The 131,275-nt window shown below is 39.4% G+C and overlaps 1 protein-coding gene and 1 long non-coding RNA gene across 4 annotated transcripts; one reads left to right on the forward strand and one right to left on the reverse strand.

Annotated features, from left to right (window-relative positions):
- Positions 1 to 25,451: 25,451 nt before the first annotated feature.
- Positions 25,452 to 111,532, reverse strand: Brat (brain tumor). 3 transcript variants are annotated; one of them, XM_071786715.1, is made up of 3 exons: positions 111,318 to 111,532; positions 83,049 to 83,137; positions 25,452 to 33,420 (listed from the first exon to the last, which is right to left on the reverse strand). In XM_071786715.1, exon 3 carries the CDS (start codon positions 33,399 to 33,401, stop codon positions 30,840 to 30,842), a length of 2,562 nt encoding a protein of 853 aa, XP_071642816.1. In that variant the 5' UTR covers positions 33,402 to 33,420; positions 83,049 to 83,137; positions 111,318 to 111,532; the 3' UTR covers positions 25,452 to 30,839. The 3 variants fall into 3 exon arrangements, with proteins under 3 accessions (XP_071642816.1, XP_071642795.1, XP_071642805.1); XM_071786694.1 differs by lacking the exon at positions 111,318 to 111,532 and adding an exon at positions 83,817 to 84,130; XM_071786704.1 differs by lacking the exons at positions 83,049 to 83,137; positions 111,318 to 111,532 and adding an exon at positions 70,577 to 72,006.
- On the forward strand, positions 99,199 to 102,970 carry LOC139821102 (uncharacterized). The gene is made up of 3 exons (XR_011734184.1): positions 99,199 to 99,503; positions 102,029 to 102,472; positions 102,923 to 102,970. It is a non-coding gene; the product is annotated as an uncharacterized lncRNA (long non-coding RNA).
- Positions 111,533 to 131,275: the final 19,743 nt, after the last annotated feature.

Genomic DNA, 131,275 nt, shown 5'->3' on the forward strand with positions numbered 1-131,275 from the left:
TTGTAAAATTAACGCATTTGCGAGTGTCGTGAAAAGAGATGCCCACAAAACAAGAGAATGCACGTTCTTATGCAATTTACTTTCATATTGGTATTGTTTGTTACACGAATTGGAATTTAATGCATATATGTGATGTCTACGGTAAGCGCGAAATAAATAACCCGTTACAAATGGTAACTTCTACGAAAAAGAAAATAAGAAATTTGGAAAGCTGTCACAGGTATACAACGTTTCTTTATTCCTTATGCATTAGCGTAGTTGAACCATTTTCAAGAAAACTTTCAATGGAAAGACAACCATGTTAAAACCATGTAAAACGTAAAAAGAGCAGACAACGAATTTACCGAAAAATACGCGCTCCAGAATATCTGTCGATAAAAAAAGTTGAACATTCTCCGTTCGTTAATGCGCGTACGCAGCGATGAAGTAGTTCTAAGATAGTAATCCGGTTAATCCGTCGGCGTAGAAATCTTTTACGAGACTCCGCTTGTACGTAAGATAAGAATAACGCTTTGGAAGCACCGACGGATGGCTGCGAAGAAGCAGCAGCGCTCGATTGGAAAAGTTCTATACTTTCAGTCGTAATGTAGAGAAATAGTTATGTACTTACCTCCCGACTATATATCTTGCCCCTTCGTTTCGTGATCCAGTATGTTTCCCTCGGACGATGCTCACACAGCATGGACGGTCTTCGATATAAACGGGAATGGGGGGGAATTATTTATTTTTCTTTCACGTTATTATTATATGTATATATTTCCTAGTTTATTATTTTTCTTTTATCTTTATACTAAAGAAGGGTATAGTCGTACAATTATTTCATTTTAAGAGCGCAGAAAATCTATAATAAAAACCTAAAAAAAGTTAAAATATCTATATACAAAGGAAATAATACTTCTGCGGATTAAATTTTCTTTAGAATTTTTGTTTCATTAAATACAAGGTAAATTAAAAATGTTAACAGATAATAGAGGTAATCGATCAAAAAGTATAATACGCTTAATATATTGTACTGGGATAAAACAATCGTGTACTATATATAACAAAAGTATTGATATAAATACATTAATTATAAATAAGCATATTAAATAAATATATTAATTATAAATGATTAAAATTAGCGCCCAATACATTAGTTCATCAAATGTTTGATAGATTCAAATGTGCCGCATTTATACAATGTATTTTATTGTATTGTCAGGTATTTATAACATTGTAATGTTAACATATATTATTTAATTAATACGATGCAATATCCATTATATATGGATTATTTAAAACTTTCTATTTAAAACTTTCTCAAAATTATTAAAATAATAATAAGAATTTCCAGAATGTAATATAATAATTATTTTGCAAAATATTCTCGATTTAAATGTCTTCACGTCGCATTAAGCAGTGTTTTTTCTACTTGCCGGACAGTTACAATTGATAGTAGTACGAGTAAACGTCAGTTTCGACGTCAATGTCGGTTTGATTATTTGTACATTAACATGTTAAATTCACGTGTTAAAAGCAGATTTAACACTAATTATTTCTCTATACTAACTTCTTTCTGAAATATAAAATTTTCACGTAAGACAATGATGAGGATAAATAAAGCGCGAAATTTCTTGAAGCAAACAAAATACTTTATTGTTAGATATTATAGTACAGTACGTGTAGCCCGTGACACATTAAAACAGACCATTTAGTTATATCCTAAATAAATAGCCCTCTTATTCCATAACCAATCTTGATATGACCCTTTAATATCTGCCTCTGGTTTTTCCCTCTCTTTCTCCCTCCCTCTCTCTCTCTCTCTCTCTCTCTCTTATTCTTTTCTCACGCTACCTTTGGTTTTAAGAGAAATCATCTTTCTTTCTCTCCCCTCTTTCTCTCTTTCTCTCCCTCCCTCTATACTTCTCTCATTCACGGTCCAACATCTGCTTTTACAACGAATTAATCATTAATAGCGAATCAGTTTCGCACGTAACAAGATAGGGGGTTGCGTTTGCCATGACTGGGACGAGTCTTTATTAGAAAAAATATTTCTCGCTCGGTGTCTTTCTTTCGTATGCATACACACACATACACACACATACGTACTCGCACTCTCACATGCATGATTTTTATTATTTTTCAGTATCGCTACTCGGCTTTCCGTGCCGTACGCTTACAAATTGTGTTCCACATTTCCAACACGCGGAATGCACATGAAAGAGAGAGAGAGGGGGGAGGGGGGAGAGAAAGAGAGAGATGGGCGGGAGAAAATGAGAGAGAGCAACGAAGAGCCGTACAAATTTATCGTTGATCCACTTTACCGTTTGCCATACTCAAAATTCTTTCGTATTCCTTTCTCGTTCTCGTGACAGTTCTCTCTCAAGTTTTTCATCCTCAATACGAGTCGAAGCACGCATGAGAGCTGCTCTCGTAACTCGACTATTATCAACGAGCTTTTGGCCCTCATGCTTGCGTAACTGAAGGATGAGAGAATCGCGAAGCTTCTTAACATTCTTGACAATTTCGATTCCGAGTAATTCGCAAAAATCGACAACTTTTGATCGCAGCGAGCTGCGATTTTGACGCGACTCAACTGATTTTCGAGCTTGCGCCTTTTCCTTTCAAGTACCTCCCGATAAAACAGAATTATTGCTTTTCTTAAAAGAAAAAAGACACGTTCGATGAAACAAAATTAGAGATTCGACATTCTGCGGGAGGTCGTATTTCAGTTTCATCGATTGTAATCGACTCGTTCGCGATTCTCTTCGAGGGGTCCGACTCTCCCGACTGAAAAAAGTCGCACAACCTACATATATAGACACGTATATATATGTACGTATGTGTGTGTGTGTGTGTGTGTGTATGTGACTTGCGTATCGTTATTACCTCATTGTTTTGTATTCTGGTTGTTACCGTCTCTCCTTTTTTTCTTTTCATTTTATGCGGGGGTACGGGTACGTACGTATAATCGCTACAAATATAAGTCACAGGCCAACATTTCGTAGTACAACACAGCACAATCATTGTCGCATCTCATTACGTTTTTTTTTCTCCTTTTTTTCCGTTTTCTCCCCTTTTTCTCTCACACGACCGATAGGTTTTCACATCGTTAATATTACAGAGAGTATCAAGTTTAAATCATATAATCGTAGTAATATATATATAATATATATAATATATATAATATTAAAATTGACGAGATATATTCTCTATTGACTAGGCACACTTAGTTCATAACAAGAAAAAAATTATCTCTCCCTCTTGCTCGCACTCACTCGTATCCGATTCGCCTTCACTCCGTTGTCCCCCTTACCGCATCTTTATCGCTTCAACTCGGGTAACTTTGCAATATTTCTTGTTTTATCTTCTCACTGCTACACCTCTCTCGTATCTTTCGTCACAGGTAATAACAGATACGGGGCTCGAAAATCATAAAAAAAAGGAAGAAAGAAAAAAAGCAATCAAACAAGAGATACGATCTTAAACTTTTATTTTTCCTTAGAAATCTTATCGGTTTCAATTAAACTTCTCTTAATAGCAACAACTCCCTTTTAATATAAAAACGCGATTTTCGAGCCCCGATGATGGGCACTGTTAAAGTACCTTCCGCAAACATGTGTGGCCTCCTTTCAATACTTAACAAACCGTGTCATTATAAAACTTGCTTCGATCTGGTTGCGCTCTCTCTCTCTCTCTCTCTCTCTCTCTCTCTCTCTCTCTCTGTCTCTTTCTCTCTTTCGTCCTCTCTCTTTCTCTCTTACGTTTTCTCGACCGGACGCTGCCGCTTACACTCATACACGCATATACACACATACATATATATCAGTAGTAAATATTATCGTCCCTTATCATATTATGGAAAAATAGAAACTTCTGACAATAAAAACCAAACAAACGTGAATCGGCGACCGAGGGGGGGAGGGGGCTTTGCGAACGAGGGGTTGCGGACGTTGCGCCGATCCGTTTTGCGTCACCGTCACGAAATACCCTTCTCAACCTTCTCGACGTGCCGTATCCGCGATATCGAAAATCTGTTTCCTCTTCTCGTTCAAAACCGTACACGCGAGCACGTACCGTAATGCGAATCCGTTCTACCAACAACGTCACCGTCGCATGCACGAGCAAACGTACACTTGAGAGTTTTGTTTTTTTGCTTCTTGTTTTTTTTCTTTTCTGTTCTTTTTTTAGAGAGAGAAATTTCTCATGTCCTGATAGATACGAGATTCAGAGTAATCTTTGGCGAAGATTCGCAGCGTTTTTTAATCTCCGATAGCTGCTTCTCTCTAGTATTGAAAGTTCTCAGTCGGCGTAAAATTGAATCTCAACAAAGGTCTCTTTCACGCATCAAAATTGCCCGACATACTTATCGAAAGCGACCACGCAGGGAGTTTTATCTCTTTGAGAGAAAAATATATATTTATAGGCTCTCACTTTCTTTCTCTCTACCTCTCTCTTTCTCTCTCAGGTGTACGCCTAACATCGTCAGTAACAAAAATACATTTGAGGGCGGTCGATCTCGCGATTGAGGAAGAATTGAGCCAATTCCAAGCGCGCACGTACACGTATACATATATATTATAGCCCCCGAATATATTACTCTCTCCTCGTTACACCGCAAAAACCGCACACGTACAAACGACCAAGTTAATAAAATAATTATTTCAACTGGAAAACCCTTTATACAGATTTACAGCCGTTTTTTCATCGATTTATTATGCAGAACGAGACGTAACGCCGCTTCGCGATTTTAAAGCCGGTGTAATCACCGAATCGTCACGAATATACCGTTTCCCCATTTATGACGTTATCAAACAGGAAGCTCGCCGAAGGAGCACCGACGTTATCGTCACGAGCTTCATCGGAGTGATTGTAATGGGATAAACGCATTGTCGTCTCGTATTTCCAGTAAAAAAAAGAGACAATAGTCTTCTCGTGTACTTTACGTAAAAGCACTATCCGCGAAATGCATACTGCAAGATGCATCTTTGCATAAAGTCGTAATTTTTGTTAAAATGTCTCCGCAAATTTTTGCAAATCTTTACCAATTACGAATTGAGTTCCTTCAATTTGTTAAAGAATGTTTTACCCAAAAAATGCTGTTGCAAAATAAAAAGTTATAAAAGGCCGGGTACATTTTTCAGTTTTCGTGCTTACTTGCGAACTTTGTGACTTTAGCGCGTCGCAATTAGTTGCATCGGATTCAGTATGTCGATTATATATAATTATCGTTAGGGAAAATTACATTTATCAGCTCACCCATTATCGAGCCCACTCCGATAAACGCTGTACCCTCGATTCCCCCATCCTCGTTCCCTCACGCACGAACATTCAAGGATATCGACCACGCGCGCACACCCCGCGCCCCCCGCGGCGCTTGTTTAACCGTTTACAGTCATCGTCAATTATTATTATTTATCTTATCTTCATCATTTTTCCTCCCCCTCCGCTCTCTCGCTCTCATTCTCTCGGTTCCTCACACGTTCCTCACAACATCGTCCGCGCACACGCAAATTTGATTTCTCGAAGTAGCCGCGATCAGCTTACGTTCTACTTCACCTCTTTTGATAATACATGTATATACATATTACAAACGTGTACGTATAGATATTCGTGTTCGTGATTAATATACGTGTATATACGTACGCAATTAATTATGCAAATACTATTCGTACGAACTCGCGGATCCTCGCGAGACTCGTACGCGTATGTGTGTACGTGTGTTTGTGAGTATGGGTTAGTTGTATTGTTACGAGTTAGTTGTATTGCCGATCGCCGATGGCGGATGAAACTATAGTGTGTCTTTTCGACTCTCGTTGTTTCTACACCCGGAAGGAGCGGTGAGAAAATAAGGAGTCCCCTTGTGTGTATATGTAACGCGTATGTTGTTTCTAACGAACGAAATGTCGCGCTTACTTGTGTATCGTGTACTTTTATGCGTGTTTACATGTGTGTGTGTGTGTGTTTTCATATACGTCGCGTGTTGGTGTGCATTTCCTTTGGCCGATCATTAATGCTAAGACTTAACAACGCCGGATAAACGCGATATAAAAGAATTGTCCGCGCCGTTCGAGACTGAACTTCGAGTTTATTATTTTGCACATTGATTAATAATCAAGTTTTTTTTTCTTTTTGTGTCTGGTGCGCCCCGCTCACGAAGAAAGAGTGCCGCGCCCCGGGCCCGACGTCGCTCTCGCCCCCTCCCCCCTCCACCGTTTTGTTTTCCCGCGCGATCTCGAGCCACTGCGCTCCCCCCTTTCTTCCCTTCTCTCACTCCACCCTCCCCCTCCCCCCTCCTCGCGAATCACTGTACGTGTGTCTCGTGCGAAATTAGTCGTAACAAGTGCCATGGCTCTGTGGAGAACGCGGCGGTGTGCACCATCTCGCTCTATTATACACAAAAATACGAACTTCTGTGTAGATTCGCAGAGAGAGACTTGTTTATTTTTGATTTAATGAGAGCAAACATCATCTTGATCGCGATGAAAGCCACGGGGATCGTTTAATCCACCGTATAAATCCAGCCTAAATACCGCTCGGCGGAAACCGTGGTCGTATTACAATATTGTTAGTAAGAATTTATTAATTATCATAACATTTTATTGTATGTAGCAGCTTGGTAGTAAGTAAGTATTAGTTCACCGTCGTCCGATCGGACTGACCTTGTTTGACGCGGAAGGTCCGTAGGAAAACCTGATAGAGTTTAATGATCCGCTTGACATTCGTACGAAGAATGCGACAATGCAATATTTCGCATCGAACAAGGATTCTTTTGCAGTATAAAAATAAATTCTAATAGATTGCTTTAGTCTTAGTGAAATTTCTTCGCCGTACCGCACGAAAAATTCCGAATAGCGCTTTTGGAGATCGCGATAAAATATTTCTGTAGAGCCGATACCGAGTCAGATCGAACAGACGTACCTCTCTCCTCTCTCCCATTCTTTTTTTATTTTTTTCTCTCTTTTCAACCGAAAGGCTGTTATTGAGGACCAGGCGCGGTATACGAGCGTGAAATCGGCCTAATAAATTCGATCTGATACGGATTTTTGTGCATACGTATTCTAAAGTTTTTAAGTGCATCCACATTTTTTTGCGCGCAGAGCTGAGCGAAACGCAAAGGAATACATTACAACACGTATAGCTTGAAAAGGGAGTTTCAAACGCAATGCGAATTTTTCCCTTTCGCTTATTCAAGCTAATGAACGAACGGTACAAAGCTTGAAAGAAGAGGTCGTCTTTGTGAGTTTACGATGAAGCTTCTGTCTTTCTTGGAGATTTCCGAGCGAATCTCGATTAACAAGCGCAATTAGCTTCATTTCACTCGAACGACAATTTTCTTTCTTTTTATTTCTCTCTTTTTATTTCTCAATTGTACGGACGATAAATTTCGCAAAATGGGTAGCCGATTAGCCTTGTATTTTTGACGTCGAAGCAAGCCCAGCTCTGCCTGCGAATGGAATATTATCGCGATCGCGTCGCGAGAACGATATTAAATTCTTCTTGAAACGCGACCCGAAGTGGTATGTGCGCGAAAAATTGAAATCCGCATAATTTCGATAAGTTCAATTTCTTAGATATCGTGGCTAAGGGAAGAAGATGCCTCGCCCTCGTCGTTTCCATTGCGACGAACGAGCGTATAGGGGTTGCTTTCCGCCTTTTCCGAGAAAAACGCCGGGAATGCCGGGATTCGAACTTACCGAAATTACATTGATTCGAAATCCCGCGGGTGTTTTATCGCGTGTATATAGTCTTGTAGACCACAGCGGTAAGAATAAAGGGCCGATCATAGGGAATAAAAAAGATAGACCGAATCGTCTACGCGAAAACGAGCGGCGCAGTTTATCGTAGGTATACGTAGTCATCACGAAGTGCAATATGCGAGCCTCGCTGCTTTCATCCCGCTCTCCCTTTTAACCCCCAGCAACGCGCGCGTCTCTATCTTCCTCTTCCGTTTTCCATATCTTTTTTTCCTCTTTTTCCTTTTTTTTTATAATTTTGTCGCGTTTTATCTCCTCCTCGTTCTACCACAAGCACGAAACATCGCTTGGTCGATTAGCTTACGAGTCAACGTACAAATATAATTAGAAAAATATAATTGGTAGAAGAATATAGAGATAGAGTTAGAATCAATCATTATTATGTCTTTTTTTTTCTTTTTTTCCCCACCTTTTTTTTATCGATTGCGCCTCGATAATATCCCTACTCTCCGTCCCGCGCCCTTTCTCGTCCATTTCTCGTATAACGTTCACTTTCCGGGAGTTTTACTTTCTGCGAGTAAACTTTCGAACGTACGTCCCTACGAGAGGAAAACTCACTTCTCCTCGCGAAGGCAAAACTCTCTCGGCTGCGCACACGCGGCCCTTACGCCGAAGCGTCAAACTCACGCGACGAAAAACACTGCACTCAAGTGGTATTGTATTTGAAAAAATGTACAGATTCTCCACACCGTTTTCTGTCGTCCAATCATCTCCATCTCGTTCGCGCGTAGCATTCCTCACGTATCCGTTCGCCTCGTGCGCACATATCCTCATGAAACACAATTTCCTCGTGTCTCCTCTCTTTTTTTCTCTCTTTTTCTTAAGAAACGAGAATCCTGTACGCTTGTCACGTCTCTTTCAGAAGTCACGCGAGTACATATGAAGAATCATTCAGTCTTAAAGGATGGATAAGAAGACGTGCAAGGTGGTAGTGCGATTCCCAAGAGATGCGACCTTCCCCACGGCGATTCTCTCAAATTTTCCCTTTTTTTCATTTCTCTCTCTCTCTCTCTCTCTCTCTCTTTCTCTCTCTCTCTCGCCCGAAGCGACATTTCTTTGTACCAGTACTAACTTTCGCAGATATATCACCTCGTATGAATATCCGATGGATATTTTTGGATACAAAATTATACAAGAAAAGTAACTCTCGCGCGACCAAGTTCTCGCGAGGTGAATCTATTTTCTTCGAGGAAGCGTAAGATTTTTCTCTCTCTCTCTCTCTTTCTCTTTCCGATCACAATCGTTTTGTCAGTAACTCCCCCCGTCGATTATTCTCATCTGGTGATAATGGCGAAGAGCGCAGAGACGCAAAAGAGGAATACTAATGCCGCGGGGAGAGTATGAACGGTGCGTGTGACAATGTGCATGCGAAATGTTCTTTACACAATTTCCCTGCGAAGGTAGTAAGTTACGCTAACGGCGATTTCTTTATACAACGGTTATAAATGTGTGATCGTGTTGAATGTTGTGCGCGTATAGCATAATCGATACGTGTACGTGTTTCTTTCACTGTTATGTTCTGCTTACGTTAATCCTTTCTCTCTCTCTTCCCCCCCCCCCGCCCACCCTTCTTCACCCGCCCTCTGTTCTCGTGTGCGTAAAATATGTGTGCGTTGTCGCGAGTCCTCGGTCTAAATGTCGGAGAGAAATGTCCGATTACTCCCTCCCTCTCTCCCTCTTTCTTCCCTTTCTTCTCGAATCTTCCGGTTCTGTCGAGTCAGCGGATTTCAGTCTTGCCTTTAACCACCCCTCGCTCTTCACAACGCCTCTCCGCAGAAAGATTCCTATCTGTGTTTGCTTAACACTAGAACGTCCGGCCGTTCTCTCTCTCTCTCTCTCTCCTCGATCGAACGCCGCGGCTCTTCCAGAAACTCGCCGTACGCAATCAAATCGGAAACCGAGTCGCGAGTGCTGAATAATGTATAGGAAAGAGCAACAACTTCGCGGCTTGACACGCGCCACATTCGTGGATGCTATGTACACCGCTGCACACGTGACGTGTTCCCTCAAAATCCGCCGTATGCAAAAAAAGAAGAAGAGGAAAAAGAAGTTTTCTCTCAAGATCGAGGATGAAAGCGACGCTTTTGCACATGGAGTTTCCGACAGAGGATGCTCAATTTGCCTCCGAATACATCTACAAAGAAATACACACTTAACGCTGAGAGACACGTATTACTTTTACAATAATCTCTCCCCGAGATATGCCGAGTTAAATGAAATCGTCGGTGAACAGACTGTCCACCTCCGGGTGTTCTAGTGTTAACAATCTTCGATCTCCCGAACCGCGGCTCGAAAACCATCGCGAGAATCACGAGAGAATCCGCAAAACGAAGATGTGCTCGCTGTTGTGCGACACGATGACGCGCGATGTATGTCAGTAGAAAAATAAATTTTCTCAAACGTTTAATAATGATGATACTACGAGGTGTTTCTTAACACGTGCCATTACTGCAGGGTCAATTTCATTATTTCCTTTTATCGCTCATAACAATTCTCCTCATAACATTTTATGTTCCCGGTATTGCGTACGAACCGTTGCGAAACGATCTTCGGTCACGTCCGTATTACATTTAATAAAATATTTATATATCACCAGATGTCAGATATAATCCATGTTTTTTGTCGAATATAAAAAAAGTAGGATAAAAACGCGGTTCATATGGACATATTCCGCTCTCGTGTTTGGGTTCCAAAATCATCCCTGAAATATTAGACGCGCGTTAAGAAGCAACCCGCGTACCGGTAAGACCAACGTTCAACGAGACAAAAATACGAGACCCCTTTTCTCTCCGTTGGCCCTTCGGCGACCACCTTTGACGAGGGACTCACGACCGAACGAGAGGGGTGTATACGCGGGGAACGATACGTATCCACGCTTTGAATCCAGAGGGCCATTCTCTCTTTCTCTTTCTCTCATATCCGCGCGCGAAGGGTTATAATAATAGGTGCGTCGAAATAATCGCTACGCTACGACTCACTATTGCTAATCTACACGCGTGACTGCGGTCGACCCTGAGGTGGACCCCGCCTATAATACCTATCGACAAGAAGAGAAAAACCGAGTGGCTACCTTAAAGTCCTTACTTAATAAAGAGATCTCTACAACGGGTACTCCCTGGCGCGGAGTACTCGACTACGTGTGGCTTACTACGAGCGCGATTTACTAACACGACTGGCCTAAATCCTATACGAAGGTGTACGCGCGATCGTATAACGTCGCCGAAGGAAAATAGTTATCGATTCGATCGCGTTGTTACAAGATAACAGCCCCGCGTTCTCGGCACGCCTTTTAGCGCTAAATACACTCGGCCGTTCGATTCTCCCTGCGTAGAAGACTTAAATTTGCCGACGGCTCCAAGCTTGCGAAATTATTAATTTTGTTAATTATCACTTATTCATTTATTCGCTCGTTAACTTCCGTTAAATATTTTACTAAGCTTAAGAAAATAAAGTTTTATTACAGGAATTTCATTATTAAAGCTTATTTGCGAATACTTAATTTTCGATAGCTTATTCGGAAAGAGTATTTTTTCCGAGTTATTCTTTTTCCATGTCATTAGATGGTGTTGCATTTAGGAATTCTCATCGCACAGTTATACCGTTTGATTCTTTTGTCTTGCTAATTTTGAACGTGAATCCTTATACGTTAGTAAACAAATGAAACTTAGATTAGAAGCCGCATTCAGCGCTAAAACACGGCGAAGAAAACACAGAGCGCTGTATTTTCTCGAGAGACATTTAGATCCCGATTGCAAATTGCATTAGACTTCTTGGCGAATCGCGAAGTCTTGCACGAGTTAATTCTACACCCCCCAAACTAGGGCGAAATAATATTAGATCGTATAAGCCAGCGGAGATAACTTCGCACTTTCGGTAAATACAAGGATTGTAATATTATTTAACATCAAAGCAATTGGTTCCAATTTGGACACTGGCGTGATATTATTTGTCGATTACTTCTTTTGATATCGATTGATCGCATTGGTATCTTGTTTTCTTTTTCCCTATATGTTATAAGACAAAGTTACCTCTACTAGTGCTATATGCCGTACGATATAAATGTTTATTGTGCGTGGCAAGATTAAAAAACGAGAAACGACGAATATATATGTATTGATCGAACAATGTCCGAGATAACTATCGGTAAAACGGTGATCACGCAACATTTAACTCGATTAGTCAGCACTCGCGTCATCGCGCGTTAATCCCTTAACTCTCCCGTATTCTCCCGGTAAAAAAATAATTTGTGTTGCAGAAAAATATTCTAGTCAGGGGAATGGTCAACGAATTTTTACAAGGGCACACGCTTTACGCGCCGCACGTTAATAATTATCGCTTAATAGAGGACAATAAACATTTCAGCAACAAATAGTACACTTTTTCCGTGTTGCCTGCGACAGCCTACGGCTGTCAACACGTTGCTTCATATCGCGGTTTCAATAACACACTCTTCTATTGAACAGCACGGCTATCAGCGTATCGATAAGATTATATCGAAACATGTTGCCTTCTCGATTCACAGTCGATTACTGTACAAAGCAACTTGTAACAGCACACCGGCGATAACTTGCAACAAATGGATATCGCCGCTTGTCTAATGTTCAAACATTACGACGGATTAAAAAACAGTCTCTGAAAAGTTTCGATGTCGATAAAAAATACGAGATACTACATAGGTAAATCGTCTAACCAGCGTAAACGCGAGGAAGAAATATTTTGCTCAGAAGAATCTCTTCCGTGCTTTCCGTTACCGAGTTCTGTGCTTGGACCGTTTGAATAAAATTCTCAACTCATCGCGAAATCGTATCGGGATTTATGCCTTTTTTCAAAAGAGATCTACCTCGAGTTATACACGAGAGATTTAATTCCGCCATTCCTCTCTCGCGTATACATAGCGATCGAGGGCACGAATTATTGCACGCGAGCGTTACGATTACTCTTCTTCCGCAATGACCGTAAGCTTTTCGTACTTCGGAAATGAAGCAAAACACGTTTAATGTATTTTTGAACGATTTAGCAGGCACATTGCACGTACACGCACAATTTGGTAATTGCGTGAGGCAAATACGTGTAAAATTGCGGATATTACTTCGTCAGGTCATCGTGAATGGGCCACCATTCACGATGCACGTTAAATTAGAGGGTTAGTTAGTTAGAGAGAGACTGCACGTTACATATAGTCACATGTTACACATTAATTGCAATATTACGGATTCGGGGATTTGCGGAAATTGAAGACAACATATGCACGCTATCGAACGCCTAATATAAACACGCAGAATATGCTTTGAGCCGATTGCCGGTATCGATCTATTGACATTACCGCGATAAAGCGGTGCCGTATATCTAGGCATAATGAGCAGCGAAATTCTGGTAAAATAAGATAAGACCGTAAAATTTCGTTACGAAAGATACCTCAACAGCCAACGTTTAGAAAAGCAGTAGAGATTGTAATAAACTCGTTTAGTAAAGAGACCTCTGCTTATCTATGAACTTTAGTAAGAGACCATTGCCGCAGAAAAGGATTAATACATATCGTTGGACTAACAATGTACGAGCAAAACGCGTTAGCAACGTTTAAGCTCACGCAAGTATATCTCTCATGTACGTGCAATGTAATACCGCTTTTAAAGATATTTGAAACGAGATCAAAGATTTCCTTCGGAAATAGAATCACACAAAACCTTCGCATGAGACTGTTTCAATTGCGATAATATCACATTACGCGAATTATACAGTCAAATTAAGGAAAATTATAATTGATATTGGCTCCTTTTGTAGAAATTATATATATAATTACATAATCCACGACTGCTTGTTTCAAATATGCAATATTAATCTTTGATTTGTAAGTTATTAAAGATAATGTAGTTTGTCCGTCTCGCAACAATAACAGCGGATTATTGTTACGATGAAAAATAGCAATATGCAGTGCTTTTATGCAATATTCAGCAAAACACCACGGATTATTCTTTGATTATTCACCGCCCGTATGATCGTTACGGTTAATCGTCTACGTTCAAAGCTCTCAATTCGAGTGTAACGCAAAATGCAAAATTAATATACATATTTGCCACGAATCGAGTAAAACGATACCATAGGATTTTGCGGAAAACGCGGAGTCTTCTCTTCTCGACGTTCATGCGAAATCCGATCGACAGAATGTCGTTCGATTGCGTAACACAGGCCAATTAAAGCCACGCTACAGTCTCGAAGGTTAATTCGATAAGTTTGGGGCGTATAGAAACGGGGGGGGGGAGGGTAGGGGTTAACTCTAACGCGGTTAAAAGGGAGTGGGGGGGGGGGTTGGGATTTTGATATTGTTACGGTATTGGTGTTCAGTTACAGTTTATCGTTACTTTTCCGTATGTTCTCGCTCGCGGGAGGTTAGTTAGCAAAGCGAACTATACATTATAACACCCTGGCAAGCGCTTAACGCCGTGATACTTAAATAGGTAGCGGCATTACTTTGCGTAGATAGAATGGGGAATTAGCACAACGTACGGTCATTAGTACAAACGACGGTCCTGTGGTGTACGATTTGTAACGTCGTACATACACACGGCCCATATTTACACGGGACCCCTTCGTCGATAAGAATACCTAAGGTCCGATTAGTTACTTTCTACATGATGTTAATCAAGCGACCGAGCGCTCGATCGCGCGGACGATCGAGGTACGAGCGCTCGATCGGGAATCAAAGAACATCGAGATCGATGGTACTAACAGTGATGGCATACATATACATTATAGTGATATTATGCGTCGTAATAGTAACTGTCGTAATAATAATGTCATAGCGATTTAATAGCAATCGTGCCAATGATCGTAATTGTACAAATAGTACAGTCGTACTATTATCAATAACCGTTCGCAGTAGACTAGCTTCATTTTCTTCCTCTTTCTTTTCTTCTTAGGCTGTTAACAACACCGCTTCATTTATGGCTACTCATCGTCGCTCTCTTCTGGATTCTAAAAATCACTTATGTCGTTTCTGTTAACGCGGCGTTCTGTATTTTTTGGAATATCCTAAAACGGATTCTTTCTGTTTAGAAATAAAAGTGAGTTTGAAATGATTTCCACGTGCATTCGCTGGATCGCGAATATTGTAAGTGCAATACTTTTCGAGAAAAATTGGTGTCAGAAGGGACCACTAAAAGTAAACTATTAAAAAAGTACCGCACTCAAATGTTTATAAAATTATCCAGAACGCGTCCAGAAACCGTGCGACTTTTCACACTTCGCCCCCATACGTATCTGCGAATACGATAATACGAATGTTTCATACGGTGAAAATTCTCCCCGCAACATGAGCAAAACGCAGTTAATCAATAATTAAAAATTACGTACAAACATGTTATATAACATATCCGATAAATCGTTAATATCATATAGTTCGATAATTAGCCATAGTGCGTTTTCTAAAATAGCTATACGTATATGTACGTTAAATATGCGCGTATATTGTTAACTATTAATCGATACATTGGCTCTCTAATGCGTATGTATATACCTATAAATATGATAAACCCTACCATGACAAAATAATACTCTAAAAATTTTTCTCTCTCCCCCCACTCTTTCCCATTCCTTCCTCTTTCTCTCGCTGCGCGTATTTCTTTTAAAGTCTATCGGTCATCTCTTTTAACGATTCAACGACTCGGTCCCTGGCGAACTACATCCTTAGGGATTCAATTTGTTTGAGCGAGCGAGACATCCTCTCTATCAATCTGCTTAAGATCCGTCCCCACGCGGCCAAATTCAACGAACATCGAATAAATATCCAACACCGGAGATTAATAAAACCATGCTATCGCATCACGTGGAGATGGAGCTTAAATTCATCGATATATCGATATCGTAGGCCGGATACAGATCATGCCTGGTCGAGCAATGAGAACACTGAACGATAAAATCAAGTAGTTCGTTTGTAACTTCTCTTTGAATCACGAAACACATAGTTCTATAGGATGAAGTGACTGATCGTGACAAAAATTTGCGCACGTTTCGCATTCGTTAGCGGTTAGCGGAAAGAAATTTGACCAAAATAATTAACAATCGCTCCAGATTATGATTTAATTTGTAAAATGTTAAACTCGCGAAGAATAATAAACAGTATAGAGAATAGGCTTCTTTTGTTTTTAACTTTGTTTGCGACAAAATGGAAGATTTACTCGTTAGAGAAATACGTTCCGCGAATTTTTTTTCTCCGATTCGAACGAAACGAGTTTTCTTTGAGCACTTGGTGTAGAAATCTCGCGAGTTCATCGCGCAAAAGATTATTTATAAGTGCGGAACGTGAAGGAGAATATCACGAGCAAGCGAAGTCTCGATCTAAATTTATCAATAATTCGATGTGAGATTATTTTTTTTTGTTTTACACACATTCGTATGAAACATTAATCTATTATTTTTATCGAATGTACACTAATGTCCACTTCGAATGTCCACTTCGGGAGAATAATATCTCAGTACACGAAAATCGATACTGTTATCTTACTATTGTAGTTAGAAACAAGATTGTCTGTAAATTAATCATCGTTTAATCTATCAGAACGCTTCCCCAATCGAAAACAGAATCACATGTGCTCGAGGCTTTCCTCTAGGTAACAATAAAAAACATCCATCCTTGCGTCAACGATCGATACTGCGTCCTCTGCATTCTATAAAAAATTCCTTTCCGCGTTGTTCTATAATTCTTCAAACAATTGTACAGTCTGGTCTCTACGTTGTCACGTTAAAAATATAACTAATTTCTAATTCTAACGAATCTACATTTGATTATCGAAATGGAATTAGTCGATAAAAGTGTCATGCGCCAACAACGTAATTGTAATGATTGTAAACTCCGTTCGTTTAACTTTAAAACACCTATAACAATCAGACTTGTTGAATGAATTCCCTCGCGCGTCACAGTCCGGTTTCGATTCAACCGTCCGGTTGAAAAATTTAGTCGACGGTTTTCAAATTGAGTATTCGCTGCTTTTCGTGATCGCGGCTACGAAGATCTTTCAGCCTTTCAAGATTTTCGAAGAATTTGTGTCTGAAAATAGGTTTTGAAGCTCGGGATTGAATTCTATAAAGGTTCTCATAGAAAAGTATTGGCGAGGAGATTATTTCGGAAAGTAAAGTTATAAAGAACTTTTCGAAATCGATATGTAAAACTTATTTCCCCTTTTTGCCTTTAATTTATTAAATAATAACAATTTTTAATGTAGGAGAATAACTTTACAGATGTATTAATGAAAGATATGCTTTTAGTCAATGTGGTAAAAAAGTGCCCTGAAAAAGGATTAATTGTAAGTCGTATAAAAGTTCGCGTGTGTTGTCTGTGAAAAACTGATCGCCTTACTCTTCCACGTTTTTTCCCATTTATCTCGTTTGACTCCCTTACGCTTCTTTTCTTTCCTTTTTTTTATTTAGTCTGTCGATCAGCTCGGAGGGAACGTTTATTCTTTCGTATTGGGAATTATAACAATACGAATAATACGTATCTTATTAGACTGTCACCTTTCTCTTGGCAGTCGCTATATTCTATATAGCGGATCTACATTATCGGTTTGCCTTGCAAAAATAAAATTTCCAAAGAACAACTCTGATATTCTCGATCAACGATCGTCGGCATTTGTCAACTGAGCGCTATCAATCGTTCACTGATCAAGCCAGCGAGAATACGACACTTCGCGCTCTTTTTCATTCCTTCCTCATCTCTATTTTTTTCTCTTTTATCTCATGCAAAAGTGTATGTCGTAACGATACACCTTCAAAACAACCTTCGGGGTGCCGTTGCCATAATTTCCGAGAAAGAATCGGACGTCCCGTCCGAAACCTGTTCGAGTTTTTCTCTATTTCCCTCTCTCTTTCTGTTTTTTTTTTATTTCGTGTGAATCGCGGATTCCAAGCTGCGAATGGTGCCTTTCGCGTGGTCAGTGTGGTTCCGCTCTTCTTTTGTTCATACGTTTTGTTTGTTCCTCTCGCATCAGCGTGCATCGAAATTGAACGGTGTGTCAAGAAGAAGCGGAAGCGGTGGACGAATCGGTCGATAACCATTAAAAAGTACATACGTTAGGATGGTAGAAAAAAGATTTTCGCGGGATAAAAAGTTCCTTTGATGGTTCGCAAAGGTTACGTTTCACCCGTGGCTTTGATGTTCCCTAGAGTAATTGACATGTGAAGATACTTATAGTTTATATCTCTTTTCCGCTGAACGGCTCAACTCCCTCCCCCCCTTTTTGTTTCTCACTCAATTCCGTTTTCTCGCGACTCGATGCGCTCGCCCAGCGATAGAAATCGACATTGTGAAAAGCGTTGATACAGAATCATCAAATAGGCCTGTTCGTTTTAGCTGAACTTCTTGCACACAGTTCATCTTTTCTCCTTTTCTCTCCAACGTGAAAAGAAAAAGAAGAAAGATGAACCGAGGCAAGAAGTTCGGCTATAAAATGATCAGGCTTAATACGTCTTGAATATTTTGCAAGAAAGGATGAAACCTTATACTGGTCCACAAAATCCTCGATTTCTTTATATCCTTAACGCGACGAAAAATCATACAAAGTATTTGAGAAATTGCGTATATTTCTCCATCGATATTAAAAGGATTATTTTTTAATAAAATATAAAAAGAGAAATTTTTATCGTGGGAGGCAACAAGCTTCCGGAGATATATAAAATTTCCACCGCTAAACGCCGTCTCTTCCAATTCGCGTTATCGATTAGCTCGTGTGGAGAGGAGAGTGGATAGAGCGAAGAGACAAAAATTAATATACTTGATATTACACTCCTGCTCATCGATATTTAAAATATTATCATATTCAAGCTGCCGACGACAGATATAACAAACAATAGTATATATATATATATATATTTTACAAAAGTAGTTTTCTTTTTTCTTTTTTAACGGATGTGACTCGAATCCTCCGCATATCATTTCCACCAACTCTCCCCTGACCTATCCCACAAGTAAACGTTTTGAAAAAGAAGACAACAACGATCGCGGTGTCTATGTGTACGTGTTAAAGAAAGACTTCAAATATTCCTCCCCCTTTCTGTTACATTGTTTCTTAATTATTGTACTACCAGAATATCCAAGAGAAGTGCTTGCTCCAGAGTGGAAGCTGATCCACAATCAGAAATTTACTGGCTTTTTAAATACCATTGTAGTTAGTATCTACCTAAAGAAAAACTCTTAGTTCAATATCCGTAAAAATTTGTGATAGATAAGATATTCGGCCTAGAAAGTATTGCGATGCTCATCTGGCTCTGAAAGTACAAGAATTGAGACACGCGGAGTGTCAAGCGTCATTGCGGATTTTTCCGCAAATTTCCAGTCGTTATTGTAACACTTTATCGCGCGTGAAATCTGTGCGAGTTCGTTTTATTCGTTCGTTCGTTTGTTCGTTCTAGATCCGCGTTTCTCGTTCGCCGGAAGAGCGTTACGAGCTATCGATTACCGTAATCCGGGATCGTTGCGAGAGAAAAGTCCAAGTGCCGCGTACGTATACGTACATAGCTACGAGAGAGAAGAGTCGCGAAATTACGCGGAAGTGTTACTCGATAATTCGCGAACATACAATTACGTCGATAACGAGCTAATGTGCTATCGTCTAAACGAAAAGAGGAGTCCATCCAAGCCCGCTCCACCGAATCTCAGTTTATTTCTCCTCCTCCCACCATTCCCCCGTGCCTCATTGTCACCCTTTATCTTCCGTATCTCTCTACGTTTTCCCATCGCCTCCCGTCGTTATCAACGGCGCGTTATTAACGCGAGTGTCACCGTGACGTCGCACGGCTAAATATATAGTCGTTAATTAATAACCTACAAGTAGAGTACTGTTCCCAGATTTATTTATTCATCGCGCCTCCCTCTCACACTCATGCACACACAATTTTTTGTGTTCTTTGTTAATTTCAAAATTTAAAAAAATACATATATACTCTCAACCAGACACGCGCATCGCAACGGGCGCGGTCTAACTATTTACTTTTCTTAGTCTCTCTTTCTTTTTTTTTCTTTTTGTTCAACTTGTCAAATAACGCTTCTCCCGCTCCGTGCTTCCCTTTCTCTCTCTCTTTCTCTCTTTTTCTTTGCTCGTGTTAACTTCCTTAATAAAATCCTACCAATCTAAGTAATAATAATAGTTAATTTAAATATATATGCATATATATACGTCATATATATTTATAATGTAATGTATTATGCGTATATTATGTGTCTGTACTATGCTCGATTAGCGAATATAGAGATATGAATAGGATTTATATGGAATATAATGATGCGTAATGTTAGGTTGGGCAATCATTTATCAATAATAATGACAATAATAATCATAATCATAATAATAAAAATAATATTAGACTAATAATAATAATGGTAATGGTAATAATAAATAATAATAATCGATTAATAATAAATAGCGATTGCAATAGTAAAATCGCATCGCGGAGATTAATAATTGGCGACTAGAGTTGTGCCGCGATGCTTGTGCAAAGACAATGATAAAAGAGTCGGCGATCATAAATAATATTCGATAAATTCGATAAACCGCAATAACGAATAGACGCCAAGATATACATATATATATAATTCCACAAAGCAAATGTAAAATGGCATAGTGTCGTAATGATTCGATAATAAATGACGAACGCGCGCATTTGGCAACAGATTCGATGGCGGGGATAATAATTGTCGTATGCCAATAGTAATCAATGATAATAATAATGTGACTGACATCACGACGACGAGTACGAGTAGAAAATGTAGGAAAGCCTTATTAAATCCCCCTTTTAATAATAAATATAATAATAGCAATAATAATAGAATGATAATAGTAATAATAATAATGTAATAATTATAATAGTAATAGCGATAATAATAGTAATTATCCCTGTGCTCCGCGCACGTGTCCTTCCTCGAGTGTACGTGTGTGTCATGCGCGTGTCTCCGTGTCTCGTACGTATATATTTATATATACGTGCGTGTACGTGTTACCTTACCGGCTAATAGTGTTAATTATTATATACGCTGAGTGTTTAACTTGCTTTACACGCGATGCAAAGTAGCAAAGGTTATCGAGAGGCCATGACTAGACATTCAATCGTATAAGTTTCTTGTCATACGACTTACAATAGTAATAACAAGATGGCGGGCGGCACCGGAAAAATGGCCGACGAATAAAACACACTCGACTTAATTAATATATCCCATACACGTAATATACATATAAGTTCTGCTCACCCGTCTCCCCTGTCTCTTCACCCTCACACCCTCTTTGTTCCTCCTCCCCTCTCCTCTCTCTCGTCCACTTCATTTAACGCGCTATCTTACTTTCAGTATTTAACTCCTTCGTCGCTTCAAGGAGATGCTCGGCGCTCCTTTTCTCCCACCTTCTCTCGCTCGACGGTAAAAATTAAGAGAGTAAACGATTCACGATTACATGACAGACATTCTGGAATACTGGAGGCTTCTTATCTATACACCACATAGCAAAAACCTTACTATCTCGCCCACATGCATGTACACCCTTCTCTTTCTCTCTCTTATTTTCGTTCGCTAGAGTTAAACCTTAAAAACACGCGAGAGCTAAGTCTAGAAAAACGTATCTTAAATTACAACACATACCGTACCACGTGCTGTGCCCAATCAACGGCTGTCAGCTGATCGATTACAGTTCGATCATTTTCACTCCTCCCGCCTCTCTCACCTCCTTTTCTTCCTTCCTTTTCCCGCAAAAAAGTGGCGGTTCGTTGAGAAAAGGAAACCGGTACGGTTGGGCCGCGCGCCCCTTCTGATAAGCTCCTCGTAATGGAATGTATTAGTTAATCGTACAAGTGGGTCCACGCGAAATCTGCGTCGCACTTACAATTATACGATACTTTCCGATTACATCTCTTCACCGGAAGGCATTAAAGTACGTCGAAATTCACGAGTGTTTTCTTTTCTCCCTGATCGAAATGAGGGCTGAAAATTGATTCTGCGTTCCGCGATTGTGTACCATTTTATTACGGAACTCGCAACTCTGGAAATACCACGAAGTACGACGAATTGGGACACGTGCTTATGAAAGATTCAATTTAAGATTGTGCTATTATTTGACATAAATTAATTTGTTTTCGGTAATCTAATAAGAATTGAATTAGAAATGACATCTCGGTTCTAAATCGCATGTTACAAAACGGATAAAATGATATCGAATGAGCAGTATGTACATAAGAGTAAAGATAAAGATTCCATATAGAAAGAACAAAGGGCTTGATAACGCAGATTTAAAAATCTTATACATAGAACTCAGAGTAAAAAAAAGAGAAGACTTGAGTGGCGTATCGGAAGATCGGAATAGCGATTCTTCAAGGAGAAAAAAGACGTGAAGAGATATTCTCTTAATGGAAACGCGGAGGGCCGGTCGCGTCGTTTCACCTTCACGCTTCAACATACGGACAATCCATTAAAAACTTTTCTCAAGGTAAGTAAGCAGCAAGGGCGGTTCAACGATTAACGATAACTAGCCATTCAACATCGAGTAACGTCTTAAGATCTACTTAAATTCCAGAGGAGAACGACGCGACCGGCCTGATAATTTGTTCGTCGATCAGGCTATAATAATAAAGAACCTTTCGCCATCTTTGTACTTCGAACGTACGCATCAACTTCCTTTTTTCCTCTCCCCGTACCCCTTTTCTTCATACCTATAACTCGCATTATGGAGCAATTCGCGTCATTTTCCGCGCTTGCGTACTTCGCTACTCTCTCATTTCCAGATCACCGTTTTGATCACGATTGCAAAACCAAGACTTGAATTGATTTCATAAGAACGGTCAACGGCAGGCGAGTCCCCTGTAATGATTTTCTTTTTATCGGGAAATGTTTTGAAATGGATTTTTCAACGACACCTTCCCGTGATCTTTTTCTTCGAACCGTACTTTTCCAGAGTTGCATAGTCGAGAACAATGAGATCATGTCGAGAGACTCGAGCACCGAACACGTGACCGAGTTTCTCGAGCTGAATTTATCTCGATAACGTTAATGATCTCGTGAATTTCTCCCCTTCGAATTTCTCGATCTTCGAAGAAATTCGAAACTTAATGGTTAATAGCGCACGCTCGTTTTCGATTCGTGGACCTCCTTGTAATCCGTATCGTCGTCGATTGGCGCACGTCACGCGCGGATACGTATACACCACGTTTAATCATGCTAGTGATATATGCGTACGATAATAATTAATTCGCGTATATCGCTTACGGACTAGGAAATTCGCGATCGCGTATGTCGCCCAAGGGCCCACGGTCGCACCACGATCGACTCCGGTCAGCGCGATCCGGCGGCCTCGCTAAATTACAATAACCTAGCTGTGTAGAGGACGAAAGTACGATCGACCGGAGCCAGCCGATTCGGTGCTACCGAGCCCGACGTTGCGACGCGCCGATTCTCCACGGCGTTTCGTTTACAGCATCGTAATATCCATCGTGTGGTGTCAGAGAGACTGCAGCTCGGCAGCAAGTACAATATATAACTAGGCATGCAACAATACTTGGAGTGGTATTTTTTTTCTCGAGTTAAAAATAGCGATCAGCCATTCAATCTCTCTTTCTCCCCTCCTCTCATACTCTTTCTCCCCAAAGTGTCTCTCTCTCTCTCTCTCTCTCTCTCTCTCTCTCACACTCTCTCATCATCTCACTTTCACAGTTGCTCTTTTTTTGTTTACTCGTTAAGTAACATTACTTGGGCCCGGGAAGAATGTAACTTTTCTTCTTCTTTTTTTTCTCTCTCGCTCTCTCCCTTTCTCGCGAAAGTTACACAGAGTCGCCGCGCGCCGCTGTCTTTGCTTTTGTGTCTCAAGTGTGTGGCGTCGTGTGGATAGTTAAAAAAAGGTTCCCCCTCCTTTCAAAATGCACGGATATCGTTTTTGTCGTTAAGCTTTCGATCTCGTCTCCTCTCCTCTTCTTCCACATGGGGAAAGTTTCCTCTGACCCTCGACCGGAGATCGAATTACTCGCAACACAGATGATTTCACGTTGCCGCAAAAATTGCGGCAAGCCAAGGTGATTTATGGCAGGCCCATCCCTCCTCGTGTTCTCGATTCAAAGGAAACAGGTGTTCTGCATGCGTTTCGTCGGCGGCGCTCGGCGTGGTCGGCACACAATTAACGCGCGTTGCGAACGTACAAAAATATATATGTGACATCTATAATCCGCTATAGGTTTCTAAAAACTCGTCTCTCTTTTTTTTCTCATTATTATTAATTCACCGGCGATCACGACGTCACGCCGAGTGCTGCCGAAGGGCCTTACGCTCGCCCGCGGGAATTTCCCCGTTCGCGAGACCTCGTTTCGTCGTTCTCAATTTCGTTTCTTTATCTTGCTGATCGTCCGTCACAAGGAGATCGTCGCGCGGAAAGGGAACTGTCGGGAAAAGCCTGGATACTCGATACCGGGGATTAGGTCAACTGATCGAGTTTTTCGTCTCACGTTACATTTTCGCACTTAAGATATCAAGAGGAATATGTGTGCTATAGGAACAAGTTAAGTAAAATTTAACAACTCGAGAGAATACAATTGGCTTGGTCATTCCTCGACTTGAATATATCGATCGATAAGGTGTTGGCTAAATGTTCTTTTCAAGATTCCTATTCATTCATCACTTGTCAACATCACTTCTGCTTATCATCTTTGGCATTTGTCACAATATAGAATAATTTTATCTTTCTCAAACGATTTTCGAATTAAACAAAAAATATTGAAAATGAAAAGAAAAAAACATAAGCACCTACTTTTTTACAGGCCAAATTGAAAAAATAACAGATACTGAAAATCACTGTAAAATAATATAAATTAATTAGTAATCAGTTAATAATTCTTAACAATTAATACAAATCAAGAAATAGTACATAAAATAATTCAAATAGTCGATTTAAAAAATATATAAAATTTCGATGTTTTTGACAGCGTTTCCTGTTTTCATGTAATAATTTTAAGTTGCTTGAGAAAGCGCAGCGGTTACGCTACGTAACGAGGACACCGTGTGTTGGTGGACAACAAACAACTAGCTACGCTAAGAGATCTATAGAGACTATACTGCATCATCTATAATCAAACAGGAACATAGTGCTACGTAACGCACACGTTATAGTGGAATGTACTGATCACCTTCGGCGAGGAAGCTTCATTGGGGGCAGGTTCTCTCGTCGATTATACTTGCGTTAAAGCGCGCATATGATACGCCTATAAGGATCGTAAATGAAAATCCGATTACTCGGCAAAAAAATATCGACGAACCGGTTCGAAAAATGTTGATTCGAGATAATGTTAATATTTGATAAGAAAAAACCAAGAAAAATCATTGGAACAATGAATAATCAAATTTATATTATTTCGATTGCCATACCAGTGTTTTAAAAATATTATTATTTCTTTATCATTTATATAATAAATAATAAAAATTGAATCTCAATTCGCACCGTCGTATTGTGATACGAGGATGCGAAAAATGTTTAATCTGTGTGTAACAAGAAAAAATAGTAAAGTTCCGAAATTTTGTATATCAGTAATTACATTTCCATTTGACAGTGGACTTTTCTTAAAAGTTGCATTTAGATTCGATGCTTCAAAATGGACTTTCCTCAAAAGGGAGATATTGATTTTCCGAACCGGGCCATCGTTGTCGGGGAACAGCAGGCAAGAGATGTAGAAAATAAAAATAAGACCAGCGGCTCATTCGTAATGTGAACTGAAAATATTATTAAAAAGCATTTTACAACAAAAAATAACTAAAAAACAAACAAAAATACGATTTACAATTAAATTAAGAACAATCGAGTTGTATCATCTAAAAATAATAATACAATAATATTATAATAATATTAATAATAATAACATAACAAACCAGTACAAAAAAAGAGGAAAAAAGAGTGGCTGACAGCGAGAAGAAAAGTGACAGTGTCGAAACGGTATTTCGTTCTCATCTCTCGCGCGCATCGCGGAGCGTCTCATTCTCGGTGATAACGCGAGCAATGCGAGCGCGCACGCATATATAAAACACACGCAGGCACAGTAGTAACATATACACATACACACACGCATGTACATACATCTCGCGGGCTTTTACTTTGGGAGTAATGCGTAGGAATGGAATTTAATCTCTTGTCTTGTGTGCGCGCGCCTCACGGCCGATTATTATTGACAATGAGAGCGGCGAAGTGGTAGTGATGGCTAGCTGGCAAGGCGGCGCATCGTCTCTCCTCGGTTCTCGCGTCAAACGCGTTAATACGATACAATAACGATATAATAACTGATTAATAAGAATATTGTAATAATAATAATAGTAACTAAATATCAATAATAACTAATTAATAATAGCAATAATAATGATAATAATGACAGTAATGTTAATTAGGGATCAACACATGCTTATGTGATATAAATACTAATGGACAGATACCTTGTGATGCCGTCTCGACGGTGCAACTTTCTTCGTGCACCCCCTTTCTCTCCCCAAATTAATACCCCCCCCCGCACCCTTCCTAGAGAAGATTTCGAATTTTTACAAATAATCCATTCACGTCGTTCTCTTAGCATTCCGTCTTTGTCAAGTTATTTAAAAGATTAAAGGCGCGGAAGCGCGATCGACTAAAGTTGAAATAGCTTGACGAATCAAGAAGTTGAAAAAAAAAAAAAGCTTGACGGTTTGCCCGAGTCAATGCGGGAATGGCGCTTAATCGAAAGATTAAAACAAAAACATCGAAACAAAACCGCGATATGAAGAAAAATAAGAATGATCCAAATAATTCTCGGTGAGCTGTGTTTATTTTTATTCCGGGTACCCTGTTATAATTAATTTCCATCCTCCTTGTCCGTCCTTAGAGTTTGTCTTCGTAACGAGGACATTCCAATCGGAAAATGTCCAGAATTTGTGGTAAAAAATAATATCGAATCCTCTATTCGAGACGGCAAACGACATGTGCGCATAACTGGTCCGTGATATGATTCTGAGAGCGTTTGCGCGACTCGAAGGAAGATCGGAAATGTTTACGGAATGTCTATGGAATTACCTCGGACGAACAAGGACGTAATTCAACGACGATCACCTGCAGTTCAGTAGTCTTTAATTGCAACTCTTTAACCGCGCAAAAATTAAAGGATTCACGATTCAACATTTATTTTAGTGCCCGTATCTGTCAAATCATAACACACTTGTCGCATGATACAGAGCGTTTGTCGTGCATCATAATTCGCGTGTCTCTACCTAAATACTCACTAATTTACAAACGTCGGTTATAAGATTCGCAACATTCACATAAACGTCATGGAAACTTTTTGATTACACCTCCCTTTCTCTTTTCGCATTTTATATTTCTTAACAACGAACTGCAGGAGGTACAAAATGTTTAGATCGCAATTCGTGTTTCTCGAACACTTAATTCGCAGTAGATTGACCGAAGGATCAAAAATATTTAAGTCAAATCAAAGTCCTTAATCAGATGTCATGAATCTTCAATCCGACTTTGTAAATGTCAGCACGTTGCTGAACTAAACGTGCAATTAGATTCGACTACCAAATCAAGCAATCATCGCGAATTATCCCAGGATCTTCGATTACGATCGATGACGAAACTGTTCGAAGATGCGGAAATATTGAATTTTAGTTATCACTTGTCCAATAGAATTGCGGAAAGTCAACTGTTGATCGATCATTATACTACCTTAATTTACTATTTTATTTAAAAATATGTCATTGAGTTGAAATAATATTCAATACTCGATCGAATCGTGGAGAATCAATCTTTAAAAGAATTTTACTAATTATTCCATGTGTAAAACTCGTAATATTCTCCAAGTAGCGTGATAATTTTTTTTCCCGAGCGATTGAGCGCGAGAAAACTAAATCAGCCCAAGGCGTTTCTAGAATCGAATTGATGTTCGCGCGAGCGAAGCAATCGACGACCGAAGATCCTGACATAATCCACGAATCTTCGTGACCGTAGTAATCAGGGTCGTTAGGGTATGCCAGCTAGCCTTTTTCTCTTCACAATACGGGGGGCGTTGGATGACGTCTCGCATCGACAATCGAAAGTCGCAACACGTTAATAATATATAATAGAATAATAATAGAATAATATTAATAAAAAATATAATAATAGCAAACATGCACGGAGTCGCGCGGCGGAGACTTGTGACGACTTCCGCGATTGACGATCCATCCAACAAAATATATTATTAATACTATAAGTTTTTTGTTTCGAGTGAAAAAGACGCCAGCGCAAACCTAAAACGGCAGCGTGGCAGTCGGGTGGAAATCGGAGGGTGATGGTAGTGGTGATGATTCTCATCGCTGGTGGTTGGGATAGACGGTGGTTTCGTCAAAATCTATAAGAATGTAAGCAGCAGCAACAACGCATTCTGTTTTTTTTTTTTAAGCGCAGCGACACAAATAAAAAAGAGAGAAGAACAAAAGTTGCATCAGGCTGTGACAACGTAACTATCGAGAGAACGAGATACAGAGCAAAAAGGAAAGTCTTATACGATCGCTAAAAACGGCTAATAACTACTATATGCGCTACAATACTAACTACGCTAATAGAAAGAAAAAGGAAGAGGGTTTTTGCCGTAAAATGGAAAATTGGAGAAGACGATGACAAAATTCGTCCTCTGCTTTCGTAATCGTTGATGAGGATAGTGGTTACGTTAAAACGATTGCGTTATTTTGCTATGAAAGCCGAGAATTAGCTTCGACGATCTTAACACACCGATATACGCAATCGGCTTTTTTTACGCATGGATCAAACGCTAAGCGTCCTATTTTTTTTCTTGAGATTCATCTCTTATAATACTATATTCAGGTCTTTATAAATTCTCTTGCGATTCTCTTGCGTGTCTCCGTGAATGAAACAATCTTTAATCCCTATTAGAATTATTTGCGTTATCTATAAATGAATTTATCTCGTATTTAAGCGTTAACGTTACTTGGTACAATGGTTCCTCGCTAATACTCCAAAACATATCGCGACATTATATTTAAACATAATGAATAACGATACCGTCGATAAGCACTCAGCACATACTCGCCGATAAAGGTGGTAATTAAATTTATCCACGTAAATCGAGTGAGAAAAGTAATTTTGCTGTAACGACCGAAAAGTTAACATGGGTCGACGCGATTTAGCGACAAAATGAGTGAGACGAATGTCCTGGGAGAGAGGTGCGGAAATTAATTAAGTAAAACTAATCAATAATAATATAATTAAAGAGACAAAAAAAAAATAAACGCGCCCGATGACCGTTCAACGAAACGCCGTCATAATTACTAAATGCACCTCAGAATGAGTTTCCGTAGGAATTGTCGATAATCGTTACAAAACGAAGGGGAGAAACGGAATCGAAGGACAAATTCAACAACGAGATCCGATCTATCCGCAACATATAAAATGTCCTGTCGTCCGGTGACTTAGAATCCGCGGGACGATTCTCGCGTTTCACGAATGATATTGGGTCAATTGATCTCGGATAATCAGCACAGTCCCAAGTGCGCCCATATACATGCCTCAACAATCTTCGGCGAGTCTGTTACCCAAATATGTCGACGTATTATATTACATTGTATCGAAATATAATGACGAAATTACTAATTTCTCCAACAATTTCTGAAACCATTTGTGCAAACGCATTGACAACACATGAATCAATCTGACGTCTTATGCAGTAAGATCAAACAATTGTCCATAGAGATCTATAAAGTACAACAATTTGGGAAACAAAATCGTTTAACGAAGACCGCAGATAAGATGTGTTGACAATGTACGAACTAGTTCGAAGCTTACCGGAGTAATAAGCCCATATAATACTCACGGTAATCAGTCTCGAGTCCCGTGGGACAAGATCAAACCTGTTGAAGGCAATTTGCGCAAAATCGTTGGATTTCGCGTGGATCTCGAAATGGATCCTCTCACGAGTTATTCAACGAAACGGACCTTCCTCGCGAACCTCGCACGGCATTTGGAGGGAGATATTTTGAAGCGCGATGACCGGAAGTGACCCGAGCGCGACGGCCGCAATCGACCACCGTCGAAGAGAGTAACGAAAATGTGGTGAACGCGCGTGAATTTGGGCACGCGTAACGACCCGATGCATTGTGTTAGTTAAGTGTAGACCATATGTCGTCGTGACGAGTGGAAACACGTTTCCTGATGTGATCGTCGGACGAGGTCTCAGAGAGGACCGTTGGTTAGTGTGGACAATGGGAATGAGGGAGTAGGAAAGTGGTAACGGGCGTGAAGGAATAGGAGCGGAGGGTGGAAGGCGAGGGGGAAGTGACTAGCGGCGGCGAGCTCTACAACTAAACAACAACAACAGTATTTTCAGTATTATAACAACATTAACAAGTAAGTTATCGTGTACGCGCACGCGTATATACGGCGCGTACGCGCGAAGAAAGGAGCGCGCGCGAATTTGTCGGGGCAGGGTTGATTTACGTCCTCTCTCATTCTCTTTCTCTCCCTCTCTCACTCTCTTTCTCTTGTTTACGGGTCCTCGACAGCCCAGCGTCGCGAGGGCCATACACACAAAGCATCACGCGTTTCTCCTCTTTCTTTCCGCTCGTCTACGCGGGACGAAGAGGGCAGCTCGCGGAAACGCAAGGAGGATTATCGAGGGAAGCGCGCGCGTGCTTTCTCGCATACCGTCGGTGATATCCGTCGTTCGGCAGAATCCACAAGAGGAGCGCCTCGGGAAAGTTCCGGCGAGAGGACTCCCAAATTCTTGCCGCGTGAACGACACTCGCTCGGGTGTCGATCTCTTTGAGAGTCGTGTATGGAGCAATAAATGGTGCGCTTCTTTTCTCATGGTCGGCGGTTCTCCGTGAAACGTCTCATAGGTGGGGCGAGCGAAGAAGGTGATGAGTTGATGATGACGGAGGTGGTGAGTTGAGCGCGCGAGCGTTGGCGGTGAAGCGATAGAAGACAGGCGAACGTAGGTGAGAGAAAAGATCGATGAGATCGCGGTGGTCCCGCGATCGTCGCACGACGAAGAGCGGCAATGATGATGGCGATAATGACACGATGAAAAATGTTGACACTTGGCGCACGACGATCATCGTCGTCGTCGTGACGCGTCGCTGCTCTACATGCCGATCGGCGGTACCTGTACATAGCGGTATATGTACAGCCGATAATCCTTACTGGCCAATACGACCGAACCGTCGTCCATTAGCGCCACATCGAAACACTGCGCGTGCTTCACCTTGCTCTCAAGAGCCGAGACCAATTGGCCATCCTGCGTGAAGATGGTCAGATTGAAATTATTATGATTGTCCGCTATTAGTATCTCGCCATGCGTATTGATGCCCACGCCGATCGGATAATTGGTGATACCCTCACCGCCTATCTGCCGTAAATAAGCGCCCTCGTAGTTAAAAACCTTGACACAATGGGCGCGATTGTCGCTGATGAAGATCTCCTGCTTATCGTTCACCACTACGCCGTTCGGGAACTCGAGGTGTTTCGAGCAGCCGAACTTTTGTAGAACGTTGCCGGTCTGATCAAAGATGATGACGCGCATCACTTTGCACTCCACGACAACGATCCGTCCCTTCGAGTCGACGGTGACGCCGCGTGGATGCTGGAGGATGTTTGCGCCGAACTTGCGTACAAATTGACCGTATTGATTGTAAATCTGTATCTGATGGGTCGGCGAACGTTCCGTAACGATAATGTCACCGGACGTCTTCACGACGGCGACGCGGTTTGGATAGAGCAATTGGCCGTCGCGTTTGCCGCACTCGCCGAATTGAAACTTGAACCTGCCTTCCTTGTCGAAGATCTGGATGCGATGATTGTTCGTGTCGGCAACGATGATGTCGTTCTGCGCGTTCACCGCGACGCCAGATGGTTCGGTGAACTGACCCTCCATCACGCCAAACTCGCCAAACTTACAATGGTAAATCATCTTCTGCCGTTTGATCTGCGACTTGGGCGGGAATATCGCGGTGGCGGACATCAGTTTCGAAGTCAAGTCAAGGACGGAATCGCCCGGTGCGGCGTTCGTCGCTACGGCTACCGACGGCATCGCGAAATGGTCATTCGTCGTCACGACCGGATAAGTGTCACTACCGCCGTTGCTCCATTTCTCGTACGGATTGGCATTCATGCCATTCAGATTCACGTCGCTGATCGTCGTGGAAAACGGGCCAAGACTGTTAGCTGAACTGAAACGTTTTGAGATCACGCTGCTGACAGTGTCGATCGAAGAAGGTGATGACGACGAGCCGCAATTCATACTGGAGGAGATCAGGCCGTTACTGTAAGTCCGTTCTAAGAGAAGACCGCCCAAAGGACCAGCTCCGCTTCCGAGTCCGTTGCTCATGTTGCTGCCGCCGCCGCTGCCAATGCCGTTGCTCGACAGAGCGGTAGGTCGTGCGATAGGTGGCTGCTTGCCGATCGAACCGGCGTTGTTTTCGCTGTTGCTGTTACTCCGAACGTAGCCGAAGGTGTTTCTCACTCCTACCTGTATCGCCTGGTAATTGCTGACGAATTCGAGATCCGCGGTCTGACTGGCTATATCCGTGTTTGGTATGTTACTGAGCAACGTTTGGAGTTTGGCCTCAAGGATCTTCTTGACCATAAGGAAATCAGTAATGGTGGTGACCTTGGTTACACGCTCGACAAAATCGCAGGTCTGCATCATCTTGTCCGCCATCTCGTTGGCTCGTTGGGAGAGCACGTTCAAGGAGATTTGCTTCGTCGAGAACACTGAGTCGAGTTCTTTCAGCAGCTCCTGTTTGCGCTCATCTAGCATCGATCGATAGAACTGGAAGGTATCGTTGATCTCATTTTGCGCCTTGTGATACTGCACCTGTAGTATCGCGGTGTTATGGTCCGTCGCTTTGACCGCCGCACGCGCGTCCGCCGCTTTCGAGCGGCACTCCTGAACGATCCGCGACAACGCCTCCAGTTGTTGTGTGCCTACCTCCGAGACGTGGGCACAGTCATGTAGCGGTCCTGCGTGTTCTGTCAACGTGCACTCCTTGCAAATCGGCACATTGCAGCTCCGGCAGAAATACTTGATTATCTCCTGCTTGTGTCGTCCACAAAAGTGTATCTTCTCCCCATTTCCTCCGTTGTTGCTGTTCCCGGTGCCGTTGATAACCAGATTGTTGCCACCTCCGCCGCCGCCGCTGCTACCGTTACAGGCGCTTTTAGGCAGTTCTGTCGTCGCGGTGATCGTGTTACCGCCGCCACCTCCTCCTCCACCACCACCATTTCCGCCGCCACCGCCGCCGCCGCCACCACCGCTGCCGACGGTCTCCAGCTTGGAGTCGGCCAAGTTTAATAACCGGTGGCCTTCGAAACAGAGCATGTATTGATGTGCCATCACGCAATTTGGACAGAGAAACTGATCACAATCGTAACAACGCGATACAGCGCCAGCTACAACGCCTTCAGCGGATTTGCAGCCGGTGCAACGGATGTGAATGGGAGTGCCACTCGTGCTACCTAGCCGGCAGCGCGGGCACGGATCTTCGCCCGACTTTGGTGCGTCGAGGCACAAGTCGCAGCTGTCGACGTCGCAGATCGCCGAGTCGCTAGCAGGCGGCGAGCTGCCGCTCACCGTTACTGGGGACAGCGAAACCGGGGACCCGAGGGAATTTGCGCGCGATTCCAATGAGGGTGTCGGCGAGGCCATCTTCAATCAACCGGCATCCCTGCAAGCAGAAAATAACCAATATTTATATCATGTATTACTACATTTTGTTTCATAGAACGTCGTAACATTGTAAATTATTTTTTCAACAATAAAAATTTACTGTTGCTATTTGAAGGATTTCGACAATTATGTGTTCACTTTAAATAAATATTTTTCTATTTACGTTTATGTGACTCTTTTTCTTATAACTGATAATTTTCCACCAAATTGATGATTAACCCTTATTAAAATATTATTAATTATTATCACCGCATCAACATAATGATATAATTAATATATCCATATTTTTCTCTATTATGTAAAGCACGCTTACATAAAATAAAATTTTAATAATGGCGCTTTGTTAAAAGTAATAAGCGAATTTATCTGTACATTTCATCTCATCCACGATAGAGTTCGTGATAACGAAAGAATATCATAACATTATGCGTCTCATTGGTAATAGTATCTACTGTAATAACAGTATAATATAATAATGTCGTAACGTTCAACTATCACGCGCTCTCCTCGGCTGTTCCTCGAGAGAGCCGCCGTTGTCGTTGCGATTAATCGTTATTACGGCGTTTCCTATCTTAAAGGTCTCTTTTATTGCGATTCCCACGCGCACGTCTGGCTATCTCTCCACCTTTTCTCCTCTGCACCCCCGAGGCGCAGCGGTTATTCGCGCGGCTCGCGCGACGAGCAGGAGGCTTCGGTCCCTCTAATTAAATCGCTCGAGCCGGACGGCCATGTTTCACCTGGCAGTCAGAAGAGGAGAGAGATCGGCCGGAGGAAAGGGAACGACGCGCGCCGGCGGCAAAGGAAAAGGAAGAACGAGGGAGGACTGGTATAGACCGCGAGTCCAAGGTCATGAATGCGAAGGTTATCGTACTTCTCTCCCACCCGGTCGAGCGAATTTATCGGATACCGTGCGACGACACTCGCTTTTCCACGCTCGGAAGGAGGAGATGGAAGAGGAGGAGCATAGAGTAAAAGGTAACGTCGAGGAAGAAAAAGAGAGAACGAATAGAAAAAGAGAAAAAGGAAGAAAGTCTTTTAACGTGCTAAGTGAAAATATCATTTTTCAGAAGCTTCATGCTTCAACCGGCTGACATTATCCTGTTCCATCGACGCAGAAAGATTTAATAAAGAAAATGACGTTGGATTTTCTTTTCCTTTAAAATCGCCTTTATTCGGGTTGTTTCATATTTCTTAATTTAAATGAGTAATCAAAAACTAAATGACGTCATTAGAAATGACCCAACGTGGGAGAATAGAAACGAGATAGTAAAGCCGCATAGTAAGAGAGAAAGAGAGAGAGAGAAAACCGCAGAGGCGAAGAGAACAAAGAGCATCTGCTCGCGCGCTCCAGGAAATGCTTCTGAAGTTACTGCACCAGAGAGCGAGTCCTCGCTCGCTAGCGCGACCGGGCGCGCCGCGCCGTCTTCGTGCAAGAATTTCGATTAACTCCCGAGATAAAAGGTGAACGCTCCTGAGGGAAGTGTCCGTGGAGCCCGAGGTCGCCGGAAAGCTGTGTTTAACATACCGAGGCCAAGGAAGTCGCGGGGAACGCGTGGTGAACTCACCGAAAGCGAGAATTCACGCCATTGTGAAGTTTACGTATAAAAATCGTGTGTATGTGTACATACACATACATATACGCACAATATATGTATGTATATGTATATCTTCCAGCTGAATAAAATAACTTCACGCAAAGAATGTCCTAAATACGCGTATTTTATAAGACAAATTATTTGCGTTGATGTACACAGACAGCTCTTTTAATTAACTTTCCATTGAAGCTGCAAGATAGAAGTAGATTTTAGACAAGATTCATCGATCAAGATACAATTTTATTAACAGAAATAATCATGGATAACTTTGGTCAGAAGCCAATGTGAAGTATACGATGAAAGAGGCAAATTGTTAAAATATTTTATGAAATATTGAAGTTAAATCTGTTCGTATATTATATATTGAATGCAACTCAATAGCCATTATATATAACTGAAACTGGTGAGCTATGAAAATAACGATCACGTTTTCCGTTTATTCATTTGTGTTTGGTTTTTGAAATAAAATCTGAAATACGTAGAAAAATTTATGACTTTGTATAAGAATTTATTACTTTATGCATTACGCAGTTCTCTCCGTCATTTCATCTTATCATCTGTCTTTGAATATGCACTCCTCAATTGTCGGGAATCGTCGAGGAAAGAATAGAGAACATTTCCAACGATCGTATACATATGACAAATCGCGACGGGATATAACGAGGGAGGAAGAGGGAGGAGTTAATTCTTTCTCGCCCGCGAGGGGGATGAAGCGTCTGAATAAAAAATGCGACGGGGATCGCAGGGAGAAACGGATGCAGGAACGTGTCCTTGGCGAGGATAATTCCCGTTATCGAAGCACTGCAACCCCACTGTTGCATTTTCGCGAACGCGGATCGCAACCCCACGGTTGAATGCACCGTGGGAAGGGATGGCGGACGGCGCGTCTGGTTTCCATGGTAACGCTGCATCGACCGCCCCAACCCTTCGAACCGGAGTTGTTCCGACGAGGGTCGAGTCCGTTGCCGCTCGTGATGGTGGTGGTAGTAACGACGGTGGTGCGGCGGGAACCAAGGGGGATGGCAACCGCCCTTCGGGAACGGTAACCGTTGGTGCATCGCCCTTCGACGCAGCGGTAGTGCGTGCTTCTCTACGGGGTGATCGAAAAGAACCTTCCCAGGATATATCGCGTAATACGATTAGAAAAAGAGAACTTTGCTAAAGTTTTTCGATTTCCCACGGCAATAATTATTGATACAGCTAAGATTTTATGATGTATATATCGATTATCGATAATTTAAAGATTGGAGTTGTAATATTCTTTGTAAAAGCATTCTACAGCGCTTGCTGAACAATGTACACTTTTACAGATTTTTTTTTGTTGGATCGTTTCTCGATGGCAACTTAATAAGTAATGCTTCGTAAATTTATTTACAAGTTTGAGAGTTGGCGCTCTCTTCTCTCTCGACTTTAATATTCCAAGAGCTTAACTCATCTTAAAACTTTACAACTTAAGAACATAGTCTCGATGAACATTTTTAAAAAATCGCTTTCAAATTAATCGTACTATCCACGCCAATCGAAAATCTACGCTCACAAAACATTAAATGTCAAAGATGTCCGTAATATCAGCAAGATTCGCATCGAATGTACAACGCGGGCCGTACATTCTCGCGTGTATGTACTCCGGCCGGTATAATTTCAATGTCACTGCCGGATGTTTCTTCAGCCCCAAACGAGGGGAGCGGTCGCCACCTGCCCCCTCCACCCTCTCTCGTTTGATTAACGTTATTTTGCTCGACGGGCGAGCATCGACCGCGATCGATACACGGCGCGGCGGTGGCGGTAGCGGTGGCGGCGGCGGCGGTGTAGTCACGTTTGCGAGCCGAGGAACAAGGAACGAGAAACGAGATGAGACAGACGGAGCCGAGCGAAAAGGCCATCGGCCTGCGCCGCAGACGGATTGGTAACGGCTGCGGCGCTGCGGTTATGGGAAAGGTAGGCGAGCGAACGCGAAGCGAGCGTGATGGACGGATAGGAAGGGAGAAATTTATTATACCTTGAAGCCCCGAGACTCCCCAAGCTATATATCTATATATATTTAACAATATTAACGCGCGATGCACACGACAACAACCAAAGAAATACAGACACGGATATATTCGTTTTATGTCCAAACGTTCGTCTCCCGCTGATACTCCGGCTTCGGAATGAGGGCATTTTCATTTGACAACGCAAATCGACTCTCATTGTTAGTGTCTAATTTTTTGCTTTTTATTTAATTTCTACTCTTTTAATTATATAGTGTATATATATATATATATATATATATATATATATATATATATATATAGGGGGAGAAAGAGAGAGACAACACGCGTGCGCGGATGTGTGTTGACTATTGATTATTTTGACCTCAGTCAAAACAGTAAGTTAACAATATCAAATATATGTATAAATAAATAAAAGAAAAGCACAAAATACTTATAACAAAATAATCAAAATTATAATATAAATTATATATGTGTGTAACATATAAAAAATATACAAAAGATATATAAAGTTTTCATGTGTGTGCGTGTACGTGTATGTGTGTGTACTTTAAACGGAATAAAATATTTTATTCCTAAAGGGAGAAAATATTCTAGACTCGAGAGAAGGATATAGAGTGAAACGGAAGCCTGCCAGACGTCAGATCGATCGCGTCTGCGTGCCGGCATCGACAAAGGAAACGAAAATGGTTGTAACGAGATCGTTTAGGTCCCAATACGCCGAAGAATTTCTAACGAATGGAAAATTTTCGTTTTAAGATTCTGACGAATGGATTTTCATACAATTTTTATTTTTAATCTTTAATGTAAAAAAAACATTGCAACTTTTTAGCTACCATCACTAATATGTAATATTTCAAGATTAAATATAATAGGTATCTAATAAAATTATATAATAAAAGAATCTATATATCTTCGTATAATTGATAATTTATAAAACAGTATTAATCTATTAAGCTTTGTAATTCATCAACTAATGTTATTGAAATTAATAATACATGACAAACATACACACGCATTGATGGAAACACATGCGACATCAATAATTCATATAATGCTGAAAAAATAAATTACATTAGTTGTGTCTCGTCCGAGGTCTCGTCCGACATTTTACGGCTTCGATTGTCAGCAATTCACAAAGTGGAATGTATGTTTGTGCTCAATTATATTTCTGTTAAATGTTAAATCGAGGGAGTACTTTTGACGAGTGGAAGCGTCGAATCCTCTTCGCTGTCGCGACTTAAATCCGCCGGTGCGTTTTGAACGTTAAAGTGCATCAGCGTCACGCTTTCCGGAAGTGCCAGTCGTTTCGCCGCCGGTGGTTTACGAGCGCGGAGTGGTTATGACGCCACGCGGACGACGTTCCGTTCCGCATGCGGAATACGTAGGAGGAGGTCACTGCACTTGCGAACCCAACCTCTCGTCGGCAGAAGGTCGCGCGAATCGTGAGATCGATTTTGTATATGAGCGTTGACATCCTGACAATTCCATCAGAATGCATTTGCGAAATGCACTTAAATCTCGCAACAATGAAGAAGGGTGAACGACCGCTATTATACAGTGAGGTAGAATGTCGACAAGTGAACAAAGTATGGAAATATGTCAGTACTCCGCGCAAGTATGAAATTAATCTTATTCTATATCAGCAGTATAAGAAATGACGTAATTGTATTTATTAACCGGTCTTGTAACGTGAAGAAATATTTTTGTGAAAACGCATAAGCAACTTTATATCATCTGTCACGTGCAGAAAATACTAAAGAGCAATGTTTCCGATAAATATTTTATCCTACTTAAACAATAATTTCAGTACTTATCTATATTCCATATCTATAAGTAATATAAAAATTAAACAGCCGCTTATATTTGTATACAAAAAAAATCTATGTATTAACGTGCGTCAAAGCGCAGTAATAAATAAAATAATCAATTTTCAATTTTAATGCATAATTTCTTTTATCAAAGCACTTTTGTTTCTATTCGCAAACACGTCTGAGAAAGAAACGACGTGATGGAAGGACGAAGGACATTGATTATCGAACGTGAAAAAGTATAAGGAAGTCGCTACAGTCATTTCTCGCCAGTAGCATCGTTCTCGAAGTTCTTAGTTGGTGAGACCAGCGCTCGAGAGCGGTGTACCTAGAGGAGGCCGGAGAGTGGAAACAAGCGAGTGACGTGTATATCAAAGGCGAAGAGAGAAAGAGAGAAAAGGAGAGAAAGAACGGAAGGGAGGATGAGTGGAGGAGAGGTTCAAGCACCATTTGACCGGTCTCTGAATCATCGTTAAGCGACCGTTACACGATGGCTCGTTAAATCGCACGGCAGTGGGTGGGTCGGATAAATCGTAGGTCTAAGGAGAGCTACATTCGCAAAATTGTTTTCGCGCGCGGCAAAACAGCGCTTGAGATCGGAATTGGTCACGATTTTTCTCACCATGATCATGGCCTTGCTCTTGAAACTTTGGTCAACCTTTTCTTCGATGTATCATTAACAATATATAAACACAACTGGACACAAACTTTCCCAGACCGATTAAAAGAATTCGTTCGTTTTCCCCCCTCTTCTCAGTTTTTAAACTTTTGATTTTAAAAAAATTCATAAATAAAAAAGAAGTAAATAATAGTTCCAAGTTTTTTCACTCTGAATCATTATAATTATTGAAGAAAGAATTTATATAATACAAATAAAGTCATTGTATATATTGACGAATTTACGAAATGTGTCCCTGCGAGATGCTTTTAGAGTTATAGACATTGCGGAATATTTAGGATATACGTGATAGATTGTCTCGATGAATGATTTATCTGTTGACCTAACTCATGCGATGAATAAAAAGCATTCCAAAACATGCAATAGTGTTATATCGATCATTGTGACGACATTGGGGTGATATGTGATGTGAACGTATGACGTGGGAGAACGGAAGCCACTAATTTCAAAAACAAGCCCGAAGTGCTCTCCTCTTAAGTAAGATTTCAATTAAGACCATCAAGTAATTAATGTTACTTTAAAAGTCTCGGATCGGTCTCAACCGGTTAACGGTTAGTGTGTCGCGTAGTTCACTATATCGCTATTAGGTAACGAAACATCATCATTTTTTAAAAATACATTTCTACATTTTAAGCTTATTATATAAATGGCGTTCCGGGAATCCTATTTTCAGGTATGTGGAATAATTTGCATTAATTAAGGAAGGATTAGTCTCTACGTCGGTGTGCGTAATAATGTGTAGGAGACACTACTTTCTATGGACATTTTACAGATATATAATCAGTTCCGTTGTACGCGTAGCGTTTCGTTGACCCTCCAAGCAATCGCAATTACCAGCTAGAGTACGTTTGTAAAAACGCATCGTGCCATTACGGAACGTGGAAATTAGTTACATGTAATCATCGACGATTCTTACGCTTAACGCGGAACTATTTACATAATATCGTGTCATAATTGAAGAATCGATACGCTTGGGTCAGCACCCATTTAAATGAGGAAGAAGAAAGGCGGATATATCTGCTTTATACGCGACACTTTCTCAAGGAGCACGCAAGTCGATGCTCGCTAGATATATGTGTACAACGATTAGATGCACGTGTTCGAGATAGATCAAAAAACTGCAACCATTAAATAAATGAGAAACTTATTAAATTAGCAACTGTTTATATTGGATATACCAAACAAGATTATTTAAAATGCCATTGTAATTACGTGAATGTTTTTGTTTCCATTGTTTTTATATAGATGCAAACAACGCGCTGTTTACACGAAAGGAAATAGAAAATTGGTGAAAAGCTAAAGCTGCAGTAACTTTTTTGAAAATAAAGTAAATAAAATTTTGATAAACAATGTTAAAATAGATATATCAATAATATAATTACATTAAAATGCCATGTACGTAAAAGAATTTCAGGCTTTCTCAAATGTAAGAAATCAGGTGGTACTGCTATTTTCAAACTAGTTCGTGGTTATTAAAATCTTAATTTCTTTAAAATTAGCTTCTATAAATTATTCTTCGATGAGCAAAAATAATATATACACATGTATCATTTCTGAGATAACACACATAACGTTAAATATTTCGACGTTGACATTTGTCATGAATGAGATAAACGACGAATAATAGCCATCCGAAAGTACATAGAGATGCAGCAGAGTGGATTCCAATTTTGATCGTTCGACTCGTTCATATGCGAATTTACGGCATAATGGCATTTTAGGACGTTGTGTTTTAACACGTGAAAGCTTTACACAAGGATAGGCGTTTTAAGAGGACAAATAAGAGATGTGAAGCCTCACAAGAGGCATCGCAAAAAGCGCACACCTGTAGAACGCTAATGATTATAAGCGACAAAGATTTAACGGTACCATACTCGCGAAGTCTTGAACAACAATGAGTTGTATTAATTTGTTCCTGGAACAAGTTAATACATGGTATTCTAAATCGATTTCTAAGACAATCGAAATAAAGATTAATTCATAAGAATTGCGTACCACGCAAGAACACATAATTGACTTAATTAACGTTTTAGAAAATAAAAACTATAATTTGAATATATCATCAACGTCTTTCCTACTTGTAATAAAAAAATATATAAAATCACAAATCGTTATGTAAGTAATATATGCAGATTGCAGAGCTTACATATGAGATGCACTTCTACATACATTTAATTTCGTTCCTCGAAGTATAAAATGAAGCATCTTATATAGCGTACTAAAACTACATCTTTAAGGTTCCATAAAATTTTCATCATTCTAATTTAGTATAACTTTATAATGTTTTACATCGAAATCTCTGTGAAACGTTAAGCTCCACTCTCTAATGCTTCGTGAAATACGAGAAGGGAAGAGGATACCCGAGGCCTCCTTAATAGCTGTAGAAACAATTACGTCTAACGGAAGCATCAGGCAACATTGTGCTGTCACCCGCATGTGGCGTCATCTTATATGTTTGTACCATATGATCGAGAGTGTTCGAGAGTCTTGAAGAGAATCTCGAAGATCTTATACAATGCGACCCGCAGAACCACGAACCCAAGTGTAGAATAATCGAAACACGATAAATACGCTGCTAATCTGTATTAAATATAAAGAAATTAATCGTACAATGCATCTACTAATTCGTATAGAGATGACTTGAAGATATTATTTTTAATTTTAACTTTAAAGAATATATTTGTACGATATATCTCTTTTATCATCTTTATCTGTAATCTATTTTCAAATAAAATTAAATTCATATAGTCCTAAAGTTTGTAAGTATATATATATATGAACATGTAATATAATTACATTTTTTATTCAAAGAATTATTATATGTTTTCTAAATATTGTGTTCTACGTGTATCACTGAATAAAAATCATGAATAAAATATTTTGCACGTTTGTTCTATCGCATATTTCCTTTGTGTATTTTATAACACAATTAAAAACTCGCTTTTACAATTTCAGCACGTTCAGTGATAGACATGTGAGAAGAGAGAGAGAGAGAGAGAGAGAGAGAGAGAGAGAGAGAGAGAGAGCGGAAAAAGGGAGAAAGAGAGGAAGCCGGGGGAGAGAGAAAGAAAGAGAGACAGGAAAAATGATACTACGTAATGCGCAGCATGATTCTATAATGCAATTGCAGAGAATTTTAATGCTCGCCCATAACAGCAATTCTCTCGCTGAAGATAACAATAACAAGTTTTATCATCATGCATATTTTTCCGGGTCGTGAAACGCGATTAAGGTGCTCCGACTTCGGAGTAAGCCGAGCGTATCATGATTATTACTCCAATTAACATACGGCCGCCGCAATGTTAATTGCTAATTGTAATGCGGTTCGTTGCGCGAACAGTTTCTCACGGTGAAGTAGTAAAGAGCGATCCGCACACTTCGCATTTAAGATTACCTGCATTATACTGTCTGCAGCCAGTTCCGAGGAAAGCCTAAGGGCGGAGTAGTTTATATAAACTACTCGCGAATTATACGATTTGCCACATAAAGGAATAAACGAGCCAAACGATAATGAAGCCTTTGACAAGAGTCTATCGATTATTTCTTGATTAATATGCCAAACGTTGCGAGCAAAACCCTTTCCGTTTCTCTATTCCAATCTATTCTCCCTTTTATTTTGAATCGGTTATATTTTAACGCAATTCCAGTTAAAAATTCTTATAAAGAAATTCGATTAAATGTGGCAAAAACAAGTAAATGGCTTCAAGCTTCAGTGGTTGGCGTAAATGAGAGAAGAAAGAATTGAAGACTGAAAATAAAACAAGAGACTAAATGCGGTAAGAATGATCTTAAAAGATCCTTGCACAAGACATATATTTTCTCGTCATTAACTTCACTTTTTCATTTCCTAGCTCTTATAATTCACGTTTTCCATTTTAAGCGCTCAGACAGTTTCTTGTTTCTTCCGTCCCAACCGTTAGTAGGACTGACAGACACATTTATTAGCATTTTTATTACATTTATCACGTATTATTTCTCACTGACGAGAATTTCGGAGCATTTTTCTCGTTTCACGACACGAGGCGCATTTTGCGAACGCGGTGAGAAATTTATGGCTGCGGCGAGCCGCGAGTAGGAAATGCTACGTCGAAGCTCTCTCGGCCTTGCGATCAATCTTTCAGCGATGGCCGGCGGCCCCTGAAATTTACTTTCGTGTTACGTTACACACCATCGGCTACAATGTAAAACGGAACGTAACGAAACGGGGCGAACGGTTGCGGGAACATAAACATGGGATGCAATTTTAATGAGAAGACATGCTGCGCAGCGCGGCGCCGCTGCGCTTCTCCGTGCTGAATTCCAAAGGTTTATTAATTTATGGAAGCTCGTTCCACTTATTGAAGACAGGAGATCGCGCCCGGAGCTATTTTAAAGCACACAAGAAACCTCCCCGTTAGAACTTTCTTAATTACCTTGTTCACGTGACGGGGAGGTATCGAAGTGTCTAACTATACTTATTTATGCATTAGCGGTATAATCGTTATGCATGTAATGGTACTATAGTCGATGCAGTTTGCTGTAAGATGACTTGCGCTAAATATATAGAGAATAATAAAGACAATCTTTATCACGATACTATTTTGTATACACAAGTAAATTTTCAACATTAGTTTATATTTAGCTTCATCTTAGAGATACTAAAAAAATTGTCTTCAGGCTATGGTAAAACATCGGAAACGACAAGCGTGTCATAGAACGATACATATTTTATTTGAAATAAGAATTATTATCTTCAATTAACTTTTTTGCTTTGTTGTAACTAATTTAATTTATGGCATCTCATAAAAACAAAATCGCATTACAACGACAATCGCCAACACTGCGATCAATCATCGGCAATTCAAGCAATACTAGTCACATATTAGTGAGCAACACGCTGATGTGCTATTTATGATATTCAGCTTTCTAAAGCGTCGTGAAAAGAGAGGAAATTATTTCTGACTCGTTTCACTGCTGCGAGGTTGTTTACAACGACGCACGTTGTGTCAGAGACATCGATCGATATACCGGGTACATACGATATTTATAATGTTAAACGAGAGTCCAGCTTGTTTATTTATGACGTTACGCAATGTTCTAGATTGCTCGTGCGACGAGACGGTTTTCACCGTGAAAATGACGTTACTGCAACGGACACGTCCTTTTCCGCAAGCAACTATTAACGCTAACGCAATCCGTTGCAGAAATGCTGATTATATTATACACAATATTTATTACTAAAAAAAGATTCGATAACATTGGATTATTTTTCTTAGCGCCGAGTATTACAAACTAAAGAAAAAAAATATCATTTTCAAATAAATTTAGGATGACTTTCTTAGCAAAAATTGATGATGCAATTTATCCCTTTTATCGAAAGAGACATCTTGTTTCTTTGTTACACACGTGGAATGCGCTATATCGAAAATTTCGAAATTGTAAAGTTAGTATTGTCCCGAACATCGTTTCAAAGGTTTAGTTTAAAGTGCCGTAACCTTTGAAACCTATTGAAGTACCAAGCTTTTGTGAAGTTGCAAAGTTCTACAGTTTCCAAGATACAAGATTCATATTAAAATTTCAAAATTCGAAAATTCCAAGACTCCAGGATGCAATCGCGATTTATTTACGATTTAATATTCTAGAATTTCGTACTTGTAAGATGTAAGCATATACGTTGCTCTTTACAGCAGATATTATATTGCACGAGAATTCATGCATTCTTAAGCTTAATTGTATTCTGTAGAAAATAATGTGCGCTAATTTTGCGTACAATAATTTCTAATTGTCAATCAATATATCGACAGTATTCTTACAGTAAGGATACTACTGTTACCAAGAGAAAGTTCCATTTTCGAGAGAAGTATTCATAATGCAATTATGTTCCTCGCCCTAGCCGATTTTCCGCGATGCACAATTCATTCGCCAATATTAAATGCGGTATCATCCATCGCGTTTGGACGAAAGGCCAGCCCGAATTCTACCAGGTGGGAATCGATAGAGGCTAAAATTAGCTTGACGTACTGATTGGTGAGAAAGCCGAACAGCCGGAAACGAGATCAGCGTCCGTTAACAGCACGGGATTCCGACGATCGAAAATTGGATGAGCAGTTATACCGTACTTTCGAAAAGTTCGATCTTTGCGCAATTGAACGGTTCGTGTGTGAAAGAAGTGTCTCTAAATAAAAAATAAAAAATAGATTTTATAGATTTCCTATAAAAAAATTTATATATTGCATTACAAGAATATATATAACAAAATAATACATAGGTTTTAATATCTTCTTTTAATAAAGCTAATTAAGTTGAACTTCAAGTTTGTAAACAAATAAGCAAATTCAGCATAAATGTTTTTCGGCAAAACTTACGTCTCCTTTCTCTTATTGCTAGAAATGTAATTATGTTGGAAAACGAAAATTTTGCCCTCGGCCTATCACGTTTATTACAGAGGACAGCCATGCGTTGTCGGGGAAAATTTTAATTTTTTGCGGTCGCTCACGTCTGGGACCGTGGTAGAAATAATTAAATGCTGCGACGCGCTCGTCTCCTTTCCATTATTTCTTTCTTCATCGTCTGTCGGAGGGGGCGTCGCGGCGCCCGACGCCCGGCGCCACACGCGCTGACAAATGTCCCTACCCTACGCGGGGGCAAGAGAATCGCGCAACGCACGCGATCCACACGATCGATATCATTGTCAGTGAGTATCGTCGGACTCGGAGAGATGGTTGTGATACCGGCGGCTGTGATAGCCTCGAAATCTCTCCTAGACATTAGTTTCTTTGCAAAGATAAAACATAATTCTATTAGGAAATGTTGTTTAGTTTTTAGTTGAATAACTCGAAAAGGATTGACAAGTCACGCTAATCGATAAAGTTCTAAATTTAAAGATAACATTCAAAAATCCTCAAACATGCGAGAGAAGCGCATCTAATAAACTCGTGACGTTCCATGCTTACGATGCATCGCGCTCGTCAAGTCTACACGAGATGTAATCTCTTCATTGACAGGCAATATCTTTCGCGTTCGTGCTTTCTTTCGGATGAAAGCGCAATCTCGCAGCTCGCTCTTGTGACCTTCCTGCTTAAGCAGCAGCCCGTATACTCGGCCGCTGCATGTCGTTCTCACGCGGGTACATCCCTCTCCTCGCTAAAATATAAGCCCGTATTTTTAGAACGTCGGCACATATCGCGTAGGTGCTGCTTTCCCTGATGTACACTCGCCACTCTCGTGTCCGGAGACATATATTCGCCTCCCTACGCGACCTTCGATTTTCTTTATTCCCCGCCCGCCTTCGGACCTCTTGATCACGAAAACCGCCGTGAGAAAATTTACCGCATTGAGAAACCCACGCGCGAATTTCCTGTTCCATCTGGTTATCTTGACTCGATAACGGTGAACGATGGACATATTAAGGAGAGGAAACACTGTTATGCAATCTAATTTCTTCGCTAAACTAAAAGTAATAAGACACAGCAAGAAAGGATCACGTAATATAATTTTAAAGTAATATAAAATTAATTTGTCAAACGTTACAAAAATGACATGCAAATACGAGCCGATGCCATGTATAAATTTTAATATCTATAGATTCGAATTGCGAAAGAGATCGACCGAGTCGCCTCTTCTTATTTCGCACGTAAGTCTTTGTACAGCAAGAAGGAAAAAACTTTTCGAAGTTTTTCATCTTCGGGGCGTCCGTCAGCTCTTCCATTCACTTTTCTGCGTTATCGTATAATTTGTGTAAAGAACAGCCCGCGGGCCGCATTCGCCACGGTATCCTAAGCGTGTATTAACCGTCGAGCGCGAGATTAATCCGGAAATACTGCAGCAGCGCGGCGATTTACGTATTTATGCGCCTGCGGGAGAAGGCATGCACCTTGCAACCGACAACTCGTAGCGATGAATTATCGCCGGACGACGCGAGGGATCGCGTGAGTCACTCGAGTAACGCCGATCGGTAATAAGTTATAATACATACGTATAGCCGCGCGAGCCTCGCGGAAAGGTGGGTTCCCGATGAATAGATCGGAGTTATTCGGATTCCGGAAGATCTGTGCGAGGGAAATAATAGCTTGATTCTAACCACACGCGTCGAACACGAGCGGCAGCGCTATTCCGCTATTCCGCGATCTTACACGCCTCGTAGAAAGGCAGCATCGCAGCAGCTTCCGTCATTTACGATTTCTTAAATTAGTAGTCGATTCGATTGGCGCCGCGTTTATATCGCGGCGGTTCTCAAACACAGCGAGCCTCATAAAATCTTCAGCTCGATGCGTTGAACTGGATTACGACCGTACACTTAATGTTCGAAAGACCGTTTTGATACATAAAAATCTACATGTTACAGGTACTTCGAGAGATGCGATAAATTACTTGAAGCTCACGTCGCGCGCGGGATTACAGTATTGCCAGCGAATTTATTAACATATCCCTGTCTGCCATATCGCCGAAGATGCTCGTTAGAGATCTATCTAACGGCGTTATTTTCCTGAAGAATAACCCCTTGGATAACCCCTGCGGCGGATAACGTGCGCGGTATTAATTGCGAGATTAATTGCCCTCTATGACGTGCAGATATATCAGTAGAAAGGCAGAGTAGGATTAGATATATAGTTGTGATTATTATGAAATCTTTTGTAAAGTGTAGCTTTGGAAGTCTATCATATTTATAATAAGAATACGAATATTTTTATACATTTTTTTATATTTGATCTGCGTAGAATTATCTATTAACGACTAGATTCTATCAATTATCACACAATTTTGAAAATGGAATGCTAGATTTATAGAAACGAGTAATAAACTTTCGTATAAAACTCTCCAAATGTCCGAGAGATCTTCGCGATTGAAAACTTCTTTTATAAGAACATACAAAATTCTCATTTTACATAGGATGCGGAACAATAAGTGTGGTAAGTCAATGCAAATCTAAGTAATTAGTTGTCCTTTACTGACTCGTGTTATAATCTCGCGACGATATTTTGCAAACAAGCAAACAATGATCATTATGACAATTTTCTCTTGTTGTTTGTCTGGAATATATTTTCCTTTCCTTTATTGAAATATTTCTCACGATCGGACTGTAACGTAAGCCAAATCGGAATATTGAATTGCGAAAGAATTGTAGGAATAATTTTTTTCTCTAACATAAAAGATATCTCGCAAGATAAACATTATTACAATGTATACAGAACGAGAATGGTGTTTATAAAGCTTTCTCAGGTTGCTCTTAGAGAAATTGTGGTACATTCTTCGAGATTATGATGCAAAGTCATAAAGAATAAGCTCGTACTGACAAGTAGCGTAAAAGCCTATACGTTACCTTCTAGGTATAATACTCGGTAATCTCGTATTCGCAAAATTTATGACTTCTCCACGGTACGCTGCCGGGACACCACAATACTCACCTGAAAGCAGAAAAAGAAAATTTCGTTTAGTGCAAAGATATAAATTACTAGATTAACAACATTCGCGACAGAAGCTTTAATATCGTACATCTCAAAATAATTGCAGCATTGTTTACCGTAACGTTTATCACACGGAATGTTTCGTGCTTAAAAAATATAGAAACAAGAGAGAGATAAAAAATAAAATTATAAGGAAAATCATAGTTATCCTTTTTCTGCAATATTGCACAATAAAATGTTTTGTAAACTTGTCAGCAATTGTTTTCGAGACAAGCAAAATGTACTTTTCCCGATAAGTAGAATAATAAATATCTTGCTGTTAAAGATGCCTCGTGTAAAAATAATCAAATGACTAAAGAATCGCTCGAGGGAAAGAGAAATATTGACGAATCATCTACAACGAATTTCTATCAGAAAAGATGCTTGTTTTTGGCGAATAGCATTTTTCCCGACACATGCTGAAAAATACATAATACCTATTTCAAGAGATATTGCAAAGACGAAAAACGAGAGTTGAATAATCGATGCCCGCGTGACACACGATCGACGTTACAATGGCGGCTGGATCAATGACGCCCGAAAGGATGTATAATGAGCTTTCTTGTCCTTCAAAGAACTTTTTCATTTAATACGTTATCTTCTGACATAAAATCGCAAAAGGTGCGAATTGGTAAGGTTTTTCCGGCCGCCAGAAAAACAGTTTTGTACATGGAAGAAGTCGTGCGTGCGATGAGAAACGAGAACAGCAAAGTTGCGAATTCACGGACTAATGGAAATATTGTCAAAATTATTGCCTGTAAAAAAAAAACTATAATTCTAAGTTATATAAAAAATTGTAAAAAATTTTTTTCAAGTAATAAAAAAGTTATTTTTTCTAAAAAGACCATTGTTCCTGATATTGCTAAACTAATTTCTTTCCGCGCCTTTCGTTGGCCTTTCCCGCGGCGTTAATGACTTCTGATCTAAATGTATGCGCGAAAAGCGAAAGAAATAAGGAGGAGCGACTGGGACGAAATGTTTTGCATCGCGCAATACCCATTGTCGGATCTCAACAGATAGCCGGAAACACGCAACGAAGCGAAACTTCCGGCGAAACCGACACCCATGTGGCATACGCGGTGTGCGCAACAAAACCGCACAAGAACTCACCGCGGTCGATACGCGTTCGCGACGAGGATACTATTAAGCGGTGAAGTAACACGCGGCAGAAATACGACGCATTCGTGCAAAATTGCTTCGCGAGCCGATGTTAATACATTTATGCAAACGACCAACGAGTATACGAAACAATTTGTCGGTATTTTAACGAGCGTCCCCTCCCCCTTTCTTGTTATTTCCATTCTCGGTAATTTTAGCAGTGATTTAGCGACTTTTCTACCGCGATATATTATTATCTCGCCACGTACTAACATCAACAAAAAGGGCGCAAAAAATAGTAGACCTTCTCCGCAGAATCTAAAAATATAATGCGCAATAGAATAAATTATCCACATTATTTTGTCATTTCTTCCATTATTCACACACTTATATAATACTTTCAAGCGAGAAAAGTTTTTATATGAGCAAACCGAGTGACATTCTTTTCCAGCCAAAATGGAACGATCCCGTCGATCGTTACGATGGAATGTGTAACGGTGGAGTCGAAACTTTTGAAAGGGCGAGCAAATGGGGGAACGTTGCGTAAGTTAATCGTCGTCATTCCCATCAATTTACTTGACGCACCTGGCACAAGAGAGTGAGAGGAAGGGAGACGTACATCGCAGTCGTAAAACAACAATCGCGCATCGTGATCGTTCAATAGGGAATTTAGAAACGACGCGACATGGTCTGGCAGTAAGCCAAGGTCACATGCCACTGTGGAATCCGCGAGAATAGAAACAAAATTATCAAAATCCCTAGATCTATTTAAGAAATTGCGATAAAAAGCATAACTGTAAAAAAAATAAACGACCAAAATTACTGCAATAATGGCAAAATTCACTTTTTCAAGAAGAAATTATGTACGTAATCATATATTTAATTCCTTAATTTTCATACGAGAAATAGTTACGCTGCTTCTGTTGGGTTCTCTTTAATTTAAAATTAAAATTTTTAAAACGTACTTAGTAACAAGGATGTCGCGTGAAATTAAACGAAAATGAGCAAGTTTCTAACAAGTCGCATTGTGATGATTCAGCGAGAATGATCATTTCTTCTCGAGAAATATATGTTCGTTTTAATTAGACCGTCTTGTAATACCTATAAAATGTATTTATTCATTGAACTGACTGCTCGACAATCCCGCTAATGTTGATTACGCGAATTATGCAATTTCACTATAAATTTGAGAATTTACGTCATCACGCAATTCTCAAAATTAATTTTCGCTACAAGAGTTTATATTATAATTAACACGATATCGAACACATAGACATGCGCGCGTGCGCACTCTCTCTCCCGTGCTTTTTCTTCCTCTCTCTCTCTCTCTCTCTCTCTCTCTCTCTCTCTCTCTCTCCCTCTCCCAATTCAATTAGAATTTCATTAATGTGTAACATGTGGATTACGCTTACACGGACGAAAAACAGATCGAGCGGCAATATGCTCCAACATTCTCGACAGCAGCCATGCGATCGAGCGATATTATGGGCGATCAGTCATTGTTATTACGAGCTAATTAAAAGTTATGTCAGGTAGGACGATCAGGTAGGACTCGATTTTCGTTTCGCATCGATCCGATGCAACGCATGAATATTCCGCATCCCGTGCTGCAAATTGTTTGACAAGGCTGGTGTGGTGTGCCGTCGGCTTTACGCCGCTCGAGAATCGAGCAGCACAAAAAGCGACAATTCGATCGATCGTGTTAGTGAGAGTTACGAGCGGGAGTTAATGCGTAAAATCATGTCCGCTGAATAATTCACGAGGGCGAGATTTGCCCCCCTTTTTTTTGTATTTTTTGTCGCCTAACGCGCGCTGTTGACCTTCGCGTGATCATTTTCACCAGTTTCGTTAGAAATTAATGCGGCAAATGTATCGTCGCTCGAACGGCATTTTGCCGATCTATCAAGTTCTTTCCAATTTCATGATCAACTGTATGCGCTAATGTTTTTTTCATTCTACCGCTCGCTGAAATGCTGCCTGTGAATTACGCAAAAATTGCACTGATTTCTATACAATATAGGTTTTTTTTATAACTGTCACAGAATTATTTAATCAATTTAATTAAATATTAATGAATAACGGTGAAATTCCAAGTGCATTAGTTGGTTTAACAGAACTGATTTCCCCAATGATTCCAAATATAAAGCATATTTGATTGTTGTAACTAGAGATTGCCATCGTAATATGTATTATATTCACGACTAAGCGTAAATTAAATCGACGCGCTTAGAATTGTGTAAATTTCAACACGCCGGAGATTGGATAATATCTCAAACACGCTCGATCATGTTCTTCGAGACGACGACAATGCGATCTCGGCTCGCATCGCGCATCGGTCGCGCGAAAATTCTCACGAAGCCAGTGACCTCTCGACCTACCTCGACGTCGACGATGTGAGCGCCCTTTCGCCCTTCCACACCGTCCCCCATTTCTGCCATTGATTTCGCAATACTCTTATCATATGCCGCCGGTGACTTTCCTTCGCAGCTCGATAGGACGACCCCTAAACGAAACAGCGATAACCGGCGACGTGGGAATATCGCCCTCATTCATTAGAGAAACGCGCGTCTCTTTGCGTGTGTATTCGCGCCACAAATCGTCAGTCTTCGATTTTCCACGATATTTAGAAAATGACCCAGTATTCGAAATCGCATCGAACGGCCAAGATAAAGGGAAAAAAACACATCAGTTAAATTCTCAGAAAAAGCCTTAAGTTTAGAATCATATATAAATATGATGAAATAAAAACCTTCTTGTACAGAAGGTCTGCAAAATTGTGCTCCCAATCGCAAGAAGGAGATGTCTCGAAAAGAAGAGATATTTAATAGCAACATCCGCTCTCTCGGAGATTGAAATTTATGATGCCATTAAGTTTCAGTCCTTTTGGTCCTAGAGTGGTACGAAATTATCGTTGAGCGCTACCGCTTTTGTTCGCTTATTCTTACGATGGCAACAGAGGCGTTTCTGATATAGTACAGGAGATATCATCGCAATTTTCATTCACGCGAAGCTATTTACGGACTTTTTCTGCAAGTTCCCTAAAGTTTTAATTTCCGAGCGGCGGTTATTGTTGAATATCTTTTCTTTTTCATATCTCTTTCATAGAATTATCATATATCAATATAATTTCGCGAATAATTTTTACCAAAGTTACAGTTGCATTTCATCATATTTTTGTATTAATCCCGTTTTTTTCTGTGTTATATGTTACGTCACGAGAAAAAAATTTGCAGCTGATGTCGTAAAGCGGAAGTGGCTTTAAAAGCACCGTTACTTCACTTCGTTCTTTCCCAGGTTTCAAAAAAGAAAAGGAAAAAAACGGAAAAAGAACGACAGGTGTTGCTTCTGAGCAATGCAAGACTTTATCCATACGAGTGTACATATATATATATGGCCACAAATTAGAAGTCGTTGGAAAGGACCGCACGACATGTGCCGCGAACGCCGATCTCCACCTCGGTTCTCACGATCGGCAATGGGTCACATTCACTGATTAAACCCAGTAGAATGTAGAGTCGAAACCGCCTCTTAGTAAGAACGGTAAGAGGAACGTAGTAATGTGTGAATTTAAAGACAATTTGGGTTTTTGCACAAATACAGAATTTCAAGCAAATATAATTTGTCGATTGTAGTTATATTTATATAATGCTTCAAGTCTGTTTAATAAACGACGAATAAAAACGCCAGAAAAGTCCAAAAATAAATCTGTAATTTCAGTTAATGATAACTTTTCTTTATCTTTATAGTTATCTTTATTATCACTTCGATGAAATTAAAAATATATTAATTGTTATGTGAAGAAGTTATCATATGTCTTGTGTTAGAAAAAAGAAATACGCATAAAGGTACAAAATTAATTAATAAAATAAATACCAAAATATACGATATAATTATCTACAACTATGTATGGTATGGAACAAAATTGTTATCATGGAACGTTCAGGTTGAAAACTTGATCGCTAGGTTATGCGACGAAGGGCAATTCAAGTATACAAATTTTCCCTCCCTTTATGCCGAACTTTGAACTTCTTTTACGAATATTTTTGCCGAGGATTATTTCACGCGCCATTGGCCGTACGACGGTTTCTCCACGAACACGCGATAACCAGTGGGATTGCCGGCGATTATCGAGCCGGGAGAAGTTAGGCATCTCAAGGAGGCTGTTATGGGCAGCCGAATACGCAACACGCGGGCGTGTAACGACGAGCGGGGCTAACTATTGCATATTCGAGAGCAGGTATATCCCGGGCCAGTGCGCTCATGTTTACGCGTTGCCGCGCTAGCCCCATCGGAGAGATTACGGGCTGTGAGAGCATCTCTCCGTTGGGATTCGATTAAGGATGGCAGCTCGAGGACCAAGAGCGGCGTCAAGAGCGAAGTGCACCAGGGATTAGGATCGCGATTGGGGTTGTCGGGAATTCGACCGACCGGTTCTTCGAAATCTGCGTCGTGCTTCCCGACCTGATTGCATCTCGTTGCACCACAAGATCCAAGAGTCCCCGATCGTCACGTTTTACGTCTTAATATTCTACCATCACCATCAGCGGATACGCTTCCGGTCATATCTTAGATTTTGTAAGCCGAGTGAGCTTCTCTTCTAACGACAATTGAGTGATATATTATTATCTTTTCGAAAAGTCTATCTTCAAATACTGAACTTCCTGGCTATCAAACTTTAAATTAGATTTCTGTCAAAATGTGAGAATTAAACTTTTAAATATATCATTTTGCCGAATGGCAATGAAAACTAAGAATAAGTAACGGAAGTTTAATTTTATAATAATATAGAAATAATATCAAAGTTTTTAGTTTAACAACGCTAATTATTCAGAATGTTCTTCACACTGATACAAAACGCATCTAAGGTTAAATGTTCGGAGCACGTATTGTTTCAAACGTAAGACGCAACTCCACCGTAATCGCGTTCACGGAAGTTGAAATTGCAATTGTACAAACTTGGACAAGTCCTCGATGACGTTAGCGAACGCGTGTGTCTTCGATCAATCGACTCGCGCGAAGGAGGAAGAGCGAGAGAATGAAAGGGACAGAGAGGCCACTATCCGTTCGAGGAAACGTTTGGTAGTCGTCACTTTTGGTTAACCGGAAACGTGAGAACATCCTCCGAATGTTAAAACGAGATATCAACTCGTCTACGGCCTTCCGCATTAATGAGCCGCCACACATTCGCGGCTCCATGACACGAAATATCTCATCGAGGCGCTCGTGTGGCGATTTAAATTCCAATCTCGTGACGTCCGTGTTGTAAAGATATATTCCGATGTCCCGTGAGACTCGGAAAAAATTTCCTACAGTCGATTTTTTGTAACGTCTACGACTTTGCGCGTCTTTGAGAATATCAATTTTCTGCTAACATGAATTATAATCCAGACGAATTTCCCATATCTTGCCGTTGGAAGTAACCGAATCGCGATAATCAAAATTCTGTCTATATATTGCTACATTTTGTATATATTATTATATTATCATAATGTTGTTAAAAACCCTTTAGATAGACAATTTCATCAATTTAGAATTTTCAGAGCGTATTAAAACATATTAAAGCGTATTAAGAGCGTATTAAAATATGTTAAAATTTTATTCATTATACTAAATTACTCATACTATGCATATATACGTACCCCACAATAAAATTTTATTTCAGTATTTGTCTAATCACTGCTCGACTTTCGCATTAAAACTTTTTAATTTAAAGAATAAGCTTGAATAATGGTTACTTTATAGTCGTGTTGCGTGGCAAATGACAGGAACGTTCTTTCTCTGCGTGCGTGGCCCAAATGATAAAGCCGCACTCAAGGACTCGGGAAATGTGGAGGCCATTTCCGGCGATAAATTCGCGTCTGACTGCGCGCAGAGCCGGCGTGTCGGTTTATTACTTTTAACGATCATCGTTTGTTGCGATGAAAAAGAAACTCACAAGAGATAAACCTGTATCGAGCGAACACACTCTTATCTATCGGGGTGGTGCTAGATAAAGAATAACGATGGGAATTAAATCGACACTTCTGTCGATATATCGGCCACCTGGAGCGGCGTGTCGCGCCGGATGAACGCGACACGCGTTTTCTATTTAGAATCGAAAGATGGAGAGGGAGAGAGAGAGGGAGAGGGAGAGGAAGAGAGGGGGGGAGAGAGAGAGAGAGAGAGAGAGAGAGAGAGAGAGAGAGGAGACGTGATGTTATATTCCCTACTATATTTCCAAATGCATCATGTCACTAAAATATGTTTTAACCCAAATTGTCGATACTTCGTTGCTAGAATAATAGTTGACGAGCGAAACAATGATGTAACAAAGAAATAACATGGAAAGTCTTGGGCCGGTATTCATAATCGGATCTTATATTTAAGGCCGTCTTAAGTACAATATTAAAGTGTTATGAACCAATCACAGAGTCGTATTAGCATTTTAAGACATTACTTAAGACGGTCTTAAATATAAGAACCGACTATAAATACGGACCTTATAAACTTTATGCTAGAAAAATGTTATAGTCTTAGGTCTTGTTATCGAGATATTTAATTAAAAAAGTTGAAAAAGTGAATTAAAAATTTATGTAGTAGTATATATTTGCGTGGGAAGAATCCGCACATCGTGCAACACAATGCAGAGAGTGAAAGGCGCGTGAAACACCCTGTATATTGCACGCTGTATAGTAAGAGGTTGACCCGTTCACTGTTAGTATGACGTGATGACGTGTTCGCAGACTTTCCGTGTGTGTTAGTGGAACGAGAATTCCACATGTAATTGTCCGTAACCTCGAGTTACAGCCGCAGGATAGTTTAAATTTTCATCCGCGGTGAAGCGAGTGTTTCTGACATTTCGTGGACATTTTTCAAATCGCGTTTCCTTTCGCATTTTGCGCGCGGACACTATTACAGAGATTGAACTGCTATCGATTCTTACACGCGCCAAAATCGCTCTCGAGATTTGTTGAAACGTTATTTTTCTTATCTCTCAATGATAATATTAAAATTACTCTATTGCCGTACTCGAAAAAGAGAATCAAATTATGTCACAGGGAAAAAAAAAATTAAATGTCATTCTCTCTTGAATAACTGTTTCCAAAAAAATTTTGTTTATTGATAAAATCAACATATTGTAATTATATGAGAAATATGTGACGCATGGGCTCTTCGATCATTTTCGAGTAAACAAAAATATTATGACACGATGACGTCAGAAGAGAGAGAATTTAACTTATCCAAATAATCAACATTTGCTTTGAGAATTAATTTCTTGCTTAATGTCATTGGCGACTTTAATATTACACTTAACATCATTAATATATATATAAAAGTTTTATTATGTGTAGTTATTACGTAAATCATATAAAATTGCAAAAGGATGTAATGTAACATAATTAATAGATTACAAAATTCAGTGATCTTTGCTGCAGAAATTAGTGACATTTGCCAATTTGCAATGTAATAAATGGAATTGCTTAAAATAAGTTAAACTAGAAAAAAAGCATATATACTATATATAATATGTAACGTGATCTAGCAAATATCAATCATGAAAACTAGCTGTAATGCATGAGAATTGTATTTCGCAAAACAATGTATAAAATCACGATTGTTCGATGATACTTTTGTTTCACGCGGTATTTACATATAGTAAATACATATATTATAAAACAAAAAAGGTACCAGTGTTCAAGTATTGTGAGGGAGAGTGCGCCGCAACTGCGTCAAAATTCTAAAACAACACTCGTATCGCGTATCGCAATAATTTCAAATTGATCAACGCTGCTATTTTCTGTTCCGAAAGCCGTTGTGCTTCATCCGATTTATCGTCAGCAGCAACGGCAGCGATGAAAAACATCAATGAGAGCAAACTTCGACGACTTGTTATACACAGCACTATATTGAATAAAAGAAAAATAAAGGCCGGTTACGAGAGCGTAGATGCGTGCAATAAAAAAAGATGTTTATCCGATTAATTTACTTTTTCCTTTATCATTGATTATATATATATATATATATATATATATATATATATATATATATATATATATTCGTCGCGTTTTTACAAAAATTATATAATTAACTACCGACCTTCAACTTTCATTTGCTTTAATTAAAGTGCTTTCATAATATATTACAACAGCGCAGTATAGGTACGATATTTCATGATATAAAAGAATGAAATAAATCACAAATTCGGACTGTCTACTTTAAAGTTAAAATGTCATTGTTTGATGCTAAATCTTCAATGCAACAGCATTATGTTAAAGTAGAAATTTCATTTCAGGTTGAAAAGTGCGAAAGGGCAGATACTCTATAAGAGAAAGAGAAAGCGTGTCAAGGTCGCATATCGAAGCGTGAAGGTCTAGCAAGTATTGTGACGAATGATCTATCGAGACAATCGCGAACGAATAACTACTACGAATCTCCCGTATATGAAATCAAAACCTGTAAATTGCTGCAAGAAAATAGTTTACTTCCTTTACACTTGACAACTGGAAAGTAAAATGCCCGAATGGAGTAAAAGAGTGAAGTTTTATATACAAAGTAAAATAGAGCAAGGAGATACAATGCCGCGAGCGCTTTAATCTCCGTTTCCTTGGCTCGAGTCCTTTCAGAAACGTTCTACATTAAGATTGTTAACACAAAGCGCGTTCCTTTCTCAACAAATCAAGAATTGGATACGCATTCTCCTGGCATACGTTTACCTGCGCGAAGAAAAGCTACGGCTGTGAAAACAAAGTATTTTGTGCATTTAACAATATTTGACGTTTCGAAAGTAGAGCAGCAGTTGATAGGAAGAAGAAATGTACTTTTTCTCCGAGAACATCAATGTGCAGTGAAACGTTATTTAGAATACTTGTAGTTTTACGAATATTGAATAAAAGTGACGCAATCTCTGCATATTTATTATTACATTCATTATCGTGCTCAAACGTAGTCTCTTTACAGATATTTATTAAAGCTCATTAATATTTTAAGGTGCAGTAATTTAGTGCAGTAGTTCAGTGCTATTGATATTTAATCCTTTTCAACTTAAATATCTTCAATAGAATCCTGTATTTCAATAAAAACGTAATTCTGATTTAATGTCATGAAATTGTGCCAAGTTCTAAAACTCCCTGATTTATTTCTCTTTTTTAGAATAATTAATAATATGAGAGCAATTATATCCACGATAGCGATTTATTCATTAAAAGTTTTATTAAAATCCTTGGTATATTCATTCATTATGATTGATCAGATAAGAATTAAGAAAGTTATTTACCCGTCGAGGATAGCAATACCGCGTTACACATATTACGGGACTCAAGCTCTTATTGTAAGAAGACTATATAACTATATCGATCGGAGCTTCTTATTTTAGAGGCCAAGGTACCATTTTTCTTCCACATGCGTAAAACGTTAGCCCGGCAACCGGCGGAGAATTTAAATTGCTCCAGACGCTAACTGTTAAAAATGACGGGCCGTGCTTGACTGGTTTGATAGTCTTCGGGAATAGTCTGCTATTCCAGTTCTCGCGATACATTCATGGGATCATGGAGCGCGTAAATCCTACACGCGCGTGAACACCTTTTATCCACAGTGGCCTCGCCGGACGACTAAAAAGGACCGGTTCGCGATTAAGCGGCTGACTTAGCTGATCGATTCTCGATGCGTTCATTCTTAACCCAGTTTTCGTTTTCGAAACCATAAAATCGCGATCTGTCGTTCCTCGAGATTCGCCGAGATTCCTAATAAGAGATCCTGATCCACTTAAAAGCGTAATATTAATAAATCAGTGATAATAGCTCTGATACATCGATCTTTCATGTACTCTTTTATAGATGTAGCATACATAAGAATTTTGTTAGGTCGCCCTATCATATACCAACATTTGAAGAACGAAACTCGCAGATAGATGTCTAATTTTGGATATTGATTCCAAAGATGTAACATATATAAAATAATATTTCAATATAAATTAAAGATTAAACAGAAGATCGTATTTAAAATTAAATATTGAGTGACTATAATACGATCCCTCGTCGCGGCCAAGAGTAGATCTACGAAAGCGAAGTCGGTTACAGGAATTTGAAAGAAGGAAAGACATAGGAGGCTGGAATGCCTTTTATACTTTCACTCTTGACATCTACTGCTGCTATACAGGGATTGTCTAACCAATCTCGAAGTTACACGAGGAAAAAATGAAAGTCAACCAGTGTGGGCGTCACGTAATTATACGCGTAAACTTTACACAAATTAAAAAGCTTTGCTTTAATAACGCAAATATATTTACGGATCTTTTTTTTCATAATAAAGTATATTTAAAGACGGGATTGCTTCTAAAGAATAAACTTTCAAATAAATGTTTATTGAAAGACATGGTTAAGACCTTTCCCTATTGTAAAAAAGAAAGAGAGAATTGTTATAAAAAGTTACTTACAAAATAAAATTCTCAAAGATATAATAAGAACAAAACTAGACGCTTCCTTTGAGACCGCTACTATATATATTGACAGCCATTCTCAACGATTCAAAAGCACACAGCTATTGAAGACAGTTCTTAACTTCGTGTTCACTCGAGAATTTCACTGTTAAGAATCATACTTACACGGTAAAATCCTCGAGCGTACACTCATTAAGAGAGTCGTTCTTATTTCTATAGACTTCCAACTTTTTTATCCTCTCATTGAGAGTCATTCTCAACTCTATTCATTGAAGAGTGTTCTCAGTCATCGAGAGTTGCTCTCAAGAGCGCGGTACGTATTCAAATGCATAACGTTAACATTTACATATTGCGCAATTATTGATGCATCTAGAGTAACTCGATCACAATCTTGGTTTTTACGAAAAACCAACTACGCATATATTTTCGCGAGGCGAAAAAGGTTGCGTCCATTTGTGCGGCAAGTGAAATTAGCGTATAAAAAGCTTAAGAAAATGGTAGCATATAAAAAGTACGGTGAACATAATAAAGTGACAGGCGTTCTCGGCAAGCACTTCGATCGTTCTTGCCTGCGCGAATCAACCCCGTCATAAATTCAGCTATCGTTACTATCCTAGAATATCTGGACGACAGATATAGCGTTGTATCGCAATCTCACTCGTCACGCTATTAGTAAAGTCCCTTCCAGTCTTATCGCGTATGTGTCTGATAAATTACTCGTTTATGACACTACACATACCCGCGTAAAAGTCCGCGGAACGATAAATGCGTCATACTGAATATACTGAATGCTTCAAACCTAGTTTTTTTTTAAATAAAAATAGGCATGTAATATAATTTATAAAATAACACATATGTATGTATTTATATATTTCTCTCAGTTTTGAAATTAGCTTTAAAGATAAATATACTCCTCTCTCCATAATTTCTCAAACATTTTCTTATAAATTCCGCGTTACATTGCTCACTGTTAGTTTTAATCTTAAAAATATAAAACTAAAAATACTCGTTATTGCTAAAAATATATTAATTTTGAAAAGAAAAACGTCACTCGCAAATTCCACGCGGTTCTATATGTCGCGCCGGAAGCTGCGGTTTTATTAACCTTTTAGTTAAAGCGATTCGTGCCGCTGAGGGTTAAAGACCGCCATGCAAACGCGAGTCGTGCGTGTGATATCGATCTCGCGCCGAGCGAATCGGCTCCGCACACGTCACGTGGCCGATGTGGAACACGCGTGGAGCAGCGTGCCCTCGACGGGCGACTAAACGCAAGACCCCTTTTCACGCCAACGCGCACGCGATATTACGAACACTCTGGGACGAGCCGAGTCGATCTAGCGAGGGACGATCAGTCAGGCCGATCAACGAACTATGTAACTCTCGACATTTAACATTTATGCGCAGTTGCATTGTACGATGCACATCATGGAATTTATGTGTGACATTAACTTCGCGATTCCAAACCCCTGAAGTCATCAAAAGGCTTATTACGTGACATCATGGATCAAGGGAAATAAAATATTTATTTTTAGAAATTTGAAAAAACTGAATAAAATTACGCGAAAGTCTCTTTAATGAGACGTAACGAACTCTTATGCTACTGGCTTGAGATATACGATGATTTATCTTCTTGTTGCATAATACTATGCAACTGTGCGCAAGAGAAAGCAAGAGAAAGGAATGTTTTTTGAAATGTTGCATTTCCTCTGCAAGATGCTCCCATATCTCGTCATTAACATATATTAGTGAATGTTATAGAAATACGTTAATCAAAATTATCGGATTTATTATTAAAGAAAAACTCAACCTTCTTTAACGTCAAAGTGTTTGAGCTACAAAGCATTTGTATCTCTTTAAGATATATGTTCTTTGCAGTGCTTCAGTTCTCAAAAGTTTATAGTAACGCGAGTGATAAACCGAACAGATCGAGAAAGATGCTGTGCTGTGGCACTATATAGCATTTCGACAGGGCGGATACGCGATGTGTATGCGGCTTAACAACTTCCTCTCGAATCGCTGTTACAGCCGGCGCGACGAGTTGTGAGGTAACAGCACGCACGGGCAGACATACCCTTTCACTTTGGCATTTCACTCTCGCGAGATCGAGAAGCTGTCGAGATGGCACAAGTCGACGACAGCGGGCGAAAGTGTAAAAAGTGACAGTGGAAAAGTCGCATACGATTACGTCAAAATGGAGCAAATAAAGCCGCTGTTGTCGCATCTATCGCTGAATATTCTTATTCTGTCAATCTTTCCGTTACATTTTAACGAACTATGCAACCGCACTTAGGTATTTCATAATCGCATATGAATATGAATTAATTAAAATGCGGGAATCAATTCTTATGTGAGTCTGTTTTGCCTGAAATAGTCAGTTTTCCTTATAAACAAAATGTGTTTATAAATAAATTTATATATAAATAAACGGAAACTATAATTAAATTAATCAAAGCCGTGTAGTTGTGAACAATTTATTTTAAAGGACACAACGTTAGAATGATTTATTTTTAACCTTTTTTTGCGCGCGTTCACGGTTTTTGGTCCGCGTCTAAAATATCGATTTGCGCCAACGGATATACGCGCGTGGGTCTATATCCGCGTTGAATTGCTTTCGTGTGTCGCGTTCGCGACGAAAAGCAAGGCTGTCTCGTGAAAGATTAACTATTAGAAAGGCTTAAAGTATCGAAATACACGGAACACGAGACTGCGGATAAGCCCGGTGATTTTCATAATGTTCGTGACGTCATTCGTCTAAATCCGAGACTCTCGTTCTCACGTAAGCACAACAAATCTCCCCCTCCTCTTTATTAATCTTGCAATAGTTTTGTAGTTGATAAATAGCTAATTACGGGTGATTCCTATATATTTTCCTACATCTCTTCGTAAATGATAGGCTCGGTGTAATCTACCGATTAACTTTCTAATATCGATTGATTGAGATAGATTGATGACGGTATATAATGTTGAGGGGAAATGCTATATATAGTGGAAAGGATTTATCATCGTTAGATGCAGTGATACAGTTATACCGACAAACTTGTAGAACATAGTCATTGTGCGAACCCCTAACCACATTTGCAGATTCCGTGTAATAACATACGCAGAGAAAAGTGATTTAGTTAAGGACCTTACCAACGGTACTTTACTCTAAAACATTAATAAGTCAGTAGCTTCTAACAAGCACGTGTTGATAATGGCGCACGATAAATGCACGTCAAGAAGGTTATGCTCTACATCTACTTATGCAACGTAATGAAAAAAAAAAAGCTTAGACTTAACGGTAATCACAAGTTATCCATATGTTATTTATCAGCTAGATACTATCCGTCACGTGTATCCTCTCGAGTCACGATAATTATGTCAATTATGTGATTAGTATAATGGAATCTTTTAATTAATGTTTATACTGCACAGATAAAGCTAAAGTAAGTAAAAAGATAATGTAAATTTTTCTTTCGATTTTCTCATATTATCTTTATAACAAAATCTCATTTTTTCGAACGAATCAATACTGCATCGAAGTTTCGATAAAGGTAAATAACAAATATATATAATTTTAGAAATAATCTTGCTTAGATAAATGCGATTACGTGTAGATAAATTGAATAAATTTTATATTTCACGAATATTTGGATATTTATTGCATTTTACGGTTGAAAGATAATATTCAATGAAACGGCCACCTTTATTTTCGTGATTTTTCGAACGGACACGACGCGCCTCGATGGACACATAATGCAATTGCGCGTCTCATTTTCGATGCTGTTAACTGTTAAGCTCTTTCGCTGAAAACAACAGATGACAATGGCAGATTTATAAGGCTGTCCGGCCTCTGTATCGAAAATTTGTCCGATACGCACCAGAAATTTCCCGCGATTTGCGCACGTTTATCTTCGCGAGCTGGACTTGGATTTAATGCTAAACGCGGTTGCCCCGAGCCTTCATTTACGTCAAACATATGCATACTTGGCATAGTAAAATTCACGCTGGATATAGGTAGTTTAGCACACGCGATTAAGAATACAGAACTGACGTTAATCACTGATTAATTATTTAACAGTCAGAAACATGCGACTGTCATATTTATCATTAAGCGATGCAAAATACGAGTAGTTGATATTTCTCCGAGAGAAATAAGTTCGTTAAAGTAAGTAATTTCGATAACATTTACAACTCTCTTATTTTTCAGATGAGAACAAAATTTATGTACAATACGGAATAACATATTTTAATATTTATAACGGATCAGAATAATCGTGTGTACACACACACATACACACATATAATTAAATAAATCTTAATACTTTATTAAATTGAACGATTTTCGTTACTATTTCGCAATAAAGATAGCGAAGACTACCTTCCTTTAAATATTTACTATGCCAATAGCATTAGGTCCTCAACACACAGAGTTTGGTTAATATTGTCATACATAAATCATTATTCTATAAATAATCAAATCTTTTGTATGACATGTGGTTTTCGTAATTCTTGGAAAGAGAACAGCAACAGATGGATAATTGCATGAAGATAAATAAATCTCGAATTTAGAAAGGCCTTTTGATGCAATAACAATTTCATGTAAGTAGACTTACGCCATTATTGCGCTCGACTGCCCAGATCAGAGAGTTTCCTACTATGTAATTATGTAACATGCAAGCGGTCATCGTCTACTCCTATATACGCGAGATACGCTTTCGTCTCCACGTCGATAAAACTCGCGAGAACTCGCGGGAGCTCGAGCGCGGGCCGTTTACTTTCGCTGTTTAAGACACATCCACACATTTTTTACTCTGAATAAGCGGCACGAGAATTGCACCTTGCGCAGGGAAATCCCCTTCATTAGACGTAATTTCATTTTTCGAAATAACGTAACATCGTCTACAATGCAGAAATTTACAGCATTGCGTCTTCACAAATTGTATATAGCGACTCAAAAAACGAGGAAACTGATAATTTTGCAGAAATAATTAAGTTACTTTCCTCTAAATTTTTCGTTAAGTGTATGATATCAAATAAATAATATCACGATATATCTCGATGATCTGTCAATCGATAAAATAAAATGGGTTTTAAAATAATCTGTATTTTTTTATTTTATTCACTATTCGTGCCAGAGGTTAATCAATATCAATTTCGAGGAAAAAAAAGAGATGTCATCAAACTAACACCACAGATGGCAGGGTATACACCGCGACTGATTTAAACAGCTGTCGCCGCGAGATAAAGCCAATGAGCAATTAGGTGGCTTGCGTTCACGACGATTAAAAAACTAATTATTACAACTATTTCGTCGAACCGATCATTACAAATGCAAACCGATTATCAACGTTTCCGGGGGACATCGAACAAAGTATACGAATCTATATATTTGGTTTGCTTGTTTCAACAGTTTTCTTGTTTCAACGTTGATAAACTAATTTGAGATATTTATATGCGCGAACGCGATATATTAATACAATAATAACAACGCGCGGCGCTGTGAAGGTGCAAGCTATATTTAAGCGATTATTTCAGCGAGTAACAAACAGTACAATAACATTCCCCCGATCATTAACATATCGTCTGTGCAATTTACATTTAAAAAAAGCGTTATATATTCGTGCAATAATAAAGTCACGAAACGAAATAACTCGAATGATTCTGTCTGAACCAGATTTCATCGTACGTCTTGTTTACTCGGTCCTTCAGGAATCGAACCCATTTCGCGGACTCGAGGTTTGCGCGATCGTTTTCTCCGATATCCTATTTTACCCGATTTTATCTCATTTTTCCAATAAACTGTGCGGTTCATGAAAAATGCGACCGGGGCCTACTATCCTCCAATGTTTTCATCAGGTTAGCGTTGGAGTCGTCTCCTCGTCCGGCGTTTCGCTGAAACTTTGATGTAACGGAAAGCGATTACGCGCGGTCTCGCGCGTATGCCGGCGATGACGCATTAATCGCAATGACACTTTAATACCGGGAAGGACGTGGGTATTTATGCGTCGGCTTTATCGCGGTGCAAATATTAACGGCTGCGTGAACCTGTTCCCACCTAAACCTAAACACAGCCGCGGGCGCGTTAAAGTCGTAAGTTCATTTAAAAAATAAATTAAACGGCGAGAAACAAATACGGATTTTTTTTAAAGAAGCCTTTGTTTTACAGAACTTCAAGTTTAATCATAAAAAAGTAGAATATTGAATCCGGAGTTGAATGATAATTGCGCTAATCGTTCGTTAGCAATTATTTTTACGATATAATTAAAATTAATGAGAATTAATCATTACAATTCTTATGAAGTAAAATGTGTGTAAAAATACACGTGACTAGTTATGAGTGACTATTTGAGCAATTTAGAGTCTACAAAATAAGCTATGTCGTTTAAAATTTAATTGTACTAGATTATTCAAATGCAAATTTGCATCTGTTACATGGCTTTACGTCACGTTTAACAAACGACAATGTAACACAATATGTTCTTGTTTGGTTAGGAGTTCAGCTTTCTAATCTTTGAACGCGTGTACAGAGCGAGTCATCTAATCAAATAATATAAATATTTAGAATATAGATCGCGCGCGCATGTCGTCTTTGCATTAAATAAATGTATCTCTAAAAGTATTTATCTACTTAAAAAAAATATATATTTTCAATGCACAAAGGTACCGTTAATATTACAATATACATATTGTAACAAGATAAGATAGTTTAAAGACGATAGTATTATTTGAACGAGAATATTTCGAGAGAAATATAATCTTTTCTATTTCTACATGTTAAAAAAAAAAAGAAAAATTATAATTCTGAATCACATAGTATAAACGTCTCAAAGACTGGTCATAAGCGTCCTGCATTTGACGATCATGACATAACTCTAGATAAGAGCAAGTATAAACTGTTTGAATCATTTCGCTGGCACGCAGAGAATTCTCTAACTGTTAATAAGCTAAGAACTGTTATCAAGAATTTTGTTAGTTATGTTGTATTCTCAAATATAAGACGTTGGTTGCTACTTTTCGTAGATATAGGATTCACTGTCAATCGTTACCTTAGACACAAATAAAATAAAATTTTACGATGGAAATTTCCGATTTCAAACGTCACAAACTTGACACAATAGCTGAAATTACTTACACTTTATAGCATGTCGATCGACGTAGAGTACAATAACGTAGATAAATTGTTATATTTTTAAAAGTTTTATTTTTCAACCTTTTATTCGGTTAGATTGACGATTTCACCTTTGCGAGCGCTCGAGAATCTCGCGTAAATTCTTTGTTCTCGTCGAACGCGTCAGACGCAAAGCTCAGTTCATCATTGAAATGAATTTTCGATCAGTTTATATTGAAAAGAGCGTTGATTGTTATAGCAACGAGAGGAATAAATTTATTGGACGAGCAGAATAATGTAATAAATATCGATAAAAGAAAATAATAATTATAGATATATGCATTTCATTATTTTAGTATACGTTATTACATCACTCTGATTATTATCAATAAACGATAACCACGTACTTCATTATGCTAAATTAAATAACTTTTGCACTTTTAAGCTTATCAAAGTTACCCCAACTCCCATGTTTTCCAATAACAAAACTTTCTCCAACTTATAAAGAACTTATCTTCAAACAGTCAGATTTCAAGGAACACAGGTTCTATCAGTCATTAGACCCGGACATTCACTTGGACAGAAACGCAATTTTTTGAAAGATAAGTTTCAGCAATTAGTGCTAGAACGGAAGCTGGTAATTACAGTAACCTAATTTCAACTGCCGTCATAAATCACACGTATGAGATGTGTTTGACTGCTGATTCGGTATCGAGGCCCTCTTTCTCTCTATCTCACTCTTTCTCGTGTTATCAGGCGGAGAACGAAAATGAAAATGCAGGATATCACGCAGGCTATAAATGGCGGGCCGATTTGATTTCCGAAGCTAGCGCGGGCGGGACAGAATTTTAATTACTCGCTTGTCCTACAGAAAATTGATGTTCCTCCATTCCGTCTCTCTCCCTTTCCTCCCGTTTTCTGGCGCGATCCGCGCATTGTCCTCTCCTTTTTCATTGACATTCATGGATGGAAACGCCGCGTTACGAGAAATCAATGGTCCGTGCACGACGTGCGTTTCATTTTGCTTCGCCGACAGCCGAAGCGCGAAAATTTTGAAGAATGTTTCATAAAAACGTATATATGTATTTATATAACTGCATCGTCGCGGAGATTGTTTTATTCTATTTTTACAGAGGCAAGCGCGAGTGATTGTCGGGAGAATTTATTCCACCTCTTCGGTTTTCAGCATTTAAATATTTTTTCAATCAGATTTCAAGTGTAAAAAAAAAGTTTCTCTTGTTTCCATGCCGCGCTCGACGGATTACACAAAGTAGGCACTGATTGTGAGTGCGCGCCGCTTTCTTCGCTCGCGTCTTGCGCAATATACGTTGTTCTCTCCTGTCATCGACGAAGTTACGAGCTGCCGGAAGCGGCAATTTCGAGGTATCGCGTCGACACGCATGCTTTTGAATAATTAACTACTGTCAACGGCGAAGCGCGGGGAAACGTCGCTCTCTCGAACGGGTGTCTAATTAAGCTCTCCTCGTGTACTCCGCGAACGCGTCCCCGCCGACAAACGCGGTTTTAACTTTGTCGCGACGCGACGCGGCGATTCTCAAAGGCCCCGGTGACCCTTGACGCGCATTTAGGTCTAAATGTGGCCGTCCGAGTCACGTTGCCATAAATGCATCGAGAAGCGCGACGGAAACCGACAGTCTCTGTCAGATACGTAAACTTTCAGGATAAATGAATTCAGTTTCTTTCTTCTATTCACCTATACATCTGCATTATTTCCAGTAAGACGAGCTGTGTCATGAGTAAGAAAAAAATTGTATGTTACAATAAAGGAGCGATTTCTAACTGCAACGGTCCTTTTAGTCTATCGTGTAACTTTATCCCTAAGGGCGGAAATGTGAAAGCCAACAATTTTCACTTTTCACATTTGAACATTTCCGCCCTATAGGACTAAAGTTACACGATCGCTACCCTGAACATGCGGTCCAGAAAACAAGAATTATTCATCGAGAGAATTTTGGAGCGGTTGGTACTCGAGTGACTCGAGTCGTTCACTAAAGGAATGATTTCTCTCCGAATGGCTCCGGATCGCTCGTTTACGATCGCGTATACCACGTTGTCGCGTTTCCCGACGGCGCCGATCGCGCAAATGCTTCTGTTTACCGTCGAGACGACAATAAACAGGAGCGGAAGACGTAATACAAACATCGCCGAGAACTTGTGTTCGCCTTCGCCCCTTCGAGGCACCGTGTCACGACAACGTTGTTCTGGAAGCTTCGTGGAATTCCCTTTCAGGGTCGCGCGCGCTCGAGACCGTCGTACCGCGTGGAAAACGTGATTACAGCCGTAACCATACCAGCAGCGGGAGGCCGGGGGAGACGGAGATGGAGGGAAAGGAAGGATCCGAGCGTGTCATTGTTCCCGGGAATTCTTCAGCGATCAAAAGCGACGCCGAGTCTTGGAATTTCGTCATTGAGGAGTCGCCATGGGAGTGAACGGGAAAGCGAGAGATTCGAACAAACGGCGGAGGGGCCCCGGTCCCGGTCCCGGCCTCCCCCCGAGTTAACGCATGAAAAAAAATACAGCTCGCGACACGGTGTCGTCCGTCGTCGGTGTCTCGATTGAGTGCTGACGAGAGTAGTGACGCACGACCATAATTCTACTTAACGCGGACGCGATTCGGAATCGCAAATCGCGCAAACCGTACTCGCCGTAACCGTTTCACCGACGTGTTTTTAAAACGTGTCTCTCACTTTAACGACGGAAATTGAAAGTATAAAAGCTCGGGATGAAGTTGAAAAATTGTCTACCGTTCTTGCGGTCCGACCGCTCCGAAGATCTATCTAATCTTCTTTCCATTGTGCTAGTTTCCATTTGTCCTATCTCACCACTGTTCATTGTTCCATTATTCGCTTATAGAGAAAGAATTTTTTTTCCCCCCCCGAGAAAGGGAAAACAGTTGAAACCCCGCAAAGTATGCCGACCCCAAAAACTGAAGAATACCCTCGAACAATCAGAAATCACTCGAAACCGGAAGTCGCTCCGCAGTAGAGTTCTTGGAAACTCGTTTTTTTTTTTTACCTGACTGAGAAAACTCACCGTAAACACGAGGATAATCCGTGCGCTGCCGAATAAACGTTTGAGCTCTCCGTTTTTGAGTCTCCCTTCAGTCGCGGCACACTCTGCGGCACATGACACACGAAAAAAAAAACCCTCACGACGTCGTAAAACGGACGCCGGAGCGGAGAAACGAAGGAACGCGCTCCGGAGATCCGATTTTACCTTTTCACTTTCGTCCTTTCGCCTCCCGCTCTCCCTTGTACCCTCGCACAACGAGATTTTCCCTCCTTCTCTCCGATTCTCGCGCGCACTTCTTCGACCGTCGTCGTTGTCGTTAGGTTAGGTCGCCGGTTCGTCGCGCAGGCAAGCAAGCAGGCAGGCAGGCAAGGCAGGCCAAAAAATCCTGGGTCTCGTTCTCTTTCTTCTTCTCTCACTCTAGTGCAGTCGGTTTCTCTCTTTCTCGCTCACAAATCGTGTCCCTTTCAGTATAAGGAGGATATCCGACGGGCAGGTACGCTCCTTTCTTTCTTCCTCTCTCTCTCTCCCCCTTACTCCGGGATCGTCGCACTGGGATGTCGTCAGGATAGAAAAGTATAAAAAAAGCAAAAAACAACGCACAATGCACAGGTCCGACGGATCGAGTTCGCGACGCGTCTGTCTTTCGGAAAACACACCGGTGTGCGCGACTCGCGTTGTTCGGTGGAGCGAGGAGTCGCTCTTCTCTCTCTCTCTCTTTCTCCTCCACTCTCCTCTTTCTTTCTCGATTTGAGAAGATCTCGATCGATCGAGTTTACACCGGCTGCTTCTCGATCGTGAGTGTCAACAGTATCGCCGGGAGAAACGCGCACGGCCGCCGCTGTAACAACGCTCGCGTTCTGGCTATACCCCGCACCGCGCGCTCGTCTCCTTCTCGTCACGCGCGCGCAGATCCTGCCGCCGTCCTTTGTTCCTCACGTCTCGGCCGCTGCTACGTGACTGACCGCTTCGTGCGCGCCCGACGCACACGAGCCGCGCCGAAGACACCCGAGGAAGGATCCCGACGGTTCGTCGATCGGAAACGACCCTCGACGCGGAGAGCCGAGGGAGAAGAACCTTCCTTTGTTCAGGCGAGACCGAGCGGCACGACGACGAAGAGGCCTACTCGTAACATAGTTCGCTCTTCTTCTTCTTCTTCTTCTCGTTCTCTCTCTTCTCCTCCCCCGATGCGCCTTTCTCTCGTATTATTTTGATCCTTCTCTTTCGCTCCCTTTTGCGCGCGTATGTACAACGCCGACACTCGCGCACTCCTTTCTCTCTCTCTCACTCTCTTCCTTTCACTCGTTCTCTCTCACGCTCTCTCTCTCGCTCTCTCCCCCTCTTGCTTCGCGTCGGCGATGCGAACGATCGCGCGGTCTGTTGGTAACTGAAACGACGCTCTAACGGTGGAGTCCGAGTTGAACCACGGCGTCGAGACGCTGTGGTGAATGGTGGGGGGGAGGGCTTTCGAACCACCACCACCACCACCACTACTGTATCACCACCATCGTTGGTCGCCGACGCCGACGCCGACGCCGACGCCGACGCCACCGTCGCCCTCCGCCGCCACCGCCGCCACCGCCATCACCGGTGGTGTTCCTCCCCCCTTTCCCTTCCTCCGCTCCGGCTGCCCTCCCGGCTGGCGCGCAACACCCTCACGGCATCAACCCGGCGCGACTCGGCGCCCGTTGGCGTCATAACGGGTGGCCCGATCGAAACAAGTCCGCTGATGGTCCCGCACGATCGATCGGTCGCCGCGAACGGCGACGCGACGCCTTCGCGGACGATAACCTTGATCTTGATCCGTAAATTTCGGCGTTATCGCCGTATTACACGCCACCGGATTAACATTAGAGATAGAGAATCAGATCGTGCGTTAGATGTGAGTCGGAAGATTTGCGATGCAGTTAGAAACGCGTCTCTTTCTCATCACGCGAAAAACTTGAATCGGACTGCGTCAATTATACGCACGTAATAAACTGTAAAATTAATAGATAGAATATAAAATGTAGACAATAAAATATTTCTTTTTCTACGAAAGAATAATTGTCTCGTAATAAGCCGGTAGAATCGACATTATCGCTCCTTATTCGATAAATATATGCTGCAAGTACATTTTGCGCGACGTCTCGTGATAAATAATGCAAAGCCGAAGCGGCAGCTGGGACAATTGGACGTAAAACCGTAACCAATTACAGGCGAACAATACACAGGTTTCATACTATAACCTATCTATGATACACTGTAGTTTGCGACGAATCAATAAAACATCTATTATGACAGTAAAACCGTAACGCCCCTTATCATTTATATTGTTTCCCAGAGCTATTTTCGTTCGTCGAATCGCATTCGACGCAGTCAAATCCGCGTGATATTTTATTTTTCGAAACAGAAGTTTTAATCCTAAATACTGTTATAGCTCCCTTTCACGAAATGAATGAGGTATAATTGTTCAAAAGTCGCAGTTTTTCGAAGGGAGATGCAAAAATATAATTAATTGTATAATTTACTACATATTTAACTCGTTAATCAATTGAGGACCAAGGCGATTTCGCACACACGTGAAATTCCAAATTTCCATTTCCTCAATTTTACTACATGCCGAAATGTAGAAAAACTTTATCTTATTATTCTAAATAGTATTATTTTTTCATTCTCTCATTAAATTTTACATCAAGAGAAGATTAAGTAACATACTGAAGTAAATTAATTAAAATATTAGAGTTCTTTTTTACGTCAGTAATTGGAAACGTGAATCATTCATTTGCAGTACGTATGCACATGCTGGAAAAAAAAAAAACAATAAGCATGAAAACCTCGAGGACGTGAACGCCAGGTGAGGATAAGAGATAATGAGGAAAAGTATGCCGGTCGTTGCGAGGGAGGGAATGTTTTACATCCGTGGGAAAATTTCCTGCGCGCCGCGGTTTTTCCGTTTGTGTGGAGATCACGGCTTTGCTTTTCATTGGGCGTTCATAACGACGTTTATGCTCTCCTATTCTATATATACGCTCATATACTGAATATCGTCGTATACCGCGACTCAACCTTAATATATAACTCGAATCTACATTCTCTGTGTCGCTTAAATCGCAAAAAGCATCGTTACTCGTATGTAGCGAAAAACGTGATCTAATTAAACACGTTACATAACTGAAAGGTAATGAGCTGCGGGCACGATTACGAGATAAGAAATACCGCGGAATCGCTTTGTGCACGCGTCGAACATAAATTAAAGAAAACATTTTGCACCAGTTCGTTATGTAAAGATTACCATGTAGGAAGAGGGCTTTTGCTAGAAATCAAAGTAAACGTATTCACAGCGGACGTAACGCGGTAAAACAGGCGGTGAAATTTATCTTGCGTAAAATGTGCCCACGTGCTCGCAGGAATCTAATTGTAAGTACATCATCACACTACGTAAAATCTATTACATCACGCAGTGAATTTTTGTACGAAACGAAAAGTTTTTCGCGCGGCACGATTTTTCAGGGAAACTTTCGTATGCGCTTTGGAGTTTCGGATATTATTTCGTAGAATAAGAAAATACCATCAAGACAGGTAGGTAGTAGATTACTTCACGGAAGGGAGAATATTTCACAAGGCTGACACTCATGAGAAAACAGCCTCGAGGTATAGCCGGGGGAGACAAACAGCCCGGGTTTCTTTTTCACGGGTTTGAGGGGTCGGTTATCGCGCGGCAGTTGCGAGGAGCGTCGCTCGAAATGAGGCGAATCAATTACACGGGGATGAAAATCCGCGTGACACAGTCGCAAATGAATCGGCGGCAAAAATGCCCGAGTAACGGCGGAACGACGAAAGGGCGATGACGAATGAAAGCTGACACCTTCTTTATTCGAGGGACATAAAATTAAAGGACTCTAGCGGTATTTGCGCAGAAAGCGAAAAGGATCCCCATCGCGTCATTGCGTTATTCTGATAAGTCGCGTATTATTTACATTTACGCAAAAATGTCTCTTCATTAACGAAAAATAGTTTAAGGTAGTTCTCTTGTCCTTATACTAGAGAAAATCGATTTTCTATAGATTTTCTCGAAACTGTGAATATACGTTGATTTAAGTGTGCTTTATGCGTGGTATAAATTTCAGTACCTCTTCCGGTATAAAAAATCAAGATACTGAGCCTCAAAGTTTCAACTTTTACTAATGAAAAGGTTTTCCAGGCCAAACGGTAAGAGATACGAGGTTGGCCAAGAGGACCAAAGTTGCTCCTCTCGTCGAGTTCTATAAAGAAAAAATGCCAAATTTAAAAAAAATTAAATTTTTAAATTTTCTTTGGTAAAAATTGAAACTTTGAGGCTCAGTATCTTGATTGTTTATACCGGAAGAGGTACTGAAATTTATACCACGCATAAAGCACACCTAAATTAACGTATATTCACAGTTTCAAGAAAATCTATAAAAAATCGATTTTCTCTAGTATAAGAACAAGAGAACTACCTTAATAACTCTTCATAATTTGCTCGTTATTGATCAACCGTTGACATTCTTCGTATTTCCATTCTTGAGCTGTCGGAAAAATAGGATGTCAGTGATTTCGTACGACTGAAGAAGCATCTTTGCTTTCTAAAGAGTATTGTGTGTATTAAAAATTCCAAATTCGCCTGACAGGTAGATGAGCTGTCATTAACTTTCGTCACGCGCTCGACTTTCCAAACACTACCGGCTAATACCAAGAATCGCCAAGATAGATAGAAACATTCCAACCATTAAACACTTTTACGAGCTGTGGCCTTTTCATTTAGTTGTGAGCATTGCATACGCATATAATTACGAGTTTCTTTCATTGGTATGCACAGAAGAGGACCGATTAACCGCTTCACGATGATGCGACAGTACTTATTACTCAAGATATACTTCAATATTCTTAAGAGTATAATAACAATTCAGTTGTATGAACATGTACCTTTACATCGTGTCGGTCCTTTTCAAATTACACGTTAATCGAAATAATACGTATATGTACACGTATCGTTGTAAAAAAAAAACCACGACTATATGCAAAACCGTTTGGAAACATATATACTAATACACATATTCCGCATTTTTTAATTACAAATTACATTTCCATGCGTTATCTTCAATGTTGTTAAAAATCAATAAATAAAAATAAAATATGAAAAAAAATTAAATATGACGGAAATAAGTCAATCTACAGCTATTAATAATTTAATTGAATGGAATAATACAAAAAATGAACAAAATCGGGTAGATAAGCTTTGTTAAATATTGAATATCATCAAAGATATTGCTCTGTTTCTTCTCGTTGTGTGTGCTCACTTTGTTCATCTCACAATCTTTCAGAAAAAGTACAAAAGGATCGACGGGGTTCGTTCCTGGAACGGAATCTCGAATGTCGAGCCCCGGTTCCAAAAGAATACTCCAAGGACTCTGAAGAGAGGTAACTTTGTGAGGAGAAAGATTCACTGATGTGAAAAGGCAAAATAAATGGTTCGACATTTTTTCCCTTTGTTTCTCTTTGAAAAAGTTCTCAATAAATTGAAGATCTTTGTATACTTTTTTACATTTCTTTTACATCGACCACTTTAGAGACTAATTTTCGCAGCGAAAGTTGGTCCCAAAATTTCTACTTTGTGACTCCAAAACTCTTTCCTTGTAAATTGCCAGGTACTTTGAAAGTCATCATAAATTTTATCGACATCGCGATTGCATTGGTGATAAATATCGATAATATTCGCCAATCGGCGCCTCGGCGTGTCCGTATTAAGGACACGTCAGTGAATTTACTGGACTTCTGAAATATCATTCCGCGCGCTTTCTCCGAGTAAGAAGACATTTCTACAAATTCAACGAATTTTTGTCGTAAATCTGTTAACGCCGAAATTTACAATTTACTTATAATTTTATAATACTACAAAATTATTGACGTTATACATTCGATCCCCAACGAGAATATTTGACTGCGAAAGAAAAAAGAAACGTCGTAAATCGAAAAAAGTTTTGCCACGGGGCTAGAACGTCAATTGAAACTTTTCGTTCCGCAAAACGTTCCCTCTAATTCGAAAATTTTCCTCTATCAAGACACGGTGAGGTGTTCCAAATGTCACAAGATATATATACGGTTATAGTTGTGAAGGAAACTACCCGATTGCCCGGGCGTTAAATTATGACACTCGTAACGAGTTTTTGCCACGATCGGAATGGCTTACGGCTCTGAGTCCCGGTCGAGCACAGCGAGGGGCACCTGCTCCGGATCCGAAAGACGTTACACGCAACGAACATACCCTACGTATTTTCTCTGGTCGGTTACATTCCGTTTCGTTCCAGGCAAACGGCTACAAAGAACAGTAGTTCTCAACCCGTCGTCCTTAACCGTCGAAGGGCGTCACGTGAAAAAATAGCGTAAAAGAAATTGCGGGTTGAAAAATCACGAGACAAAAATATTTCTTAAATACGAAACCTGTCCGTCTATAATCTGATAATCTAATAAATCTATGCTACAATCTGTCTAATTACATCATTTGCAATTTCATCAACGTAGGACTTGGTTTTTCACGATTATAAGTGTGATACTACATGATTATGAAAGAATGCACTTTCTTCGTTGTTGAAAACTTAATTTTGATGGCCTTCGACCTTTTACTTTGTAATTTTATTGCTCTTCAACCATCAAACTTTTGAAATTGGTGAGAGACCTTTGTCTGACTCTCTTTTCTTTTTATCACATCGTAATCGGCGTGTGCTACGAACCGATACGAATGTCAGGAAACAGCTGACTTTTCGGGAAAGCAGCTGCTTCCTAGGTGATATTTGCTTGTTCGCGCGAGTTCGGACAAGCCTTTCCCTTCGAAAGCTTCTCTACGTTTAATGGCAGTTACCATAACCAGTCATTACCTACAAATTATTACTTGACGCGTGTGACATTAAAAAGCCACGCGTTCATTGGAAAGTTTCAATTTCAAGAAGCGTGTGTAACAAGAAAGCACGAAGGTTTCGACGGACGCGATAAAGATCTGTCTGTCGCGTTCATATCAACTTTACTTTTAGAATTGGCCTTGCAAAATGAAAGGCAGACTCGGACGCGTCGCATCCCCTCAAATCCGCCTTTCCGCTCACGGATGCCGTCGGGACGCTTGAAACCGGCGCGGCGCGCGCCACGCCGGAAAACAGCTGACTTGTACTTTTTCGTTGAAGGAGCAGCTGGTCGGCCAGTCCATGGGCAAGAGCCGTCTGCGTTCCTTATACCGGGTGTGCCCTTTATCGGCTCATAAGTAAGCGGGCCGGAGTTCGTTTCAATGTAATTATACGCCTGAGATAACCGCAAATTGCTGTTTGATAAAAAAAAAACTAATAACTAACGAGAAACGATAAGACGAACGAAAGAAAATATTACGGTGTTCCAAACATCTGTAACCTATACGCAATTGTTCAAATTTCCTGTTGTTGCAATTGAATTCGATATTATTTCATTACGCCAAGTATAGCGTCGAAGGATTTAAAGAAAATCTCCTCAGATACTGGATACTGTAATCTATGATTGTTATAGGGGAATCAAATTATCGTTAAGAAATCTATAATTTTAATAAGATAAATTACAGCACATTGCGTTAACATGAGATATAATAAGCACCCATGTATTGCGATTACATCGCGGTAATTGGAGCATAATTTAATGAACGACACGTTGAGTATCGCCAATTAAGCTTAGATATTACCTCCGCGAGTTATGTACTGTAAGAATTATACGTGGCGGCGAAAAAATGCGTTGGGCGCTATTAAAGATGCGCGAAACAAGTACTATCGCCTATCAGCGACAATTACAAGAATTTCCCACTTTCAATCGTTATTTCCGCGTGATGGTTCATCGGGTTATTTTCCCGAGTACATTTAACTGCGAAAGAAAGAGCCGGAATTTACCGCCGGTCCATTACCTCCCGCGGTATTACGAGTAATGGAAAGTAGACTTACGGCCCAGCGGTAAAGGCCATAAAAAAAACTTGCACCCGTTTGTTGCCACCGTGTGCATGGATACCTCCTAAATAGGAAAGAAGTCTGCCTTTGGTGCTACACTCTCAATACAAAGCATCGAAATCGGCGCGATAACCGACTCGTCCCAGAAGAATTTTGCGTCGTGCTAAATCGATCGTAAATTAATCTCTCGTGACTTGGCATTGATTAATGAGGGTAAAACAGCAAGTTAATTTAAAATAAATCTGAAAAATCGGAGACGGGAATGGATCACATTCGGTCGAGCGATACTCATTGAATCATCAATATGGCGCGCGACAAGTTTTCCAAGCGGAAAATTTGCTGGAAAGTTTCCAGCTGAAAGGTCGTTAATATCGCGACCTTGCTCATTTATAGGTAACTAATACGCACGCCATCGATAATGCTGCAGATACGTTTTCGTTTCGCATAGAATTAGCGCGTAGGCTCGTTATAGACAGGTCGACGATCAAAGAGTTGGGGAGAGTCGACCCGGCGCAGTTGAGCATCGACACGGCCGCGTCGAGTTCACCATCGTCTGACGTAATCATGCAATTAAAATGAGACTCTCTCGAGAATTCCGAGAAAACGCTCAAGCAAGAAAATGAGAGCGATTAATCTGACCCGCGCTTCGCTCCTCTTCGAATAGCTTCTCGCGCGTCGACGCGTCCCGCCGTCTGAAAGAATCGCGGGATTTATTCACGCATAGGTTCGCGAGTGAATGGAGCAGAATGAACGTATCGAAGAAGTAGAACGTGCTGACGAATGAACGCAAAATTATGCGGCTGAATGGCTGGAAAATTGTGCAGATTTTACAATAATACCGTCTTATAATAGTCAACTAAATCAATTACCTTGATATACCGACACAGAGAATGTGATAAATTAACTGAAATGTCAAAAGTGCAAGTACACCTGCAAGTACATCTGCACTTTTTTAAATATAATTATTTGATAAACGTGTACAAAAAAATTATTTAGAAACTATCAAAGCCCATCTCGTAATTAGTTGTAATTCCTTGCTCGAACATAATATATTTGAATATATAAATAAAGTTTCCGCCAATTAGAATACATATTTTCAACAAATTTTTCGATCAATAAATATTTATGTTGAAAGTATATCGAACATATATCGAACATCAAAAGTTAAAAATTACAATCCATTAAATATTTATAAAAGAACTTTTTACAAATCTATCGAGTAATTTCACGTGGCACAAAAGTTCAAACAAATTTAGCAGATCAGGCGTGCGATACACGCGAATGAATAAAATCCTATTTTGAAGAGTTATTAATTTATATTCGATTCCCATGAAGTCCAATCTATTCCAACCGCGCGCAATAAGCTTTACCGAGCTTTTGATTCAGACTCCGATAAAAACACGGAAGTTCTCGGTACATTTTATGCGCGTCTCCATCCTCGTCTGAGCTTTTCTCAAATTTAATGCGAACGACAAACTTTAATCGTCTCGGCAACTCGCCCGAAAGCTTTCCAATTTGCGATGGCACGGAAAGTACGAGATGACGACGCGATCCACAAGAATAGATAATCAATTATCGTTTGCCCGAGTCGTCTGTTTGATTTGCAAGTACTTTTAAGTCATCTAAATAATTTCATCAAATTCGTCTATCACAATTAAGTAACAACTTTAAATAATACAAATGTTTTATTATTATTATTATATATATTGCATATATAATGCACACACATGCATGGGCGCACAAAAAACTGTATCAATTTTATATGTATATCGAAAATTTTTCTCATAAAATCTACAGATATTCATAAACTTAACGTGGAAAATGTTTCACGAATGTCCCGCCAATTAAATTTAATTCTTTCTATAATTCTTTAATTCAATTTCGTTTTTGCGAATCCGAGAGATATAATTAGTGAATTTTTTCAATGTTATAACGAAGTATCGATTATAAGCTTTAACGAGTAACACAAATTGATTTCAGCAATTTGTATGGCAAACAGTAATTGATTTCAATAAATTGGATGGCAGACTGCTTAACGAAAATTTTACTTCAGACTCGATTACTTATAGACTTAATCCCGAAAGTTTGTAATGTTAACATAAATAGAGGTTTCAAATTAAACTGTCGCTGAAGAAATTCATAGCGAGATTGTGTTCACTGAGAAACGTCAACGGTTAAATTGCGTTGACAATTTACGATTAGCCGAAACGAAAATTTTCGAGGCGTAAATCGTTGCACGCCTTACGTGACTACAAATTAATTCGTTAAATTTTTACACCAGTTAAATGTATCTTCCTGACATAATTGCCAATAAAAATTACTATTTTCGTATAGATGTTAAATGATTAAGCTAAATGACATAATTCAGGTCTCCCTTCGCAATAATTTAATTATATAAACATGTTTCAAGTACGAATTGCGAAGATTTTACTTCATGTAAAAATATATCGTGATTTAATCAATCGATGGAACTTATGGCAGTATAAAATAAAAAAAAAAACAATGTTTAAAATCGAGAAACGAGGGAGAAATATACTAATAGTCGTATTCATATAGTCCTTCCTTGAGAAATAAGGATTCTTTGTTCCTTATTAGTTATTCTACATTTCATTAACCTTCCTTGATCGATCAAGGAACCTTAAAATTTATGAAGTGTAGAATGAGGAACAAGGAATCCTTACTCAAGGAAGGGCTATAAATACGGCTATAAGTCTAATATTACACTTTCAATATAAAAGTTCGATAATTTAATATTTTACACATACATATAATAAATACTTGTGCTCGGATAATTATACAAGCATAAAGAAAACAAAAGAATTATTAATTAAAAAATGGGAGTATTGAGCGCGGCAACTATTTAAACAATCCATTGTTGTGTTAAAAATATTTGTACGTCTTACAAGCGAACGAAAACGACCGTTTTGATTCGAATGGTCTTCCTCCAAGGTCGTAGCCAGTCTCAGGAAGTTTCGCGAGAAAAAAAAAGAAGTAAAAGGGAGATTGTGACGTATCGGCGAGAGCGAAAGCGGCCGTGCTGCTTTTGACGATTTTTCTCGCCACAGAAACGTACCAAGGTTACGTGGACGCTTTGTTGCGTCTCGCGCCTCGGGCACCGATTTCTCGTGCAGCTCATTACATCGAAAATCACATCGCACGAAAAACTGCCGTCTTTACGTAACACGAGTGACGAAAATCAGATGGACGTGTGATCGTTAATCGTTCGGCGGCTCGTGAATTTACTCGGAATTCTCCTATATAAATAATTTGATCGCCTGCACTCTTTAACACAACGTTTGAAAGAGAAGCGACTTGCCGATAAATTATCGTATAAATCTAGCAACTTTGCTTGCCCCAAAGTTGGCAAAGATTATAAATAAAGATAAACACACATATGTGCGGTGCCCAGTAAATCACGTTAAAGAAATGATCTCCAACGTAAAAAACAAAGTAAAAAATATAGAATAAGTTTCCCGACTGGTTGCGTAGTCTTCTCGGAAAAAATAATCTAGAAAATAATTTTAGTTTTGGCTAACACTTGTTGCCTATTGATATTGACTGGCAAAATACTCGTCTAACCTTAGAATTTATTTACATGACAATGCGCAACAATCATGCTGCGGTACTGATAACGTTGTTGGTTCGCTGACCTCTCAAAATACCAAGATACAGCAATCGCGAATACACTGATACACTTTTAGAATTAGAAGTTCACGGCAAAGTGCTTCAGCTGTATCTAATTATTACGGCGTACAATGTTAATGCAAAGACAAATAGACTTATACGCTCGAAAACTCAACAGTTTTCATAATCGCTTCTCTCACACGATCGATAAGAACTCGCTCTCTATTCCTTTCACTCTATTTTTTTTTCCGAGAAATTACCTCGCTGATTTTACCGCAGATTACTGGACACCCTGTACAATGAGCTTATCGCCAGCCCCACGGGAGACTCTTTTCTCCGTATCTGCTTTCGTTCTAAAGCGCATCCGACGAAAAAGCCGTACTAAAAAATGATAATTTCCAGGATCTCCGTCTCCTCCCGCGAACGTCTCTCGACCCGTAATTTCTTCAGGGTCTGCCGCGATCGACCGACCGACAGCAGCCTGAGCAGCCGGCTGTCTCGACCGATTTTACACCGAACCTCCCGCCACGGCCGTAAAAGCGCGCGCCGGAGACGCAGTCCGAGCGTAACCGAGGCGGTTTTTTCGTGTACGCGCCGGCTGCGTGCGCGCCCGCACGCACAGACACAGGAACGCACACACGCGGGTGCACGCGAGAACGAGGACGACGAGAGAGAAGCGTTTATCGCCTACGATCCGTCACCTCCCGCGCACATGCTGAAGAGATTAAAACTTTTTGCCCGGTTTCCTCGGCTGCGAGCCGAGCCAGGCGTTTGAGATCGTCCTCGTCGTTCCCGGGACGCCGAGAGGCGGGAGAGAGAGAAACGCTGCTCTTCCTCGTATCCTCGAAATTCGTCGACCGACGACCGACGGAAAGTTTCGCTCGCTCTCGCTCTCGGTGTATATTCGCTTGCGTACTCACCAGCACGGCTGTCGCTGGCGATCGTCCGCGCCGTCGGCGAGGCTTCGGGATCCGAACCGGATGGGAACTTGGAGATTACGTACCAGTACCTATAAACGACAGACAGGTCTTTGTCAATACGCTGCGCCGCGAAGTCTTTAGACTGATATTGAAGTTTGAACACGCTTGGATCGACGAGTAATATCAACACGGTTGATAGCGAGCGCCAAGACGACGTGCTTGAAAATCGCGATTTATGTGTTCGTGCGTACGTGCGTGCGAGATGCCCGATGCCCGTGTCTCTAGGAGTCCCTGAATTTTTCTATATACACCAACAGTTCGCGGAATCGTCCGAGGTGGGAGGAATATTAAACCGCCGGAGAGCTCCTTTTCTCGGAACGGCGTTCACACGCGGTGGTGGTTCTTACGAATCTAAGAACCGCCGGATGAAAGAAGCACCGTGAAGGGGAATCTAAATATTTTCACCGCGCGAGGATAACCGATCGCGTATACGCGGCCCGGCATTCCGACGGCGCGGCGTAAAACTTGGCGCGCGAAAAAAAAAAAGGAGATCTCATGCCTCGAGGGTTTTGCAACGCGCCGGATAACGTATACACACAGACGCGCCGTTGAACGTCATCGTTGAAAAACGCACGACGCACAAAAACCGTATTCGCGGCGCACTCCCGTCGATCAACACGCGTCGTCCGGCCGAGAATTCGGAGTGAGGCGATCCGCGAGAGAAACCGAAGGCCGGCGTTGTAGCGTCGCAAAATTTCGTTCGCTTACCTCTCGAAGCGTAGGCTCGAGGCGTCAGTTGCCTTTGCAGGTTAGGTTTTCGCCGGCTTGTAGGCTCGAGGGAACGGTGCCGGCACGTGCCGGGCTTCCCGACGATCCGCGTCTCGTTCCCCGGCCGGAAGACGCGATCCCGACGACGGACGGCTTATCGATCGTCCTGGCGTGCGAATCCGCGCGACACACGTGCACACACATACACACCCGCTACGCGACTCCTCGACGACTTCGGGTCTTCGGGTACACGAGAAATTTGACTTTTTTCGAACAACGATCGCTCACTACATACCGGCGCGCGCGCGCTTCGTACACACCCGACGCCGCTCGCACGTCCTCCCGCCTCCCGCCGAGCTCGGCCGCGCTCGAGCGCGCTCGGCGACTCTCGGCCGGCCTCGGCCGCGCTCGGCCCGACTCGCGCCAACGGCCCGAGCGTCGTGCATAATAATCGCGTAGGCGGCCGGCGCGCGTCCCGGCGAGTCAATTCTTTCGAGCGGAAGAACGATGCTCATTTGCATGCAACCTTTTCGGTAAGCCGATTGTAGAAATCTCTCGTTCTCTAATCCTATCGGTTCTCTCGAATCTCGGCCCTATTCAGCCGGCACGCCGGCAGCGGCGACGCCGACGCGACGCCGTCGTGGCGCCTCTCGCCACGAAGAAAGAGGAGCGATCTCGTCTATACGAGTCGATCGCGTTTTTAAATTCTACAATAAGATGGAGGGCATTCGCGTCTGCAAAGACTCGAGCGCGAGGGAAATGTATTTTTTTGTTTGCGTAACGCGTCACGAGATCCTCCGATTCGACAGTTGCGAGAGACGGCTGCGGCGAGTTCGCGATCCATGCGAGACTCCTGACTTTCGATCTCTGTGCTCATGTAGGTCGACACGCAGAGGTCTCTCCTTCGTGCATACCTCGCATCGCTTCGCCTGCGGGATTCGCGCGCATCGCTCGTTCAAACCGAACGAGCTTCCGAGGTGCGCGTTAGAATAGACTCGCGCTATTTACTCCAGCCGTCAGTACCAAGAGTCTTCTGATTCGAAACGTAAACTCCTTTCAATATCATCGTTTAACATCTTATCAAGTCGGGTAAGTTAGTCCTTATCGCAGGCATTTCTAAACAATTACAAATACCGAATGACTAATTGTTTGATATGTATAATATACTTAAAGAAACGTGGAATTGAATTTTGTTTAACAATGATATCTTAGATTTTTAATCTAAGGAAACTTTACGAAATTTAATAGCGGAGATAAAGTTTATTGTGTATTAACTCGAAAATTCTGTTTCTTTATTTGGCTATCTTCATCAAGTCTAATTCGTATAAATTCCGTAATCTTTATTTTTAGTTTTTATTATTATTCGCACGTCTAAATAATTGCAAACACATTTTTGAGTACATTTCAGTACGTATCAAATAATTGCTGATAGCTAATTATTTGATATGTACTTAAAGAAATTTAGAATTGAATTTTGTTTAACGATATCACCCGAGAGATTTTTATTCTTCATAGATTTTCAATTCGAGAATGAAATAAAATTTAATATCCGAGATAGCTTATTGTGTATTAACTCGAAATTTCTTTTTTATTTGCATAGCTATATCTTTATTAAGTCTAATTCGTATAAATTCCATAATCTTTATTATTGATCGATATTCAGTGATATATCAACCTCCGAATAAATAAAATTGTAATACTTTTTAAAGGTTTTTCCAATAAAATCCGAATGTAAATGACGCATTTATGTAAACGTCCACGTATTGTGGATTCAGCACGATCCGTCCCTAAAATGTCCTCACGCGACCTAATCCCGTTTAAAGAAAATAAAAAAAAAATGAAAAAAATTTATGAGCGATCAATCGAGAACACTCGAATGCCACGTCAGTTGATGATTTAATTCGTCGATGGCTTTTCTCCAAGGACTCCTCGTCGAGGTCGCATTGCCGCGACGCGACGCGCGACGGTTTAACGCTCGATCGAGTCCCCGGACTTTCCACGGTTCGTTTGAATATTACGCACTCGCGGACATACCGGGCGATCGCATTGGCAGCATATTATGGTCCATTGCACGTAGAAAGATACTTCACTCCCCTTCTGTACGCACGTATGATCGACGCGCACGTGAGCCCGGAATGCCAGACATTTCGACAGCCTTTTACGCGCCGGTGGTATAGATCGATAAAATTGCGTGCGATGGACGATACATTCGCAGCGCAATCATGTAAACGCATTATGTACCCCGGTATTTCATATGGAGTCCGCGAAATGCCTGCCTACCGCGCGGCTACCTATGCCGACCGTGGGATATTAACGCGTCGATATGACCTTTGCTTTTACATATATTGTCCATGAGGGTGTGGCCTGAAATTATTGGTGAAATTAAGTTCGGAAAATTGCCTCGCGTTATTTAAATTTAAAACAATCGACTCTTTACGAGCATCAAAAATCAAACTGCAATAAAAAATGGAGTAATTTAAAAACCAATCACGCTTAAAATTAGAAAATTTGCAAAAAAAAAAAAATAGAGTTGAGCAGTCTGGTTTCGAGGAGACTCATGCCTCTCTTACTAAAAGTGTAATCTGATAAGTATATGGAAAAGTATATACGAAATAGAAAAATCTGAGCTAGTAGATATTTCCAAAGTTACACGCGGGATAAACTTTAGGATGCATTATCAGGTTGAAAATTTATTCTTCGTGACAACTCCTTCACGGGAGAAAAGTCGAGATATATTCTATTTTGCACGAACACATTCTGTATAATAATGCACGATGGTTTTAGTCTGAAAATTTGATGGCCGCACTTAACCCGACCTGTTTTGAGTGTAACCAAAGAGGCTTAACTTTACGTTAATTTTTTACGGCGTACTCTCACTAATGCGCACTCTTTTTTCGCAAAAGTTATCTGAAGCGCTTTATGCCTTCTTTCATTTCGCGTTTAATCCCGACAAACACAAAGAGCCAATTTAATATCACTGGCATTCCCTCGGTTCATTAACTGTGCTTAGCAATTCTCTTTCCTCTTAATAAGCTATAATCCAGACAGAAAAATAAGATTTATTTAGGCATAACCAAATTAAAGATTTATAACTTCAGTCGACGTTGTCGACGAAAGTTATTGCTGTAAATAGTTGGGCTATAAATATAAGTTTTTGCCATAAATAGTGTTTTATAATATTCTTCGATGTTGCTAATCTCATGTATAACCGGTGATAACATATGACTGGTTACAATGATATCCGGATATCTACTGCAAAGAAAGGATATTGTGTAATTATAAAAAACATCTTTTTGCGCTGAAACTAGTTGGTGCAAGGTTGCGAGCTAGTAGAATATACAAAAGTTGCATAGCCTCGCGTTGTATTGCAATAAAATAACGATGAATAAGTTTCTTCGAGAAACGCTGATATCGTGCATCTGCAAAAAGACGTGAGACGAGCGATAAAACGCTGCGAGATGAAAAAGTAGCTTAAGGTATGTACGTTCCCGCTTTCTTGTTGTTACAAGAAACGAGTCCTCGTTCGGAGCACGACGAGAGTGAGAGTAATCCTGCAACTTTCGTTTATTCCCGGCCCGGCAACCTCGTGATGTCATAAATATGACCGCGTATCATAATCCGAATTGGCATTCTCGCGGTGAAAGGTATACGGCGACGGATAAAAGAGGTTGGAAACGAAAACGCTACCGTACGAAATCATACCAGCGTTTCTCGAATGCACGAAATTTTGCATTGTTTGATTAAAAAGATTTTTTTTATTAATCGAAACGCTTTTTAATACTTCTCGAAGATTTAAGCACATAAAGTAAGGTTCCTTCATAATGAAACAACTTGCGAAAAAGAAGACTAAATAAATAACTTCAAAGGAGTTAAGAAGTTATATAACGTTCGACAAATTACAAAACTTCGCGCTCCAGCGGAAATAACGATTTCGCTATTTCAACAAGTTTGTATTTCATTTAATTAGCGACCTACTCCTCTACGTTATTCGCTTTAAGGCCGATCGATTGATTGCGCAAGAGTTAAGTGCGCTGTCGTCTCCGTAAGACGATTAAAATTTAATCCACGAAACGTCGACGTAAAAATAGCATGAACGGACTGATCTTCGCAGATAGACGTGGAGATTACGTCGATCGATGTAATCTCATTTGAGTCGTTTCTCGTGTCCTATTCAGAATCAATTTTTTTTTACAAATCTTTTTTGGAAATGCAACCGTTAACGTAATTGTCGAGTGCTCCGATATCGGAGATAAAAAATTTTTACGCCGATTCTTGTGGTTTCGGTGTAGGGAAAAACAATCTTGCAACGAAACAATCCGGAAATTAAGAGTTATAACTTAATATTTAATAAAATCGCATAGATAAACGATGTAATAAAAAGGTTTTTCAAACGTGAATGGATCTAAATTACGACATCATTAGATGTAGTGCATGTCGATTAGAGGGCAAGGAAAGCCCACTCCTGTATAAACTCCTGTAAACTATTACATAGCGCTATTACGCTAATAAATAACGGGGTTGAACGTACGCGCGTAATTAATGAACGGGCGCGCGTGTCGTCGTGTGATTTGCACAGTTAATAGTTTCCCGTAAAACCGGTATCCAATCGAAGGTCTCCCCGCCCTTTCTCGCGCGCGGATATTTTAGTACGCCGTGCATCAGGTTGCATCCTGTCGCCGCGCCGACGCGGAATTTCCTTCCGCACGCGACACACGGCGTTCCGGTTTAACGTTCCTCCCAGGCCGGAAATGACACGCGCCAGGCGTAAGATGCCGGAAGCCGTTCCCGTACGTAAAATTCCTGACCCCGGAAATCGTAGGCGAAACGACCGAAACGTAACTATCGGCCCGAGCCGATCGTGAAAGTGATCGCGTGCGAGCTGGCGAGCACTCTGCGACTCGAACGAGTCGAGAATTGTTCCGAGTGTTCGCTCGATATCCCGGTTAGATGAGAATTTTTCTTTCGAGCGCTCTGAAAGGCGCAAGGATTGTCTCCTTCATCTCGCGAATGACTTCCGAAGCAACCGGTGGTCGGCGCGAATGAGGTCACGCCGCGTGGTGACACCTCGTCCGTTTTCAATCCTTTGAGACTCTGACAGAAGGCGCGAGGTGGAGAGTCGCAATAAAGTCGGCGTAATTTTTCATCCGAAACATTTATATACGATAGACGGGCGGGATATTAATGAATTGTCTATTTCCCTTTGATCCGCGAAAATTAACGGGACATTTGTTTCCCAGTGACAGATTGACAAATTGCGAGGGTGAAGAGTGAAGGTAGATAAATGACAAAATCAAACGGGTAATGCAATATAGACGCAATCTGTCTGGCATAAATGATGAAAAATAAAAGAGAAATAACTTTATCGACATCTACAAAGCGGATTACAATTGTTTTTTTCGATTTATATTGGAACTCGGAATTCGTGATCGAACAATTTGAATCTTAAATTGTTTGCATATTTCGGACTTTTGAAAGATTTTAAATCTGAGTTAGATAAAATGGCAAAGTAAAGTCAGGTGATATATCGCGAGATGGAAAAAGGTGAAAGTTAATCATTTATATTTTCAAAAAAATTGCATAATTCTTGCATAAATGTCTATTATGAACTGTTTTATAGAATCTTTAGATATTCGTTAGATAGCGAAGCATTCCAACAGTTCGATTCCCCGTTTTATTAATTATGAACTGTTCGAATTTAAAATTTGAACGTTTCTATTTGACAACTATTCGAAGAGATCGATATTTGTCCGAGTCTAAATTCTTTCGTTTCTTGAGATAAAGTAATTTCTAAGTAAGTCGCGAGGATGAATTCTTAAAAGGCTCGCGCGATCTAGATCGGAAACGACATATATTGGCACGAATATCTGGGCCAAGTGAAACTGGTTATGGAAAAGCCTTGCTCTGACGATGCTGTTTTCTTTCGGAAGATGGCCAAACTGGTTTCGACCTTGGCGAAGATATAGCCTCGCTGCGGCTACGCAATGGAACGTTAAGATCGCAGCGCATTCTTCATCCTATAAGAGTTACGTCTCCATCGATAAAAAAAATACGGGATGGAGAAGCATGAACGACGAAATAAATATTCAACAAAATCAGCGAAAAAAAGGACAGCGAAAGTTTATGAATAAACAAATGTTTATGCATCGGCTTTGTTTATGTCGCTTGAAATATTAATTGTGTTACCAATGTGAAAATTTTCATGACGTGAAGCGTTAATCTCTATTGAAATAATAAGCACGCAGTACGTGTAGATGTTGCTGTAAATGATTTTTCACTGTAACTTTATGTAACGATGGTTACATAATATAAATTAAATTCGTTGTAATTAAAGAGTTGCACCGGTAGAACTGGAACATCCTGAATAATGAACGTTAATGAATATTAATCGGCATAACGAGTAATACAATGAACATGAAATATTCAAAAGTGAATTCTAGTAATCATTCAACTTTGTTTGAAAGGGAAAGAGATTCCATCACGAATTTGACTTTGTCTTTATTTTTCGGATATAATGTAGATACTACAAACATTAATGATTTTACGGCATAATGAGCCCTTTGTTTTTAATTAACAATTTGTCTCATAATAATTATAAAATACTACATGTAATTTATGACAAAAATTGTTAAAATTACATTATCATAAAGTCGTGAGAGAAAATCTCATATATCTTTAATCATATTTTTCACTATACAATGCACGGATCAAGTGAATTAAATATCATATTTACATTTCTTGTGTCATGCGCCATCAATTATACCGAAAAATTCAATAATACCTAGAATTATATAAGATTAGCAAGACAAACGATTACCTATCGCTACCTATCTCTTTGAAATTCGAGCAATTTTCGTCCTCAAGTCCGCGCGTTCAATTGAATTCAGGCACGGACACGTGTTTTGAAAGTGAACGACAGTGTCGAATCCCCTGGCCGAGATTGAGTCCTGATTCTCGGCAAGACGAAACGACTCACCGTCGTAATGTATGCACCGCCGTATAAGGCGTATAATAATATGAAGTTATAGTCCGCGATACTCATGCCATGCATGCGCTCTCATACTCTCTCCTCAGGTCTCCATGCCGAGAGCGGAGGAAGCTCGTGAAGACGAAGACTGCAAGATCGCGTAAGTCCTTCTTCGTGGAAGTTTCGTAGGGACGCGGGGGAGCCAACGAGCCGTCCTCTTTCCTTTTTCTTCCTCTCCCCCCTCCCCGTTGTCTCCTTTCCCTCGTTCACCTTCCTTTGCCATTCGTCGTTCTTCTCCTACCAACGCGCACATTTGCGCTTCCACTTATCCTTTTCGTCCTTTTCGCTGGAACGGAGAAGACGTTCGAGCCATCCTGCTCTTCGTTCCTCTCGGATCATACCGCCTTTCTTCTCCTCTCACATCACAGTGTCCTTTTACTCTTTTCCGCCTCGCGTAGTTTCCTTTTGCTTGTCTCTTCTTCCTGTAGTCATGATTCTCTCTACGAGGTTGCTTCTTCCGCTTGTAATTACTGTCGATATATTCTGTCTGCGTCGCTATCTGTGAACTTTTGCTTTTCTTGTATACTTTTATTTTATCGTTTATCTTGTGATTTTTTCATCTCGAAACTGTCGAAAATGTTTTTAAAATTTCTTTAGACTAATCCCTATCTAGATTTTCGTCGCAAACTCTACTGTTGCTATACAATCTATATTTCCTTCCGTTTAGATTTCTTATTATTTTACGATTCCTCTTCATCCCCGTATATTACAATTTCTTGATCTCTTATGGCCTATGGAATTTCTTGTATCAGCATATCTGCCATTTATACCTGTCATTTCCCTTTCATCTCACGCTGCACCTCTCTCGCTACCCATCCAGTTTCGCCTTCTCCATCGTTTCCATCCGCCTTCTTTCCCGGTCGGGGCAACCATTATATACCTCGCGATACGTCTCGCCGCCTGTAGCAACTGCGACCGTGCAACGTTGCATCCCGTCGACTGCATTCCGTTCGAACTGCCTCGGACGAATGCGTCTTTTGATAGTCGCAATTCGAAGAAGGAGCTTCCCTAGTTCCAAGTAGTCTTCCCACAGTTACTTGCCAAGCAGTTTCTATATAAACCTGATCATACGCGTGTCAGTGTGTTAATAATTTTGAATTTTTTCATCGCGTTATCGGTGTATTCAAATCGATGTAGGTACAACTTATTCGTAAATATATTCAAAGTATAGACAACCCATCTTGTAACTGAGAACCTCTTTTCTGAAAAGTCGAATCCGTCACGGATCGATTTGAAAAAGCCATTAGCTAAGTTTATACTATTGTTTTGTACTGAAATAAAAGTTTTGTATCATAATTAGTATAGCCATTAGTTGCTTAATGCTTAATGTATTAATTTTGATTATGTTGTTTTCCAATTTATTTCACGGCTAAGAATTCAAAGAAAAATTTTCCGAGATAAAGAATTAACATAAGAATAATTATTTATCGCCATTTACTACATATTTACTTCGTCACCCCATAATATCATTCGAAGAAAAAATTTGTACATTTGTGTCTTGCCAATGATCCGAATGATTGAAAAGATGGAGAAGAGAGGAAAGAGGGTGCATGGATCTCGGGGCGCCCAGATCGCGATTTGGGGCCTTAGGCCCCGAGCCATGGACCCCAAAGAGGACAATAGACAGACCGTTAGACGCGGTGCAGAGCAAGGTACACCGGACTGAATCTTGGCCTGGGAATTCTTGAACGAAGGGCATCTTGAGGGACCTCGACCCGAGCCGAGGGTCCCGCCGGGGCTCGGAGAAACTGGTTTACCTGCCACCTTCTTCGTCGTCCTCTCTTTTCTCCGGACGTGGCGGTTCCGTGGCGATGGAACGGCGAAGAATGCAAAGACGCAGCAGTGCGAGCGTCTCTCTCTCTTTCTCTCTTTTCAGGAGAGAGCGACAATAATCGACTGGAGTTCTTCGTAATTCTCGCTCATTTTTCACCGACCACCCAAATTCCACAAAATATGAGAATAATTCGTTATCCGATATTATCCGGGAGAATTTAAATCGGGGAATGGTTAGTCTTATATAATGGCACCGGTTGCGTCTTTATGCTTTCTGCGATAGAACGTGTTGCAACATGAGATTTCCAATTTCAAATATAAACCTTCCCTTGAAAATTTTAGCTATCTTTACGAACTTATTTAGCTACGACGATAATGCAAACGTAGCCTGATAAGACGGTAATAGAGACGATATCTTTGCAATACATTCTGTTTCTCTCTTGCACTTCTCGCTGTCTCGCCAGAATTTAGAATTTTCGTGTAGAGTTTTTTCGCGGGAGCTGCGTGGTAACCGAGAACGTGCATTTAAATTGCAACTTAGGACGGAAAACATTGTAACGGGAATTTCTTCCGATGGCTCGGTTGTGATTCCAAATGGGAATACATGCAGAGGAGGGAACATAAATGATGTTATCTAGGGGCGCCTGCGCACTGGAATTTCTAATATCGGACATAGCATCGAGTCGAATATTTTATCCTTTAATCTCTGAGCAATTTTAGATGAGATCTCGAATACCTGCAAGCGGTTTTCAAATTGCCGAGTCATCATGACAATAAAGATATTTACGAAGTCACCTAAAAATTAGTATCTTGACATGCGAGAATTTTTTGAATACGTTTCCAATCAATTTTATGAAGAAGTAAAAGTTGTGGATGAAATTTTTTACTAATCTTTCTTATAATTTATAAACTTTTCAATATAAGAAGAATAGACATTTTTAAGTACCACAAGAAATTCACAATAAATGAGAAACTTTTTATATATCGGAAGAATTTGAAATTTTGTAAACTGTTATTAGCAACAGATCGCTACAGAAGTATGTGAACATCGCTTACGGTATTGTATTATTAATAACAGTATAACTTGCATTAGCTTCGAACATTCTTTCAGAAATTTATTAAGATTTATCGGTAACACAAAACGTCAGCTGTTAACCGTGTTTAATGATGCACACTCGTTTTCTTTTCTTTTTTTATCTTTTTTTTATTAATCTTTTTTGATGAGATTGAAATAGATTGCAAGTTTTGGATATCTATAGTTTTCTCGTAATATGACCATCGTATATGTATATACGTGTACAATGTATAATTGTTGTACCCGTGTATAACGTCTCTTATTATAAAACTGTCAATGACATAATTTCGCGCATGTTCTATTGCTATTTTAAGTAATGATTTAATTTATCATTAATTTCAATTGACAACAGATATCAGACAGTAATTAAAATTTGTTATAAGAATGTGGATATTAATGGACGATTAATAATGAATATAATATTTCTTAGCTTATTAGCATTAAAAGTTAAATTGATTTAAATATTACCTATGTGAATTTACTGATCTAACAAAAAACTGTGTTTTTTAAGATCGACAAATGGTTGACGCACGGTTTACTAAATTCAAAAAATATATAAAATTCACACATAAATACATATTACGAGTAGTATTAGGCTACCAAGAACCAGCCCGATCGAAGTTGGCATCTTCTCTAATTAACTGTAATATTTCTTAAATTATAAAATATCTAACAATAAGACGAGAAAAGATATGCAATATATTTATAATTCTATTAAGTTCTTTAAATAATGCGAATGAATCGTATATTAAATGTATAGTTAATATCCGGATATTATGCATATAATTATAATTGTAGATCAGTTCAATTAATCGAATTGATCCGCATTACTCACAGGTAAAGTGTCCTGCATTGCTAATGAGCTAATGTAGTAATCATTGATTCGACACAAAAGTGATAGTACTTTTTCTACAAACTAATTAATCTTGTATATTTAAGTATGAATTTACAAGATTCTTTACAAGTTTGTGCAAGGCTAGAGATGACGTTGATTTAATCGCCACTTGCATATTCGACTCATTAAATCCCACTAAAGAGTTTATAGATTTTAATTATTTGAAGAAAAGTGCAGGAGGAAGAAGAGAAGGAAGTGAAAACCTTGTTTCTTTGAGAACAAAGAGAATTCTCAGGATTTTCCCTTCTTTATCGAGGACTTATCGTTCTAGATTATTCTATGAGAGACAGAGAAGCTTCCCGTTCCATTGCTCGTAAAGACTTTCCGACGGATCTTGAAATTGAAGCCTGTTGCTTATTCACGGTTATAAAATCTACCCACGTGATTTGCACACAACTAATTATACCGGCGCGGTATATCTATTGCTCGTGAACATGATCTCCGCGCGTGGTTCAATTACGTGATCGTAATCTACTGAAGGAGGGATTAATTGCATCATGATGAAAGTGCGAAAACCCGATGTTTGAAGAATATTGCCGTGTCGCTAATCACCGATGCAACGATACTCGATTTATTTTTCGCTTATAGCGACAGTGATATATGTGCTATCAAAGTATCAAAAGAAAGCTAATTACCAGTTTGTGCTTTATTATTTTGTTTCGCGATTAATATATAATCTCTGAAAATTCCTAAAATTTAAAGATATCTTTTCCGAAATTTGATGTACTCTCGATACAATATTTTGCGTTAAATTTTATTAAGAACACGTTGACCTCGGTTTCAACGAAGAATCCATAGTTGAAAGTGGTGGATACGCGAGACCCTTTTTGTGTACGGCACATGTAAATGCACGTAAATGCACACATGGCCGAATACGTATAAAGGGAATGAATTAACATCAGTAATATATGCGATCCTGGAATTTCCGCAATGCGGCGCTCACGTTGTTTAGTCTTGCGTGTATATCATTGTGGCACGCGTACACACATGCATCTGTGCACACATGCCACACGGCACGCACGCACATTACGCACGATGAGGCGTGCGTGCCCTGGGTCGACTATAACAATCGGGAACGATGCCTATTTCTACGTAATTACCGTGTGGCCTATCGAAACGATTCGGCAATGATTCCCGTCGGTATTATGATCTGGCGTAAATAATGTGTTTTGCGAATATTACAGGAAACACATTCATGATATTCTTTTATCCTCACTATGTTCATAGAATCTTTTAAATTGTCATTTTGGCGCTTAGGTAGTCACAGATGTGAACATTTGTAAATATCCCGCATCGTTTCTCTAATGTATAGAGCTAAAATGATTATCGTCGGCTTAATGGTATAATGACAGATTAGCTTCATAGCTTGACTATTGGGAGGCCCAAAGTCGAGAATGACCGTATATATGTAAAGTATGCAGAGACACATTGTTGATCGCTCAAGTAGACCTATCTCTTTCTTCGTGCTACGATAAGCGCACATTATATTATTTATATTATACAAGTGATATTTTTTATTGGTTTCAATCAACATCCATATATAAATATGTAATTATTTTGTGTGTAAAATTATTTCTAATTGAATAAATAAATATATAGGAGTCCTTAAGAAACTCATCTGTCATCCAAATATCGGTGATGAGACAGTTAAAGTGTTAACACACAGCGAGCAAATTAACAGCCCTATTTAATGACATTTGCGGCATCCACCGGATAAGATCGCTGTGGTAACGCGACAGCGTCACCAGCGGTAGCTTCAAAGGGTCTTTGATGATAGAACAAAGACTATAATCGCGCGAGATTTTGGCACGGCATCCGGTCGAATGCCGCGAGCTACATAGACGCTTGCCAGGATTCTACAAGTGGTTGACCCTGGCCGCGAGACGACACGACGCGACACGACAGTCCGCCACACGCCGCAGGCATCGATAGGTACGTGAGCGCAAGCGAAAAGTATACTGACCATCGCCGATCGCTGGTTGCCGCTTATCGAACAATTGAATATTCTACCTACGCGATATCTCGTATTTTAGTCGGATGTATTTTGGCACGTATCAGCTCTGTATCAGTTCATCATCCATATCGCGCCGAACACTCGTGAGCCTATTAGGAAATTTCATGCATGATTGTGCATCGCGAAAAGGGATCGATGCGGCTATCCCGAAAGCGCCTGTCCAGCTTTGAGAAACGAGGAGTGGGGAACGTTCTCCTCTCGAGAGGAGGATATGGTTAAGTTCGGAATCCCAATAGAATGGACCACGGCATTCCTCATAATTTGAACGCATCGTCCGCGATCCAACGCGACGATGGATTTTCGTGTCATGGACGCAAACGCGCGGCAATGGGTATAGCCGCTGAATAAATCAACTGCTTGCGCATGCTTTTGCTTACGGAGCAAAAAAAAAGAGATCTATGCACACCTCTATACGCGTCTATACCGTATCCGTCTGGCGGATACGTCACATCCATAAATCGCGATGGATTTTTGATAGCGGCGATGATATACGATCTCGAAGAATGCGCGAGATTTGTCGGGCCTCTTCCTGTATCTCGGACTATAGCATAAATCGTAATCCCGTCCACGTATTCGATATGGTTTCCAGAACGTTTTTCACCGTTTTTTGCGGATTTGCAACTTTGCTTCATGGTCCTAACGCATACGTTAAAACTTATACGAGCGACACGTCGATCCGTGTGGATTACGATGCGAAGTACATATATGTGGCGTCCTAAATATCTCTTTCTCTATTTTAGAGTTTAAAATTTTATTTTTAAAAAAGTTTAGAATTATGTCTGTTTTAACAACTAAAGCCGACGATAATCATTTTAGCTCCGCTTTCATGCTATTTTTTTATCCTGCATTAAGTTTGCGTTGAGACAATGTTCACTGTAAATTAAATTGACTGAGAATACATATTTATTACCTGAAATATTTAGTTTCTCTTGCTAAGGAAGCGTCTATTTAGATTTAAAATCTCTGGTTTGAATAAATCATGATACTTAAGAATTTTAACTGAACTTATCATCATAGAAATTATACGAAATGACGAGGTATGGCTATAAATAAATTCTTTAATTAACCATAAGCATGAATTGAAAATATACGTTGTACCTCGGGTGAGACGAGTCATAGATACCTACATCTTTTAAGCCTATGATAAAAGATTGCCATTATTCGCGAATTGACGTCGACACGAGACTACTTATCTATCCCGCGGGTACGTTTGCCATTGCAAAAGACCAAATATGGAAAGATCACTGGTAGAGTAAGCATATGGTAATGACATCATTCGGACGCACGTGTAGCGTCCACCTGCGCCATGTGTTCACGATGCGATGTGTTCACGATGCGCGATGTCAACGGGACTTACATGCTCGTACTTCGCGTCCAGCTTATAATTTACACATTGTTCCGGGGTATAAGTAATCCGACATTTGCGTGTAGACATTTTCGTATATAATGAGAAAAAAAACGAAATAGACAATATGACACATTTTTTGATCAAAAATTCATGTTCTGTAATAATATACGAGTTTCAAAAAGATCCGCGTGAACACCTATGTGTGAATATATAAAATGTCAAATAAAATGCTCCGCCAATTGAATGATAATTAAGGTAAATGCGTTTTATAATAACGTTTTATAAGTATTAATGAGTCATTTTATGCCTCATATTTTACGTGTTGCAACTCGATGGGATTCGAATAAAAAAAAAAGGTTAAACAGATTGATATCTTTTTATAGAAATGAGCTCTTTCATACAGAATCGATTATTATCAGAAGCGAATTGTATAAATTCGTATACATATAATCCCAGTAATGTTTATCGCTGCCTGCTTATCGCCAACCTTTATACCCAGCACGCTCCGTGCCGCAAAAGTCGTGTACATCGTGGTCCGTGTTTACATTATGCACCTTGTTTATATAGTATTGCACATAACGTTTCATGGGTTTAAACACAAGCTGGCCGGTTAATAAAGTAAGAAAACAGCATCCGCATTACTCTCGAAATATTTCTCGACATAACAGAGATAATAAAGATAAACAACTCACCGTAAAATACTAAATTAATTTAGTATTTACTCAGTTAGTGTACTGCTGTGTTCCATATCGATGCTATTAAGCTATTACATATATATATCAAAACGCGTTATCCTATATAGTATGTTTCGTTTATTTATGCGATAATATTATGATATTTTATCTCTCTTGTATTATACTCTCGATATAACATCAAATTATTATGCATAATAATATGTAAAGGTTTTATATTTGTAATTAACGCATTCTGTTATTGGCGAACTCGGCATGGAGAAAAACAGACAATATAATCAATCGCGTATACATACTATACTATAAATAAATATAAAAAATATTATCCTATTTTATATATGTTAAACTATGTATTTTTACATTTTTTAATGCGTTTGTATTTTTATTTATTTATTATATTTATATGTCTCCTTCTCCTTATACATATATATATATTTTTTTTTATAAAGAGAAGTGTATCTGTTATCGCGCAATAGAGGGAGCATTGCGAAATTTATAATTTAATTTTGTATTTTTAATTCCGTGACTTAATTTTTTGCTTTAATTTTGATTTTAGCGTTCCCCGCGGACATAATTCGCGGTCGATAATACGGCATAGACGCGGCGCATGTAATTGGATATTAAATTGGCAACGTCACCGTCTTTCCGGCACGAGTCTCCCACGCCCTCGAGGGACCGAAAGTTGGATGCGGTCTCTCGGACGACATAATGCAATTTCGTCTGCAGCTTTCTCAGAGATCCGGAATTCTGCTCATCGTACCTTACGACAGATTTGTCCGCACATTTCGTATTTATTTGCGAAATTCTTCCAGCGATATGTTACAGCAACGACCTCATACGACGACTCGGCAGCTTGAAGCAGATCGGTGAGTTAAATCCATTTATTACGATCAAATGTATTGACGAATAATCCGTATTGAAGAATATTGTTAGACAGTTCAACTGTCTTGCTGAATGAGAAAATCCATTTTTTATCTGATCAGAAATCAGATACTTACTATGATAGATACGAAACAAAGGATTTAAATTTGACGAACATATAAAAAAGTTTAGTTAACGTGGTGTTTATATTCGACATAAATTATACAATTCTTTATACAATTGGATTCATATAAACGTCATTAATAAAACAGAATTTACGACAAAAGGATGTACATTCCGCGTGACTAAATATTTTTTTATTTTGCGTCTTTTCCGAAAGTCTTCGATAAATCGTCCTACCACTTGACTTCGACACAGGCTTCCACATCGTCTTTCATTCTTACAGCTCCGTTCTCCGTCTCGTAGCTACTTCTCTTTAATTGCTTTTCTACAACACGATAACCCGACGTTTATTTTCTAGAAGTCGATATTGGCGCCCAACCAATTCCAGTATTTTCAAATTTCGTTAATGCCACTGTACGCGAAATATCGTATACTCGATAGAAATATCTTTTATATTTTTAATTATTTACTGCTTTGAAACAAAGTTTCAAGATTTTGACGAATAGATCCATATATATATTTTACACAAATAGAAGGGAAAAACTGAATTAAATTGAAAGTGACTGAACATGGGCGGTGCATTAGTTCTTAATGTACATTTAATGACAACATTGCAAACTTCCAAGGGGGTAAAAGCCTAGATCTATAGAAAGGGTCAATGTCTATCCGCTGTTTTCTTTCCCCTCGCGTCTCCTTCACGCGTGAGACCATCAATCGTCAAGGCAGTGTATCCCGCGTGCAAGACCTCGAACGCGATTTGCTTTACAAGCTTCTTCGATTTCGCGTGAAGATTAAATGCCATCGTTTGCCGAGAGTAATCACGATGGAGTGCAAGAACATTGCGCCTCGCTGAGTTTCACTTCTTGGAAGCTTTAACCACGAGCGATGTGAGCTTCGCGGAATAAAAACAGAATATCTCGATTCTTCATCGTATTAAGTTCGATTCACGTAATAGATATACGCCATAATATACGCCAATGAGTTGCTATTAAAATCCTTTTTCCGTTTTACGAGGGAATGGATCAATTGCGTAATCCACGTGAAATCGGGATCACGATCGTGAAATCTCAGATAGCCGTTTTTAGAACGACATTACAATACCGTGACGGAATGAAGGAGCCGACCTTTGCGGAATTATTTAATTAATGCTTCGTGCACTAATATCCGTTGCCCTTTGCGAGCGACGACAGTTTACTCGGTTTCAGTCAACGTTTCGCGAAGTTAATTGGTTTTTATCGTGACATAAACCGCCATTTGCTGTTATCATTAAATCGCGAATTTATCATGACCGGTGTATCATATTACCCGCCTCGCACGACTCACAGGTGGCAGCTGGTTTTGTTGTCGTGCCAGAAATCTTCACGTTACCGCATGAGGTACGGTGAAACTCCGCAGGAGTATAATTTAATTTTAGACGGTCATAAATTATATGTTTTTTAAACATGTCATTAAAGATGGTAGAACTACGTTCCGTCATAATTAATTCTTAACTCGTAAGATTATTAGCATTGATGACGGTTTATAGGAAAAGCGAGATTGATTATCCGAGAGAATAATGTGCTCGAATGCGATATACCTCGGTATCCGTACAAATTCCGCGAAGCACACGTATTAAATGAACATTCGACATATCCACAGTTTTTCGTAATCTAAACAGTCGGAGCCGGCTATTCGCGTAAGTGTCACTCCGCGATGTGATTGGAGCAACGAGTTAAGCCTTATTGTGTCCATGATGCTAGAAATCGCTCCGAGACAGAGCGACGGAGAAATAATTAACCAATCGCATTGGTCAATTGCTCCGAAGATCTCGGAGCGATTTCTATTTCTACTATCGTGAATACAAGGCTTTACGTCGCGGGCGCCGCGTCGCGCTGCGGTGACATGAGTAGGGTAAGGGAGGAGGGGGGTATGCCGATCGAGCACATACCGACGGAACGCGCGCCGCGCCTCGACTGTCACCCTTCCCCCTCATTCCATCACTACTACTCGTGTCGCCGCGGTGCCGACTGCCGAGTTCGGCGCGCAGCGCGACGGTTGAAATTACGAAAAACTGTAATATATCGAATGTTCACTTAATACATGCGCTTCGCGGAATTTATACGGACACCGAGGTATATATCGCATTCGGCTGCATTCTTTCGGATGATCTCGCTTTTCTCAACCGTCAACTTGACTCGTCGTCGTGCCGTGCGGCTGAACGAAGTTGTGTCGTTTTCGGGACACGGATGAAAGATACGGCGGCGCCTACCGCGGAAATATACCCTGAATCGAGTAACGCCGCGTCGTATTTAATTAGCGATCACAGTCTCTGGTAACGTCGTATACGTTTAATCTCGTAATTAATTATGTTTTGATATGTGGTGATTGCGGGAGATAGAGTGCTCATAAATCGATGATTTAATTGCAGTTATCCAAAATCGTTTCACGGGCGGCAAGTGTAGCGTTCTCGCGACGGTTCAGACGATTGCTCCGGGCGAGAAGCGAGTGAAGTTGGCCGCGCGATTTACCAAATTCTCTCCGCCATCTTAGCATCTACCTGCGGGATGACAAGCGTCACGGGCGTCAAGCGGATCGTGCAGCTTCGTTCGTTGTTTCTCCGCCGTAATTCTTTCGTCGCCGTGTAACAAAGTACGCGCCGCGTCGCGAGATTAATACCGGGAGTGCCGTGTCGAAAGTGTCGCGCGATCATAAACGACGATATCGTCGATTTTCATGCGTGAATGCCGCCGCCGCGTCGTGAGTGAGTGCGTCGACGGAGCTGCGACAAAAGTTCAACGGAGGAGAATCTGGAGGATCGAGGAGAGGAGAAGGGGGCCTGGGAGGCATCGGGCGACAGCGGAGCAACCGTGGGGTGAGTAATTATTATTCATTTATTACTTTGCTGTCCCGTCAATCTTGTGGCGGATTCCGTCACGTTTTCAAGCGCGACTTAATTCGACCATTACGTGATACTCGTTACTCGTGCAATACCGTAATTCCGGCTCAATTTCGCAATTTCGGAGTTCGATCTCCGGCATATGCGAGAAATATTACGTCGCGAACGTCGCGTCTTTCTCTCTCTCTCTTTCTCTCTCTCTCTCTTATTCGCACGGTCGTAATACTTGCACGATTTTTCGCGGATTAATTATGCGAACGAGTTAATGCGAAAATATGCAGCCGCGATTGTTTCTTGGCATTTTTAAATCAGATATCGGTTAAAATGTCTTAAAAATTTAACGGGCGCGATATAATTATTTAAGTATTGATTATCAATATTGATTATCTTGGGCTCTGATTAATTTAAAATTTTTCTACGTTACAGATCAACGCAGGGTTACAACTTACAACTCCGCTGTTGCGCATCGGCCAGTAAGTTATTTTTTTATTTTAATGTTGAGGCAATAGATTATAATAGATTATAATATAGAATATATTAGTTCATTTTTATAATATACTTTTATATTCTTAATCTTTAATATTTTAATTTTTTTTGTAATAACTGTATAGAAATAAATAATATATTCAATAAAGATATTTCGTGAGAAGTAATACAGAACACTTTACAGTTACATTAATTATTATTTTAAATAAAAATTTTGATATAATGTCTAATAATTGATAGAAAAAGATACTTCGTGATTCTTTTATATCTCATTTCTCATACATACATTTTATTTGCGTTTGGAATATAATTTTACAAATCCATTCAGATCTAAGTACTTAATCCATAAAGATTAAGAATATAAAAGTATATTATAAATAAACTAATATATTATAATATATTATAATCTATTGCCTTAAAATGGATAGACTCTCTCTCTCTCTAGAGTCTAGAAAATATTTTTATAATTTATAATCCTCTGCCGAGACTTTTTATTACAATGTTAATAATACCTGTAATAGAAATATATTTCCATATTATAATAATATTAAAGAGAGATATATTCGCGAATATTAAATTAATCAATTTTATACAAACATGTAAAGAAGTTAAAAGCACAGTACTAATTAGTTGGATTCATAAAATGATTTATCTTCATGAATTTGCAACATTGTTTAAATATACTCAGAGTAAATAGAAGAAATTTCTACGTTCAGTTTCTGTTAGCTCTTTTAAATTTTATATTGGTAAAATGTATCGCCGGATTTAACTGTTTCGTCTGAACGGCGCTGTTTCCGTCGTTTGAACGGCAAGTTCTTCGTGTTACATTGACGCTGCATCGTCAAAATGTACATACGTCGGCGGTGGCGAGGCGGTTTGTTAAGTTTGCCAGATATTAATCATGCACTCGGCTGGAAGACCGTTTCTTCTTTCGTGTAGATATAGTTTCTGAGCTTTTCCCAAATGGTTTACAAGCTTTCGCTCTTGCCCGATCTTTCGCCTGCTTTGCGAGAAGCAAGCAGAGCAGTAGGAGCGGTTGCAAGGTAATGTAGGAAACAAAACATTGCTCTACATTTGTGTTGTTATTCTACGACGCGCTAACGGATCCCTTTTTTAAGTTCAAACTCGGTTGGAGATTTATACGGGAACGAACTTTAAATTATAACAACAAGCCCAGGGCGTAAAACAAAGTTTTCCTTTCTGCGTTTCTAGTATACACTCACCATGGGCACTTGGCTGAGTACTCGGTCGGATACTTGAGCCCCTAAGGAGCGGATAGTTTAAACTTCGGCTGCTCGGTTTACAAGTAGTCTACTGACGCTACTGGCTACCGTCGGTTGTAACCGAGTACATTAAGTTCGTTGTATCTAGGCTGTAGATTGGGTTGAAAAAGATGCTTGTGAGCTGTAGCTCAATTTAATGAAAAATCTTCCTCGGCGAGTGTTCTCAGTCTTTGTCATTAATTCGCAAAGATACACAAATTTTTGCTTCTTATAGTCAGTAATACGCGAATAATATACCCGTATCACGTATCACGCTAAAAATTATGCTTTTATGAAATGTTATAATTTCAGAATATAAACGACATCATCTTAGAGAGATTTTTTAAAGTCTGATTCAGGCCGTAAAATGGGTATCTTATCATCAAGACCATTAGAAATGTTTTTATGATCTCACTCATTTTCGGCACGAAGTTCTTGTGAGTATATTTCGTTTCATAAAAAGGATGCACCTGTTTTTCGTTTGTGCACTCGTGCAATGTCTTCTACCCTTTTTCCTCGGGTCGATAACCGCGTCGATTTAAATTGAGCCGTCGAACGATCGAGCTAATGGAGAACGGAGATTGGGCCAAAATGGGCATATCGGAACGACGCGGAAGAAGCGTAATTGAACGCGACCGAAGTGGCTTACTTGCAAGATGATCTATAAATACATGCGCGGTCGCTGCCTGTGCTCCCTCTCTTTCTCTCTCTCTCTTTCTTTCTCACTCTCGTAAGCTTTGCTTTATTAATTCAAGTTTCCTCGTGCCTTCGCGCCTCGCGTTTCACGCCGCTTCACTGCGCTGTAACTAGCCGTCGCTATCCCAGAGATCCGCGGCCAGTTGAACTGTATGTCGGGCGGGTCAAATAATTTGATTCAAAGTAAGTGGAGATATTAATCTGATATAAATATATAGCTGAGAGTCATTGTGTTAGAAAGAGAAAAAGCATTTATTGAGTTAGACAAGATCTTTGTATCATAATCGATTTTGTATTCGTCTACTACTTTAAACAGTGTGCAACTAAACAAGGCACAACAAATATGTATTCAAATTATTTGAACACATTAATTTAAAGCTAGATAGTTATCTGTAACATATGTAACATTTCCTTGTGGGCAGTTAAATATTTTTATTTAGCATTAACCGAATTTTATTTAATTAAATTTATTTAAAAAAATAAAAGAATACAATTTTATCGAAAATTTCATTACAATTAGCGTTCGCATTTTTCAAATAGTTTTTTAATTGTCTCCAAAAATTGTTCAACGTTAAAAAGATATATCGATACATGATGATTCTCTACAAGGCAGCACAATTTTACAATGCTCTTCTCACGTACGTGTTCTTACGTTTAAATAAAATGTTAGAATAGTCCGCCCGTCAGTGTAATAGCGTTCTGTCAGAGCATCAAGTTTTTCTCGAACGTATCCGTATCAGTGTATCCAAACGACAGACACGTACAGGCATCTCGCAAGATTGTGTAAAGTACGAAAAGCACGTTGACGTCGACGGCGATTCTAGTAAAAACCTGAGAAGGTAAAAGAGCGAAGACATCTTCATTGAGCGAAATCTTTTGCCGAGTTCTTCTCATCCCACCTTCGCGTCGCGAGAATTTTCAAACTTTTTTGGCAGGATTTCTCCATCACGCGACGTACTGTACTCTTAATTGGAAAATTATCTGAATATTGCTGCACGTATATTTTTTCGTTAATTATTCGGCTCAAACGTATAATTAACGGCTTAAACAACGAATATATAACGATTTTTTTAAAGGAATTTTCTAAAATTTTATTGAGACTCGTATACCGTTACCAGGCATTTTAAGGCGGTTTGCGCGTATCTTAGGTGCAGAAACCGATATAGCGCGCGCGACGATGGTCGTCTAAGCGATAACCTAGATTCGCCGACGCATAAAATGGAATGCGATCGAAAGTTGAAAGAGGAGAAGATACATAGGAGAAGCGCAGGAGGAGGAGAGAAAGAGGAGATCTCACCTTCCGCAGAACGCATCGACACCTACTACGTGCGCGTAGATATCGAGGTGTTGCGTTTCGTAGAGATAGCACTTTTACGTTGTCGTCTTATCGCGTGTCTTCCTCACAAGGCTATTTCCCGAATAAACGATAGCGTAAAGTATAGTCGAGACCTCGAAGCCTCTCACTTAGCCTCCGTCATAAAACAAAGACGGCTGTCGAACGTAGGAACCGTCAAATTGCGAAAGTCAATGGTCTCGAAAATATGAACGCTGGCGATATTACGGTAGCCGACCTTTTTGCTCTAAGAGCTCAGAGTTTGTGTTGGATTCTCACGAGACTGGATTTACGGAAAGCATCTATCGTGAGACTCTGATTTAAACAGTGAAAGTATAGATGAATCGAACAGTTTCCTGTCGTAGGAACAACACAATTTACATTTAATCTGAATATACCATCTTCGTCGAATATGTATCATATCTCATTAGCATTGAATAATTTGTCTGGATGAATGCTAAGCTTGATAATTGTAAAACGAATTTCGAGTGAGGAAGTATCAGAGATTGGTGGAGCTTTCTAAATAATCTAAACAATGACGATTATGTTTTTGAGCGGGAGAAAGAAAGTTCTTATCCTTATCCAATATTTGTGACTTAATACTTAATGCGTTTCTGAAGTCATTGAGTTAATACTGATTAAATATCCTGCCGTCTCGACCGCCATAAGCCCGCTGATGAAACAATTTTAGCCGTAAGGTCGACGGCAAATTAGCGGCTCATCGAGAGCGTAATTACGGAGCGGGCGGTCTCCTTTCTCAGGAGACTCTCGAGTTTACCGCGCTAGCGAGCAAGCGAAACACACGGCGAAATCTTATTATGCCGCTCCGTAACTAGAGGCCAGGAGCCGTAAGGACCTCGAGGAGAGAAGATGACCGTAGGAATTACGCCGCGCGCCGTCAGCGCTGACGATGTGCACCGCGGCATGATTCATCCGACTTTCTTGAGAAAATGCAATTTTTACCTGTGAGGCCTGCCGCACGATCTTATGACACCGTGTTATAACAGCCGCTATTAGTCCCGATAGACGAGACGTTGAGACAAAGGCAACAAGTTGTTCGCAGGTATTAGCGCATTCGCGAATTAAATCTTGCAGAAATTTTGCTAAATATATAAGTTGACTTCTAAACTTTGAAAGATCATTAACGTGCAGAATTGCGATGTCCATTAAGGTGATCCTAAAGCCGTGATCCTAACCGGTTTTTTTCAGTTTTTTTCTTAGCACTAATCTTTTAATTGGCTTTATAGAAATGCAAAATTCTTGTCTAGAATTAAAGTACGCATCTAAATCTAGGTCATGGTGGTCGAATTTATATGTGGTGGTCGTCACGTATAACAAAAAATATTAATTTTTTTTCGTTTTCGATATAAATTCGACCACCATGACCTAGATTTTGATGCGTACTTTAATTCTAGACAAGAATTTTGTATTTCTATAAAGCCAATTAAAAGATTAGTGCTAAGAAAAAAACCGGTTAGGATCACGGCTTTAGGATCACCTTAAGGTTTAGCAATACGAACAAATAATTGATTTTTCGTATGGATTTTGTTTTAAAATAGTCTTAAATCGACTCCGAATTTGTCAAAAATCCAGCACTTGATAGAAAACATTATTTTATATAGATGTGTTCCCGGTTTATTTTCCGCAAGAAACTTATAACTTTGAATCATAAATCGAGTTTCTTTTGATGCGAGACTTTCGGCTAAAGATGTAAACAAGTGTAAATTCTGATTGAGCGATACAATCTCAATATTAACGTAGGAGTAATTACAAATTTAATAATATGGGACACATTTACATGTTACATTTACATATTCTGTTTACATGACTCTGTCAGATTTGTAGTTTGTAAATTAATGAAGAAGCCACAGAGTTTATGATTTCGGTGAGATACTGTGACATAACTCGTATCATAAGATAAATATCCTTTTTAGAATTCGGAATAAGCTATATGCTGAAAAATGTGCTTTTTATCGCTTTCTGTTTCTTCTTTTGCACGACAGTATAACGAGCTATCCCGCTCGAGCTGAAGACTTCTTTGCAAAAGGGAATCGTTACGGCCGCGAGAATATCTGACAGTAAAAAGACACGCTTGGCAGTGTACTTTCGTGGGAAAAGCGCAGTCTCCTTGCAACCGTCATTCGTATCGGGATCGGTGCGGTGATTACGCGAAGACAAAGTGAGCTTTGTCTTTGAATCAAAAGCGCCCTGTCGACGAGCTTGCTTTTAACAAATAAGCGCGTTCTTCTTCCTTTCCATTAACATTTCTCCGGAAACGTCCATCGATGGCTATCCCGATCTGAGAAAGTTTTGATTAATCGTTGTGGCAGGCGTCTTGAATAAAGACGTCACTGAATAAAGGCATCATCAATTATTTTTTATTCTTATATTTCTGCTCATACGTATGGAATCATATGTTGTGCTGACGGAATCCTTTTGTAATTCTTAATACCAGAAAAGATTTTAACTTTATCTGATTTTACGATACCGTGAACACGACTATATAGTGATTATTGCGTGTCTTCAGTCAGATTTATCATATAGGTTAAATAATATTTAAATCAAGATTTTCTTGGCCTAACCGCAAAGAGATAAAATTATATAGTATAATCTAATTTTTCTATAGTAGAAATATATAAATTTATTTCTAAAGCTCTCATCAATATGTTTTTGCGTGAAAGAATTAGCGACAATGACAGCATAGTTTTCCGATACGATTCAAATAAAATATCTATTTGGAACTCCGGCGCAAAAATGAGATTGTTATTTTAACGAATAACGATCGAAACTTCGAGTTACGCGAGGAAAATCAACAAAGCGCACGTCAAAGTGTGGATCGCGTATTTTCCGAGCACTCGACGGTGGAGATAAGCGGGCGAGATAATGCGGCCGAGCGCGAGTGTTTTATCCGTCGAAAGTGCGATGGAAATCTGCGCTTTGTGTAACGCTCGGTGATCGCGGTTACAGAACCAACGTCTGCGCACTCCACGTGTACGAACAGAACTCCGCAGTCCTCGTAAGGCCGACTTTCTCCTCCGTTGAGCATTACGCAACCACGTACTCGGTATCTTTGGGTCGCGAATACAGAGAGAACGAAGACTAACTCTGAGAGACGGTCAGTAATGAAGTTTTATCGTCTCCATAAAAACACACGAGACGATATGGCTTTGTACTCATATCTCATTGCTGATTATCTATATTTAACCATCGGCAAAGCTCCGGATTTTCCTTCATTGCTGAAGGATAATTCTTGTACATAGAAATTGTAATATCTTTAGAGTAATGTCTTAATAATATCTTTTAGAAATTGGAACATTTTATTGATAGCGAAGGAAATATCGAAATACGAGAGATGTTTTCAAAGTTCTGGGAATTGCGTTGCGAGACAAACAGCGTCAGCTGCTAATGCTGTGATGTATAAACAAATTCGAGGCGGGTATATGTGTGTTCAGTTAAATAGAAACTATATGGAAAAACTACAAATTATTGTTGCCAAAAATGAACAAAATAAAACACAATTTAGAACACAATTCCCATCCGTCGTACATTTATTAGGTTTGTTTTTAATTTTTGAAATTCGAGCTATGGAAATTTTGCAAAATTATAATTATGTCTTTATGTTTTCATAAAGCCTCAGATAAATGTGACGTGATATTAAATCCTAAGTAACTTGGGAACGTCTTATTTGCATAATTTTTATTAGAATTTGAAGTATATGTGACTCTTATGAAGTATGTGTTTTTTGTACATTTGTGTATTTTACATTAAAGAAATAATTAATGTCAATTTTGCAAATATACATTCGTTCGAGGTTAATTATTTCATCACTATTCGCAAATCGCGGCCTTTAATTCCTGCGAGAAGAAACAGTAATGGATATCATTTTCGCCGTGAATCATTATCTAAATCAGGAAGCGACCTTAATTATAGCGAACGATCTTTTCTTAGCGCGGCATTTTTTTTCTTGGTACTTTTCCTTTCTGTGAACGACACGTTGATTGGCATGCGCTTTCTATGTACAACTTTGTAGCTGCCGGGCTTGCTGACATGACGAACGCGATCTAATTAATTCAGGGAAATTGCGACGGGCAGTCGTGGACTTGGTTAAACGCGACTTTCCAACGCGTCGTATATAAGAGCGAATCCGCCGTACTTCCGTTTCACGCACGGGGCAAGCTCGAGCTTGTAAACACACCACAGACCGAAATAGGGTTCTCATATTAATAGCTCGTCCCAAGTGCATCTGGTTACACTACGTCGAGATACCAGCAAGGATGAGGGCTTAGGCAGAGAAGTATCGGACGTAAGATATGCGAGTAAGAAAACGAGTGAATATAATATTTATGGTACTAAAGTTTTGAATAGCTCGAGCCAGTTGGTGAAAAAAAGAAAATCATAAATTATTCTTCTTAGGAACTTTCTGTAGTGAGTCGTTTGCTTCGGTAAACTGTCTTTTTATAGTTTCTTATTGATATTTTAGTAATGTTACCTATTTCTGTATATATCGCATATACTGATATGTATCAAACTTTCATGAATTTTTAAAAAGACATAATTTAAGAATATAAATTTAGACGCATGCGATACATTCCATGATGATATCTGTATAAGTATGACAATTTCTGACGTATTATCTCATGATCTTTCATGGCTTTTAAGTCTTTCTGTAATTTATTTATAACGTAGTTTGTGTAATATATTTAAATTCATAAATTATGATTTTGTTTATATGTACACAATGTCTTGGAAATTTCTGCTAAAGAAAAATTGACTTTGAATTCCTCTAGGAAATTGACATTAAAACAATGTTTAATGGAGCTAAGAAATCTAATATAAATGTTATTACGCGCGAAAGCATCAGTCTTAATCTTCATAAAAGTATATCAATAAAAAAACAGATTTTAAATTCTCTTCGTGAAGATAGATGAAAATTAAGAAGAGAGCGTCGTTAAGATCAGATATGCAAAATAAAGATAAAAAGATATGATAAATGTGTGTCCAAAATATGGATCTTCCGTGACAAATGTAACATAAGTGCCTTTACCTTGGGTCAGCCATGCGACGACGTGTTTTCGTCACATTCGCCACGTGACAAGGATGCAAACTATCGCCGGGTCCCAGAAATCTCCTTCGGAATTCGTTGGAGATCGCTTTAGATCTCAGATAACGCTTATCGCTACAATGAAAAACACTCGTTAACAGCAGTAGAACAATAACACTAAACCGCCCGACGTGCTGAGCTCTCTCTCTCTCTCTCTCTCTCTCTCTCTCTCTCCCGCACTTCCGGTTCACGGAGCGGAGCGCGCGAGATTTCACGGTACACGCGAATGCGCGCGAGATGCGCGCTGATAATCGCGGATTTTGCCGTATTTGCGTGCCGTGCAGCTTCGCTCGCGGGAGCCTGGTCGCCGGAACTTACGTCGACGCGAGGACCACCACGACGACGACGACGCCGACGACGACGTTGACGGCGCTGACGCCAGTCGACGAAGCAGTCGACGAGGCGACGTTTGCGAGGCGGGGATGCGGAACCCCGTCGTAGGAGGGGTTAGCAATGGCGCTGCGAGAGCAGGGTGCGGAGGTGAGGTGAGGTGAGGCGAACCTGGGCGCAGGTTCGCACGCCCCCGCGATATTTACCGCTCGTGTGAATCTTCGGGGATTTCTACGGTCCACTCTGCATGAGATCGCCGTTGAAAACAAGTGCGGCTCGAACACATTCTCGATTTCGAGCGTCGCAGCTTCCTCGATTCATATTTATTTTTTTTTAAATTTAAATTATCGCTTTTTAAACAAAGGTGTAGCTGGATAGATTATTAAATAGATTACAGGCAGAATAGAAGTGGCGATTTTTGCTTTTTTGCTTGACATATTTTAGAGTCAGAAAGAAATGAGCGTTAAATGCTTTGCATAAGATCGTGAAACAACTAAAAGGCGAGGTCATTTTTAATTTTTAACAGAATTTTCCCGACGATTTAATTGTGAAAAGCGAGCCGTTTCTCCAACTGCGCGTTACACGGAGTCTAGATTCTTTGAACGTTAAGAAATACCGATCCTACCATTTATTTCGGTCGCTTTTGTTTCGAAGGTGATGTGAACGGCCGGGTCGGTTGGCTGGTCACTTCCGACGAAAAGAATTTCCGCCAGCACTGCTCGCATTAACTAATTTTCCCCGGTGCCACTTCCATTTGTAAAGAATGGCTCGAACGAGAATGTAAAAGGACGGCGCACACGGCGCTCCTTTTAATATAGATGATTTCTTTTATTTCTTTTTCACGATACGCGAAATATTTATTGATCACGCCACGGACCTTTAATTGATATAATTCGCCCTCAACTTCTGGTGCGCGTTGCCGAAAAAATCATAGAATTTTATTGTACAATGAAAGTGGAGTAGAGTATAGCAAACGATCTGTTGAATCGCAAAGTGCGAGTAATCTTCTGAAACAAAAATTCCAATTCACATCACATGCGTAGAGCAGCAATTTTCATTCATTCCAAATAGCACAATTCGGTCATTTAGGTTCTTTTAACACGTGCGTGAGCTTTTGGCGAAGATTACATTTGATATTCGTTCTTTTATCCGTTATCTTATAATAGAAAAGGTCTTTTTAAAATTAAATGATACCTTTGAAAGAGAATGAGAGTTTTTTTTTAGATTTCCCGTGATTTTTAGATTGCGTGTATTTCTATTACTTGCTATTTCAAGGATATTACATTCCAAATGCGACGGTTAGTTTGCCGGGAAAAATTGCGATATTGCGTGATGGATATGTAACGTGTATAACACGTGCCAGATACATGAGATGCAAATAGGATGAGTTGAATGGAGGGGAGGCTCAATGTCTGTTTTCGATGCTAATCCATTTATTATAAAGGCATTTCTAAGAATCGTTCTTGCGTTTTTTATAAAACGATTATTCGGGGAGTTAGGATTCGCTTAAAATAACCACGAAAATAGCAACGCGTTATTAAATCGATGATTGTACGATCGATAGCGAAGCTGATCGGTTTTTAAAATAATTGCTCGCCCCAATCTTGACGTGGAGTATCGGCGCACATTAGCGCCACGTGCTGCCGCTATTTCGCATTTATTATAATGTTTATTTAAAGCGCACATGGAGTGCCCTTAAGTTCCATCTGTCTTGTGAATTATAAACCGAGGTTTAATCGAATTCGCAGCCTCTGCGGCCGAATTCGCCAAAGTTCGATACATCAAATGCATACAAGCGCTGCATTTGATCTTGTAATTTGATTGCAGATAACGCTTCCTCATATTCGATTATGCGCTCCGCTTATTGACTTTTGTATTATTATGCTTGACACGTGGACGCATATGTGTCGTAAACACTTTAATGCGAATTTGTTATGAATGTGTAAAGCGGAAATTAATACGCTTATTGTTTCCTGTTTATTTCACTGCGATTATTTTTTAGAGAATTATTGACCGATTCTTTATTTTTATATACATCTAATGACATACACATATTTCATTACGTTGAGAAATTACATCTTCAGGGAAATTAAAGGACGGACTATTTGTATACTAGCATTACATCAAAAGCTTTACCTTATTTATCTCAGTAAATATAACCTTATACAGAAACGTTTTGGAAGCGTACCGAATTATATCGAATTCTATGAAACTTTAATAGGGCATTTAAGCAAGTTATCGCAAATTATCGATGTATGATTAATTGATCCATCCATTTCTTACCTTTGATTAAATGGAATTCTGTATTGTATAAATATAATACAGTCGTAATCGTGAAAAGTTTAGAGTTTATCGCGTTTATATACAAAATTTGTACCTAGACGTTTTCTTGTAAATGGCTCGTAAATGAATTTGGTATTCGCGACACGAAGACTTTATTAAGTGCACGGGATTCGTACGAAGCGCTACGAGCGTATCCGAGCGCTTTGTTTTCCGGTACCAGCAGCTCCATCGTGCAGTCTGGTTTATCTAGAGCGCCTGCGCCCCTTAGGCCTCTGGGGTGATAGCGATGGTGGGGACGGCGGTTTTCGGAGGGTGGATGGCGAATATTGACGTGTCGCAGGCGAGCCAGGGGTTAGCAGGTGGCAGGAGCCAGCGAGGCCAAGGGCTCCTGGGGGCAAACGAGGGGTGGAAATAACAAACTCGAGAGGATGCGGCGTCTAGTACTGCGTGTAGAGCTTGGCTTCTCTTTCGCGAGAAGCCTTTCTAGTCGTAATTTTTTGCCGAGAAATATCTTGAATCGATTTCATTTTGCGTAATACACTAATTTTTAATTCACGATTTGTTTAGAAAAAGAAAAGAAGTATAGACTGATTTTATTTTTAATCGTTTAACTTTTTATTTGGTTACTATAATTGGAAAAAAAAGTTAAGATTATTTGATAAAGACTGATTAAAAATTTTCAACTTTGATTCCAACATTCGACCTCTGTAAAACTCAGTAATGGAGCTCATTCCAACAACGTTGATGTTGTAATAATTAATGTAATTAATTGTTAATTCTCAACTGAATTAAAGCTTGAAATGTTTGTGTCTTTATGATCGAAAGCTTTACGCTTTTATCACAATTTTCGCTTTCATGGAAAAGCATTATTTATTTAGCGGCTTGCAAACAGCCGTTGCGTAATAAATTTTTTATTTTTATTTGTAATCGACTGGTTTATCGTTTGCAATAATCGTGTTTCGCTCGCAAAAACATACTCGTGTATATTCGTCTGTCAGAAACTGTCTGAAACAGAATATCCATACTAGAACCACTGCAGATGCAACGAACAATAGATTAGTGAGAATTTGAAATAAATTTTACTATGCTTGAAAAGGAATCCGTATGCATCAAGCTTGCGTCTCTAATTAAATGAATACAACTTCGACTTTCTATCCGTGAAATAAAATTTCGTTTTTCTCTCTTTCTTTTATCTTTCGACATAGAATATCATATTACTAGAGACATGAATCATTTGAAATTTTATTTGCAGTCGACGTGTATTGAATTTCCAATTACCATAGGTACTCATCCATCTATATCGCTGCAAGTAATCATGTTATTATGTTATCAATACTTTTAAGGATCTATATGAGTCCCAACACTGCAAATCCAAGTGTGTTATTGTAACTGAAGCTCTTCTTTACACATTTCTTGCCGTTTTAAATGACGTCATTTAACACGGTTGATCGTATTAATACGATTAAACGTGTTAATTTAACACGCAACAAAACATGTAAAACGAGCTTCAGTCAAACGTGTCATTTTTAAACGTTTATGCGTGTAGAAATAACACACTTGGATTTACAGTGAACATATACAATTACAACCACAAACATAAACGATACAAGATAGCATGTTGCTATCTCAATTTTAGAAAATGAGTTTTTTAATATTACAGTATCGCAGCATATAATCTTTATTGTCAAATAAATACGTAAAAATTCTCTTTTATTAATGATGTAACAATAGAAAGAAAAGAACTTTTGATACTATTTATAATATTTAATTATCTCGTTAAGGCTCCTGGTACCTCCGCGGCCATATTGAATCTCTCTCTCTGTCGAGGCGAGAAATTAACCTATTTTATGTTGCGGTATTTTCCGAAATAAAAAGACATTTCAATAAAAAATCACTATAGATCGTTTCAGCACACTTCTAAAATTGACCGGATATCCTTTTCCCTCGACAATAAACAAGCAGCCATTAAACGAAGCCTATAAAACATACGGAAAAACAAGCCGTTTTCGACTATCGAAAGGAGTGAAGAATGTTCCTTCCGCATATGTATTTCTTGCAAATCTTACCATACGGTCAATTTTACGAGTTTCACGAATACGTTAAACGTTATAGCACAAGTACAGAGCGAATAATAAAGAAATTTAACGCAACGCAAAATAGGTTGTCAACATGTCACAAGACAGAATTCTCCATTGGAGAGAGTGAGAGGAGAGGTTCTTATTTCTGCCGCGACGGTACGGCGCCACCGTGACCGCCCAGGAGCCTTAATTATATATCTTGTTAAAAAATTGTGGAAATCGAAAACTCTGATTTAAGTTTTTATACACGAAAAATATTTCTGAAAAACGACGTTTACGCCTATCTCAATTCGTCACGGTATATTGCGTTTTTACAACTTTTTGTTCGAGATACCTCCCGCGTCGCCGACAAGCATCTTGCACAGGCTCTTTTTCTGAAAAAAGGAATGCTTTTGCAACAAGAAAGAGAGTGTGTTTTTTTAGGACTGACCGATAATCACGGCGAGCCTAGGTCCGCACGTGTAAAAGCGATCCTCTAGCAACGAATGCAATCCGAACGCTCATGTTTCCCCGAAAATCCTCGTAACGAGCTGTCATTCCCAGGCCTGTTGTGGTCCACCATAGAAGGAAACGCGCAGCACGCGCACGATTCCACGGAGTTGAACAACCGTGACAAATACGACCTCCCCTCCGTTCGAGCCCTTGAAGCACCCTAATCGTTCCCGCTTCTGTCGACGGCCATTTCCTCGATTGCCATATTCCCGCCCTTCGTTCTCGCGGGCTTCCTCGTGCCGATCGATTATTTCTCGTCGAGTAATTGATTATTGCATCGCAGAGTTTGCAAAATAAAATTTTAGTTAAGGAATATCGCTTAACAATATTAACGTCAATAATATGATTATTAAAATATATTGTTTGACGACGATACAGCTTTAATGAAATAGACCCAAAATAATTTAGTAATATTTCAGATTCCCTTTTTTTATAGAAGGAATAAAACAATGAAATATTCTACTTTTACTTTTGATAACATATGATATTGAATATACCTATTGTTCTTTCTTCTCAACTCAAAAAAGACTTCTATCAATTTTTATGTAAAGTATTAGTTTCTTTTAAAAAGCTAGATTTTTTGCTAGGTAAGGAAGATAATAATTTATAGATGGAACAATAAATGAGCTTTGTACCTATTTGTTATGTTTCTTTTAAATATAAAATTTAGAATATTAACACTTTTTAAAGAATGTTTTACAGCTAAATTAACATTATTTTTTAAATTAACATATTTTTGTATCATTAAAATATCTTGCCTCTCTATTTGCTTGAAGTCAAGCATTTTATTTAATATAAAAATAGCATCTTTTTTAGTGAACCAAGATCGATGTTGCAAAAGAACTGATCTTAATGTCCAGTAATGTCGAGCGCGGGATGCTTTGTAGTCGTATTAGCAAAGTTCCTTGTTCTCGTATGCCATCCCGACCTACAACATCCCTCACGTCACGACCTGCAATTAGCGTCAATCTTGTGGGAGCAATTTGCTCTTAATCCGCATAAGGATTCAATCAAAGAGACGAAGTAATCTTGTATCCGTAAAGTAAACTAATATCAAGTAGCGAAGAAAAGTCACGAAGAAAAGAGACGTTTCTTTATGTAACTTCTTTTGTATTCTTGAAAATCGATAAGAAAATAAATAAATCGAATCCGAGAAAGCGTACGCGGCTTTTCGATACTTTAATTTGCCGGGTACTCTTTTTATCTTGTTATTATACTCGCGATAAGTCGGTCTTGCTTCGCCAAGGGACGGTTGCGTCTCGCGTCTTTCTCGTATCAGCTTTACTGGTTGCGCCGTGCCGTACTCGTACCTATATCTCGCGGAAAAAAGAGAAGACGAATGTCTAATGGATTTAGTTCCCCATGGAGGAGACGGATGGAGCTGGTTTTGAAAGGAAGGCGGATTCTCTTCGACGCGCTCGCTTCGTGCTCGCGCCGGGCGGGATTCGATGTGTGAAAGGGAAGTAAGTAAAATCATGGGAAATACTTTACGTCTGAAAGCCATTCGCGCAACACGATGATAGAACGTACGTCTTGAAAATTTGATAAGAGCCACGCGAATTCTGACTCAGGTGTACAGATTGGATACTGTATAGTATAGCAATGATTTTTTATTAAACTGGATTATTTTATAACTTTGTGCAAAGTTAAAATTTATTGTAATAAAATAAAGATTTCTCTAAGTATATTTAATTACAGAGATCATTAATCTTCGATTTTTACGACATTTTTCGATTCTTATTTTCGCTCGTGAATTTGACAACTGATTAAAAATAGCTTCATTAATACAGCATTCCTGTTTAAATGAAGGTTCATTCAATTTTATATATTATTTATAGAGGTATACAAAATTAAGTGATGAAAGATCGTCATTAGAATTAGTTAAAGAATATTAGTTTTCAGAGATATTTGAAATATTTTGATTGGTTGATAATTCTATATCGGTTAGGATCATTAAATTTTTGTATGATTTCTGGAAATCTATCCAACCTAAATTTGCCTTTTTCATTATTTATTTATATATACTATTTATAATCATGTACTTTTAACGATTGTGCTCATACTTATACATAGGAGATTTAGTAAAGAGAAGAAATACTTCGAAAATATAGGATATAGCTCGAAGCATAGCGTTCCAGATATTGATACGGCGAATTGCTATGCGCAAATATTAACCGTTTGGATCGATTACATATACCTGTATGTACGCACATACGAATAACATGTTAAAAGCTTCAAGAGATTTCACGTATATACTAAAAAAATATATAGAATTCCTTAATCAAATATCCCGCGTGTTTTTCAAATCGTTCATTAACTTGTTACACACCCGTCGTGCCAGAAACCCAGAAAGTTAATAAACCTTCTTTTTCAAAATTTGCGAAATAAAATTTCGTTCCGGAATCGCTTCCGAGACGTTCGCGTCTGGGACACCGCATCGGATGATAGAACGCTGCATTAAAAGAGTCGTCTGGAACGGTCTTAATCTGAGCGTTAAGAATGTCGTCGGATTCGGTGAGAGAGAGCAAGACATCGAGTTTTCCGTTCGCGCAAGCACGGCAGCGCGCCTCGACGATTTATCACAGACAGAAATGCAATTTTCCGCAATGAGTCTACCACAGTTAAGTGACCCCGAGCTATCGAGAACCAGCAGTATCGCATAGCTCGCGGCGCAGTGAATGGGAATATCTTTAACTCTTCAGTACAAATGCTCTTCAGTACAATTATGCGCGCAATTTCTTTTATTAACTCACTTCTACGTAAAGAATTGATTTTACAATGAAATTCTGGTATAATAAATTAGAAATTTATATATTCTTATGTGAAATAACGAGGTAATTGAATAATCGGAAAAAAATATGTGTGATCGTATATTTTAATATAATTGATTTAAAGGTTAATAAACCAAAAATTTTAAATTTAAAATTAAAAAGGAATACAGTTGTTTATAATCTGGAATATTATAGTAAAATACAAAAATATTAAAGTAGATAAAATTCAAAATATTTTGTATACAATAAAATAAAAGACGTAAAATAATAAACTGTAAATATTTTTTATAATCAAGGAATTGAACATGATATTAAACAGGAAATAGAACAAACTTTGTAAACGCCAAAGGAGGGAAAAGCGAATTTACTTATTGTATCTAAAAAGTATTTATATATCGGTATTAAAATATATAATTTTTTTTTGCGAGTATATTTTAAATGGTTAAATTTTGCATATTGATCAGAATTAGAAACACATGAATTCACTTATAAATACAAAAGCATTGCGCGAATGTGTTGAGGAACAGGTAATTTCTAGGGAGTATGCTATAGAACATACTAAAGCATTCCCTAAACAGTTTCTGAGTGGATCAGAGTAATAGTCTTTACTACAACATTTTAGAGAAATCTATCAGAAACATTTTCAAGAAGATGCCAAACAATTTGATAGACGTCTTAGGAAAAGGAATCCGCGTTAATCGTAGAGGTATGTACGCATTTATTTTTAGCAAAGATGCGATGGTATAAACATAAACGGTCTCTCTCGTTGGAGGAATCATAAATTATATAATACGTGAGAGGATAAATTCACGGCTCGTTGGCGATTGAAATGCCAGGAAGGTGCCGGCAGCGTCAGGTTTAAAGTGTTAAGTTACTCGCGCAGAGAGAAAATGTTAACAGCGCATATTCTCCCCTGAGAATCGTTCTAACCCCCCAGGGGCTAACCGGAGCGATTTAGCCGCAGCTTGAAATAGCAGCGGTTACGCAGTGCCGCTTGCGCTGAATGTACTGCAGTAATTGTATATGTGTATCGCGTAATTACACGTTATTGTGTTGCGCGACCGAAACCGAGGAGGCTCGAGGAAACAAGGGAGGAAGAGAGGCAATGACGAAGAGAGAGAGAGAGAGAGGCTTTTACGAGAGAAATTATAAGCTTCGTTCTTCCGGCGATGAAAATGAGCCCTGCGAAGCGTCTCCTGAATGCAATGTCAATCATGCCCTGCTTGCGTCTCTCTCGCGCGATGTAAAATCGAATTATGTCACAACACAACCAAACCGGGAACAACCGAAGATTCGTAGTTATCTGACGGAATTTCGTTTCACTCTCATCGGCGCGACGTTTTCCGCAAAAATGCGCCGCGAGGCCCGTGAAGTCGTTATTTTTTATTCGCAACGATCGAGTTTGGCGTGTCGACAACAATAAACGTGATAGAACAAAGTGCGCTTGATTGGAAACAATATTTGGAATATTGGACGAATAATCACGGGTCTCACGCGAATAAGTCAGATCTTAAAGAGTTAAGAGAATTGTCACGAGATTTGGGTTCTTCGAGTTATGTTTGCGATATTCAGTCGTACGCACATATATATACACATACATTGTGTAATAAAATAATTCAATAGAAGAACATCGTTTTTTACAATTTTTAAGTTACCGTGATTTATCTTCTCCAGAGAGGACTTGGAATTCTCCTTTATTGTACAATATTAGGCAACGAGAATTTATGTTAATCGACGAGTAATGGTTTATTTAATTTTCAATGCTTTACAATAAAGATAATTAAACAAAATTTAGAGTACAATATACCTTATCGTTGATTAGCTCCACTTTACTGAAATTACGTAGGCATGTTATTTCGAAACAGAATTTTTGTGAGTCGCATGATAACAGAATATGGGTGATTGTTTATTTTTTTAATATTTGAAAAGCATTGTTCCTGAGAAAACACGATAATTTAAATTAACATGAGATAGGGGAGAAACATTATGGAAAGAAGAGAAAATAAGCGGCGCTCAAGGCGATACACTAATCGAGAAATAATTACGTAAAATACCTCGTTCTAGTTTTGTACCAGGTCATGTATTCTTAACATAAAAACGCAAAAAAAAGTTTATTACTTTATAAATTAATAAGTTGAATTAGCTGCCCAATTAAATTATCGTTAAATTATAAAGTTGAATTGGCTGCCTAATTAAATTGACTTTTAACAGATTGTTAACATTATCAAAGGATAACAAGTATTTTAAGTATTTGTAATTTTGTTTTCCAAGTCTAGTGTGCAATTATCTTTTGATATTTTTCACTGATTAAATAATAGATATAGACATTATTTGTGATTTAATATACATATGTAAATTTCATAATGGTTATCTGATTACAATAATGTACGAAATTATTTGATAACAAATAATGATCCTCTTATGCAACGGCATATTAATTTTACTGCAGGAAAATATTTTGCATTTACTTTGTTATCACTTTTGGCCAACATATTCATTTCGGTGAGCTTTTGAGCTATATCTCAACTGATCCAAAGAGCCGAAAATTTAGCATTAAAAATACGATATCTCCCGCTTCCTTTCTTCATTTTTTTTCTCTCCGTCGATGTTTTTCCGCGTAGTTCGCTATTTTCGCTCAAACTCGTCAAATATTTCGTGAGGGTGTCTTTTCATTCGCCGCAAGAAATTCTCGCCCCTGCGTCTACAAGCTATTCGATTCAATTCGGTCCGAGTCGACTCGATTCGAAGGGTAGTCTGATTAAATTCCTTTCGGGATAAAATTGGAGAGAAGAGGACGAGGGAGAGGGGAACGCGGGCGACGAACCCTCGAAATCACTGGAACGCGACAAGGAGCCGGCTCTAGCTTTGTGGCGTTCTTCTCTGTCGATCGTCTCAGGATGGCAAAGAGCATCGTGGAACAATGACAGTGCGACGTTTCGACATTTGATCTTTCTAAACGTTCGTGCTATTTATCGATCTTTATAACTTTGTCTATGCGCGGTGCGAAAGGTTGACTTCAAGTTTACGAAAACTATTTACTTCTGAATTTATCTAAAATCAAATAATTCTTTGTTTTTCTACATACCATTTAGAATATTTTAAATTCTGAATTATACTCTTTCTGGAAAGAAATTTTGTAATTAATATTTAAAATGTCTATAATATCGTAAGACTGCCAATTATTAAACGCAGTTATATAGAAGAATGACATTTCGATTTCTGGATGGACAAGCGCGAGATGGAACAATTTCTGTACTGTCCCTATGATTAATCCCCGAGTGGACTGTGAACTTACGAATATTATAATACATGTACCCCTAAGCTGATGATAATCGATCGGGAAACGTTTTGTTCCGTACAGAGGTGATTATTGGACATTGGATGTCGCTACAGTGTGTCGCGTTTGCAACCAGCTCTGATTTCGAGCGGCTGGCTGAGCATACCGTACTTGCATGTAGGATTACGCTATATGTGTTCCGGCTGAAACAATGACTCACAGTTACGCCGTTAATTGAGGTGATTCCCTGACGTTGTATCGGTACTGTTACGCGTGTGTCGAGACGATCGCAGGGAGGCTGCAATGGGAACAGGCCTCGGTCGACAATGTCGCAGTTCTCCCTGGCAAATCCCGCGGGAAGAGACGAGATTACCCGCGGGAAAACAAAGGGCTATTACTGCAGGCTATTACGCGCGGTTAAGAAATCGTGTGATTTCGCTGTGTCAACAACGAATCGATTTTTCATGGCCGGCACTCGTTTTAGGCCGTTCTGCTATGAAATAGGTCATTTCTTTTCACAAAGGAAGGTTAATATCAAAGTAAAAATGCAAGAAGATTATTTTTAGAAGTACAGATAATATACAGATACATGTGATATACGATAAAAGTGTTTTTTGTTTTAATTTTTTTTTTAATTTTAGTTTGGAACGTATTCAATATCAATTAAATTATGTGATCAATATTTTTATAAAATTGTTCAGAACGCGAGTTGAGCAATAATTGTTAATAACAATGAAACAGGGAAGATATCCGTTCTGCTGATGGTTTTCGATCGGCTTGAATCAGAATTTATTCGTTTGAATTCTTTAAATCCTATAATCTGCGATAAGCCACTCAGCAAGATTGTGAAAGGAAGCTTTTTCTCGAGCTTTTTCTCGAAGGCCCTTTTTATTCGATAAGGTTAATGACCGCGGTGTAAATCTCTCTGCATCCGCATTTCCTTAGCGACTTACTCGCAACACTTGAGCCTAGCGCGAATTCGCGTACGCGACTTAGAGTTGCGGCCGGAGTTTCGAGGCTCGCCACCTCAGCGCGGTAACGTCCGGTTTCTTTCATTGGCTCGCACGTGCATACCGCACTGCGACATCCTGACGTAGTCTTACTCACAGTGGCGGGACACGAGCACGATGCAAAAGAGCACGACGAAAATCCCTGCACTAATGAATATTTCAAAGGCCTTTTCGACGAGACAGGCAGAGAGACGAACGTTTGTAAGTGTTAACGGCGAATTTTTTGCGAGAAAACTTGATAGAGGAAACAGATGCAGAGAATATAAAAGAGTTCATTCGGAATCTTGCGTGTGAAAGAAAGGGTTAAATAATGAGAATAGGTTAAAATAATAACAATAAAATCTTTTGTATCGCATAATTTGCTTTTGGGCGCTTTTGATGTATGTGAATAAAATTGATTAGATTATATTCTTCCGTTTACAAAAGATTAGAGCAAACAAAGGTGAAACGAGATAAGTATCTCAAAGCAACATTTCCACTACAAGAGACGATCGTGATGTGTCGTAGCAATTAAATAATATTTGAGCTCATAAAGATTAATATCAACTAAATTTCGTTAAAAACGATGCACACATTTCTTTACTTTGATCTTCTTGTTCTTATTCTTGAATATTGACCAACTTGTATCTTAGCAAGGAGATATCTTAAGGATATCTTAAATCCTCTTTTAATTAAATGCATATTTTAATTGGAAATCTGAAGGAAACTTTTCTTATAATCTAACAATTTTTAAGAATGATTTTGAAAGCATTTCTTTCTTTAACGGATTTTAAAGAATGATTCTGAATGTTCTACGATTCTTTGAAGTTTAACAAAAAATGATAAATTAATTTACATAAATATTTTTCTTATTGAAACAAGATGAACTTTTTGTTCATATAGGGGAGAGTGGGCACCTTTGCACCACGTTTTTTCAAATCACATTAAAAATGATTTTTAATAACTTCATTATAATATAAATAAGACTATTCGATGTTTAATATAATAAACTTTGTTTGTAAATGATTTAAGAAGTAAATTTTCAGAAATATTTTGCAAAAATAATGATATTTCGAAATGCTGCGTTTTTCACAGTTAACCAAAAGCGTGGGGTCGATTAAGCCATAGCGTAGGGTACACTGTGACATGTAATGTGAAAGGTAGGGTATTCTGTGACACGTAGAAGAGATCTAATTGAAAACTGAAAACAAAGCCTCACAGCGACTCGATTACATGTGATCTGTAACTAAAGGGTGAAAAAAAGAGAGAATAAACGTAGTTCTGTAAGCGTGCGGCAGAGGATCCCATCAACCTGCGTCACATTGGACCCCACTGAACATCAATATAACCTCACTTTAGTAGAGATCAACGAATATTGCCTCATAGCGACTCGATTACATATGTGATCTGTAACTAAAGGGTGAAAAAAAGAGAAAATAAAAGTGTGGAGATGATTATCGATGGAAATTATTTTATTTTATAGGAGAAGTGTAGTTCTGTAAGCGTGGCACAGAGGACCCCATCAACCTGCGTCACATTGGACCCCACTGAACATTGATATTATTTATCGTAAATATTTCAGATACAAAACAATGAAACGTTTTTGTGCGCACTTTGGTATTGAACCTAGATCCTGACGAACGTCTTATGAATTTTTTTTTAACTGTAGAATCCTTAGAAATCCATACATATCAAAAAGTTATGACAAGTAAAAATTTACTTTGCAAGGCTCCAATTACATATCTGCCTTTAACTAAAGTATATATGCTTATTTCGGCATAATTTTTTGATGGAAGTTATATGTTTTGAAAACGGAAGTTTTCATACCCACCGCCACTATTTTGCAGAACGTTAATACAGAAAACTCGCACTGTCACATTGGACCCCGTGGCTCAAGGGAGCCCACTCTCCCCTATAAATTAAATTTAATATGCGATAATAATTCATCAAGATTAATTCGATATGTAGAAAACAGAGTAATCGGTCTGTTTTATAGCACATAAAATATTTCGAATTTGCTAGTATCCGGCATTCGTTTTTTGCGACGTTATATAGCGCATGTGTATGCACATACACGCGGTAATTTTGTCGCCATTTGCATAGCGAGCCTCAAACGGGAAGGCAGAGGCGTGAGTTGCTCTGTGTATTGTGTTATTATTTCTCGATACGCGATTCCCTATGAACAATTAGCGATTATCAGCTCGCGCGATTAATTAACTCTCACGTAAGCGCATCGACACAACGATTGTTTATGAAACTTGATATTTCATGCGATTTATTCGTTTGATATAAGAATCGACGCGATAGATAATGAAAATTGTACATTATTGTTTCGTGATGTTAACGGATGATAATAATTAAGTCTTTAACGATTCTGCGATTTGAATATTTCGCATCATATGTGAATTGTCTGTCAATTTAGGGATAATTTTTACTTTTTATTTTTTCCGTGAATTTGCTAATGTACTTCAGAGAACAAAACATTAAAAAAATAGAAGTGAACTGCTGTTTTTGATAATTTTCTTTATAATTCAAGATTCTCTATCAAAATTTGATAATTCAAAAATGGTGGGAATAATTACGTAACTGGAAAAACCTATTTACTGAGTGCTCCGACAGGTGCGCATTTTAGCGATTGCTGCATGCATTAACCAACATGAATTAATGACAGGTAACCCGACACGAATGTCCAGAATTGTTCGCTTGTCAATGCAGCAAGCGATTTGATTTCAATGTGTCAAGCAAATTTGGAAACAAACACGAATATTACGCCGGAGAGTTGTAAACCATCCTATTGGTATAACTCGATTGTCATTGCGCATATTGTTCTATTTCTAACTAGAGTTAATAGACGTACATACATCCCGAGCTTGCTTTTTTAAATGGAAGATGCGTGATACGTTCCATTTACGAGTTAATTTTTTAATCGTTGGAATTTTCGTTTATGTTCATTAATTCTTTAAAATACCTTGTTGATCTTTTTTTTATCTGAGATTGTTGGAAACTATATATACATGTATGTATGTATGTGTATTTATTATGGAATTTTTGATTGTTCGTACTTGTAGATATAATTCTCAATTCCAATAGGTGATAAACGCCGATCTACATGTTTGTACTTTCTCATTAATCAGAATTCAGAATACATATCCTATCGGTCTAGTGTGTGAACGTCAATGTAAACTCATAAGCCTGTTATTCTGCATGTAACATAACAGTCTGTAATTCGCGTCGATTCATAATTCTGTAACATAAACACATTTAGTGTCGGATATTTGCTCTGCGCAATCACGGAACGTAAATTACACTGAAGACACACGAAATGCGGTTTAATCGATATAACGCGAAACGTTCCGGCCAAAATGAGTTTTTCAAGAGGGGAAAAAAACGACCAACGCGGCGCAGAACCGTTTTGCAAGCAGAATATGCAATTTTTTGTAAACCATTCTTCTCTTGTCGAGGTTATACTTTTTTCATGAGATACGAGGGGACGGCACGTTCCGGAGCGAGCCAACCCGAAAAATTCAATCTTTTCTTTAAGTTCGTAGAAAATTTTTGGCCATCAAACGCAAAATTTTTGTGACAAGTTTGTGTATGACAGCTAGAATTTTATATATGTATCATGCGAGGAAATTTTATTTCCGTGATATTCCCCGTTCAATCGGGGATCGCGAATGTGTAAAAGTCGATGTTTCTGGCACGTGCTTCTTGTTAATAATGAAATGAACTGTGCGAGAAAAATATTTCCGTTGAGGGAAAATTTACACGATCGAAAATTGAATCCGAGTTTTGCGAAGAGTGACGCAATACATTTCACCTTGAACTCCTTTTTGACCATACATATAATATTGCATATATAATTGAAACAGGAACTGACGGGAATATTGGAATAATTATATTTCTGCTTTTTGCTATTAAAACTTTAAGTTGACTGCCGAACGAAATATGATTCTGTCTGGTAATTAATGAAACTTTACTTTATATGAAAAATTTTATTCGAAATATTTTCATACCAAGAGATTAATAAATATTTAATTCGCTTTTATTAATCTCTTGGTATGAAAATATTTCGAATAAAATTTTTCATATAAAGTAAAGTTTCATTAATTACCAGACAGAATCATATTTCGTTCGACACAAATAATTTGTAAACTTCGTCTCGAAAGGGCCGAATCTCAAATAATTTGAATACCGACTGTTCTTTATCAAAAAGGACTGTCCATAATTTGAATCGGTACGTTCTTTCTTTCGTCCTGAGGAAACGGAATCCTATATCTACGAGGCAAATAAAGATGAGAGTACCGTTCCTCTATTCAGTTTCCAGCCGGAAGTTGCTCGCTCACGTTTGAGTTCCCTACGAACAGAAAAGGAAAAGTCTGTCGGGAGCTAACTTGCTATCTTCTCTTGCCCCACGAGAGCCCTTTATCTGGGCGCACAAAGAAAGAGGGCAACACAGGAAAAATGACCTTCGTCGCACGTCGACCTTCGACCCGACAGTCGGACTCGTCTATTTGACGAGGTTAAAGTACCGTCGGCTTTTTTTTTTACTGTCCAAAAGATGACAGAATCCCTGATATTCGAGTCTAATTAAGAAATTTATATAATCAAGAAAAATAAACTTTATCCATTTTAGTTATACTTGAATCTATTGTAGTAAACATGTAATAAATTTGATGTAATTAAATTTACAATAATCTCGTACACATTTTTGCAAAAAATCAAACTGAATGATTGATGTCTATATGACTGATATATCTGGGGATATATCATATATTTGCATTTGAAAAATTTACAACGCTGTCCAAAGGGATTTCAATTATTTTTTATTGAAAAAGCGGATCGGCTAATTGCATTGTTATTTCATGATTCGTTTCCCTGAGTTTCATATAACATTGTTGTCATTAGCGCGATTATAAATACATAACGTATAATCAGAGTTTAATAAACATTGATATTCATATACATTGATCGGTTACATTTGAAAACCGCGACTGTGGAGAAGTACGCATGAATTTTTTTTTGGCCGTGAACTACATATGCGATGCGAATGTGAGACCTTGATGTCATGAGATATTTAAACACTGCCGCTACATAATAGCTACAGGATGTACATAAAATACGAGCCAGTCTTTCTGCCGCTTAACATCGTTTCCTGTGCATTATCGGGCGCGGTCAGCGGGCGCAATTACGCCGATTTGGCGGCCCATCTAATTGCGCGCGTGCGAATAATTTATCGCGAACCGACCCATCAATCCGTCCGTCGAATTCGGTAATTATTTCGACCGCATTACAATTCGGCGTAATCTCCGCATGGTCCTTTTATTAATCGACCCGTCGGTTTCACATGCCGGCGCGGGAAGCACGGAGATTGGTTATCATCCCCTAGATGGTCATCGATTTCCTCATATATCGTTGCCCTTCGAGCTACATTTTCAAACTTGCCTTTCGAAAACGGTACATTAATAATGGATATTAAATTTTACTGCGAAAGATTTTCTGCTCCCCCTATTCCCTTTCCTTCATTACAAAAGAAATTGCTATTGATGACCTTAATTAGCTATATGATTTATTATAAATCGTGTTTGTAACTATCAAGATTTAAACAACTGTGATTAAGTCTTTAGATATTTGTTTTTCTATTTATTATTGCATTAATGCAAAACTACAATAATAACTACAAATAATCGACTTCTCTTTAGAAAACTTTTAACAGAAAGAAAATTGTTGATAATTTATATAATTCTTCTCATGATTTTTATCGCTTTCAAGTGATTTACTATATTTTTCAAATTTCAAATTTTTTGGTTGACAAATATTAAAGCGACGATTGATCAATTTTTAACGATAGTTATAAAAAACGGAAGCGCAAAACGATGATGTGTTTTAATAAATACTTTATTGATGATTTGTACATATCGATAAATATAATATTAACAATCTATATTTTATTTGCCATATTTTTGTATATATATAAATATACATAAATTATAAAAAAATTTTTTATGTAGAAAAATATTGATATATGTACATATCATATTATACGTACACGTCGTTCGTGTTCAGACAGTCGGTACTCGAATCGTTCCTAAACCTTGCAGATGCAAAGTACGCAAGATGAACGAGTGCTCTTGAATTATGCCAAAACTTTCGCGGACTGCACTTATCTCTGCTTTAATATGCATATTACAAACTATATACGTTGCACTTCTATCGCGTCCTCGCTCGACGCTCCTACGTCACGAGGCGAACGTCCATCATTCATTATTAATGAAGTAATTTTTTCGATATTAGTACACATATATATCTTTTAAAGTCCGAGCACGAAACGATCATTTCTAATGCGGGTCATATCTCTGCGATGAGATATTAGAGTAAAAAAAATATGTACAAACATAAAATAAATTTGTTCCGCCAATATTGATTAACATAAAGAGATATTTATTTCGACAAACATTGGTAAATATAATTAAAAATAAACGTCATTATATATACAAACGTTGATGAAATTAAATAAATTATTTTATTAAAAGACGTAGTTAATATGGATATTTTAAGAATCAATTACAAAGAAAGCGATATAATTTCCATATATATTGCATAATGTTAATTATTCTAAAAAATAAATGAACCGAATTGCGAAATTCATAATTTATTGACTAAAGTTTGCCGTAACGGCTATGATTATTAAGTTCAGCGAAGAAATAAACGCGAATAAACTTTCGACACGAAAGACAATTGGACGTTTTATTGCGACCTGTCTCGCTTTGATTCTGAAAACAAAGGAAAGTTTTCAGTACGCTCGCGACTGACGAAGGAACGTTTTGATCTCTGTTTCTATCGGCTCGACTTCGAACTTCGAAGTTCTACAGTAAGGATCAATGTACTCTCGTCGAGACGATAGCGGGAGCGTATGTAAGGAGTGAGCGGTGAGAGGAAGGAAGACTTAATAATGTCCGCGGGGACACTGTGTTGCGTCATTACCTTTAAGAACATATTCTCTCCAAAGTGGCGCGAGCTTGCGCACAATGGCACAATACCGAGGGCGAAAGGCAGACGAAGGCTTGCGGGCTGATGAGTTCTCTCCACCGGTAATCACCCCGAAAGGATAAAAGTGACCGCTTTTTATCTCTACGCCGGAAGCTTTCCACGCCGCTCCAATTTCATGCGCAACACGAGACCACATAAAGTGTTTTTCTCGTGCTACACGAGAGCATCCGGATATCCCTTTAACTAAAGCTCCTTCGGTCAATTCGGGGGCGGGCTTTCCTTAACGAAAATGTCAAGGTAGATCGTCGCATTTCTCGTGCGTTGAACTTGGAAAATTGAGTGTTTGTTTGTACTTTCGAAGTTGTCGGAAATAGTTGTACGAGATATTTGTACGAGTAAAGTATTAGTTGAGCCGCGTCCTTTGTCAGAATGACGAATCCCGTCGTGCAAGCTAACGTCACGTATTTCCCACTGCAGGCACTCATTCGTAAAACTTCTTATCTCACCCACCCACGAGGGGCTTTAAACTGTTTTCTCGCTGGCGTAAACATCACCGCATGTTACACGTAATAGCTGCTGAGTAAAAAAGGAATTCTATTTTTATTATACCATTGCTTATCGTCTGTATCGCTGGGAAGAAAGAACGGTCAGTTTCTCACAATCAGAAACAAGGAATTTTTAGGAGCATCTTATG

Source organism: Temnothorax longispinosus, chromosome 1, assembly GCF_030848805.1.
Source record: "Temnothorax longispinosus isolate EJ_2023e chromosome 1, Tlon_JGU_v1, whole genome shotgun sequence".
Taxonomy (NCBI): Eukaryota; Metazoa; Arthropoda; class Insecta; order Hymenoptera; family Formicidae; genus Temnothorax; species Temnothorax longispinosus.

Bases quoted from the DNA above. Each gene is read 5' to 3' on its own strand.
- Brat (XM_071786715.1), bottom strand. From the start codon at position 33,401: ATGGCCTCGCCGACACCCTCATTGGAATCGCGCGCAAATTCCCTCGGG.